At 39.2% G+C, this 144,179-nt stretch overlaps 1 protein-coding gene across 20 annotated transcripts; it reads left to right on the forward strand.

Annotated features, from left to right (window-relative positions):
• Nucleotides 1-5,027: 5,027 nt before the first annotated feature.
• Nucleotides 5,028-106,971, forward strand: MPDZ (multiple PDZ domain crumbs cell polarity complex component). 20 transcript variants are annotated; one of them, XM_039566522.1, is made up of 50 exons: nucleotides 5,028-5,348; nucleotides 13,505-13,575; nucleotides 14,162-14,328; nucleotides 20,782-21,003; nucleotides 21,941-22,080; nucleotides 24,062-24,275; nucleotides 26,534-26,662; nucleotides 27,880-28,083; nucleotides 30,780-30,894; nucleotides 33,195-33,283; nucleotides 35,691-35,886; nucleotides 37,191-37,289; nucleotides 39,236-39,315; nucleotides 40,028-40,174; nucleotides 41,376-41,543; nucleotides 42,531-42,716; nucleotides 45,400-45,609; nucleotides 48,069-48,185; nucleotides 50,736-50,894; nucleotides 53,770-54,057; nucleotides 54,963-55,086; nucleotides 58,120-58,318; nucleotides 61,217-61,258; nucleotides 65,665-65,769; nucleotides 66,565-66,657; nucleotides 67,142-67,319; nucleotides 69,431-69,541; nucleotides 70,069-70,152; nucleotides 72,720-72,821; nucleotides 74,037-74,108; nucleotides 76,876-77,038; nucleotides 77,638-77,834; nucleotides 82,850-82,941; nucleotides 83,205-83,295; nucleotides 83,623-83,703; nucleotides 84,240-84,332; nucleotides 84,424-84,498; nucleotides 85,856-86,033; nucleotides 86,805-86,950; nucleotides 87,270-87,353; nucleotides 87,460-87,653; nucleotides 87,909-88,056; nucleotides 91,316-91,402; nucleotides 99,695-99,791; nucleotides 100,438-100,481; nucleotides 101,527-101,649; nucleotides 102,552-102,656; nucleotides 102,775-102,887; nucleotides 103,899-104,022; nucleotides 104,793-106,971. In XM_039566522.1, the coding sequence occupies exons 2-50, from the start codon at nucleotides 13,560-13,562 to the stop codon at nucleotides 104,937-104,939; spliced, it is 6,438 nt and encodes a 2,145-aa protein (XP_039422456.1). In that variant the 5' UTR covers nucleotides 5,028-5,348; nucleotides 13,505-13,559; the 3' UTR covers nucleotides 104,940-106,971. The 20 variants fall into 20 exon arrangements, with proteins under 20 accessions (XP_039422456.1, XP_039422454.1, XP_039422458.1 ...); XM_039566520.1 differs by lacking the exon at nucleotides 5,028-5,348 and adding an exon at nucleotides 5,443-5,530; XM_039566524.1 differs by lacking the exon at nucleotides 5,028-5,348 and adding an exon at nucleotides 5,443-5,530 and having other exon boundaries at nucleotides 100,441-100,481.
• Nucleotides 106,972-144,179: the final 37,208 nt, after the last annotated feature.

The raw sequence follows: 144,179 nt of genomic DNA on the forward strand, positions 1-144,179 counted from the left end.
TAATGGTATTAAAGGCGGTTAATAATAGCAGTAATACTAATAGCTTTAGTCCCAACCCAAAGTTCACCTACATCATAAACAAGATAAAAGGACACAGACGTGCATTTCTGCCTCTTCTCTATATATAAGTTAAAACTAAGAACACACAGCGTCATGTGGAATCAGATCCCTTGCAAAAGCAATGGAACAAGGTTGGTTGCATGGTCTCTGTGTACACACAGTGCCTTGGCGAAGCTATCTGTAAAGCTTCATTGCCCTCTCAAACAGGCTACAGCTCTAATCCGTCCATGGCTGGGACAGTGTAGTGAGTTGATACCATTTTGATGGTTCGGTAGGTAGGGAACTATTCATCCAAAATGGGTAATATCATGAATGTTTTTGTGAACAAAAGTCCTAAGACTGCCAATTCAGAGATGTACTTTTTCCTAAGATTTTAACTCTGAAAATCACTGAAAGCAAAATACTTCTCCAATTTCACATTTGGATGAGAAGCAGAGACTTGAAGACAACGTGTACTCTTACATGTAATCTGCATCATACACTGCACAGGGCAAGATATCAGATACATTGATTAGCTAAATTGTGCATATGGAGGCAATTACTATTTGGACAGTGATAAATTGCAGAGCCATACAACAAATCATTCTACACATATTGCTGTGCTTTCCTTTAGTTTTGTCAATTCATCTGTACACAAACTCCTGAACTAGTCAGGTCAGGTTCCTTTCATTCTGAATTTTTTAGAACTAAAGGAAGTGTCATGCAGGAGCTCCTGTTTTTCCTAACACAAGAATTGCTAATGAGATACTGCCTTGTCTTTTCAAATACTGGAACAACTGTTGCATTGACAAGCATACCCAGATCACATGTTGCTCTGACTACGTCCCTTGAGGGACTTCTGAAAAAAGCTTTTAAAATTAGGTTGTCTGAGAGTAGAGTCTGTCGAATATGTGGAAATCTCTAGCAAAATACAACATTTGAAAAAAAAAAAAAAGCCATAATCTGATGAAACCAGACACTCCTTGTAGGTATTATGTGTCTGGAGAATTTATGATAAGGTTAATATTCTTTGTCACTTATTTGGCTTCACTTCTCTGCTGTGAGCAAGGCCTGTGGCTTTAAACAATCCTGTTTGTGTGTAAATAAATGCTCTTTTAATTTGTCATAATTTCAAGTATTTTGTTTTGTATTTATAAATAATTAACATACCTTTTATGACTTTTTTACTCTGTTTTACCTTACAGAGCATACATTCCCTTCTGCGCATATGTGTAGCAATATGTGTAGCAATCATAACAGTTACGAAGTATGTCCCCAGGGAAGACAATTTCCCAAAGAACCTTTAAAATGTAAATCTATGCACCATTCTTGCCAACATGCAGGCTTCAGTAAGTGAAACTAATATTTGCTACTTGCCAGCATAATAATCCAAAAACTGTGTAAATTTCAAACATGAAGAGAAAGTGACCGATTTTTAACTCTGTGTAACAACATACATGGTGTTACCTCCAGTAATAGAAGTAACTGCATAGTTACACCATCTGACTTTTGAAGTGTAACTTTTACATTGAGATGATGAGAAGAGTTTTATATTTAATACTGTATGCTTCTGCTAGTACAACTTATTCTACTCTAAAGAGCTCCATGAAAAAAGATGATGATCCATCCTTATTTGGATAAGGACAAAATGCATAACCACATACTTAAAATATTTAGATTAGCAGCTATAGCAATTAGGATCATAGTTACCTTTGATTTCAGATTGGTTTTATACAGCTTAATTCCACTTAATGCAATGGATTACTTTTGCTTTACATAGCTGGGAATAAAATTTATGTAATAAGTTATTACCATTCTCTAAAAGGGAAGATGGTAATTAATGGGTTTTTTAACTTAAAATTTGAGCAAATGCTATAATGAAAAGTATAATATTGTGTCTATGCATGCATATATACATATGAATATACATTAAGAAAAATATGCTGTCATATTGAAGAGTAAGGCTATAAAAGCAGAAATGTATCCAATTTTTAATCAAGGTAGTACTTATGAAAAGTGTTTATTGGTCTCTTTTCATGTTTTATTCCAAGTTCAGGGATGGAATATTTCAAGCATAAATATAAAACATATAAATATTCTTGAGTCCTTCCTGACAGGATTCTTCTTGGTCCCTAAAATATATATTCTACCCATTCTGCAGTGGCGCATGCAATAACAATGCCCATACCAAATACGATACCCAGAGTGATGAAACTAAACAATTACTGTTATGAATACTTTTTTTTTGTTAGGGAATAAATAGATGTGTGCCATAAATGTCATCAAATGTGTTTCATAGGCAATATCTTCTCACAGCGAAGTCAGTACTTGTGACTCAGATAGAGCAGAATCAGTCTCATTTCATTGCCTAGATCCTGTTCCCATTACTATTTTAAAAGGCTGCATCCCCAACAGCAGCCTGATGAATGATTTAATGGACACACAGCCTTGTTTCTGGTGCCCTGTTATTTCTGTGCACACTTTTTTCTGAGTTTACTTCTCCTTCATGTCTTCCAATAAATCTAAGCAGCAGATCATTAATATCAATATTTTATTTATTTAAGTAAATCAGCAAGGCAGACATCTCATCCAATATTGATACTTTGACCATGAGTTATTATAAATTGACCTGAGAAATGAAATATATCAGGATGTTAATACTAGAGAAGATAAAATGAGGGTTTCTTTAGACCCTCTTCACCTTTTCCTTAAGAGACCTTTCTGACAGAATATTTTGTTATGGATTTTGTAGTCATAGCAGTCTTTTGATAAAAGCATAGGATTTAAAAACTGAATGCAATTTTTATTTAAAATCACTGGAATAAATATGTGTAGATATAACAAGTATTTGTAGTTAGTTAAGACATTTAGCCTTGAAATACAAAGTAGACTCTCTTTTTCATATTTTAAGGATCTCTCAAGATTGCACAACAACAGTGGCCACACTCCTTACAGGAACAAAGCCATGACATAACTTAAAACATGGTGTGTCACTGTACATAATGTAACCCACACTAAGGAAATTATTAATACTTTGTGACCCTCTTTTTCTAGGAAGGGGCTGGAGAGGTCTTACTTTATAGCAAAAGGAAGAAATAAGTAAATACAAATTGCTGATGTCTTTCAAGTTAACTTTCTAAAGCTAATACCAGTTATATCCACAAGACCAGGTGTGTACTCCAAACCCTAACAATTTGTTTTGCTGTTTGCTAGAACTGTGCCTGCATGGCTCTTCATCAGAGGCATCAGCTACTGCGGACAAGAGCTCACTAGGTTACTGTGTTACAAATTCCCATTACAGTTTTATGTTTATTGTATGCAGAGTTGTATGTTCACTGAGAGGGCTCAGTTTGTGTGTACAGCTATGTTGGCATAATCATACTCATGCAAATATTTTTAATACAGGCAAGGCCTAAGGTAGCCCAATGGTCTGAACTTCAGTAACTATTGTCTACTTAATATATACTCCAAGGACTTGACAAAATCTGAATATAATTTAAAATGTATTTCTACTTGAGAATAGCAGCCTGTATGTTAAAAAACTTCTGAAAGGTATATCCCATACAAAGCCAAATTGCACCAGGAAGAAGTATTATGCAAGTAATGCTGTTGTACATCAGGAGTCCTGTTGCACCTAATTTTGCCCAGTTTTTTGTCCAAATAGACTTAATAGAATCACTGTATTTTGTTTCAGTTGTATGCCATGGTTAAAGCCTGAGCAACAGGAAAAAATTACAATGGCTGTCTCATTTTGTACTTATCTAATCAACTGTGGCTTATTCATTGAACAATGATACATGGAAACAAACTGTAACTTATTTTTAAGACTTTATTCTGGATTTAATAAAGGTTCATGTAACACACAAAGTTGGTAGGACAGTTATAGAGCATTCAATGTCCTAGCTATAGCAGAGCCTCTGTTTGGTTAAAAAGCAATATGCTTACCAGCACATGCCAGACTGAACAAGGGAACAAGGGAAAAGAATTACTTTTCTTAGTTAAAAAGCGGAAGAACTATTGTTAAAAAGGTGTAATTACATGCATATTTCAGTATTTAGCAGAGGAAAAGGCAGCTAATCATTTGGAGTTTTTCAATCCACCAGCTGTAACAAGAGCAAGCAAGAGAAATATTGTTTAGTGATTCAAATTTTTTTCAGAATTCAATTTTCTAAATAAAATTAAAAATGTACAAAGGGCTGGGTTTCTTAAAGTTTACATGTTAAGTGTCCTGCTAATTAAAGTTTTTGTAGTGGGATTGCATTTATTGATACTCTTGAAAATAGATAGGGCAGTATTCCATTCTATCTTCATAACATTAGGTTTCCTTAAAAAGTTTGAGTGACCAAAAAAACCCCAAAAAAACAAGCCAACAACCAAACACTTCCACCCCCTTCCCCCTGAATATGATGACACTTAAGGTTAAAATCTGTTTGGAAAAAGAACCGAACCAAGCCAGAAGGCAACGAGACAAAAAGCTCACGGAGCTTCTGCAGAGCCAGAGTCAACATGCCTGGTGGACAGCCGGGGTCCATCTCCCTCTGCAGGGGGGTTACCTCAGCTGAGCCGCCTGAGAGCATCTACATCATAAAATTATCTTCTGTAAAGGAAAAGGTGAAACCGTGACCCTGATGACATTTGCTAGAAGTGAAGTTAACAAACAGCAAAACAATTACACTTTTAGCTGAACTTATGTTTTGGGGGGTTTTTGTGGTCACTGCAAACACCTCTGCATTACGTGCTTTATTCTTAGACATATATATATATGAAAGACACAGCACCTTCCTTACAAAATTTTAGTTAACACACTAACCAGCCGCTGCATCGAGGGAAGAGCCATCCCTTCATTAACTCTGTGACCTTATAAATAATTTTGTCTAACTTCATCATGTGTTGTTTGTTGATCTTGGCATTTTAATTTTTTTTAACAGTTCCAAACATTTCCTATTTTCCTCCCTTCCAGGCCAGGCTCATCTTGTTCCACCAGAAGGGGTATGGCTGATGGCCGGGCTGGCAGCAAGCGGGGCCAGGCCCGGCCGCAGGCAGCACCGCACCACCGGAGAGAGGCAAGGGCCAGCCTGCCGCCGCCTTCACTTCACGGGCGAACCGGGGAGGTAAACCGGGGTAGCCCGGCTCCCCCGTCTCATCTCGGCAAGGCGTGCACTCCGGCATCTGCGGGGAGACAAACTTTGAGGGCAGGGCCGCGACGCGACAGGCCGGGAGAGACGGGGCCGAGACCCCCAAGCGTGCCCCGCAATCCCCTGGACACCCCCGCCCACCGTCGCTGCGGGCGGCCGCCCCAGCCCGCCCCGGTGAGACCCGCGGGAGGGGGGTGCTGCGGCGGCCCGGGGGGCGGCGGGGCAGGATTAGGTTTCAGGCCGCCGGGGCGTGCCCGAGCGCGCTGCCCCCGCGGCGCGGCTCGCTCAGCGCCGCTACTCGGGCGCGGGAAGGGCGGAGAGCGGGGCCGGGCGGCGGGGCCCGCCGAGCCGCTGGGGTAAGCAGGGTGCTGGGCCGGGCGGCGGGGAGCGGGGGGAGCTGGCCCGCGTCGTTCTGTGGGGATGCGGACCGAGGAGGGTGGGGAGGGCCCGCCGCGTCGCTGGAGTTTGAACGGCCTTTTAAAACGCGTTTGTCTCTCCAAGTTTTATTTATTATTGTTCATTTGATCCGACGGGTTTTGCCGGGGGGGCTGGAGGAGGAGAGAGGCCGTGGAGCCGCGGGCGGGAGGGCTGAGCCTGTTGCTGTGTCCCGGCACATCCCCCTTTTCTCGCCCCCAGCCGGCCGCGGTCGGTGAGAGCGGCTGTGGGGGTCGGGCTGGGTCGGGGTTCCGGCCTGCGGCGGGCGGCCCGCGCCTCGGGCGGCCTGGCGGGGCGTTGTCCTCACGCAAACAAAAGCCGAACCTCCCCTGATATCCTCAGGGAGCCTTGCTGCCCGTTCGCGCATTCCGTTTTCACCCCCTGCGAGTGTTTCGTGACGGGAGGAGGTGTCCTCATCTGCCGCCGTTGCCACAGACCTTGCGGGCGGCCGCGGCCGGCACTTGTGGGCGGCGGCGGCTGCGGCGTTGACACTCGCTGGGAGCCAGAGCCGGACCGGAGGCCCCGGCGACACTGGCGGTGTCCTCCGGCTCCAGACGGGGCGGCGGCCGCGGCTTCTCGGGACTGGTACCTGCTACCGTGCTGGTGTCGGCGCTCCCCGCAGGTCCGACCCCGCTGTAGCGCTCCAGCCGCTTCCCCGTGCGCGTTTAAACGTAACGGGTTTGGCTGGGGGGAAGCGGAGGGCGAGGGGCGCCCGCGGTTGTACCCTTTGATGACTTCGGGTGCGCAAAGAAAAGGCACGGTTCGTTTCTCGTGTCCCCCCTTGCTGCCAGCACCTCCCTAAGTTACTGGAAAGAGTAGTAGGAGGAAAGAAAAAGAAAACTCACAAAGCCGACCTTTTGAACTCCGTGTACAGCACTTAACAAATTTGGTTTGCCACTTGGCTGAGAAATGTTGTGGTTTTATTTTTGTTTCCTTTTCCTTGTCGTTTGCTTTTGTAAACACTGCCTCGTCCAGGTGTATTTTTGTGCATGTAGAAGATTTTTCAGGCGTATTTTAATACATGTAGAAGATTTTTCTTACTATAAACTGTTGGATAGAAAACGTCCTTACTGGCTTTGATGCCAGAGGGGGTGTCAGGAGTCTGTCACTGTAGGAGAGCAGTGATTTACTGAAATCAAGCGGAAGGGTCTGAATTCTGCAGTAGCGGAAGTTCTATTGTGTGATGTCTTGTGGTTTCCATATCACCACTGCGTTTTCCAAGATAACAGCGACTGGTTGGTAGGGAAGAATCTAAACTGGAAAAGGGGAAAGTGGTAAAATAGTTTTTGGGCGTGTTACTTGATGCTTCTGTGGAAATTGAAAGTAATTGGAACACTAGGAGAAAAGAATGCAAGTGGAAAATATCTAAGGACATACTCACCTTAACAAGCAGGATTTTTTAGACAGAGAACATAAATTTTCTTTATTGTTAGGCATTTTTAGCTTGCTTATTTTTATCTCTCCCATCTTGTTAACAGTAACATGCATGTAACATTTAGTGATTAGACTGGTGTTCCTAATGGCATCCTTAGTGCTTTGAAGAAGCTTTTCGCTAGGAACTGGATACATTCTCCCCTCTTCGCACGAGGAAAGTTGAATCAGTATCAGCACTAGGGAAAGAGAACTGCGCTACTTACATACTAATGGATGATCTTTTTGTTCCACCTGGTCCTGGTCTGTGAATTCTTCAGAGGGGAATGTCTTACAGCTTCTCAGTCATGCAGATAGCTGTAGATGGTTTTAACAAGTAGTACTTTACTCAGTATATTGAGAACCATTTTAAAGACCTTTTAAATCTCTGCTCCGTGTTTCACATTAAAAAAATTCTAAAATTCTGTGAAGTGCGCCCAGTACATTTTCTAATTGGCTTTATATTTGAGCATTCTGGTGAAGCAGTTTTGGCCAATACAATGCCATGCTGGCAGGATACTGTATCATCATTGATGAGGATAGTTTTGTTTCACTGCTGGTGTTCCCAACAAGTCAATACAAAAATATGCTGGTTTTGCCTAGGCAATATTAAAGTATTTCTTTTCAGACCCTGTCCTTGCATCTGAGATCCCTTGCACAGTGGTCTTGTTACACAGTGTTATGATTTTCTGTATAAGTCACTTGTTACTGTCACAATACACAAAGAGAAATTTACGTTTTCAGTTTGTAGGGAACTTGGTGACTCTTTGTTGATGCTTACTGGCAGCTGTTCAGAGAGGCTTTGTATTTATTCATTTATGTATGCTGTTTTCACCTCTGTGAAGAATCCAGTATACATTGAGGTGCAACTGCTGTTACATCTATGCTTCATCAGGTTTAATTGAATTTAATGAATATGGTAATCAATTGCCTATGCTTGAAAACATAAAGAGGCAATATTAACCATACCTGTATTTCATTAATTCAGTATATTTAGTGTCCCATAGATTCTGCATATGCTAAAAAGTTGCTTTTCAGTTTCTGAAGCTGATGTAGAAGGATTCCAATTGATCTTAATTTAAGATATTTACTGAAAAAATACTTTTTTTGTAAAAGATGATCTGTTTGTTTCATTAACAAAAAAACCCCAAACAAATCCCCCCAGAAACACCCTATTTTGTTGTTTTTGGAATGCTCTTTACAAATCGCTTTTGAATACACTATATCATACACATTTATCAGTAGGTGAAATCATTATGGATAATTCAGGCCCATTTCCCAGTTGCAATTATTAGTTGAATGTCAGTTAACATGGATGTTATATCTTATGCTGATGTAGGTCTTCTTACAGTGTTACAGAACATTATTAATTATACACAGTGAACAGATTGCCAGTTCATGGCATTTTTAAGTTTCTTTAATATATTAGTGTGATGTGTACAGAAGGTTAAAAGTAGTTGAATGTTCAAAATCCTGTTTTCATAGTTTATTCAAAGTACATGATGCTGTTCAGCTCTATCACAGAACTTCTCTTCAACTGAGCCTCTACATCTCTCTATTTTTGATGCATTTAACATTTTGCTAAATTTCAAGAGGCTAGTAATGTCCTTTCAAAGTGCTTAGTCTTAATATAAGCTGTGCAGTACTGCCTTTTTATTTCTGCTTTGAATGTTTCAGAACAATTTTCATTAGCATAGCTTTTAAATGTAAATGTCAGGCATCTCTTGCTTGCTTGTTACATTCCAGGTAGTTGGTGGAAATCTGCTTTGTTCCTTGTGGAACAGTGCACATTAATTTTGCTTGTATTAAATCCTTAATTTGAATCAGTTCTGTCTTTTGTCATCCAGAAGTCCTCAGTCTAGAGTCTCTTGGCTGATGTAAACAAGTGGTTGATGTTAATTTGGCAAGCTTGCATCCTGTCAATAAAATGGTAGGCTAGCCTTTTTTCCCCTTCTTTCTTCCTGTCCACTTTTTCTTTTTGTTTATTCTCTTTTCCCTGTTGGTCATTGCTCTCTGGCATTTATTTTCACACCTTTTGTGTGCTTAACAAAGTGCTGTATGCAACAGCAAAATTGCATTTGTGACAGTGGAAAAATACCTAGAAAAAAATATGTAGAAAAGCATGAGATCTTTCCACTTACTGTGAATAGTTTCCCCTGCCTGAATTTTGACCACCTTAGTTCTCCTCCTGGTAGTAGCCAGCATTCAAGAGGTAACTGGGAAAAATGGAAGAACTCTTAGAATCTGCAGGCAAAGCAGAAACTTTAGCAGTAATTAGTATCTCCCACTTCCTGCGTGGTTTTGTTTCCATTCCTGCACCACACAGTGCTAATGCAATATGCCTATTTGAGTGATAGCCAGAGAACTGGGGAGGAAGATGACATGGGATAAAAATCAAGTACTAAAGGATATCTCTAGCACAGACAAATCCAGGCCAAAGTGTTGGATTAGCAGTTTCAAAATAGTCTTTTTAGCAGCTATAAAATGCATGTTGTGGTTACCTTGCTGCTTAATTGAATAGATTTAATTTTAATCTCATGCAACTCCAAGCCAAAGTTTGGGCCTAGAGATCACTCTTAAGATAGGCATTTCCTCTGTATCCTCAGAGCGCTTCAAGTAATGCAGGAGCTACAGGGCAAAGCCTATTACTGTGTTTTCTATCTTTGGCATTTCATGTTTCCTAATCCAGGGCTATGAGCATTAGCTTCCAAGGTATTATCTGAAATGGCTTTTCGAAATAGTAGGTGGAGTATCCGTCAGTGAAACAGAGTAGGTTTCCTTGTAGAAACTAATCAGGTGTGAAAGAATGATCAATGGAAAAGGGTCATCTTTCTATTTTTGTGAATCTTTTGTCTGTTTAGCTAAATGCCTTCTGTGATTGCAGTGGAAAGGAGGTGATCAAATAAATTTTGGACTTTTTAAAAAATTTTGCCACCTGTGAATTTAGTGTTTCAGAAGTGGACAGAAAGAAACCAGAGCTGCAACATGGCAGCTGTTTTCTGGCAACCAATGTTGTCAAAGAAGGGTAGCATAAAGAGTGGCGAAATGTGTATATAACATATTTTTGTTCATTAGCATGAGAAGTATCAAATTTCAGAAGTACAAACTTGAAAGGGATCATCTTTAACTGTCATTTATTCTTGGAGAGAATATGGCACGTTTGTCACCACATACCTGTCTAAAATTACCTGTGTTGTCTGTTCTAATGTTCTAACGCAGAAGGAAAAAGAGAAGATGATGAGGCTTGAGATTTTGTCCTTTTTTTTTTTTTTCTTTTTTGGTTTGTTTGGCTGTTTGTTTGTTTTTGTTTAGTCACAGCTTCCAGCTACCTGTGTCTTTAGAACTTGAAAGTAAATTTAACTTGCTGTTTGCTTAACAGTATTTCTTCAATTTACCAATAAAGTCTTAACTCATACAACCTGTTTTCTTATTACTGTGAAGAGATTAATGAACTTTAGCATTGAAATACAAAAATAGTTAAATCTACTTTGTGCTAAGCTAGTAAGCTCTTTGAGGTATGAATATTGTTGTATCATGTATGGAAGGGCTGGTTTTGGCTTCAGGTTCCTGTGATACAGACTGCCAGGAAACTGCAAAATGAGAAGATCAGAACAAAACTTCCCACTGTACATCTAGAAATCTGTGATGCCATTATAAAAATATTCACTATTAGCCCTTTCAACTTGTAATCATGCATGCCACTCTGCTTCTCACTGGCGTATTATTGCTAAAATACCTAGAAGCAAGCTGGTTTAAAGGCCAGGGTGTCCTGTAGTGGATGGTGGTGTTTATGGATATGTCTCTGCAGTGCATTTTGGACAGATGTGTGGTTGCTTCTCCAGTACTTCCACTATGTTAATGTGCCACTAAGCTGGTGCTGACAGATCCCACTTGTTAGCGTGGATGTGGCACAGCAGGAGCAGTCACGTGGCTTTTTGCTATTTCAGAGTGCAGGCAGAGCAAACAGGGGTCATCTTGGCCTGCAATGCTGGTGCCTCAATGCATTGTGTCTGCCTCAGAGGAGGTATCTGAGGGAAAATATTCTGATGACAGTTTTGGTCTTGCTCATGCTTATTGCTGCAGTCCACAGAAGCATTAAGCTGGCCAGCTGGGGAGGGGTTCCCTGCTAATATAAACACAAATAAGGAGAAATAAACCGAGAGTTCAAAATGGATTTGCTGATGCTGGCATGACACTAGAGCAGTATTCACGCCTCTCTCTGAAGCATGAGGTAAATAGAAAGTATGTAATGAGTGTCTTAGCAGAGCTAAGGACTTCATTTCATTGCAAATTAGACACCATAATCTCAACCTACAGATACGTTTAGAACTTGTGTCTGCTTTTAGAATCTTCTGCTATAAATTGTTAGAATTCATACCTTCAGGATTGCATGAACACACTGGAGACCTTGGGTGATGTCACTTGTAAAACAGCACAAGAAGAATGAGATTTTAGGCAAATTGAGTCGTAAGTTAAAGCAATATCTAGCTACTCCAAAAAACAGAGACATTTTACAGCTGCATCTCTTCTTGAGGTTGCTGCAGAGCTAAAGCAGAGCACTGATCCTGTATTTTCCCTGAGTAGTTTCATCTGTTGAGCATATGATGTTACGTGCTTGTGCATATAGTGCTGTGATACATGAAATGACTGAAAAATACTCCTTTTCTAATTTTTTGTGTAGTTCTCTGGTTCCTTCCACTACACAGCCCCAAGAGTAGGTATTGAGAAAGAACTGGAACAGTGAAACAGGAAAGCACTGCTTTGACTGCCATTGCCACTGAGGAAAACATCTACAGAGATGACATAAATGCTTCTATCTTTAAATAGGGGCTCTGAGTATAAGTAATAGTAGTTTTTTACTCTAGAAACAAAAGCTATGGGTGATTAAGGTTTGGGGAAGTCAGCTTCCTTCATGATGTTTGAATAATCTCATCCAGCCCTTCCCATGTAAAATAGACTTCATTTTGTCCTGTTTTGTAGAGTGACAAGGTGAAAATACAAGTTATTTGGATTGTTTTTAAGATCTGGTAATCACATGCTGGGATTTTGCTTGCCAAGTGAGAAAACAGATTCTTCATAAAAGCTTATTTTTATTTAAAGGCATAATTTGGATCACAGAGTAACATTACTTTGACAAAGTCAGGTTTAAGGGGTTTGAATTTTGTATGTTGTCCTAAAAAGGATGATCAGTGATTCTATATCAATGAATTGTTAAATTCAAATTCAGTCTTCAGAGAGGTTGTGGACTCCGCATTCCTGTAGTGAGCTGGATGGGGCTCTGAGTATCCAGATATAGTTGGAACTAGAGGATCTTTAAGGTCTCTTCAAATATAAACTATTCTGTGATTCTATGAATAAAACTGATAGGAAGCTTCAGGCATACTGAAACTAGGGAAGTCATATTAATGGAACTTGAAACCATTTTAAACCCATTTGGTTTGCTTTTTCTGCACAAACTGCAAACAGTATAGACTTGACAAAATGATCGGGTTCTATAAATAATGATCCTGTTAGGCTGTCTTATCCAGCGATCTGCCAACATCAATCCTTTTCCTCTTTTTATCCAAAGTTTCAAGAAAAAAATGACTTTTCCTGAGTGCTTAGAGATCACAGCTCTGTACGTTTTTAAGTTCTCCGGATTCAAGTTTGGATGCTATAATTAACTGTTTTCTTCTATAAAGAACACAAAAGCACGATTGTGAAAGATAAGATCAACAGTTCATATACCTGCAATGATACTTGAACTCCTCACTTCTCCTCAGCTATCCATCTCCATCAAGCATGTTGTATCACTGCAAATTTCTGAGCAATTGCAGGTGTACGTTTTTAAAAAGCCCCAAAAACAACAAAAAAGAAAAGGCAAAGCAATTTCAGAGTTTCTTCCTCTTAGTGTAGAATTTCCTTCCTGGAAACCCACGCTGATGAATACTCAGCTATCGTCCATACCTGAGTCTCAATTCCAGTGTTAATAGTAGAGCCTCTAGTGTGAGAGTCCTGCAAGCCTGTAGCCTTGTGATTTATATGACTTTTCTTTCAAAAGTAACTGTAAAAAATGTGCTGTGGCTCATGAACCTGAAATTGTCAACACAGAGCTTGAAAACTGATCCCACAGGGAATGTCTTTTTGTGAATCACTGGAAAGGAAAGCAATGAAACAGTGTAAAATATCAGTGGCAGCTATGATTCATAGCGTCTGATTAAAGCAGTGTGGGTCATGTTGTGCAACAATATGCAGACAGCAGCTTTGATATGGAAATGCAAAAATATTACAAAGATATTCCTAAAGCAGTTTTCAGGAAGGTTTGGAGCACCAAAGTGAGTCAGAATATGGTCACCTTTGAGGTTATTTCAATTATCTGTGGAGATAGGTTTTTTGTGGATTGTTACTTTGATGTTTATTGCTTTCAAAAGTCAAGCTTTTTTCTTTCCCTTCAGAGCTTAGTGTTTCTATTATTGTGACCTTTTTTCCTTTCTGTTATTTTTCAGGGAAATATTTACTGTCTCTTTCCAATGTTGAAATAGAAGCTGAGAAGCAGAAAACATGTTGGAAACAATTGGTAATCTTTTTTTCATTTATTTCACAGTATTTTTGTGGCCAAATCAAGTGCGTGTGATAGATTTGGGACATTGGTATATACTACTGAGAGGGGTTTTGAAAAAAATTATCTACTGTGCTTAGAAATGCATGTTTTCTTTGGGTTTTTGTATTTGAAAACAAAAGTTGTACAATCGCATGCTTAGGGTATTTAATTTCTAGCCTGTTGTCTTGATTTAATTGTTTTAATCTTTTCTTGAATTAAAAGTTTGCATGGAAAAGACAAATGTTTTCTATTATGACTATTTATTCCACTATTTATTTACAGTGGATTGTAGCCACAGTTCCTGTAACTGAATTTTAATGGAGGCTCTTTCATTTTTGTAACCCACTTCTTGATGGACAAAAATACAGTTTTCGTTGGCTTCTGTTTTGTGCTCTGCCTCTGACTTCCTGCTTCATTAGACATGTTTGGGCTGGGATTTTTGTTCAAAACAGAGCCATTCAAGTTCTCTGTAGTTTGAACAGTAAAGAGGGTTACATATAAACCTGTTACCTTGTGTGGCTGTTTCTAGACTGCTACTGACTAGGAATGGTTATTGCTACAGATACACATCGGGCCCTCCAGGCCATGGAGCGGTTACAGGCAAAACTTCGGGATCGAGGTGATGTTGCAAATGAGGAGAAACTGAGCTTATTAAAATCAGTGCTGCAGAGTCCTCTCTTTAACCAAATTCTGAACCTTCAGACTTCTGTTCAACAACTGAGAGATCAGGTAGGAAAAGCAGTCTTTCAAGTGCAAGGGAAAATTTGCTAAGGTAATGTAAAGATGTGTGTGTTTCTGCTTGTTGAACAGTGAAATAGCTTACACTAAACATCCGATCCGAAGGTTTGGGGACATACACTATTGACTTTTTGGGTCTTTGTTGAGGCCATATTTTGCGTATGTGATTTTTATGTATATGCTCATTACTTAAAATGTGCAGGGTAGGGAAATGGTGATATGGGGTGGGGGGTTAACATAAAGCTTTCTTTCTCTGCCCTTCAAAAGGAGCATGTTTTCCAAGAGTCTAGGACTTTTTTCTATGAGCCTTTTATTGCTCTTTTGTGTCTTACGCTGCTAAAATGAGGTTGTAGATGGAAACTATGGAATGGTTGACTTCAGAAGGACATGAACATCTATTTTGTACTTTGTACGGGAATAAAAGATCAAAGAGAAGCCAGAACTCCTGCCTCCTTTTTGCTTCCTCAGGGTATTAAGTATTAATTTTCTGCATGTTTTCAATGAGCTTGAGAAAAGGGTCAGCAGCTTGGCTATATTGACTTTATTTGTTGCTATAATTTTCTTGTCAACAGAATAAGAATTTGAAGAATATAGAGAGTAGTTCAGTAACTGAATTAGGACTAAACTGTGTATCTGGCTTTGCAAATAGTTGTTCCTGTTGACTCCTGCAAGATGGGCAGCTCTGTGTGGTATGCAGAATTGCTGAAGTGGGAGGGAGAAGACTCTGCGCATGGACCTTATCATCAGTGTGGAGCCACATCTGGTCTCTGACCAGACTGTGATGAGGAGGATTCTTCACAGTCCTCATAGTCCTTAAGCTGTGCGGCAGACGAGTGCACTGTGGCCCTTTCTTGCTTCTCATGGATCATCATGATGCTATTTTGCACAGACAAGAAATGCCCGTGCTGTATTATCACTATGTTTTTCAGATTTTGCCTGTTTAGTATCTAAAGACTTGATGACATTGGAGTCATTTTAAAAAATCCTGGGGAAAAAACTGTCCTGAGGATTTGTTTGCACTTTGAAAATGTGTTTGTTTTGCTCTTTGAAAATGAGAATTTAACAGTGGCATCTAGAAATTGTGTGAATTATGTGGTGAAGACCCTGGGAACATTTAGTGAGAAATAAAAGTATGCCTGAAACATTAATAGAAGTTTGGTGAAATGACAAATTAAATTTTCACTTCTGGACATTAGCTGTGAAATTAAAGGATGGTTATCTTTTTCAATACACTTGCCTAAATTAGAAAATGAAGCAGCTGATACTAGGGTGGGTAATTTAAGGCATGTATTTTTTAAAAAGCAAATAGGACCTTCTGTCCTGACTCTGCAGGTTTATCTGCAAAATAACTTTAGTGGTCTGTGAATGTTGCATGGCACATACCCTGTCTAGTTGACAGGGGAGCTGTTTGGATGTGAATTCCCTTTTTTTATGTGTGCTTATATGAAGACTTACACATGTAAATATATGTTTCCAGCATTCTTAGATTTGTGTCAGCTCTTTTCCTGTATTTTCTCTGTAGGATTTCTTCCCTAGAATATAACATGAGATGGTCTGTTTTTTTTTTTGTTTCATTTAAATATTTATAAAGCTTACTGAAACAGAACAAAGAATAAAAGCATGAAATAGGCAGTTATGTTAAAAAAAAAATTTGTATTTTAAAAGGTTCACTTTTGAGGATACCCTTCAAGGACACCCTTTTTACAACTGGCAGGGTATTGTGCTCTTGAAACTCTTAAGCTACAGGTTGATGAAAACTGCAAGACATGTGAGTAGTGACCAGGTTTTTTGGCCAAGCTGTGCCAGACTGAGGAAGGAGACAAGTTGTGTCCCGAGCAGTTGCAGTCAGAGCTCTGTTTGAGACAGGATGACAAATAGTGCTGAGTTGTGCAATGACAGGATGTTGCAGCCTCTACCCACTCGAGACTAAGATGGCTAGTTTTTTAAAGTTTAATGATGAGCTGCAATGACAGTTGAGTAGGGGTTTGATTCTTCTCAAGGTGAAGTATGACAGTCTGTTTAACTGCTCCTGTGTTTTTAATGAGTTTTTAAAGAGCTACAAGACTACTGCAAAATTCTCAGGGAGGTCACCTTTTAGAAAAGTATAGATTGAAAGAGGGGATGGGACCAGAGAAGCCAGAATGGCAGTTTACTTTACAAGTCAAACAGATTCCTTGCAAGTATCCCAGCAGAAGTAGATCAACCAGTGAGACTTCATTATGGGCTTCTAGGGATGTCAAAAAATTTGAAGGTAAGGATGTATTCCTGGCTTGAGGCACTGTGTCTGCAAGGCATAGAGATGATAGTAAAAGTCCTACCCTCTGTTTGTGCAGTGTGTGGCCAGAGTGGTATGTTGCTTTATCTTGAGGCATGGTGCTAAAGTCAGCAAATCTGATGCCTTGGTTCTTACTAGTAGGTGCTTTAAAGTTGTGTGGTTTTTTTTCTTAAATGAGCAACCAGTACTTGTTTGCACTGCAAAACTGTCATTGCGAAGTTAACTGAAGTGGAAAAGTCTAGGCACAACAAAGGGATGTTTTTGTTGTGAATTACTGTTCTGACTTCACAAGTCACTTGAGCTGGGGACCACTGAAGGAACCAGGTTTTCCCGTCTCTTTCTGTCCTTGTTCTTCAGTGAATGCTTGTTTTCTCATGCTGAAGAGCAGTCGTCTTGTTTGAAGATAAGGAAGAGACAGAGAAGAAAAGTAGAGATTGTGGTGTATTAAACTTCTCAAAAATATTTTATTTTCTTTATGAAATATTTTAAAGAAAGTGCTCAGACCATACTAGCATTCCTGTGCTGATTCTCTTCTACTCCTTTTTGTCTCTCACATGTTCACCTCCTCCTCCCCACCTCCTCCTGCCTCCTTCCTGCTCAGAGCTCTGCCAGAAAAAAATATCCTGTGGTTGGACTGGATGGCAGGGCTGCATTCCTCAGTTTTGGTTTTTAGTGTGGTGGTTTGGGGTATTTTTGTTTGTTTGGGTTATTTGGTGTTTTTGTTTTGTTTTTGTTGTTGTTGCTTGTTTGTTTATTTGTTGTTGTTTTGGTTTATTTCTGTTGTTGTTTTTTGTTTGTTGGGGGTTTTTTTAACTTGTGAGTTTGACCATAGTTTTTCCTTCACAGTGTAGTGGTGGGTAGTAGCTGGGTGTCAGTGCTAGAGAGGGTTTAGGGAAGAAGTGAGAAAAGTCTTTTCATATTGTCTGTGAACACTCGCTTAACTCTGTATTTTGCACAAATAGACATGTTTAGTTCATGTTTTGAACCCCTTTTGGCAACAATATTGTTTGCTCTGTGTTTTTAAATGAAGTGATCATAAAAAAATACTGATTTGGGATCTGGTTCACCTGCTCTGAGGATGGAGTCATAAAGGTGCACCCAGCAGAGTGGTGCCGGTGCCAGTTCCTGTTCCTGGGAGTCCAGGGCCTTTCCCTCCTGTTGTGCTTGCATGGCCTCTGGCTTGCACTTTCTCAGTTCCAGTGTGATTGCTGTTGCAGCTGGCCTTTTTGCTACTCAGGAATCTTGCAGTCAGTCTTGTGCTTCTTGGGATGTCCAGGACTGCTGCTCAGTAGCTGGAGTGCAGAAATACTGAAAATTTCTTTTTGTCTAAGTTGAGACCTAGTAATGCTGAGGACATTGCTTTAAGTGTTGATACACTGCAAACATGGCTTATGTAGTTGCTTTTGTCTTAAAAAAGTATTTTGAGCTACTGCATGGAAGCACAGCTTGATTGTATTTAGTGTCTGTCTGTGTGACTAAAACATAAATTTTGTCATACTCAGTGTTATTTATGAATTTTTCTTTTTATCTTATGCAAATTATGTCCACGTTGAAGATGTTTCATACCATAAGGAGAAAGCCAATTAAGGACAAATGGCATAAGCCAGTTTATAAAACAAAGGAGTAATGTTTCATACAGTAGTTATACAATCACAATGCTATAAAGCTACTTCTGAATGGAATTAGGGTGATTGTAAAGTAGTACAGTTTATAAGTTATGAAAAATACTTCATTTCAAGATTTGCACTTGTGGTTTATTGCTCCCCCTGGAATGACCTATACTTCTGTGGTTAGCAAGAATATATAGCAGGTATTCTCTGCTTTTTCATGCTATAAGCCTGGATTTCAGGAGGCACATGGAAGAGAGTAGTCGTCACATTTTTGGTTAAAATATTTCTCCAAATTTTGAACTTCTACCTTAAGTACTACTGTAAATGTCATTATAAATGTTTTTATAGTTTTTAAAGTGTAACCACGTCTATTTCAGAAGAGGAGATGTGAAATGTGAGGTTTTTGCACACACATGTGTGCACACGCACACACACACATGAAACTTTGTTAACAGTTTAGCATTTTTTCTTTGAGTTTATTTTTTTCATAGAGTTTCAGAGGTCAGATGACACTTTATGTGAGGTTGGCTTAATGTGCTAAGCACATCCTTCACTGAACATGTGGCTGTGTTTGTTTAAAAAAGGTGTGATGAAAATGAGGTGTTGCTGTCAGTTGCTCTTGATGTGACTGTGTTCAATACTGTGTTGTAGCTGTGCTGTTGTACTGAAATTTTGAGGAGAAGCTTTTAAAGTTCAAGTTAAGCTAGTGTGAATTGCAAGGTTATTTTTTCCTTTTCCTGCAGTATGTGTAGTATGCAACACTTCTTTTCAGTGGTATTTTTACCATCATGCAAATAAATACAATCCAATGTTTTCAGAATAATGGAGTTGCTACTTAGTTATGTGTCTTAGGAAAACATGAACAACTTCCATCTTTTGCTTTGAAAGGCAGAAGGAATGGGAGAAGTTGGTCAGTTCCTGTATGTCTGCACTGATGCTCCAGCTCATACAAGTATGGAAAAAGGATGAAATTTCAAACTGAGAAAGTGGCATTATATTGCCAGTTCAAACAGGATTTGGTCAGTGAAAACATACAATGTAAAACTAAAACAATTAATCGCCCTGTAACTACTTGTATTTCAGCATGAGAATGTGCAAGTTCTCTACCAGGGAGAAAACCATCATTCCCTAAGGACATTGCCTTATCTTTTTTGAAGAACTCCTTCAGTATTGAGTAGAGAAAAACAGTCACAATTTGTTTGAAACATAACCCAAGTGATTCCTCACAAATACAGATAAAAAACATAATCAAAATGATATAAAAATCACTGAGTTCCAAAAATCCGAATTTTCTTCTTTACAGTTTTTTATGTCAGAGCAGACTTAAAAATGCTGTTGAGAACTTTCCTTTCCAGTTGCCTTGTGGTATTTTTTTCTTTAGCTTGAGGGCCTTCCCAGGCACATAACTTGTTCAACAAATTATGTTTCTTTTATTGCATTTTCCTAAAACACTCAAATGAGATGGAATTGTATGATGGAGAACAGTATTGACCTTTTAATGATTGAACTGTTGGAGGATTGATATCATGAACCTAATAGAAGTAACATGCTTGAAGAGTTGAGACTGGTAGACATTTTAGAATATGTCTACTGTTTTAAAATTTTTATTGATACTTGAAGTTTAAAATATGACTTAAGGAAGAGGAGCCTTAGGTTTCTGTGTTGTGATGCAGAATGCTAGAAAGTGTGCATCATAAAACTATGAAAAGTGTTTGAAATTGCAATATGATGGTTAGTGTGCTAGGCAAGTATGAAGCAAATTTATCTGGAGTAAAGCAGTACCAATTGACAGTCCACAGGCAAGTGGGACGAAGGGCACATGAGGGTTTCTGCTTCACCTGAGCTTTGTATTGCCAGCAGCCATTCATTTGATTGCTTGGCACAGGTCTGCTTGAAAAGAAGTGATTTACTGTGGCTGTGCTAAATGGAGAATTTTCTTACTTTCTTTTCTGTTCTAAGAAAAGTGTGTTGTAAAGTCTGTCTGTGTGAATATATGATTTTGACTTTCAGATCAGCCTAGTGATTTTAGCCTTGTTCAGTAATCTTATATTTAATCCTAGCTCATGCAGATAGTCACGTTGGTAGCTATAGTACATAGTGATGCGGAAACTCTGACCAGTGAAATTTGTTTTCTGTGTAGCTGTGAGATTTCCTTATTTTTTCATCAATATACACATACTTTTTCTTTTTCTTGTAAAATAACTGTGGGGGTTTTTTTCCTTAAATACTGATACTTAGAAAAAGTTTGTTCCTACTTGTTTACCTCTAACACTGTGGTGGAATTTTTCAAGATGCTATGTTGATGGGAACTGAAGAATTTTAGACAGTGTGGAAAATAATTTTAGGTTGTTCTCATCAATTACTTTTGTGTTTTATGCTTGTAGTTCACAACTTTACATTGAGTATAAATATTGAAGATAATTTTTCTTCTTAACATGTCTGTTAAAAATTGCAAATTGGAATTTGAAGTACTTCTAATGATCAATTGGCTTATGATCTTACCTAATGAGAAGGTTTCTGCTGTGCCTATAGGTCCGTGTTGCCTTCAATCTTTTACAGGTAAACATTACACCTCCCATACATTCCAGTGGTGAATTCCCTCAGCTTCTCCATCATGGTGTGAACGTGGGGTCCTTGCCACTTAATGAGTCATATTTGTTGGCTCAGCAGAATGGCAGTCCAGCTAATGTGCTAGAAGCATCAATGAGATCCATTACGCCTCAGATTAATGGGAAGTTCTCTAGTGATGACTTTGAGCAGCTGATCAGAAACATGTCCCAGGTAACCTTGTCATATAATAACCACAAAATATGGATTACTGATTATCTGAAGATTAAGATACATGATATTTATTTAAAATCAATTGAGTTACTACACAAACCAGTGCTCACTTACTGTATAATATAAAAGTAACCTTTTAGTTTGAGAAACAATTAGTAGATGAGAAGGCAGTTGAAAAACTGGCCCTTATATTGTCACTTGTGAACTACTGTCCTTAGCTGACCAGTGTGTGTGTATTACAGATCAGCATGCCATTATTTTTCCATGCTCATTGTAGAATTGCTGCTCTGTGCATGAGGGAGATATACTATATGAGGGAGAGCGTGTTCTTGTATGCATAATTAATGAAAGCTAGTTCTGTGACTTTGTTGGAAATAAAGTGGAAAATTTTGACCTTGTTATGCATTGTTCTGTAATCTTACTACTTTCATGTAGTAGGCAAAAATGGTGCATGAGTCCCTTCAGTGGCTGGAGCTGGGAATGCCCAGGCATATATCCTAGGATTTATCTATTAATAATCTGTAATAGAGCAGCATTGGAGACATCTAATGGTGTTCAGGAGAGCCTTTTGAGTAGTCCAACTTTTTTTCATCTTTCTGAAATTCATCCTCTTTTCCTGGTTTTGCTTGAAAATTGTTCTGTACCCTCTAAAATAGATATATATCCTACTTCAGTCACTACCAAACCAAAACTCTTCATATTTATCTTTTATTTCCTGATTTCCTCTTCTGGGTTGTAATAATATTTATTTCTCAAATATTTTCTGTATGATAGCAAGAAATGGGAAATGAAAAACTCTGTTTCAGTTATTAACTTGTGTGGTCTTGCCCAGCTGTAGCTGTAATTAGAAATTAATTTCCGAGTTGTTTACCACATTTATTATTACTGCTTTTCAACGTTTTTAACCTTTGTTCATTTTCAACCTTTTGCTGAACAGGGTCGACTTGTTGAGACAATTGACCTTACTAAACCTCTAAGTGGTGGTCTGGGCTTCAGTGTTGTGGGACTCAAGAGTGAAAACAGGGGAGAACTAGGAATATTTGTGCAGGAAATCCAGGAGGGAAGTGTGGCGCATAGGTAAGATTACTACTGAATATTTTACTATACCAAGTGTTAATGTGACAATGCAGTTCAGTTGTGTTAGTGCTGTTACTTCTGTGGTACAATGGTGTGTTTCTCTCCATATTCTGAGCATCATTACAGATGTAAAATTACTTGCCACAATTTATGTAGTGTTGTAACAGGCATCGTATGAACTGTTCTCAATTTATGGAAACTACCAATGTCATTTCCCTGGGGTTTTTAAATAGGAAAAAAAGGGAAGCTACTGTTCTATGTCATTTCTTTTAAAGTTGGAATACGTATTTTGCTGTCCTTGAATTCACTGAAGAACAATATGATGCACAAAAGTCAGCTGTATCTGGCACTGTTACTTGTTAGGTAGAGTCCCATTGAGCAGGTGTGAAACCCAGCCTTAAAATCAAGCAAGTCTTGGCCTAAAGTCAGGGACATTCACAGAGCTATTCAGCTGATATTACAGAAGCTCAGCAATCATGATAGCTTGCTGAACTCAGATTCCACAACTAATGTTGAGAGAAATGCCCAAAGGAGTACACAAACTCAATGGTAAATGGCAGCAGCACTGGTTTACTGCAAACTGGTGAGGTGTGCCACTGATCAGGATCCTGGCCCAAACTGCTTTGTGGTATACTCTGTATTTTGTGTGGGGAGGCTGAGTCATATTGGTGCTGTTTCTCACCATGCTTTAGGGAGAAATTTTCGGATTATTTGTGATCTGAGCACAGTAAGTCTAATAAGAACATGGGCAAGACAGACAAGAACATGGTCTACAGAGTTAATTGCAGTTAATCAGTTACAAAATGTGACATGCTTTCTATCTCTACAATATTTTTGGCTCTCCCTAAATTCCACTTTCTCTTTTTGTTTGTTTATTTTTGTTTTGGTTTAGGTGGTTTTTTTTGTTTCTTTTTTTTTTTTTCCTGTTTGTTTGTTTCCTTCCCATTTGAGAGGTATTTGCTTTTACTTCACTTACTGCTTGGAGGTGAGACCTATCTTTACTGAATCAGGCCCTGCCTGATTCACTGTCAAAAAAGGAACATTCAACAGCTGTTACAGGGCTTATAATAAGTTTTTGAGAACACTCTGAAAAACAGTTCAAATTCACAAGTGAAATGCTATGGGTTGAAGCTAAATAGTCTTTTTCCTGAGTGCTCTACCTCAGTTTCTACAGTGTAGGTGCTCACAAAAGCTGGAGTAGTAGAGATCCTTGTTTTCCTTGCTGCCCTTTGTTTTCAAAGCATTGCCACTTTGGGATGCAAAGAAGTAGTGGAGGAAAGAGAGGGTGATTCAACTGTGTAGGCTTCATACACTTCCTTTGGAGTAGATCTGGGGAAGGACTCAGTATGTAATTTTACAGTGACGCTTCCTTTGTCAGAAAGTGAAGGGGATTTTTTTGATTTGTTCAGGGCTTTTTTCCTCTTTTATAAAAGGGCTCTACTTTATCATTTTTGTTCTGTTTCTTTCTTTGTCCTTGCTTTTTTCTTTTTTTTTCTTTTTTTTTTCCCTTGTTTTTCAGCAAAACAAAGTTTGTTTCTGTAACATATTGATGAAAGTATGTTCCACTCCATGGTTTGATGAATATTCAGTATGGGCGCACTGAACAAAGTGGGGCACTTGGTCTGTAAAGCAAGAGGCTCAAAGTCAAGGATAAACATAAGTTCCCAGGCTGTGGTTGGGAGCGACTGAGATTAATATGCTTAGTCTCGCATGGGGGTTCAGGGAGAAGAAAGCTGGCTAGGGGGTAGTAGCCAGGGGAAAGTGGCAGTGGGATTAGCTTCAAAGGGAGTGATCACCAGGGTGCCACATCAGCTCCTTTCAGCAAAACTGCAGGGGGGGACTAAAAAAGTGGGGGGAATAGAGACCAGGTTATTAAAAATACTGGAAAATTGTCAAAATATTGCAATTTCTGTGGCAATGCTTCCTTGATTTTTCTTATTTATTTTGTCATCCCCTTTCCCCGTTTACACCTATGTGACAGAGATGGAAAGCTGAAGGAAGCAGATCAAATCCTTGCTATTAACGGACAAGCCCTTGATCAGACAATTACACATCAACAGGCTATCAGCATTCTGCAGAAAGCAAAAGATAATGTCCAGCTAGTTGTGGCTAGAGGCACTTTTCCTCAGCTCATCAGTCCTGTAGTTTCCCGATCTCCATCTGCTGCTAGCACAGTTTCAGCCCATTCCAACCCGGTGAGTATATCCCAAACGTCTGTGTATTCAGTTCTATGCAGTCATGTACTTACTGCATATAGTCTTTTGAGTTATTTTTTGTAACTTATATGTACATTACTTCACAGTTCTTGAGGTTTTTCTTCTGTTTATCTTTATTGTTCCTTTTCCCTACAAAGAGTAGAAAATAGTCAGGCTTTCTGGGGGAAAAATCTTTATCTTGGATGTATTCCTTCTTCCCATCTGTCAAATTATCTGTATCCACTAATGCAAATACAGCATGTTTACCTTAGTTGATTGATGTAATGACTAAGGCATGGACTCAGACCGGCAGGGAATCTGAGATATTTATTCAAAGGAGTGAAGCTGGTTTTTTACACTTCTTCAAGACCCAGTGTTTCCTTATATGGTATTTTTCACTAAGTGACCTATTACATTGCCATGTCAGTAACACACTTTCTTAATGTCCCTATATGGGGGTGATCACTCGCTGTCCACCCTGTTCGGGCAGGCACCTCTCCACAGGGCTCTGCCGTGTGGCATCTCCTCCCCCCAAGGTCAAGTGGAGATAAGTTTCTTTGTCCTGTCATGGTGTTCTGCAGGCACCTCCCACAGCCCGCAGTTCAATTCCATCCTGTCTCTTCCTACACTTGATGAAGCTATATTTTGAGGTTTCAGTAAACGGGATCTTTTTTTCTTTGCCTTCTGTTTGAGCAAAGAATTTTTGAGGCATTGTAATCTGATCTGCACCACCAGCTGGATGGGTGCTTTTGTGTTTGTTTCTCTGTTGTCTATTAGCATGGGGGCTCCAGTAAAGTTAAAAGATGCACTTAAGGACTCCCCAAAACACAGCCCTGCTACAATGCCTTTCTTTTGAGAGCTTTTGCACATCTAGGTGTAGACAACACAGTTCAGAAACATGGTGATAGTAACGTACTTTCTCTTCCTCTTATCTTACTCATGTAATGGCTTGTCCTGGGATGCAACAATTCATATTCAGTTTCTGTAGGTTTTGCTGTTCAGTCATCTGTGGCCCTTCTTTAAGGGAGTCAATTATCAGAAGTATAGAGAGCAATCAGTCTGGAAAAAGGAACTGTTCTAGTGTTTTTTAATCATTAGCATAAAACCTTTAGTGAAGGAATGTCAGAATTATTCTTTTTACCTGTGTGCAGGAGTGCAGCTGACTGACCTAACTTTTCCTGCCAGCACATGGGAGAAGCCTGTTCTCCTGCAGTATTGCTGTGGCACACTTCTTTCTCTATGCGATTGCCTCTGTATTCACTGAACAGTTTCCCTTGCTTGAAAAGATGCTCCTTACAAACATGCCACAGCTGATGCTGCTTTTTTTAGCATGCCTTTCCTGACTCTCGTGTTCTCTTTGCTTTCAAGTGCAGGACACTAGGAGCCATTCTTTTTCCTTCAGGCTTTGCTTGATCACCCTAGATTTATGTTAAGACTGAATTTCCAAACAGGTACCACAGGGCTTTGAATTTGCAATGCCTTGATTATTCCAAAATAAATGCTTATTTCAAGAGTGTACCTGGTGCAGCACCAGCTGCAGTTTTAAATTTCAGATGAGTTTGCTATGTGAGTTCTTCTTCAGGAGAAATAATACCATGAACTTCCAGCTGTCTGTTCAAGCAGTGCCCCATGCGAGCAAGTTAGCATCTGTCTTTCTTTCCGAGCAGTTTTGCTCCTGTCAGAACACAAAGTCTGTCATCAGAGCTACTTTATTCTAGTGCTGTTGCCATCAGACAACCCAGAAGTCTTTGTTCATTACATGGGGTAATTCTGCTGATACCTGCCTCACAATACTTGGTGCTGCTTTCATCCTTAAAAATACTGAATTGGGATTTTGCTTTCTCCTGTGCTTTGTTATAATGGCTGACGTGAACATGCACTTATCTGAAGATTTTAATTTCCAGTCCTTTGTGGTTTTCTAGCAGCAGTATTTTCTGACTGCAAAGGGGCATGAAGGTGGGCAGCCCTAGGTTGCTGCTTAAATTCATTCAGCAAGTTCTTAAAAGGTCTGACCCATTACCCAACTCTGGTTTTATGTAATATTACACCTAATAGTAATTGTTAAAAAGGTATTATATGTACATCTTCCTCCAACCTTCCATTCTCAGAAACAGGCTCAAGAAGTAAGAGAAAATAGTTCGCAAGTTCTAGCGTGTGTTAGCAGTTTGACTTGATAATCTTAAAGGTCTTTTTACACCTGAACAATTCTATGATTCTATGTTTTTAATCATTTACAAGCTTATATTTATTCCTTGTAGGTTCACTGGCAGCATGTGGAGACCATAGAGTTGGTGAATGATGGCTCAGGTCTGGGATTTGGGATAGTGGGAGGAAAGTCAACTGGAGTGATTGTTAAAACCATCCTCCCAGGAGGGGTGGCTGATCAGGTAAATTCAACCTACCTCTTTGTTACTGTTCAGTAAGGTGTGAAGTTACTCTTTACTTTCATGGTCAGACCAAATAGTGGTAGCTTTTATCCAAATAAATGTAAAAAAAAGAAACAGTAATTACTGAAATTTTTCCTCTGTAAAGGTGTGTTTAGTGCAGGAGTCTCTGCATTTAAATGTTAAAGATGGATTAGGCTCTAAATCACATTTTCAAATCTGTAACATTATATATGTTTTGTGCATATGCATTTAGAGTCTTAATTCTTTCATGAATGTGCTGGTTGTAATCAGGGGTAGAGGGTACACCAAACATTGACTTGCTGTGCCCTAACAGCTAAGAGCATCTGCTTTTCTCCACTGAGCTTACTGAAGCTTGGAGCAGGTATGTGGCTTCATGTGTCTGCTTCAAGACACAGGCTTTGCTCTTGCCTGAAGGGCTCATGTGAATTGAATTTGGTTATCACAGCTTATTTTAAGCTTGTTCATTGGACAGGTACCTAGGACTGCACTAATGATGGTCAAGGGTTGAATAGGCATAGAGACTGGTCAATCTTCCAACAAAAGCAGTAGAGGTCTGATAACAGGGCTTGGACATGCATGAACAGGATTTACTGCTGCTCTCTTTTCCCTGAACCAGTAGATAGGTTCCTTTTACAAGCCTGTCTCTGTAATACTCATCATATGACCTAAATTCATGTGAAGTTTTTTATTAATTAAGGGTAAATCAGTAAGAGAGTAAACCAGTGTAAAGCAATACAGATAGCTGGATCACAGTAAGAGAGAAATTAATTTTATTTTGAAGTCGTGGTTAATCCTGTTACTACTACTACTAGCAGTTTTTTTAGTAGCAGTGCAAAGCTGAATATATGTTTGCATGATGTCTTTTGGAAGTGTGCTTGGAAATGAAACCCAAAGTTCTGCCATCTACATGCAGTTGTTAAACACCAGTAGGAGTAACCATAGCTAAATACAATTTTTCTCTGTGCTTGTGTGACATCTTGAAAAAGGATCTCCTGGATATTTCTGGGGAAATTACAAGTAACATTAGTGAGCCATTAGGCAACCTTTTGTTTTCTGTGTTACCAAGATATTGACTTGGCATCCAAAAAAAGTTGCCTGATTCATATGTCTTAAAAGTGACTAAAGCTATGTGCTCTTTTTCTAATTGTATGGTAAATGGGAGAAATGGCATTTTTTCATCATTATTTTTCCTTCAGCATGGGAGATTGTGTAGTGGAGATCACATCTTGAAAATTGGTGATACAGACCTAGCTGGAATGAGCAGTGAGCAGGTGGCACAAGTTCTAAGGCAGTGTGGAAATAGAGTGAAACTGCTAATTGCAAGAGGTCCTGTTGAGGAGCCACCTCTACCAGCAGTTCCTCCAGGTACACCAGTACCAACCTCTACAGCAGAGAAACAGGTAAGCAACAGTGAACATATGCAACCCATTGCAAACTTCCTTTCTTTTTAACTCCTATTTGAATGTCTTTTGTGTTTATGTTCTCAAAATCTCGGATTTTCTTCCCCAGTAGCACTATTCTCATCTGACAATCTAGGAGAATTTAATTGTAATGAGTTTGTAGTGCAAGGAACTGTATTCTTGAAGACTTTTGGGATTATGGTTTAGGACTTCCATAAATACAATCTGATTAACAACTTGTTCTGGGTTGCTTGTAAGGGTATGTTATTATATTGGGACAACTGAAGCAACACAGTCTTTTGTTCGGACAGAACTAGTTGACTATTTAGCATTTCTCTGTCTGCCTGCCTTTTTTCTTTCCATATAGTTTCATCTGTTCATCACAACTTTCCTCTCTATGCCAACCAGCACACAGACGCTAATTCTTCCCTACATCGCCTGGCATTGCTCATTTGCTAGATGTTTACTAAAAAAAGTCAGCCAGCTGCTACCCTTACTCCCCTGATGATAATTGTACTCTGTATTGTTACTCATCTACAACTCTCAGCCACTTAAAAAATGCTGTAAATATTATCATGACTTGTCAGCTCAAAACCTCTACAAAATAGGTAATTTGCATGTTTGTAACAGAGTCTGGTTTCATGGGAGTCAGAAACAGTACTGTTTTGCTACATATGGCTATGATCAGATACATTAAAATGTGAGTATCTGAAGTAAATTTATGACAGAAGAAAAAGTTTGTTGTTTTTGAGCCTACCCCAGACAGAATTTTTTGTTTTACTTTTTCCTGTAGTTTTTCTACACATTTTCTTCCCAGTTACAATGTAGATTTGAGATAAGTCACGTCAGAAGAGAAAATGTCCTTGCAATTTACGCATGATTGTTATCCAACAATTTATGATGGTGATACTATCATTTTGTCTCTGTCCATTATAATGATATCTGTGAAAACCTAACATGTATTCATCCCCTTTTGTAGCTGTAAGGCAAAGAAAGTTAATTTTAACATGGAGGTTCCTGAGCATTGAAGAGGAGACACAAACTGGTACTTTGGTGTGCTTACAGCACTCAGAGGTGTAAAACCTTTCTGCATTTTAGATAAAGGGATTGATAATTAGCCCTGCTATTTCTTGTCTGAAATGCATCTCTCAAAATAAATTGAATTTGGTAATTTAATCTGTGTATATTTCTATAGTATTTGCCTTTTTGAGGTTATGTGATGCAATGTTAAAAGATGTATCTGCAGCTGCAGAAAAAATACGATTTCTAGGACTGACGAAATAGCTCAAAGCAGCAAAGGGGCACAATTTGAGGTTTTTGCCACCTTCCCAATTTCCATACTTTTCAATACCTCTTTCCTGGTACTTATGTACTGGCAGGAGGCAGGCTATTTTTGAACTGCTTCTGCTTATACAAAGTCACATTCTTGGAAGGAGCACCTTTTTAACTCATGCAAGACTCATTGATTTGGGTCTGGAGTGAAGATGGTGATGTGAACAACTTGGTTTTTTAGTTTCTTCCTGTCAAATATGGTTTGGGTGGAGTCTTCGTGATGCTCTTAAAACTATTATTGAGACCAGAATGGCTTTGCAAAATGGGCACTTCTTGTCATATTACCTGCAGATGTCTATCCTGTAAAAATTCATGAAGCTGTAGAAGTTGGATCTTTTTTAGTGGCATTAGCTGTGGCCAAAATAATCCTGTGTTTTCAAACAGAGGGATGGTTAATGCAGTAGAAATTTATTTTTCTTGTGTTTAATTTGGTTTCTGGTGGAGTTGCTCGGATAAAACGCTCAAGTCAGATTCTTTTTTAGCAAGTACCATCATAGCTCTCCTGAAGTCTTTTTCAGCGCATACTTATCTAGTCAAACTGGGTTTAGTTACTATCTGCCTGCTTGCCATATTGGCACTTAAAAAAAATGTTAGCTGCTGTTTGGCACGCAGAAAGAACAGAATACAAACTTTCAATACAAACCCCCTATTGTTAAAATAGGATTTTAATATGTATTCCATTTTCATTAACAACAATAATTAATTAACCCCAAAATTAATTGTTATTGAAATTCAGAGAGTTATAGCAGGTATTAATGGAGATTGTAATTACTTAGCTAGCTGAAAGTATTAACTGCTATGTGCTAAAACACAATTCTTAAGTTTTCAAAAGCAAGAGGTGTAATTGCCTCACTAGTGACAGCTTTTAGTATATTTTAAACTTGACAAGTTTTAAGAAGATACATATAGTTAATGAAGAGAAATTTAAACAAATAGAATGCAAAATGCAATTCAGAATTTTTTTCTTCTTTTTGATAACACAGCAGTCTAAAGCTAGTTCCGAGGAGGTCCCAGAAAGGCAGCAAGCTACATATTAATGTACATATATATGTAACTTACTGTAAAAGAAATTAATTGTTCATTTTGTACAAATTTCACCAGTCATTTTAGTAATTGTTTTGATAGATTAGAGGTAATATCCCAGAGCAGTAGGGTGGGGAGGACATGACCTGCCCTACATTGCTTTACCATGAGGAATGTTACCTATTTCTTGCTTCTCTGATGAACAGCAAATAAGGACATATGCAAATTCCATACTTCCTTTTTTATGTTTGTATCTAATTTTGCGTGTTACTGACAATAAAGAATGTGGTGTAACCTTAAAGAAAATTAAGCTTCCTTTCTAATTATGCTTTTCTTATTAGGATGATGCTTCTGTTGATAGCTTTGAAGATGGGGAGAAATTCAATGTTGAACTCACTAAAAACAACCAGGGTTTAGGAATAACTATTGCTGGTTACATTGGAGACAAGACATCAGGTAATTGTTGATTCCTGCACTTTAGTATGCAGTCTATTGCATACTATGGTGTATGTACATCAAAGACTTAATTTTGGAATAGCTTCTATTAAAGGAACACTTACCCATCTAAAATCTATTTGTAGTTTGTAAAGGAAAAAGAATAAAAGCAATCGATATTATAAAATCCCACCTCAGTATTTTTAAATCAGTTTTTATCTTCACGTTCGGCTAAAGCTTGTGCTTACGTGTTTTTGAAAAACTGTCGTAAAATAGGTTGAGGCCTTTTTGTTAGAACTAGCCTTCTTACAAGACAACACAGTAGAATTCTGAGTAGTTTTAAGAGGTATTGTTATTAATTTTTAAACAATGTGCATAATGCAGCTGGCACATCAAGAACTCTTTACTGATCTCTTGATATAATAAATGTTTCTTTACCTGTGGGCTGTGGCAGACAATAAATATATTTATTTAAAGAAATAAATATGTAAATGTTCGTGTATGGTTGTTTATTTTTACTTTGTAATTTCCACTACATTTTTCAGAAAAATTATTCAGAACTGTGTTAGGCCTCCCTAGGGGAAATTGGCAAATTCGGTATTGCTAGGCAGGGATGTTTGTTCAATGTGCCGTAAAACTTCTCAAAGATCTGTTGGTTTGACTTGTATCCACATGTATATTGTTTGAAAAATGTATGGATAGGTACAAGCTATGTTATTGGAAATTTATAGCTATAATTTGTTGGATTAGAAAAACTGGACTAGACAATCACAGTTTGTGTAGGTCCACTCTTTAGCAGCTTCCAGTTGAATCCTCAAAAGACAAATTAAGGTGTAGAGCATGCAATAGATCTGAGAGCATATTTTAATTGATTTAGTGTTTGGGTATGAAATTACTGTGCTGCATGTAACTATGTTAGAGAATATTCTTGTTTTAGGAACTAATTAGGTAACTCAATTTTGTGACTTATCAGTTGCAGAACAACTTTGCTGTCAGAGAAGCAGCAATAAAACTACTGGACAACAAGTACCATGGCTGAATTTTTTGTGAATGACAAATAACTTGTCATGTTATCATACAGCTGTTGCAGGATATAAAAATGCTTGGAAGTTGGGACGACCAGTGATGTAATTATGCACTAAACCTGGGCAAACAACTGCTTAACAAAACCCCGACTCCTCCTCCCCCCACCAAAAAAAACCCAGCAAAAAAAAAGAAACTTGTCAATGAGGTGACTTAAATATATATGTAATCTTATTTTTCCTAAATTGAATTGAGTCATTAGCCCTCCTTCCTTATAACTTTTGTCATATAGAGGCCCAGCTAAAAGTTAGCTTGAGGTTTGCAAAGGCTCTGACAGCTTTTAAAATGCATTTTGTAGTGGATTATCTTCACATCAAGCATATTCATTTTACAGAGTGGGAACATTTGTTCAGAGAGAGTAGATACTGTTAAGATTTCTGATACCAGTGTTGCAGGCCTGTGACCATCAGAATGATTTCATGCCAGTTTACGCTGTTATTTTTCCTGTTTTCATGTAAGCTGTGCAAAATGTGCATGTAGGAACTCAATATATTTTCACTTTATTGAGCTGTAGAAGTTCTTTCAAAGGCAAGTGTGATTTTCCTGAAATGTTTTCCTTTAGTAAATGTCCCTTCTGTAGTTGTTTTCTATATATTGCTTTTCCTTCTGATTCAAAAGTAGTAACTAGTTAGTAGCTAAAATGTTTCTGTTTTGATCGGGGGTTTTTTTGTTTCATTTTGTTGTTCTGGGGTTTTTAAAACTTTGTGTCCTTTTATCAAATACTGATAACTGCAGTTAAAAGCTGATTCAAATGTAGTCCTGTTTGCTTATAATTTTCTCAATTTGACTCTCCAAACATGCTTTTTCTTAAATGGTTATTAAGTACATAGAAAAATCAGAAATTGCAAGATTAGTGTGTTCAAGCTGAGTTTTCTGTCCAAATCTGGAAAAAGTCAGAGATACGGTTTTTGTCAATGTTGGTTTCAATGTTTAGATTAAAGTAAGTTACAATATTTCTTGTTTTGCAGCAACAATTGTGAATTTGAGATTGTAAGATTTTGAATGAAATCTGCTCCAACGCAAGCAGACATTAATCTGGGTCATTCTTTTCAAAAATAATAATAATATGTATGTTTTTCTTAAATCATTACTTTCTTTATGATTCTTTTATTATCTTACTTAGAGCTTGTGTTTTCTTTTTTTTTTTCCCCTTGCTTTGACTGATGCCTTTAGTTGCATTATTTAAATTGTTTCTTAATAACTTAGTTAACTTAATTTTTCCTGTTTCTTCATCGCAGAAGCTTCTGGTATCTTTGTGAAAAGCATTACAAAAGGCAGTGCTGTTGAACATGATGGCAGAATCCATGTGGGAGATCAAATTATAGTTGTAAGTAAACACAGGAAGAAGTGAGATCACTTGTCTACAAAACTCTGCTTCTTTAAGTTGTAAAGAAAGGCTCATTTAGTGCTTGCTTAAAATATTTACTGTCAGTGTTGCAATTCTTAGTCCTTTTTTAACAGATTATCTCATTGCATGTTTTCTGCACATATGCTACCTGCACATAACTTGTATTTCTTAAAAAAATCTGTTTTGTATGTGAGATTATATCATTGTATATCCTCTTTATCAGTAGGAGGTTAGTAAGTGTGAAATTTCAAAGTTTGATTCAAATCGAGCAACTGCTTTCAAAATGGTTTAAAAAATGTGTCAATAAAGTTTTAGGTGTTCAGAGAAAGAAGAACATATTTTCATCTGTAAGCTGTTGGTTGTGTGGTGGAAATCAGGTCCTGAATGCAGGGAGTGCATTTTTGTGTCTCTCATAGATCTGTCCTTGCATTTGTGTGAAGACAGCACTAAGAACAGGTTACGAACTCTTTCCAAAAGTGTCCACATGTTTGTTTGTGGAAGTATGTGTCTTTTTTGTAATGATTTATATGCTGAGTACAAATGGCTAAAATGAATTATTCCGAAGTTTGTTTTCTTCTACTGATAACGCAGAAGGAGAAAATTATTTGAGTGATCTCAGACACCGAAGAATAATAAACATTTTTTAAATATGGTTTGTTTAAGTGCAGAGGAAAAGTTAAATAGTCCCAGCTGATTTTTAGTTACTTTATATTTAGAAGAATTTGAGACATGGATGACAAATGACTAATGGTCCAGGGGATCCATTCCTCATGTAGGAGGAATTAAAATAATGAAGTATATGTGTTGTGTAGATAGGCAGAAACAAATACAGAAGTCAAGGAACATAGTATTGTAAGAAGTATTTAAGAAATTTAAGGCCCTGTGGGGTAGATGTAGAAATAATGGGATATTGTGGAGTTTGCAAGGAGAAGAATAAAATGTGGTGGGTGCTAGGGATAATGGGATAGAATTAAGAAATGCCAAAGTTTTGAATTTCAGAAAAAAACCTCTGAGTTAATAAGATAGTCAAATAGTCTCAAACAGAGGAGGCCAAAATTTTATTCTTTAAAATATTAAAATGATGACCCATCAATAACATCTGATTTGTTGCAACAGTGTTTTATTTGGAAATTGGACTTCATGGTGTTCATTAGTAGACTTCTCTGTATCTGAGTTTACTTGACCTCAGAATGAGTGCTCTCTGTAGGTCTTTCTACCACAGTGGATCGATGTGTCTCTCCTTACTCTCCTCTCTCCAGAACTCCTAGCCATGGCTGTGTTGGTTTATTCACCCAGTATTTTCTCTTCGGAGGTAGGGATGGCTGAAGTGGTTGAGCAGAAAGGCTGCACAATATGCCCTGCACAGCACATGCTGTATCCTCTCCCACCTTGCAGAGCAGATCTTCCTGGCTGCACCATGGTGGGCACTCCTCCCCTCTTTGCTGTGGTGCTGGTTGTCACCTAGCTGTGGGGTACTTCAGTGGGAGTGCTTAGCATATCCAGTTACATAAAGTTGTACAGGTTTTGTTCTTGCTTGTCAGGATTTCCAGGATTGTCCCAGGATTAAGGTGTGCACGAGATGTCACTGAGATGATTTATTGCTGAATCAGTCTCATGTTTATTGTAGGTTGAGACAGCAGAGTCATTACGAACAGCATCTCTAATATCAAAGGCAGTAGTTACAGTAACAATAGCAGAAGTGGTAGGCCTGGAAGCAGCAGCAGGTACAGATGCCAGGTAGCAGCAACTCAGTGAGGTAGCAACAGCTTGCTGAAGAAGCAGCAGCCTGCCTCACTATCTCTCTACAAGGCTTTTTATAACTTTTTTAGCCAATAAGCAAATGCCACAAAGCTTGCTACACATTTGTACCAATCAACAGTGTATAATTTGCTGCAATGCATACTTTCTTATCCAATAAACATATTGCTATTATAGCCTATTGCACAAGCTTACACTAATACATCTTAACTTTCTAGGAAACTTTATTATTAAACTCAAGACTCTTTACTCTTTTATTTATCACTATTATTTCTTGTATAAAGTATATTTTTACTACATTTCTATTCTTATAAGGCATATTTATTTCGAAACTACAAAACTGCATTTGCTTTAGTTTTGCAAAAGCTTATTGCTCTAAGTCAGGCAGTTTTCGCCAAGGCTGCAGATCGAAACATATATCCATTTCTACCTGCTCAAGCACAATGTCGTTTATGTATTCTGTCAGCACCTGCGGGCTCTCTGTGAGAGAGCTCCCTGCAACTTCATTTCCCACACTTGCTCCTCCACTTGCTTTTTGCTTAGGCTAACAGATGCTAAGAGCTCACTGCATTGTTTTGCCCTGAACTTTTTCTTCCTGGGTGAACTGAAAAGCTGCTTAATCCTGCAGGTGGATGGAACAAATCTTCAGGGTTTTACTAACCAGCAAGCAGTTGAAGTTTTGCGGCACACAGGACAAACAGTTCGGCTCACTTTGATCAGAAGAGGTCTTAAGCAGGAAAATCATATTCCATCCCAGGAGGACTTCAGTGCTCCTGTTGAAAAGGACTTACTCTTCCAAACAATGGATAGTACTACAGCCAAAGGTAATTAAAACTGGCTTTTCTGTAAAGTTGGCTTGAAACATTTTTCTTCTCAAATGCAAACTGGAAATAAAACAGGCCAGAGTAATTCTGGGTACCTATTACAGATGGCAGAGCTGCTGTGCAAAGCTGCTGCACATGAGGGTGGAATTTTGTCTACTGTCGTTTGATTAATCTTTTAGACACAGTGGTATTATTTGCTACATTTTCAAAGTGAGTGTTGAAAGTTCTCTCCTGGATTGCACTTCTGGCTGAATTGCTTCAAGACTTTGATCCTGCAAATTTTTGAATGGTAAGAAGGCAGCAAATGTTTTATTCATGCTCAAGAGTGCATTCAAAAGGAAGCAGAGAAAGACCCTCCTTGATGAGCATAACCAATGTCATCCCCTTTCACTCTTGTTACAAGCCTCAGGTATGAGAGGAGTAGCCTGTATTTAGAAGCTGATAGGGTATTGACAATGATGTGTAAAATGTTCAGAAGCCAAAGACCAGTATTAATTTGGCTGCTGATGACATGAGATTAGTGCAGGTTTAACTTGCATATTCTGCACATATTTGAGTATATGTGCCAGATCTTGAAAGTCAGTGTGTTTAAACACAAGATACCCTGCACAAGGGCTGGAAGCACAAAGCAGCTGCTTGTGTTGTAATTTGGTGTCAGTGAAAGTATGTCACAAATAGTCAACGGATGCCTAATCCCCACCTTGCACAAGATTTTCAAAGACCCGCTAGCGTGTTACCTGTATGTCATCCTCTCACTCCTACCTTTAATAAGAAATATAGATGAAATGTTCAGAATGCTGTTTCTCTAGCCAGCAGGTGTTCAAGACATCTGACAGGCAGAAACATACGTAACAGAACTTGATGGTAGGAGGGGTTTTCTACATATGAAAAGTGTGCCAGGTGTGCAGATCTCCAAGTCTGTAGCATTTATGTTTTCAGTGTCAGCTTTCTGAATTGCACGAAGGAAAAGAAATAAATTAATACAAGATTGCTAAAAGATGTTATATTTAGATATATTTTCTTTCAGTCATAGAAATGCAGGTACTGATAGTTGTGCTGGGTTTTTTGTTGGTTTTTTTTCCATTGAAAACTCACTGGAGAAGGCAAAGCATTAATAGAAGACAGTGTCTTTGAAATGTGATTTTTCTTGTGGGCCCATCATGCCAGATTTCATTTGCCAAATATGGGTACTCTGAAGTCCAGTGAAGAAGAGAGTTGGTGCCCCAGAGCATACCTGTGAGCTTGATGAGTATTAAACATACAAAATAGCTAAATAGCTGAAAAGATTTCTTCTTTTTTTTCAGATAACAATGAAATAGAACAGGCGTCCCCATCACTGTCATGCAGTGCCAGTGTGGTAAATATTGGAGATGACATGAAACAACAGGAAACAGGTTCTCAAGGTTTAATATTTTATTTTGTGAAAGTGCACTTCAGTGGGCTTACACAAAGATCAGGTGTTTTGTGTGTCTTTCCATCTTCTGTGCATTCTGTAGCTGAGGTAGAACTACAAAGTCAAAGTAGTTGTACATTTAATCGTGTACTCTTGATCATGAGTGCTGTAGGAGCAGGACTACCATATGTGCCTGCAAGTAATTACGTGCTGAAGATGTCACATGAAGCAGTCTGCTTTGGCTACTTGCTCAGCCCTCTCCTAGTCTAGGTTTGCATAGCTACTCTTTTTAGTCTAGTCTAGAAAAAAACCCTTTTCCTCCCCATTCCCCATTATCTTTACAATATCTTACTGCCCAGCTACAGTTCCAGGGCTTCTACATCTTCTGACAAATTTCCTTTTAACAAATTCTTGGGTTTACATTTATTTCAATCTGTATTGTCTGATAGTGTTTGAAATTCAGTCAGTTCTGGTGCACTGGTATTTTCCAAATTTTCCCATACACTTTGTCAAAATTTTTATTTCCTAATGGGTATTTTTTTCCTGCTTGAGCTCCTAGAACACTGTTCTGCATTTCAGAAGTCCTGTGTGATGATATGTTTTTCAGATTCAGACATAACTTGATGTGTTAACTTGATGTGTAACATTTTTGTGCTTCCAGAGTAAAAAGGGGAACTGAAAAGTTCTGCAAAATGTATCTTTTCATAAATTACGCTTTTTGATTTTCCTGGATAGCTGAAGGCATTTCTTTTTAATGTATTTCCTTCAGATACTGTGTCTTGGCTTTGGGGAAAGCAATATCCTATTTGAACACCATGCAAGATCTGATTTTATGCTTAGTAATGTCTCTGAGCAATGACTAGACTTAAAACAGTGTTTGAGATTCTTAGTCGTTTTCTATTCTTACTAAAATCAGTGGGATTCAAGAACTTTGTAATAAAGATCCTTGTCTTTGCCTTTGATGAGCATTCAGATCTGAAGAGTTTATTTTGATATTTACTGTAGACACAGCCAAGACCATGGACCTTGAATATGTAGTATCCTGTTAAACTTGCTGTGCCTGCTGGCTGTTGTATCTAAATACTAATTTTTATTGCTTTCTGCCATAGAGCCTAGACAATGTGAATGAGGGGAAAATGAGCAGGAAGAAAGCATTTTTCTTTTTTTCAGACCTGCAGATAAATGTTCAATAGAATTAAGATTTTCCACAGTTTGCTACCTAGCCTGTTACTGAACTTTTCCCCCTTCCTTTCCAAGTTCGTTGCTGTTCTTTAGCTATTAGAATTTTATGTCATTGTATGTGGGCATATACATGAGTAGCAAAAAAAAAAAAAAAAAAGCAAAGAGGTTGGACTTCTTGCATTCTATTATTGACCTCTAGGGCTTACAGTAAAGTCTTCACAGTTGTGCTCATGGTTTTAAAAATAAAAAAAATCTCCAGATTGTGTTTTTGGACATCCTCTGTAAAATTCAGGGTCTATTCAAAAGGATCAGTACACAGTTTATGTTTTTGAGTATTTTGGCCATCCCCCTGAATTAGTCTGATCAGCCCACATGTAGTCTGATTTAACACAGGGCATGAATGCAACCTTTTAATTTCCTTTATGCCTATTATCTTGAAAAATGGCAAAGAATTGACTCAACTCTGAGGCTAGTGTAAATACGTATCCTTTCTTCACAGCCACATACACCAAATTATTTGACTGAATTTCATGTCTTTCAGAATACACAGTTAGTTTTGCATGGTTGGAATCTTAATACTATTTTGTGAGTTTTTCCTCTGGTAAACCCAAGCTTAGTGAGACTAAACATACCGAGGTTGTAGTCCTATTTAGGAGAATTCTGACATCATGGGAACGATTGTGTCACTGTGCATGTTCCATATACTTTATCAGTTATAGGAATTGACTAGATTTTTTAATTCTTTGTCACAATAATTTTAAATATAAATTTTAGATTTCCAGCTAACTACTACAGAAGAAGCAACTACAAAGATGAAATGGCAGAGGATTATGGGTTCTAATTACGAAATAGTGGTAGGTAAATTTTGTTTACTATTGTTAAGTGTCCATCTGTCCATCTATTATGTTGACAACATATGGATAGAAATATGTTTGTATTGTATTTGTTCCTTCATGTATAAAAATTACATATACGTTCCTTAGTATGTTGAGATTATTTTAATTATAGATTTTGAATGCAGATATGTATTTTTCTGTATTTTATCAAAACCATAACAGACTCATTAGATTACTGTGCCCATGACTATTGTTTCACTGATTTTCTAGCTTCAGGAGGATAAATGTGTATTAGAGAAAAAAACAATATTTAATATTAACTTCAAAGCTCCCTTCATTAGATACTACTTGAGACTTCATACCCATTCTGCATACTGAATAAATGGTGTAATGTAATGATGTAAATAATTCATAGAACATATACTGTAGATACAGATTAAACGTGGTATCTGAGTTTAGGAGATACTGCAAAATCATGTGTCATAGATGTAGTGTCTGCAGAAGTATGTATTATTAGATACATTGTTGTCATAAACAGTTCTCACTTGTATATTGCAAAGTGGCATGTGATCACAGAGTTAGTTTTTACCTGACTGTCCCCATTACATATGACAGTACTTCTTGTTTCTCACTTCTGGAATTTTGACCTCATTACATGTAAATTGAAATGGAAGGTAACAGATCTGGCTGTAAATGTGACAAGTGTAACCATTTCTTCGTCTTATTTTAGGTGGCTGTGGTTAACAAGTTTAGTGAAAGCAGTGGGTTAGGGATAAGTCTTGAAGCTACAGTGGGTCATCATTTCATCAGATCTATCTTACCTGAAGGGCCAGTTGGACGAAGTGGCAAGCTGTTCAGTGGAGATGAGCTGCTGGAAGTAAGATAAAATACTACTCTATCTTAGTCTGCATTCAGTAAGGTTTTTGAGCTGTAAGTTTCTTCTCATAGGTTATGACCATGGGAGTGATGCATATCTAACTGCATGCCAGTTAGTGGTTGAGTAGTCACTTCATATGTACTTACATATATTTATGTGAATAAGTATGCTTATATACATTTCTCAGCTGGTACCTGACTTTTCACATACAAACATGAGTCTCTGTTGTGGTCTAAGCTCAGCTGGCAAGTAAGCACCATACAGCCACTTGCTCACCCACTCCACTCACCCCCAGCCTGGTGGGATGAGGAGGAGAATCAAAAATAAAACCTTTTAAGTGGAGATAATGGCAGTTTAATAATTTAAACAAAGTATAATAATAATGATAATAAAAAGGAAAAAAAAACCCTCAAGTGATGCACAATGCAAGTGTTCACCACGTGCTGACCAATGCCAGACATTGTACCCAAGCCCTGATCACACACAGCACACCTTCCAGTTAACTCCTCAGTTTGTATACTGGGGGCATAATGCTCTAGGGTGTGGAATATCCCTTTGGTCAGTTTGGGTCACTTATCCCAGCTGTGTTTCCTCACAGCTTTTTTTGGTTTTTGTACCTCCTCAGTAGCAGCACGAGACACTGAAAGTCCTTGATTCAACTTAGCAGCAACCAAAACATCAGTGTGTTATCGATGTTATTCTCATACTGAATTCAAAACACAGTGCTGCACAGCTACTTAGAATAAATTAACTCTATCCCAGCTGAAACCAAGACAGTCACCAAAAAAAGAATATATAGCAAAAGCATTAAGACTGGATGGGATTATCCCTATTCAGTGAAGGGACTAAACACCTAATTACTTTTCTAAATTATTTTCTTGGAATTAAGATGTGAATTTGGTTTACATAAATGCAAGAAATATGAAGCTACAGTGTATGTGGTGTTTGTAGGGTGACGTAATGGAATTTAAAAGACTACACATTCAGTTCGATGTGTACCTTGGTGCTGAGCACCAAGCTGAGTAGAATTTAAGGGTTGAAAGTGTCTATTAGCATGAGGATTTTTGTTGCTTTTATTTTACTTTTTTTTTTAATGAGGTGATAAGTGAGTTGGGATTTTCTTGGGCTTTTTTTACTCATTTTTGCTTATTGTACTTATAAATACTCTGTAGTTCTAACCATTGTGTATTTATTTATTGAGGTGAATCAGATCTCTCTGCTTGGAGAAAACCACAAGGATGTGGTCAGTATCTTGAAAGAGCTGCCTATTAAGGTGACAATGGTGTGCTGTCGTCCAGTAGCTCCACCCATCACTCAACCAGAAATACTAGAGAGTCTAAGCCTGTCTGAGGTTCAACTCACAGAAAAGGTATTTTGTCTTTAAACAATCACTGAAAATGACAGTTTCCTTGAGAAAAAAACAGATGAAGTTCTACATGACTAGAAATATGTTCTAATATTTTTTAAACTGGAGCCAGACAAATAGGAAACAGCAAATAATGTTTATCAGCCATTTTTAGGCCACCAGAAGGTATGAATCCTGCCTGGTCATAGATAAAAATATTCTAGGATGTGGGGCTGTCAGTTTCTAAGTACCGTACTTTATGTTGTGTAGGTGAGATATAGGGGTATGGCAAGTTGAACTGTGTGTTCTTTAGAATCTGAGTGTATTTAATCTAGTTTTGAGCTTTGCTTTCTGGGTTCACATTGCACATAACTGTGTCTGCATTCATCGACTGACACTTCCGTCGCTCGTAAGTGCACAGCTCTGGGCAGGCTGGTGAACTAAACATGTAGGAACAGCACAGGGTGTAGTATACAAACCAGTAGCATTTGTATGAAAAGAGAAGCAGTTAACTGAGTTCCGAGCAAGGCACCAAATTCAGCTTATAGTTTCTAAACTTCTCTATGAAACCAAGTGAAGAACAGACTGAAGAACAGTCTGTGTATGTACGTGTGTTTGTTTTTACTTTTATTAAATATTCTGACTACTACTATACTATACTGTCAGTATGATTATGTTTAATGAAGGCATATTTTAGACATACAATTTAATAACATATATTTCCTGTATATTTGAATGCATATACTAATAAAGTTTTTTGAAGTTTTTTGTTTGACAGAAATTCCATTTTGTAAATATTTTTCTAGTCAGTAGTTTAATATACGTGGAGCATAAAGGATATTTGAATTTTGTGCTAGGTTTTTCAGAGTACATTAAATCTCCTGAGTGCACTTCTTCTGTATTTAGAGATATATCACCTATTTTTTATCTTGTTTTTTTTAAGCAGGGGTTTGTCTCTACAGATTCACAAGTCTTTACATTTTATTGGTGATTTTTTACTGTTTTTATCAGGGTCACATAGAACTTGGATTCATTGGCTCCTCAGACACAGAGGGAACAGTTTTGGAAACAGCCGATGAGGGTCAGAGTGTGGAAGAGGTGCAAAGCTCATCTTTGGCAATGTGGGAGACAGAAGTACAGCACATTGAGCTGGAGAAAGGGAGTATGGGGCTTGGATTTAGCATATTGGACTATCAGGTAACTTCTGCACTTCTTTGAATAGAGAACAAAGTACTTCATATTGTTTGGATCTTGCAGTATGTTCTATATATTTTAAGGATAATTTTAGGCATTCCAGTAATTATATTACATATTCCTCTCATTATATTAAGACTGCAGGTTCTAATGATGATGGTAATACTGGTTCAGAAAAACAGATAATCCATTATATACTAGGGTTTTCAGAAAGCTCTCTTCTAGTGACCCAGGGACAATGAATGATGTAGCCAGCATATTTAGGCATTTAGCCATGTATTTTGCACCTGCAGTGAGGTGTTTAGGGCAAGATCCAATAAAGGACTTAAATGCTTAAAGCAGGATTTACTAAAACCCAGAACTGTAATTCTGAAATCCCTTGCTTATCTGCTGTCTGTCGAGGACATGCTTAAACATCCCCATCATTTTGTGTTTGACTTCAGAATTCCTAGATATCTAAACTATATTTCTTGGTGTGTCCCAATAAACAGCTTAGTGCCTGTCTCTTGCCTTCACATGGTCAGGATCCCAGAACAAATATTCCTTCTGTTCCCAGTTTTCCAGTGGATGATTTTTAATTGAACCTCAAGTAATTTCTCCCTGTGGTCTATGTAGGCTTTTGCTGAGCTGTTTTGTGGTGCTGTGGAATCAGGTCTCTGTCCAGATCTCTGTTGGATCTTGTCCCTAGGAGTATATGCATTTACATCTGGAGATCACTTCCAGGTGGAAATTACGGCCCCAGGGCACTCCTTAGAATTAACCTATGCCTTAGAGATTGCATTTGCGCACTGATAAGGAGAAGAGCAGTGTAGAGAAATAAGGTGAAGGATAAAGGCATAGTCAAGTGTCTTTTATGAATCAGTGACTACTCTTTAATATGTTGCTCATGATGCTCTGCAGTCAGACATCACAGATGAGCCTGAGTATTTGAAGTCCATGTCAGCACATGGTGAAACATATTTTTGCTTAAGCCTTTTCTGAGCATTAAGAAAAATGGTGGGTTCGTATGTGGTTAGTGACTGAATTTTGTTTATGGGTAACAGTAGTAAAGGCTTGTGGGAAGTGCCTTATATTGGTTAATATATTTTTCAAATGTGAGTTGGTCTTACAACTTTAGTCAGCTTTCTGAAACTTAGCTTTTTTTTTATGTTATAATATTTGTGTATTCTCATTTGTTGTCTCTTTCAATATGCAGTAAAAAAAATTCACTGTCACCGAAGTTTTGCTTTCTTATAAGACTGTGAATAATAAATTTACACTGAGATTTATATTGGTATTTTGCTGTTTCCATCAAATTTTCAATTGATTTCCAATGAACAGTGACTAAAGTTAGGAGAATTATGTTCATACTAATACATTCCTCATGTTTTATACAATGGCAGGCCTGTAGAAAAGTCTACATAATTTCTAACCTTAAGGAAGACTATCACATAGACTAGAGAGGCTTGTTTCTTTTTTTTTTTTCCCCAAAAGTGTGTCAAGCAGTGCCTTCTAAAGTTACAGTGCAAGTATTTGTTGTTAAAATAGTCAGGAAGATGTCAGTGCTCAGGCTCAAGCACTATCTGCAGCACTGCTAGTTATTTCCACTTGTGAAGTGTCTTATTGCTCCAGGCATACTTTTTACTGCATTAACTGCCATCAGATGATAAGGATCTTCTTGATGTCCTTCCTTCCTTCCCTCCCTCCATCAACACTTCTCTCCCATACCAACTTTCACCAGTCTCCCTGTTCCTGTGGCTTTCTCATGTCACCTTGATGGTGTCCATCCTTTCAGATGTACGTCTTGACATGGAAACTTGTTACAACTGTGTGCTGATTTGTAGATGTTCGTTTTTCTCTACCTTTGCTATCAGTAAAGCTGTTACATGATTACATTTTTTGGGGTTTTTTTCTGTTCATGCACTCAAGTGAACTGCATGTTGGAAGTATTAACATGATGTTCCTTGTGAATGTAGTTCTGTAAGAATCACACAAATATTTTGCATGTGTGATAGTTGTTATAGCAGAATCACATGTTCCTGTTACTAGTATTTGATGCTAGCTCTTTTTATAAAAATCAGTGTATTGGAGGATGGTCACTTAAAAGCAGTTTTCTTTCTTAAAAGCAAACACCACTTTGTTTTGTCTTGTTGATTAGAGTCCTGTATCGGTACATTCCTGTCTCATGTAAGTATTTGATTAGGCATGTGCAAGAACTTGCCTCTTGAAGAGTGCTTTCTCAGTTGAGCAAGATCATGAAGTATCAGACAGTTATTGAAAAGAACTCCTTTGTCCCCAGTCTACATTGTTACATTTGCCCCAGTCTACATTGCCCACCTGTGTCCTCAAACCTCTGAGTGTAAGGGAGGATGGCGTTTGCAACACCGCCATTGCAGTAAGAAGTATATGAATTTCTGATGTGTATGGACAACATTCTGCAATTTAGTAGTATTTTGTACTGAAGATACATGATGGAACATCACCTACAAAGGAGTAATAATTTTCATGTTTAAGAATTAAAAATAAGTGGAGGTCTAAATGTATGGACCATACAGACGGGAGGGTTTGCTCCTACTGAAGATTCATCTGGAGGAGAGCAACACTTCTTAACACAATTCTGGTTCGTAAAAGCTCAAGAATAAAAATTCACCTTTCAAGATATAAAAGAGTAAAACAATGAAATCTTTTTCTTCCTTTATTTAATTAGGATCCTGTTGATCCAGCAAACACTGTAATTGTGATTCGCTCATTAGTTCCTGGGGGTGTGGCTGAGCAAGATGGCAGACTTCTTCCCGGAGATCGGCTTATGTTTGTCAATGATATCAACCTGGAAAATGGCAGCCTGGAGGAAGCAGTGCAAGCACTGAAAGGAGCCCCAACAGGAACAGTTAAAATAGGAGTTGCAAAACCACTGCCTGTAAGGATTTGGGAATTCAGTGTGTACTTATCATGTCATTCAAGCTGGTACATACTGGTCCTGACTTCTCCATACATTTTGTGTGTTTTGGGGTACACCTGGGTGGCCCAACTATTGTCTTGCATGTAGGAGTGGCTGGGATAGTGTATGGCTGGTGTAGTGTTTGCAGGACCTAGCACACCTGTCTTGCAGCTGAGAGAACAGCAAAGCACCTTGCAACCAGCAGAGTCTTTCAGGGCTGAAAGTTGACAGGGATAATAATGTACGCTGTACACTTTACATAGTTCTCTGAATGTGTGAGATGGTGACATAAAGTTGTTTTTATTTGATTTGCCTGGAATTTACCAAATCCTTTCCTTTGCAGGGTATAGTATTGTTACGCCTGTTATGCTGCTCAGAGAGGGTGTTTGATTTATTCTGGGTGGTGTGTGGGAGAAACAACAAAACTTTCAACAGGTTCAATAACAAACTTTTACTTACAAGCTTTATAACATTAAGGTAGAAAAAGGTGCTTGGCAAATTTTAAAATGTAGGCATTTTGGTTAGAAATGCAACACTATAAAAGCATAAAAGTAATACTTTAGGAAAATGTATAAGGGAAAAGAAAGAGAAAGGATGAGGGTAGAAAGGCATGTAGTCACCACCCATGGATCCAGTGACAAGACTTGATTGTTGTGATTTTGATGCCCCTTGATTGTTGTGATTTTGATGCCCCTTGTTTGAACCGCTGGTCAGAGTCTTGGTCCATCAGGGATAGGGGAAACCCATGAAACACAAAGTTCAGTGGGTTAATATACACTTAGGCTGGATGAGAATGTCCAGGTCCAGGTACTTCCCCTGGGATGGAAAGTTCTGCACTGTCTCATGTAACACTGTAGATCACGAGGCATTTCTAGAGTCTTTGATGGTTTATGACACCTAAGATATTACAGCTTCCTTTCAGGACCACATAGTTTAGCCAATTATAGCCCATGACAAGGCATGAATACCTTCAGCATATGTGTGAGTGTCTTGGCACTTCTCCAGAGGGGAGTTTTCACACCTGAGCCACTTGTGTAATGGGCATGATAAAAAGCACTATCCCACCTCACAGGATTTGCTTTTTACTAGCTTCTTCCCTTATCTGGCTCAAAACCCAGCTTGCAGTCTCTGGTCGTGTGTGTGTACACTCTCTGCGTCTGGGTGATTACTTTGTGCCTGGTCAACAAAGCACTTGCTGCTTCTGTAAGTGTCTGACTCATCGACCACTAGCATTCCAGTCCCTCACAAGTATATATGCAATATTGGTATTCATACAGCACACTTTGTTTATGTAATAGTGTGTAGTCTTCAGTTTGTATGCATCTATACAGCTGGTTATTTCCAGCTTGGCTTTAGAAGATAGTCTGTAACAATTCAAAAAAGGAAGTTGAAGGAGACCTGTCGTGGCTGAGATAGTGTATCAGTAAGAATGCTAGGGAACTAAGGTCTCTGATGGGTTAAATTCAAATCAGTAGAATGGCGTTAGTTCATACATATGGGGAAGATACCTTTCTCTGTATTAGTAAGCCCAAGCACAGTTTTAGGGGTTAATTTTTGCTTTTCAGGAGTTGATAATCTTGTAATCCTTGTGGATGTAGATACCAAATTTTCATTCTTAGTAGATCTTTGCGGAGAGAGTGGGAGGGAATGGCTGTAGTTTAAGTTCCCAGAAACTTTACTTTTTGTAGTAGGAGAGTATGTTTTAACCTGCTCTGTTAAATTATTTTTTTTATTGGAGACTCCATCTTAATTGCAATCAAAAATTGCATACTCTAGAAGATGTCACTTTAAAAGAGAAAATACATGGGGGTTTTGTTTCTGTTCCCAAAAGTTGTAAACATAAGGCAATACTTCAGTATTTCCTTTGTTATGCTTGCCAACTAATTTAACATTGCAAATAATCACTGCTTTTTTTGCAGTACTGGACAAAATGCACCTACTAACAAATTATGTTGGAAAAAGCTATTGGTTTAGAGTCAGAATTACGTTTTGTCCTCTAGAGTCTGGCAGATACAATTGTAAAACAGAGAGTGCCTGCAAACAAGATTGCTCTGTGTCTAGCAAGGTTATAAAGACCTTTGCTACTAGGCTCTTTCTCTGTTGGCAGCTGTGGCGGCAGTTTTAGTATATCTTTATTAAGAACAGAAACTGAAAATGAGCTTAGACTAAGTTGTGGGATCTGTGGTATACCTGGATAAGCCTTTTTTGTTACTTGGGGTTACAGAATGAGGTGTGAAGCTGAATCAATTCAGGTAAATTTGAAAAAAAAAGTTGTCTCTTTACCTACTGAATACTATGACTGTGGTTGAAATGAACTCTTTGCTGCATTTGGAATCCATCTGCCTTTCTAAACAGCCCCCTGCCCCCCTTGCAGAATGCACTCTGCACCTCCTGTGTTCAGGCCACTCATCCGACTCAGAGCTTCGTTCTTTCTGCAGCTTTCACCTGAGGAGGGCTATGTCTCTGCTAAGGAAGATTGCTTTTTCTACACTGCCCAGTCACTTGAGGAAGAGGGGCCAGCTGATGCAGCCCTCTTCCATGCTGAGCTGGCTCTGGTTAGTGGCCCAACTTACCACAGATTTCTTCAGTCTTTGCATTTTGTAGTGAAAGGAGTTGCCTTGTCACTGTCCAGTTATTACTGCATATTTTTTAGTGTTTGCTGTCTTTACGTTACTCATCCACCGTAGGTGGGATGGATCCTGACATTGTAGAAATTGGCATCTAGAGACTTCAGCTTTTTGCATGAGCTGTGAATCTGGCCTATGATATATTAATTACTGGGGGGAAAAAAACATACTTTGCTGATGTTTTCAAAAGTGCATGGCTATCCTTGCATCCACTTGTCCTTGCATGCACTGAGCATCCTTTTGGAAATCTCACCTTTTTTAGCAAAATGTTCATGTGCTTATTCTTCTGTGTATCGTAATACATCACTTCTTTACCATGGAAAGATTTTGATACTCCCTTTTTGCATGTAATCCAGCTTTACAAGGAGTGCTGTCTTTGAAAGCTGCAAATACTTCCTCCTAATAATATTCTTCAGCCTTCAACATCAATCAGTGATTATGAGATTTACAAGGTCAAAAGGTGTTCACTTGTACAAACAATGCGGCTTACCTGAGCATTCAGTGCCTTATATAGCCCAGAAGTTACCAATAAAAACTCAGATTAAAAAGACACAGGAAATAGGGCTCTACAAAAAAGCAAAAAATCCGCCAACTCCTCCTCCCGCAAAATAAAAAAAAACCAACCCAGAATAGATATGTATATGTATGTATTCTAAGTGTGAATCCTTATAGTTATTTTTCTGGTCTGGATCTAATGTTGAAATTATTAGGCCCTTATTTTCTGGGGACTTGAGCAGGGAAGCAGTTTCTAAGCACCAGAACTTAGTTCACTACAGAAAAACTCAAAACTAAACAAAAACCTGAAATGGGTCCTGTCAAGGTGAAAATCTCTGCATTACTGCTTCCAGCATATTTGCTGTTTTTTCACATTTGCAGATGACAAGCTGGCTTATTAACTTCCCTTTAAACAGACTGCATGTTTTTAATTCTTCAGTTTGTTCCCTTTAGCAGTTAGGTAATAGTGTTTGTCTTGCTCCATTCATTGAGAAGAAGCATGAGTTTTATATTCTAAATGACCTTTAATTAAAGATGTGTTGAAATGATCAGATTAAAACTATCTAAAATTTTGACTTCCGTCTGTGGTTCATATTTAAAAAAACTTGTGAAAAAAAGCAAGGAAAATACATGACATAATAAAATTGTCAATCAAGTTTGTCAGTTTCTAATTGAATGTGCAAAATAGGAAACTAAATGTGCAGTCACCCAGCTGAAGATATGTTTTCAGAGTGCACATATGAGATAATTCTTTTTTGTAGACAGATCTGTACTCAGATTCTACAGATCTGTCCTGAATTTTCACAATACTTTTTTTAGAGCATAGCTTTGGTAAAATAAATATGCATTTTCCAGAAGATGAGCTGAGAGTAAGTTACAGCAAAGAAGCAGTTTGGATTAGTAGTTAAGTCTTCAGGCTTGAAATAATTAAAAAAAAAAATCCTTTTTACCCTGAAAAGGAATCAATATGTTGAATTACTGCAGGCAATTGTTGCTATTGCTATAATGAATTCATAGTATGATGAACGACAGGGGCTGAAAAACAAGTTAGTCCCATCTCTGTAGGTGGGTGCACTCATCTGCTTCATACAAGTTTATTATACGGGCATGGCTCTTAACCCAGTGATCATTTTTGTTGGCCTACACTATGTTCTTGAGCTCTGCTGGGGACATAAAATAATAATCAAAGTGTAGTATATAAAGCACCATAAATTAGGATTTTTAGGGCTTAGTTTTATTCTAGTATTTGAAAGAATGAGTCTTGGGAAAAATTGTTTCATTAAAAAAAAAAAAGGCAAAAATACCCATGAACTCATGTCTATGTCTGAAACTCTTCTAAAAATTTTATTTCTCATAAATAAAAGAGAAATAGAAATACAGGAATGCCCATAGTAATCTTGTTGTCAAAACCAAAATAATTTAAAATCTAATAAAAATATAATGTAATGATTTTTTCATGTAAATGTTCTGTAAAGCACTGCAGTTTCCAGATGATTGTTTTTAAAAGCATATAAAAATAACTGAGCCTAAGAAGTTGAGTCAAGTGAACATTCCTGACATGTGGCACTAAGTAAAGCTCATTATTTTTTCCATGCTAATGTTTTTAAAAGAAAATTAAAAAGAAAAGAAAAAAAGCCCTAAAGAAATCAAAATATTGACACCAAGGACTACAGCAGAATTCTCCCAATGCTTTATACTTCTATTAATAGGCATGAGCCTGCCTCAGCCCTGCAACTTCCTCTGGTTCAGACTCTGGCTCTACTTCAGATATTCTTTGCAAGCTTTGAAGTTGTGGTAATACAGATTATTACTGGAAGCAGAAAATTTTCCTACTGCACTGTGGAAATGTAATTTCAATCTAAACACGGAATACCAAAAAAAAAAGAAGAAAAGTATCAGTATGTAGTGGCTGGTGTGCATGTGTTTGGAGCTTATGTGGTATGATGGCAACAGCCTGGCTGATTGAATTGCTTTTGTTGTTAGGTGGACTCTGGCGAGGCAGATCTAGCGGATGAGTCCACCTTTGAATCACAGTATTCTCTAGAGAGAGACGTCTTCCAGGATTCAGTGACAGCTCTGCATGACAGCGCCTGTAGCGGTGAGGTGAACGACAGCTTTTCTCTTCCATTATCAACTCCAAAGGTAAAAATGAGGATGGTTTTATTGATGGCAAACTTTAAGTGTGAGCAGGCTGTATTATCAGATATAAATGTTTTGTGTCATCATGGATCAAAATGCTCTATTTGTTACAAAGTTAAATTTTTGTTTAGAGTAATGCTGACGTCTTGCAGATGTCTTTGTTGAAGAGAGAGGCAGATAGGAGGCACAAAGCTTGGATTTTTGCTAGATAAGGCATGATTTAGCCAGAGTATGGTGAGGTGTTTGTAGTATTAAAGGTGTGGTGAGCAGTCTGCTAGAAAAATATAATTGTCATTCAAAGCATAGTAAAGAGTGGTAACACAAAATGACTGTGTTGCTCTATGGTATTTTAGTATGAAAAGCAAGAGTAAATATTCATCCTAAGTTTTGCTTTTATGCTTCAAAATTAGTATGTTTCTGTGGTTTTGAATGAAATTTTCATAATGATGCTGTAATTAAATATGTATACATCAAAACTCTGCTAATAATTTTTATTTAAAGCAATAAATGAATATTTATTTAACAGTGTTAAGAAGACAGGTAGCTTTTTTTGGTTCTTGGTCACATACTCATAATGACCTGATTGTGTTTTGTTTCTTTCCATGGTTTTTCATATTTGTTTTTTCTTTTAAATCTTTAGATTTATTTCACTAACCTAGAGCCTTCCAATTCCATTCTCCTAGCAGTCATCATTGAAAACCACTGGTTTTGCAGTCTGTGGTCTTGAGTAGAGTAGCTGCTGCTTTTTCGGCCACACCTGAGCTGCAGTAGCTGCCGTTAACCTTTCTGGAATACATTTAGCCCTTATGAGAGGCTGGTTGGAAAACTAGATTCATCTTCTAATGGTTTCTCCTAATCCACAGAAGAGCACATCTCTGCTGTGCCAGTGGGACAGCTTGCATTGTTTAACTCTGTAATTGTTACTTAAATGGATTATGCATTTTACATGCTTAGGAGCATTTTGTGAGATAGAGACTGGATCTACATTATGTAGTACATTGAGGCTCTAGAGAGTCTTTAGTTATTTTCAGCAGCGACTTAAAGATAGCTTTGGTTTACATGTTCTTTTAAAATGCCACGGTCCTGACTTTTCAGTGTTCATCTCTGTATACCAGTATGAGGTGAGCATTAAGTTCTCATCAAGTAACATATTCGTGGTTCACAAAACAAACATAGTGGGAAAATCTGTTCATTAATGAAGACTTTTGAAGCAGGTGAAATGGAATAAAAATTAAAACAGCACTACTTGATGCTATGAGGAATGCAGAGATATTTCAGTTATTTCTGGCTGCAGGGCAGTTGGCAGGTTCTGAGTGTCACTTTGGTGTCACATTTAAAATAGATGATGAAAAACATACTTAAAATGAAGATGCTCTAGTGAGGCCACATGTTACTATAGTTACAAATTCCTGAAAGTGTGTTATTCTTAAAAAATTACAGCACTGACTTTAAGTGAAATAAAAATAAAAACAAGCATATGATGCAACTCTTAATATGTATATATGACATATGAAATAAATGGTTAGTATAATCTGATGCTTGTTTTCACTGGTCTGGAAATGGATACACAACAGAGTAGATGTCCCAGAAGTATTTGAAACCTTGTAAAATAATTTTAATAGATTATAGTACTCGTGTTCTTTTCTCAGAAAGGTAGAAAATTATGTCATTGATTATATCATACAGATTAGTTGTATTTAGACTTTGCTCAATTATCTTCTCAGCTGTTACTTAAACTACTTATTTACTTGTTAGGCTTTTTTGATTCTTGTCTGGGGACAGAACAAGCATGTATGCACCTCATGAAAGTTGACAAAAATGAATTCTATGGCTCTTGAGACAAAATGTTGCAAAATATCCCCAAATCCTGGGAATCTTTCCAACTTTTTGAAAAAAGAATAGAACAATTAATAGGACCAGCGGATAACAACTAAGACAGATAGAGGTAGTTGTTTCTGACTACTTTTTTTGCATTTCAGAGAAAAATCCCTAATACTGATACAGAGCCTGTAAGTCTAACCTCTGAGTCCTCAATGTATCTTTTTAAAATCTAATGGCATACATGTTTTTAAAATAACTTACTTTAAAAGGTCAGCTAGAGAATATTTGAAGGTTTTTTTTCCAGAATATTGTGATTATTGAAATCCCTTGAAACATTTCAAAGGCAGCACCTCAGAACTGTGGAAGTCTAAACGAATGTGTAGAGAACTTAGTCCTAGTACTGCAGCCATAATTGTTAGATTTGCAATAAGTATTATCCAGTAAGCTTCTGTAATTGCATTATTGTATTTCATTGTTGTGACACTTCAAATCCCCCATATTCACTTTTTGCTGAGGTTTGACCAAGTTTGTACTTGTCACTCTTTCTGAGAAAGAGAAATCTTAATATGTTTCTGCTCAGTTAAATGGATGATTACGTTGCATTCTTATGTCTGAGCTGTATGGAATTCATCTTTTCTTGCTAAGTGTGCTGAAAGTAAAGACATTGGTCTTGCAAAGTTCTTTCACCTGAGAAAAACAATTGGATGCTTGAATTTTAAAAACTTACTGGAATTATGTCTAGTATGAGAATGTGTAAGTGAATGTTACTTTGCTGTAGTTAGTAGAAAGTTATTGAAGAGTACCAAGTTAGAGTTAGTAACTTACTTTACTGATTTCTGGTATTATAAAGCAGAAGAAATTGTTTAAGAAATCAAGTTCACTGTATAGTAGAATGAATGCCTGTCGGGAATTGCAGATGAGGTTGATCTTACTGATCTTACAGCAGTATGTTTAAATTCTATGAGATTAGTTTTTGTTTAAGGTTTTAGCATGATATGTGGTTTTGAATTATACTACAAATGAATGGTAATTGTTCACTGTCTCCTGTGTTGAACAGTCTGTTGGAGAGGAATGCCCAAATGCTGCAGCTGATTTCCGTGTATCTGAGAAGAATCTGTACAACATGAATCTGGATCAGAGACTGAGAGATGAAAAGTCTGTAGTGGACTGTAGCCTGGAAACTGCAAGTGATTTAACTAAAACAGATCTTCTGACTCTGGATGTTTCGGATATCAACCAAAATGAAAGTGAAAATACAGCAACATGGACAGGATCTCAGACAGCACCAGAAATTGTACTAAATATAAGCCTTGCTACTACCCCACAGCTTGATCCCCATGAAAAAGTAGTTATTTTCCTTTTTTTTTTTGATAATAATTTAAAAGCGTACAGAAAGCCTGTAATTAGGCCAAAGAATTCCGTACAGAAATTGTCACTGGCCAACAACCACATGTAGTTCTTTGATTATTAATGTCCTTCAAATGTGTGAGCTCACACCAAAACTTTGGAATTTAGACTTTTCCAACAGGGCGTAATTTCTGGCATCAAGATAGAATTTTCTCAGAGCCTGGCAGTACAGGGGCATATACAAGTCTTCTAAGGCCTCACATCATTAGATACTGCTGGACCGCAGTGTACCCACTGGGCAGGACACGGGAGTTTTTGTAGCCCTTGTTAACCTTCACAGGGGCATGAGTGCAAATAGGAGGCACATAGCTGGAATCTGGCCTAGGAAACCAAGGGGGAGTGGTGTGAATATCCTGCATCATGGTGTTCTTGCAAGCCTGTGCAGTTCAGCTCACAAACTGACCTGTGATGCTGCTGTGTGCAAACATAATATTCCTTTATGTTTCAGTCACTGTGACATGTGTTTCTTATTTGTTCTGTTTAGTGGCTTATTAAGAAATGCTTAAAAAAGCTGCAATTTCATACAAGATTTGTTACTTAGTACTGGCAAATTGTCAGACATCTATGGTGAATGAATCTGAGGCCCTTGAATTCATCTTACTAATTTTGATGTCCCTAAATTAAAATCATGCTTTTTGGTAGATTTGGTATATTGCCTGAATGAAAACAGAAATCATGATGTTTGTTTGATCTTTGATGAACTGACTATACCAATGTGTATATAAGGAGTCTGACTTAATTATGTCCATGGCTTTTGTATAAGGCAAAAGTAGTTGAGATCAGTATGATGAATCATATTTTTATGTTGGTAATCTGAACTAATGTTATTTTTCCTTATGTTAGGATCAATTGCTTTTAATGGAAAAGAGATGCCCAGTATCTTTGGAGGGAAGTTCCACACCCCCAAATTCAGTCAAAAACGTGTATGAGAAGACAATCACTATTGCAAAAGGCAATTCAAGCCTAGGTAAGTTAGCGGACTTTTTTTGTAACCTCTTCAGGAATATGGCTTTTGGTTTCCCTTGTATGTTTTATTGGTAAAAACTAAATATTTTCCATTTAGTGGGGACAGGATATTCATTCTTTGCTGCTCTTGTCCTTTTTGACTGTGATGGCACTGGATTCATTTGCTGTCGCTGTGAACACAAAAGTGAAATGTGCAGTCTCACTGAGAATTTATTTTCTCGTAAAGGAGTTTAGTCTTTCCTAAATGTTGACAGAACAATTTTAATGCATTTTCAATGTCTGTACTAATACCGTGGACAAACAAGATACAGCCGAGGAATCCTGTAGACGAATATTATGGTCAAAGAGCTGCAGACGAGACTTCCAAGTAATTGTTAGCACAAAATGGTCTTGTTTCCTGAGGATGGTTAAAAGGGTCTAAACAAGCTGTTTTCTTCCTTGCCTCAAATTTGTACTTGAATCCGAAGTGCCTCAATGTTTCTGAAAATCATATTATTGATAAATTTAATAGGTATTATTTTTGGCTTAATGATACTACCATTTTGTAGTGAAGTTCAAAGTTTTTAGGTATCTGCACTCTGGAACTTCCTGAGCATACTGACTAGAAACATGTTTTGGAGTGAACACACACAACAGATGATAATGTTTTTCATTGTCCTATCCTGCTCCCTGGTGTAGCCCTGGGCAGTGTGAGGGGGAGAACAAGAACAGAACCCCTCCGAGAACCCACACCGGGAAGGCTTTGTGTTGAAAGGCAGTGATGTGTCCCTCCTGTTCACGGCTTGTGTGTTCATTTAGTTAGATTTAGGTTCCTGGTGCTGTTTCTTCCAGCCAACTGCATATTCTTGAAGACTCTCTGGGATTGACAGACAGGGCACGACTTTGTGTCGGTGCTGGCTATTAGCAGTAACTCTTCAAGTGCTTTAAAATGGGCTGTCCACAGAACTGGATGTTTATAAACAGTCCCCAGTCGGGACTTCCTTGCTGTGCAGAGGTGGGTGTCAGTCTATTACAGCTGTGATGCTGTATTTCAGTGGGCACCTCGACCTGGAGTAACCTGCTTTCTGATGGCTGGATGCTTGGTCTGTGGCGTATCACCTTCATGAAACAGCCATCCTTCAAAAGGGCTAATTAAAGTCAGGGTTTTGAAAACAGAAGGATGTAGAAAAGGCTGATACAGGTATAAAGTTTATCTTTCATTGGGATGAGGTGCTCGGTTAACTACTACCTTTACTGGCCTCATTGCTAGGCTGTATCAAGTGCAGGTCACAATGCATTTTGGGGTACCTGGATTTTGTATAAAAAAGTTTTCTTTGCAATAAACTCTTCATTCAGTGGAATAGGTTTTCATTTATGTGTATGAGTATTTTAAGTGCAGTGAACATCATAGCAAATTTCATATCAAGCATAATACAGCATGAAAATACAGCCTTGGGGCAGGGTGCATATTGCAGACATTGTATGCATGAAAAATAAGACTGGTCTTGATATGTACAAAGTATGAATGTGAATATTGCTTTCTTCTGGCTTTTGACTGTACCATTTTTCTTCCAGTCTGAGTGTGCTCTGGCCTGGGAAGCAGCCTGGGCACAGTGACCACTTTACGCACATGGCTGCTCTGATTTTACCTTCCATTTTTAAAAAAGAGCTAAGTCAAGAACTGTGAATGATGTTGAAAGCTGCAGCTGAATCAATTAAATAATTGAGAGTTGAGAACTGGCACTTCTTTTTTCCTTTTAAATGGTGTCACCCATAGTTTGCAGCAGCTCTTTAAAGCCAGCCACAGCTGGAGCTTTAACATTTGGCTGTGATTATTTAAAAGATAAGAAGCACCCAAATGCAGAAGAGGAGCTGAAATGCCATTTTCCTGTGCAAAAGTTTTGGCAACTTTACAGTGGCATTTGCATTTTTAACCTGAAAATGTGGGTGTCCAAAGTGTGACACCAGCCTTCCAGATCTGTAATGATATCAGCATAGAAAAAGGGAAAGGGAGTTTGTTGTATGTATGTTTTTCTAAGGTGCTATTTCACTACCCTTGGTAATGTCTGTTACTGTCCTAGCTAAACAGCAAAGTTAGGTTCAGAATTTCAAACCACATTTCAGAAAAATAAAATGGTTTTTATGAAGCAGTATTAAGATAGTGGAAGTCCACTGGGTGGACTTCAAGGGTCCCAGCCCTGCCTTTCACACTGCCTTAGTGAAGAACAGTTTTTCCTGAAACCGTTACTAGGGTTTGTTTCATGATCACCGACTGCCCTGAAGGTAAGTGACAACTCATGTGTGTAAGAACAGTCACAGTGACACATGAAGCCCATCATAAGTCAGTCTGTATGGGTTCCCCGTGGGAGAAGAGGGACAAGAGCATTTCTGTCTCATTTCCCATTACTGAAAAGAAAGAGGAGTTAAAGCATGTATAAATATTGAGAAGCAGTATTCTGCTGTGCCAGAGGTAGGATACTGGTTTAAGTAAAATATTGGACTGTATCCATTAGCAGTATGCAGACTTTCACAGAAGTCAGGATACTCTTCTGGGTCTAAGCTATGGCCCACATAGGAGAGCCGGAATGCAGTCACCATGTCAGTGGGATCTAATTCACACTTTCTGTTGAAAATAAGTGTGTATTTGTTTTCAGCCTATTAATTACCTGTTTAATCATTTCACCTTCTTTCCAAAGAGAGTTGTCATAAACGAAAGTAAAATGTGTATAAACCCAGTGAACCATTAGCAGAGTGGAGACTTTAAATGGTTTTAAAGCAATTTTATTATCTTTCTTATTTTTTGCTTTAATTTCCACTGTCCCAAATTTTTTTGTATTGAGCTGAGTATGTGAAATGACAACAAAGTAAAGCTACTGTGATTGTGATTTGTAATTGCTATCTCAAAGGGTGAGACTAAGAGCAACATTTATAGGCTTGGTGATATTGATAGGTCAGCTGACTTTTCCTTTCCCTGTGCCCCAAGTTACATTTCTTTATCTTGGCACCCAGAGCTGTGGCTCAAAGACATTAACTGTTTCATGTGTTTTTTGTATAGGGATGACAGTAAGTTCTAATAAAGATGGTTTGGGAGTGATAGTTCGCAGTGTCATCCATGGAGGCTCAATAAGTCGTGATGGACGGATTGGTGTAGGGGACTGCATCCTGTCCATTAATGAAGAGTCAACCACTAACTTAACCAATGCACAAGCCCGGGCTATGCTGAGACGACATTCACTCATTGGACCAGATATAAAGTAGGTAAAACTAGATGACGAATTATGGTAGGAAAAAGCTAATAATAATTATTTTTTTTTATTTATGCAAGTATTTTAAATGAAAATTTTGTTATTTCACATGAATTTACTGTTAAGATGCAGCTTCAGATGGGTAATTCACCTTCAGATTACATTTCCAAGGCTTTCAAAGACGAGATCACTTGTATGAGAAGCTTCAGATGTTCTTAGAAATTACTGTCATGAGTATCATCATCATTACTGCCCTGCCCAGTTTTATGAAAGAATAGGATTAGTCAGAATTTTGCAGTCATAGTATGACTCTTCTAAAGAAAGTAACAATTTTCTCAAGATATTTGTGATTCTTGAAGTTGGACTGTCCTGGCCATTGCACAAGTGATTTAATTTGATTTTTTAATGGGTTTTGGTTTTAGCTGCCAGATAGAAAGTATGAAATATTATGTTAATGCAGAAATTAATGCTTAAAACATTTCAGTACCTCTGTGACCAACAGTAGAAACACTGTTTTGTGTAGTTACTTCCAATTTTTTATTAGTACATATGAATGAGCTGTTGCTCATGTGCATATGAATGAGCTCTGCTCTTGGTAGTAGTAGTTTTAAACTTCCAATAATTAATACAAGTTTTGAGAAATCCACTTGATGAGAAAGTTTCTTCCTCTCAAGTTCAAACAATTTACAGAATTTTAACTCTGCCTTAAGGTACAATTCTACCTAGCTGCTGTGGCTGTGTAATTAACTTTGCCCACAAGCACCATGTAGAAATGAGGCTGTTCCTGAAGTTGTGGGTGAAGCTGTAGACACACCAAAGCTGGGTTTACAGCTTCAAAACCTAGTGGCTGTTTTCTCTGTTTAGCCTGTGGTTACATTGATTGGGTCAGATATGCAAATGGGATTAATGGAGTTGTTGGTAATAAAAGCCTCTACTTATTTGAGAGGGTGGCCTTGAAAGAATCAGTCCAGTCCCAGTGTGGTTACAGATAACTGTGGTCAGAACTGAATTCAGAATGGACAGCAGGGCATTCCATACTTGCCCAGAAGTATTCTAGTTTGGAAGAGACCTAGTGTTTTGGGAACAGATGGGCAAAGTAACTTCACTGTGGGTGGTAGGTTTACTTGCCTGCCCCACAGCTGTCATTCATTTAAGATTATGATTTAATGTAAGCCTACTTAAATAAAGGGATATGCTCATATAATGAATTATATTGTTGTCAGTGCCGTCAGGAATATAAGCGAGTCAGTGTTGATGAAGTGTGACATTTATTACTGTAGGCTTCCAAACTACAACTCCAACTGTCATGATTGAAATCGGTTGTATGTGTTTGCATGTCTGTGTGTATCTGCTTAGAGACACAAATGCTTCAGCACCATTTTTCTATGAAGAGTGTTTTCTTAGTGCTGTTGTTACATGATCAGATATAGATGTGTTCATTATTTGTGCTTGTCCTTTTATACCTGCTGTATTTTATGCTGTGTGACTACAAGTTTTGTTTTGTAGTCGTATTCTTTTGCAGATATGTTGGAAATACTAAAATCTTGCCTTAGATGTGGATATTTAGATTTTCCAGAGAAGAATGCATCCCGTTTCTGAAAGATATTGCAGAAAAGGGGCAGTAGCTGTTCTTACTCTTACTCAAGATTTTTGTCTTTTGCTTTGTATTTATGTCTTTGTTGCATTCCTATGACAAGTTTTAAAGTGAAGCCAGATTCTTCACTTCAGAAACAGAAAGACTAAATCCTTCAGTAGCTTCTAAAGGAGTCTTGAAAGGAAAATTACAGTATTTTTGGGGCTACGCAGTTTTGTTATAAAACTATTCAGGATAATGAAACTTTTCTTTAATTTTTAACTTGCAGGAACATTACAGGATCCCAGAAAAATATTATGATATAAACATGTGGGTAACATCCCAAATCAGAAATTTGGAGATGAGGAGCTTCATGTTTAGATAGTTCTTCATTTTTGCTGAGAAGGATATACACAAACCTCCCCTGCTCTCACCTCCCCCACCCCCCCATATTTGTCAATTTAGAGCTAATGTGGCACATCACCTTGCAGCATTTGTGATTTAAGGGCCAGCTTTTCAAAGATTTAAGTTGAATCTCTTTGGTGTCTTGTTTGGAAAACAAGGATATGCTAACACTCAGACGTGATCATATAGATATCATTCCTCTTAGTCCTTACTGCAAAATTTACCCCTTAACTTTTAGACTGAGCTTTTTTGGAGTAGCAGGGTTCCCCAAAAAGTGATTAAGCAGAAGTATTTTGCTTGCAAAACTGTATTTCAAACAGTGGCAAATAATATTTGCAGAGAAAACACAAAGCCATTCTTACTGGCCATGTAAAGGCATTGTTTAATTTTATTAAAGGAAATTTGTTTTTGAATAGTTCAAGAACCAGCAATCTGAGTTTCAGAGTTGGGTATTTAATTTTTTTCCCTCTTTGTGTGTGGAAAACCAGATGTGTGGCATTACCAGAATGTATTCTGTTTCACTTCTCACTCTACCTTGCCAGGAGCTCTTATATTTCCTTAATAATAGCCAATGCTTTGTGCTCAGCAGCAGCTGCTTGTAACACCTGTCAGATAATTATAAAGCTGAATTAGAATTCACCTGACTAAACTGGAGGGATGAATTCCGGATCAAGAAATAAGAGAGATTGCAATTCCATTTTCCATGCGTCATAATAATCACTGCTATAGACAATAATAAAGAGCAGATGTTTTCTGGGTTAGATGTAGATGAAGTGGAGGTGGAATAGGACAAAAAAACAGAAAGGAGGAAAAAAAAGAACAGCTCACACTTCTACATCCTTAAATATGCCTCTCGCATTCATCTTGAGACATTGATATTAATTAACACCATTGTAAAAAGACACTGCATCATATGCTTCACATTCTAGATCTTCTCCAGCACCTGCTGATGATCAGGCCCTCTGTTATGTGTGAGTATTGGCGATTCAGAAACTCATTATGGCTCTGTGTTGCAACTTGTCTGTAAAATCATTCCATGCTTTTATGACATCAATAGTAATGTCAGGGATATATCCAGATATAGGTACATATTCTCTTTCTCCTCATGTATGTATATGTGTGCATGCACATGTGGCTGCACATGTGGATGTGTATATATTTTTTCTTTAATTAAAAAGGATATGACTGTGTGTGTATAATTGTACTATATATTTATATATGGCTTTAAACTTGAAGATTGGAGCATACTTTCTAAGTCTGGAATGAATATACCAGTATTTTAAAAAAATCATTGCTAATATTTTTTAATTTCATCTATGACAGCCACCCGAGGTGTGCTCAGAGCACGTGTGTGTGTTGTGTGTATGTGTACAAGGTTCACTTCTAGAATTGGCATGAGTACAATGTACTGATATCTGGATTAATCTCAGTGTCATATTTTCTGTGGCACTTACATTTTACTTCCTCATGTATGAAAAGGTTCAAATTGAACCTTAAGTGTTAATTACATTAATTTGTCCTGAGCATTTTCCATACTTTGTAATTTGATTTGTTGGTGTTTTGAGGTTTTGTGTGGCTGTTCAGTCAAGCATGTGATAAATGTTCCTCTGTACTGCATGCAGTGTTGTGTTTACAAGTATTTTCATATGTACAACCATTGGTGTTTCCATTGTCACTGCTTTAGTTGCTAGTGCATATCTCTGGGGGTAGGAGAAGTGGTGATAGCTCTCAAGAAAGAAAACCAGAACGCTTTTCTTTCAAGCTGTACAGCTACAAAGGAGAGAAAAATGGTTAAACCATGCATATACTTTCCTTTGAAATTGTTGAACTTTAATTTTTCTTGCAGCGAAGAAATACAACACAGAAGTGGAGCAGTCATTTACTTATATTCTGTCTTCTGTGTCTTCATCTCTGTTTTCTGGCTCTTGTTTCTCTTGCTGTCTTCCCTGTAACTGTATTAAAACAGTAACAGTCTGTTTTGCAGGTGAACTATTCAGGTGCCTTGATGGGGTTTTATTTTCACTTTACAGCACAAGGTTCAACAGTTGGTCAGAGGAGCCAAAACCATTTCTTGTTCCGTGCTTATCATCCCAGCCACAGTCTGAGCTGTTCAGGATGATGCTGAATGTCTTCAGACATCACTTTGACCTCTGAGTGAGCTCCAGTAGCAGTCCAGCAAGTGATGGATTTGATAACTGTGAGGTGTCTGCCCATGAACACTAAGCAGGGAAAAAAACTCTTCAAAATCTGAGGTCTTTAATGCAGTGTGACCTTGCCAAGTGTCAAAGAAGGCAGGAGCAGGTTGAATGGCCTCTTAGCAAGGACTGCTTTCTGGCATACGTATTTCCTAAAAATGTAGTTTACCACAGAGGGAGCGTTTTTGGTAAAGCTTTTCATTTCAATAATAACATGCAAAACAGAGAGAGTAGGAGGACAGTCACATCAGTAATACAGGTATTAAGAGCAGCTAGGGAAACTTTTGCAGTTAACCAGACTTTGGAAATCATGAGCAAGATTCCATGTGGAATATAACTTTTCATGTATTTGACCCATGTAATTTGGTTTTCTTTTGTATGTTCCTTTTTTTTGCAAAATGCAAGTGTTCTGGTTTATATTAGTGAAACAGCTGAAGCATTACAGAAATCTAGTTGTTGATAAGAATGAACATAAAAACATATTGAATGTTCCTTTGAGTGCTTTAAATTAGACTATTAGAACTGTAGCTAAGCACTAGAATAGAAATAATGTATTTTTCCAAAGAGCTTAAAATGTATCAGCTCCCAGTGAGATTATCTAAATTTTATTCCATCCGTGGAAATCTATTATGTAATTCAGTTGCTCAATTTTAGATGCATATTTTAAAAATGGTAAAGCAAACTTTTCTTTGCAGTTCCTGTGCTGTACACAGCAAGTGAAGCTAAGGCATCTTTTGGGAGATGTTTCTAAGTAGCATTTAAAACTCTTTGAGAGCATTCTTTGAGTCATATCTTTTTAATATTTCAATACAATGTCAGTTATTTAATCATGTAATGAAAAACAATAGGGTATCCCAGAAGTTGGAGTGCATATGGTTTGCCTCCCCCCTGAGATCAGCTGATCTCAAGTGCTCATGTATAAGGCAAGGACTATACACCCGTGACCTTGGAACCCTGCGTAATTGTTTGCCTTGTGCTCCTTGCAGAAAAGGACTAGACAAGAGTTGATACATACTGGAGACTGTACTGTCAGAGTTACACTCTGCTGTATACATTCAGGCTGAATCAGGCCTTTTTCCTTTGTAGGAATGTGCCATTCTCCTTTCCACACTTCGAACCATAGCTTCCAGCTTCAGTTTAGCATAAAGAAGATTATCCAAGCCTTCTAGCCAGCAGAAACATTGTTTGCAGTTTTGGTTTCTTTACTGCATCTTTCTGTCAAGGGAAAGCTACATTATTTCCTACTTATTTTTATAAGTGATGAATGTTAACTGAATGAGTGTTACGTTTTCTTACATTGAAATATAATTTGCAGATCTTACAGCTTGTGTAGAGGCAAGGTATTCTTATGGGCCTACCTGATGAAGCTGCTGCATCAGCATTTGACCCATGGGTTTTGTGAGCATAATACTTCGCTGTTGTTTGACACACTTAGCGTTGGAGATGACTGAGAAATAGTAGTTATTATTTTTGAAAATTCTTTTCTCTCTCTCTTCTTGCTGTTTCACTTCTGGGTCTTCACAGAATAGTGCTGCATGCCTGTAGCATTTTCCAGTGCTAGAATGCCCTCAGGAAAGGCAGATAAGAGCTGGTGATGTTGTGCTGAGGGTTTGTTTCCTAGTGTATGTTAACTTCTCAGCACTCCAAAAGGAAAATATGTTATGACTAGTGGAGTAACACTTGTGTGTTTGAAAAAAGGCCAGTGCAGAACAGGGAGGAGATTTTAGAAAGAAGTAAAGCTGGTGATAATAAAGATTTTTAGAATGGATATGGATTTAGATAATAGGGTTTTAGAAATTTTCATAAAAAGAACTAGGAAGTTTCTTCTGTTCAGCACCCTAGGCACCTCCATACTGACCCTTTTTGCATGTTTCTAGATATGGTAGGTGTGAGAGGAGATAAGGAACATGCTTGGACACATACACAGATGGACAAATTAAGGTGGTCCTTACAACAATTTTTGGTAGTGTTTTAGACTGACAGCATTAGTCATATAAAAGTTTATTTACATTTCTTCTGATGCTTGATGTATTCAGCAGAAGAATACTGCAAGGCAGAATCAGTGGCAATCAGGGTGTGACAGAAAGGACATCAATCAGGAATGATGGACAGGAGACGGCTCCATGTAAGAGCCTCAGACCCGAAAGTGTCTCTTCCCAGCAGCTTACACATCCTTGTGAAGTGGCCAAGACCATTTATTTTTCTTTTAGCCCTGTCTCTTCCATGGAGAAATATGTTATTTTTTCTTTTAACAGTGTGATGTTTGGCAAGACAGACTTTTTTCTGCCATTTTTCCATCAGCCTTACTTCTTGGTATACTTGAGTCTGATAGCTAAGCTGCTTAATGAACAACTGTAGGTTTTTAAAAAGACAAAGCATTGTTCAAGGAGGACTATCTAAGTAGCCCTGTTTATATGATGGTATATACCATGGTATCCTTTTGCCTCCCAGGTGGAAGTTTTTTTCTAAGGTACATTCTTCAAGCCTTAATCTTTTTTTCCCTCTTTATTTCACTCTTCCCAGTCTATTGGGCTATTTCTGTTTCTGGCATTCAAACATCAACTGGAGTCTCCACATCATTTGGCTGGTAAAACATGTCTGTCTGACTGTCCCAAACTGGTTGGAAGTGCATGAAGGCCTGGAGGAAGGAGTTGAGCAGGGGATTGGTACCTGTGGCATAGGTGGTGTGCTGTAACAGATTTATATGTCCAAACCCATGAAGTGTTCTTCACTAAAAGCATAGAAATCTAAAATAAATACAAAACCACCCAGAAAAGCACAAAACCTCCTACAAGCCAACTTCCAGAAACATTTTCAGCAGTCATTGGGGGTGGTAATGGTGCCTTAAACCTCACAGATCCTTCAATGTTTGTCTTTGCACAAGGAATCTCTGTTTTGAATGAGGCTGGATTGTCCCTTGTTACATTCTTGTCACTGTTCAAGCACCATTTACTTTAATTATAAAAAATTATATGCTGTTCAGCTACCTAATTTGACTGTAAATGTGTACTTGTTGCAAAGTCACAAAGGATTGCATAAATGCTTATTCCCAACATACCAGCACTGTGGCTTTGAAGTCAACAAAGCAGTCGTGAGTGGCTTCCTCATATCCATACCACACACCCACCAAGGGAGGACTGGCATTCCTCATGCTAGTTTAATCATGTCCCGTTTTATTGCAGTATTACATATGTGCCAGCAGAAAATTTAGACGAGTACAGGGCCAGTATGGGACAACAGACAGAGGGAGATTTGCCGCTTGAACTTTTTCCTTCACATATTGTCAGGTGAGTCAAAAGGCGTATGGTTTTCTCCCAGATAGCTCTTGAATCTGACTCTTTCCATACACCTTGCACATTTTGGGGAGATAAGTTTTGTTTTAGAAGAGATGAAAGATGGATGATTTTCTTCAACCAGCAGCCACTAAAATAAAAAGCTGTTAAGAATACAGTTTTTGCTTTGACTAGCAAATTCTTAAGCATTCTTACAAGACTGTTTGATCTGTGCAAAAAGGAGATTGAATTGTTTCTCATCCTAAATTTCTCTTAAATACCATGTAATTGGATTTATGGATTGCCACAAATACTGAAGTGCTTCCAACATAAGACTTTGGTATTGATGGTCTTTCCAGAACATAACTGTAAAGAATAAATTGTGCCATTCTTTTCCTTGAGTTTCAAAAAGTCATTGCTGTTACAGTCCAAAATTTCAAAGTGATTAATAATTGGGGTTTTTTTAAATTTATCTCCAAAAGCAGTAAGTTTTGTTGAGTGTTGCTGTTGTAATTTCTTCCATTTTGAAAATAGTTAATTGCCTTTAGCTTTGAGTTAGTTCTAGTTCCAAATTGTAGTCTTTTATTCCATGTTGTGGATAGAAACTTCATTGCAGAAGAAAAGTGGACAGGGGCTCCCTGAACACCATATGTATTGTAACAGACATCAGAAAAAGAAGTTCCTTCTGTGAATCTGGGAGGTACAAATTCTAATGCTGGCAGGGTGATTCAATATATGAATTTTTTCAGAAAAATCTAATGATTATATGGATTCTTTAGAAATAAATTGCATGTTCCTGTTTATCATCAGGGAACTCCCAGAGCTTCCAGAACGTGAAGAGGGGGAGGGAGAAGAAAGTGAACTTCAAAATGCAGCTTTCAGTAACTGGAACCAGCCCAGAAAGTAAGTACAGGTCTAGTTGCACGTAATAAAATGTCACCTGAAATTCAAAAATTTTGAAATATATTTTAAGAGGAGTAAAAAACTAACAGAATCGCTGCACTTATGTATGTTGTGCATTGCAGGAATAATTAACAATTGACTTTTACTGCCATTGGGCTAAATCCCTGCAATCTAGCAGTTTCTTGATTGTTAGAGTAATTTATCTTTACTTAGCCCAAGCTGACCCTCAGGGATCAAGTCAGAAAAGATGAAGAGAAAGATCCAGTTTCTATTAGAACCCAAACTACGTGACCAGCTCTAGACTCAATTACAGAATTTCTGATCAATCCAGTAGATAACTTCCACTGAAAGGCAAAACTTTGCAAGGAGGAGTTACGTCAGAATTTTTTAAAATAATTTTGCAAATCCAGGTGTCTTCAGTATGCAACTTTGTCATAATGACAACAGATTTTAATTTATTTTCGTCCTTTTTTTGACACAAAAGGGTCGAACTCTGGAGAGAGCCTAGCAAGTCATTGGGGATCAGCATTGTTGGAGGACGAGGGATGGGAAGCCGCCTGAGTAATGGAGAAGTGATGAGAGGGATCTTTATCAAGCATATCCTGGAAGACAGCCCAGCTGGAAAAAATGGAACACTGAAAACTGGAGATCGGATTGTAGAGGTAGCATCTGAATGCCTTTTGCTGCAATTCCCCCAGCATCTCAGGAGTCACTGAGATGGATGGGTGGTTTGGGCTGACAGCTGTGCAATTGCTCCAGCTGATACCACTTGAGCCACATGGACTGTAGTACCATCTGCTGATGTTTGTGTCCAGACAGCTGTCTGTTAAGTTGAATATCCAACCTGAAACATAGATGGCTGACTGTGTGAGCAGGGATCTACAAAGCCAGCAGTTTGACCTGCCTATTTTAAAACCAGCATGTGTAGGAAAAAGCTTAAGTTTGGTGAAACTAAAAGATTTTTCACCTTTGCGTATTGGATAGCAATAGAAATAGCCAGTGCAAACCATGCAAATGAATGCCAAGCTTATTTTCCTCTTAAATCTTAATCAATTTGCATCATTCTTGTGCATTTTGTGCAGGAATTAAGGGGGGCACAATTTTTTTTTCTCTTGACATGAAGAAATCTGGGTTTGATACTTCAGACCTCAAGAACATTGTGCCCATGCCTGAGTGTAATGTTGCCAGGGTATTGCAGGGAGGGGTTTATCTTCATTTCTCTTCTACTTAGAAATGTGCTCATGCAGCCACTTCTGCTTTCTCACATAAAGATACTGAAGAATGAACATGCTGAAGGGAATAGGTCTTTCCTGGCATGACTATCAGGGTCAGATACTGCCCTATCTCCAGTGTCAGGCTATAAGGAACTGCCTCTGCTTAACTGTGCTGGATGTCCTTAGCTGACTATCCATCGGTAAGCACAACAAGCAGAGTGATGGAGTTGGTGATTCTGGCTCAGAGTTGGCTTGACTTACATGGTGGTACTGAAACTGCAGTTTGCTGTTTGCTACAAGATCCATATCAAGAATCTTGAAATAATACTTTAGTATAGGTAGCACTTTCTACAACAGGATGCAACAGTTTGCAGTATATAAGAAGTTGGGAGGTGGAATTTTGCTGGAAGGCCACAAAGTTAAAAACATTAATTTCATGTTAATAACTGGATTTTTATGAGTGCAGTTGTTTCTGGTAGTGATGCTGGCAGAAGCTGGAATGGGTGAGTGAAATCAAAATGTTGTGTTAATGTGACTGTTTCTGAATGGACTGTTTCAGTTTCTCATGTTGTGACGTATGTAAACTTGATCTCTGTAGTGTGTACAGTTTTTCAGACATGGGAAGTTGGAGAGTGGTATTGTTTTTGATCAGTTCCTCGTAGGTTTAGAATTTCTCTCAGATTGTTTTTATGCTCTCCTATTTGCATTGGATGGTTAAGTTTGAGTTAGAAAATTAAAAAGTTGTTGAGGTAATCCTCACCATATAACTTTGTGTGCTAGAATTGCTACTAACAAATAACCTTTCTGTGTTAGCTTCTAGCTTTTATTGTGGTCATTGTGAGAATACTTTACTGATACTAACCTCACCGTAACATTGTTCTTACCTGGATATCAGGACAAATTGCTTTACACACCCATGCATATACAGACATGAAAGAAAACAACCAGGCACAAAAATGACCAGGGACAAATTAGCCATCCTTTGTAAATGCCTTCTTCTAGAAGCCATTAGTTTTTCAGCTCTGACCTAAAAATTTAACTTCTGAAGAAATTGTCTCGTACCTAAAATTGATCTTACCTTGCTCTAAAAAAAAAAAAAAAAAAAGAAAAAGGTACACTGTACCAGCATAATACCTCATCATTAAAGACTCTCCAGCACCTAACAAGTTTCAGTTTTTAAATCTCATAAAGTCCTGGGTAATAGTTTTTTCTTAAGATGAGATTCGCAGGAAGCAGTATTTGGTAAACACTACCACTCTCTTCAGATTATCATATCTCTTCTGTTACATTGCCTGAGGGAAAACTTGTGGAGCCTGAACTAAAAATGTTGAAAATCCTATTTTTAAAACAGAGGAATAGGAGAATATTTATTTATTGTCCTGTCAGTTCTGTTGGAAATACCAAACCTGTGTGTGAGGGACCTCAGGCCACGTCAGGAGAAAGGTTTCCACTAAAAACAGAGGTTTGGGTTTTAGTCAAAGTTTCCTAACCAAAACTCAAAACTGACTCATGACATTTGTAGCTTCTTGCAATGTTAAGATGAGGCCTTCCAATTACAGGTGGATGGAATTGACCTCAGAGATGCCAGCCACGAACAAGCTGTGGAAGCCATACGGAAGGCAGGCAATCCTGTAGTCTTTATGGTACAGAGCATTATAAGCAGACCAAGGGTAAGCATAAAGAATGTGAAAAGAGATGTAATTCATAGTAATAGATGAAGCAAATGTTCAAGATGGTGGTGTTTGGGAATGGGATATTTAATCCTGAAAGTGCCATCTCAACTATTTCAGGAACAAAGATTTGATTTAAGTATTATTTCCATTTAGAATGAAATCGATTTGGATTTGGAAATACCCTCCAGCACGCCGTCCTCAAACTATTTTGAAAAGCCTCAAGAAAGATAATTTGTTGGGGGGCAGAGTAGGAGTCTAACTAAAACCAACTCTTAGAGATTGACAGCATGTCTGAGGAGCGCATGCAGAAATACAGCACCTGTTAAAAAATTCCTTGGACGTTAATGAAAGGACCTAGAAGTACACGGAAGTTTTCCGTCACTAAGCTGCATGGACATTGCAGACAAAAGCTACTGAGCTTTAATATAAGTTGCTTGCATCACTAGAAACTAAACTTCTTCATTGTAGAGTCTGTGTAAGCTGCATGTTTATTTACTAGCTGTCTCATAACTCTTGTTCTCCAGCCAGAGTCTCTTTATAGCCCTCCTTCAGCTTCTGCTCCCTGTGGGCAGAAAACTACTAACCCATTTTATCGTCAGTCATCTAAGGTAAAGTTGCATGAAAAAGCTCTGTTGAATGTTGATTATTGATACTGAAGCTACTAAAGTAAGGCTTTTGCATTTGCTGTGATGTGAACAGAATTGCCACTCCTGAATGTTTAGGCCTATTTGGCATGGAAGTGATGCCATTACTTTATCACAACTTTTATTTAGAGAATGCTTCTTTGCTATTTTTGGTTGTAGTTCTTTATTCTCTCTTTTCAGATTAAGCTTGTTGGTTATTTCTTGACTGTACTAACAAACTCTTGTTTCTCTGTGAGCAGAAACATTGCAAATGCTCTTCCTGTACCCGTACATTATGTTGTGATCTTCATAAATGGCATTATATTTATTATTTTCATCTTTTGAAACTGACACTTGTACTTTATAGTAAGATCTTATGAGGGAATTTCCTGCTTTCATTCATGTCCAGTCACCCAAATAGCCAGCTGCCTGCACACACGAGCTATAATTATTATGGTACCACTATGTATTCACCCAGGCAGTCAGTTTTAAGTGACATGTAGTTAATGAGTCCATTTCTTTCCTTTTGTTGTTTTCATTCAGGTTTAGTAGTTAGAGATCCTGTGTATACTCCAGAATAGCCCAAATAATGCACGTGGACTGTGAAAAGATAGTGATAGTTTTGCTATTAAGGAGTTACCCATTGAGTGTGTGTTTCATACTAATACCCCACTGTGTATTTCTGAGTAAGAAACAATATATGACTGTGATTATGGTCCCATAGTAGTGTTACAGCATTATGCTTGATGAAATGCTAGCTAGTTCCTGATAACTTAGCATCTTGGACACATTGATAAAATTCTGAACAGAAGTTAGTTAAAAAAAGGAAAAAACAGAAAGAAAAATCCTGTTACTTGAGGCTTTATTTGAATTTAAAAAATAGTTAAAGAGGAAATTCCCTTTATTTTAGCATTTGTTTTTCTTGTCCTAGACTGCACAAGAAAGTATGCTAAACTGAACTGTTCAGGCAAATTCAAATGCTCCATATTTTATCACAGTAATCAGTCTGTATTAATACAATGCTTTTGCAGGGATTAATATTAGGGCTAGTATTTCAGGAGCTATGCCATCATGACAAAATAAAAAAGGCAAAATTTTGAATGACTGTAGCTGATCTTTTGTTTCCTCTTTTACTAGAATTTTACTGTTGTTATATGAAATGTTTGTGGTGTTTATTTTAGTTACCTAAAATTTCAACAAGATACATTTTAAAGTTCTTTGCAGATGAATTGTATTTTTAAAGTGTAATAGCATGATTATAGTAACAAATTACTTTTCATGAATTTCTCTTTATAAAATTCAAAATCAACTGTGAATCACATTCACAGAAAATCTTGTTGTACCCTAGGGAAAACAGCCTGTTGACTTTAAGTGACTTGCCCATGAAGACACCTTGGTCATTCATGGCATTACTTTGTCACTGCTGAAGATACAGTAGAGCCAAGACATATGTTGTCTTACCAAATTGCATTACTTTTTTGCAACATGGTATTTGAAAATAAATGTTTAGGGCTGTGTTTACTATTTTTGGAAGAATTAAAAAAACCAAATGCATTAAGAAATTTTTTAAACAGCACCGTATATTTGGATTAAATTACTCTTGATATAAATGATCCTGGAAGGTTTTCACATTTCTGTCTATACTATTTTTCAGGAGTGTTAAACTTACAGCCCTAAGACTTACAGGTAATTTCCAGATGGATAGACATAGTATATTTGTGAAATATAATATACAGTGAAATTACTTCTAGGTATACACAGTATATTTCCAACATACTATTTGAAATCAGAGCCGTTTCCTCCTTATTAAGCAGATTCTGATCTCAAAATAGGACACAGTACAAAATGTGCATAGGGAATATAAATGGTCAAATGATATTCTTTTATTTGATCTAAATGTGTAAACTCCTTTTCTCTTAAGTAATAATGAGAAAGTACCTTGCTTCAGGGGAAGACCAGAGTATTTAGTTTCAATAAAGTATAGATTCAGGCAATTATACATGCATATGCATGTATACAAAGTGTTATGTAAAAATTATTATTAGATATGAAATCTGCTTAGAGATGCCTGATATTACTAAACCCTCACTTCTCCAAAATAAACAGAGTGTGTTACCACAGAAGTTAAATAAAATTATGAGAATCTGTGGTTTTCAAAATAAAACTAAATCTACTACATTATTACAGGTAATTGTGTTCATCCTAACCCAGAAATCCACAATTTTTTCAATTAATTAATGTGTGAGAATGTCCCATATGCTGAGATGTTTGGACAAAATTGTACAAATATCACAGCACATAAATGCTGTGCAGTTCTGCACTTGATGTACTCTGTGGTCTAGAACAGGTGTGAGGTTTGGTGCTTTTCCTCTCTGCGGCCAGAAACACAGGGCAAATACAGTTTTTCCCAGCTTCACATATCTGTTGCAAAGTGCAGAAAGTGGACCCTGTTTGGTTAGCCCAAACAACTAAATAAATATGTTTTGCTTCATGAGTGAAAATAATTTGTTTAAATTTTTTTTTGCTTAGTTTCTATTATGCTTTCCTTTTAGAACCCTTCCCTGCCTTTCCCGCAGAACAGTGTTTTCTGTAGGCCAGCTGTCTTCAGCAGCACTAACCCATTTGCTGATTCTTCTCAGTTCAACACTGCTAAGGTTGGATGATGACACACTATCTTTTCATTCACCAAACATCCTATGTGTGCTTCTTTCTCATTACTGTCTCTCTACATTTAATTTCTTTCATACCAGTTTGCATTAAATGCTATGCTGATGAGCTTGAGAATTCTATATAGTGAATTTAAAAGACACAGACATGCATGTACACAGAACAGTTATGGAGAAATTAAAAAATGCCAGCTCCATTAATCATAGCCACAAAATCTGATCTATCCAGAGCTACCAAAGGAGTAGGTTTTTAGTTATAAGATCAGTCCCTGTGGTATATGTTAAAATACCAACCAAGGGTAACTGTCTTACCAGTGTAAGGTGTTTTGCTGCTATGTACTTTTTGGTTTTTTGTGGTTGTGACTTTCCAGCCTTGATATCTCTCTTTTATTTTTGCATGAAAAAAAAAAAACACTGGCAGCTTTTTTTTATGATGCTTCATGAAAATATTTTCCCTCTGCTTCTTGAAAATTCTTTTAATGCACCATGAATAGGACGCTGATGTCTTTGGAAATATAAAAAAGTTAGATTTTTTTTTTTTTTTTTTGTGGCTAGTGCTTACTTACTGCATGTTGTTCACAATGGGAACAGAGTTAATCTCTAACACGTTAATAAAAAAAGTTTAATCCTAATGTGCATGCATTTTTGATTTAATAAAATAATTTCTTGCTGGTTTTACGTCTTGGAAGTGATTGTGCCCTTTGTCTATTTTCACATGTTGTCAAAAATATTGAATGTGCAACAAACACTTATGATATGATCTGTGGTGTATAATTGCATGTGTGTTTTGAAATCTCTTTTTGTGTTTTGTTACAGTTCTGAGGAAAGGGAGTAGACATGTAACATAAATGATGACTCGTGTTTTCTATATTTTCAAAAGTATTTCTGAAAAAAATTGCACGTATTTTAAAAGACAGCCTGATGATCCTGCAGTTTCTGCATAATTCCTTTTTTAGCATTGATATAAGAATGGTCTTCTGTCATCTCCGTCCTTTTCTGAACACAGGTTCATGTACAGTGAGAAACTGATGAATCAAGGTCCTCAGTAATCCCTTAAATACTTTTGTCCATTTATAAATCAAGTTAATAAAGTTGCTGCAATTAGTAAAATGAATCTGTAATTGAAAATGAATTATTGGTTAATAGTACTGTGTTTTGCCAAAGGTGCTGTAACATGTGGATTGCTGTTTTCTGTTACTGTAGGAGGTATCGAATCCAGTTAGGGTTACCTTCCGTTGTTCCCCAACTAACCCTTTTGCTCCCACACCATTCAAGGTTTGTCTTAATTCCCATCAGTTGGTCCTACTGTATGTGTGCTGTACATTTGTACATGGCCTGTGATACCTTCTGGAGTACTGCTTCTTCCTCCACCTGTGCCTTCATTTTTTCAAGCTCCAGACTTGCTGTCATTTTCAGTACTTGCTTGGCTGTGATCAGAGTGACCCTCATAGTTGAATGGGTTCAGCAACTGTTGGATGCTTTGCATTTTAAATGAAATACTGCGGTGTGACACACTGAAAGTATTTCATGAGTTAAAGCCTTGTAGGATTTTTGTGCATTGCCCGATTCAGGGAGCAAAAGTCTTATGTGTGTGTAAACTGTGGGGACCGGCTTCTTCTTCTGGCTGCTGAAATGTGATGTGTCAGGCTGAGTTCTGGAAGCAGGACATGTTCCCCTCCACCCAAATGGCATTGTAGCACAGTTTTTACCCACCTACAAGGGCACCTTGCTTCCACTTTGATTTCAGCATTTCCTTAAACATCAGAAAAGTTTAGGTTATGTTACGTTGTTCTGCGTGTACAGTGGTACAAGAAAGATGCATTTTTTTGTCAATCATATTATGTTGGCTGCAGTTAATAAATGCTAATCTGACAGGATGTAGCCCTACATCCACACCTTACAGATCTCCCAGAGATCCTTGACACCAATATTTAGTTCCTTTATTTTAGTCATGTTTTCTTTAATTTTGCTGTTCTTGGACACTGTCACTTACAAAGAGTACCTCTAAAGTAATATGCTAATTTTGGTTTTAAAACATAGAGACTAAGTTTTGCTGATCTGGTTTAATCTCACACTTGTATTGGATTTGTCTTGCAAGATTATGATAGTTGGGGAGGCTATGGGGTGACTTTTGTCATATTTTTTCTCCCCTGTCCAGCTGAAGAAGGGAGTGATAGAGTAGCTTTGGTGGGCACCTGGCCTCCAGCCAGGGTCAGCCCACCAAAACACTGTACTTCCTAATTTCTTCAGGATATTATTTAGCTTTAGTAAAACTCTCAGAAGAACTCTGAAAAAAGAGTATTTCTAAAAGTACTCTCTCTTTTGCCCCTCCTTGATGTGGAGGTCTATCACCAGCTTTCTTCTTGGTGGACACAGGAATTTTTGATTATGAAAAATAACTTTTAATGTTACTAGGTAGTGTTTCTACTCTTCTCTGATTCTGGTAGGTGACAATGTCTTTCTTAGAATTTTGTTGCTTCAGTTTAGGGATGTTTGGTATCATCTTAGGAGATGACGTTGTCTTAGATTTGAAGCATGGTGCAATATGACTAATGATACAAAAAGTCATATAACACTTATATGCGTTCTTTATAAAAATCATTGGCTTGGGTGTCACATTAAAACTTCCCACACTTTTAACACTTAGTGACTTCTTAGTTAAGTTCCTAGAACAAGTTCCTAAATGAAAGGAAAATCTTTTTCAAGCAGAAGCAGAATGAGAGAACTGAAATAGGGCATTTGCAATTTCTTTCTATCTTTGGAGTTATAGAGTGAAGATATGTCATTTTTGTTTAGACATGGGACCTTTCTTAAATTTTGAAATTACTAAATTAGTAGCTTTCTAGGTTTCTCAACACCTTCAGTTTTAAAGCCGATAAAGTCTTCCAAGGTGTATGTTGTTATTCATTTCACTGTTGCTCTGATGGAGAGATTACCTGAGGGGTTTTTGCACCTAAAGACACCACCTGAGATACTGTGTTCAAATTTGCTGATGGAGGTAGTGAGAACTGAAAGGATGAGAACAGGGTTATGAATCTAGGGCAGCACACCTGAAAATTTCAGTGTTGGAAAAAGACTTGTTTTTCATTTGAAATTCTTGTTGTTTACTTCAGTAGCTGATCTGCCAAGTATCCAGGTCTCTTGAGCATGCATAAGCTTTGGAGTGATGGCATTCAGACAGAAGTTTCTTGCTTACATGTTTACCCTAAACAAGGCAGAATTATACAAATTTCACATAGTGAAATCCCTGATCAGAGTCCATATTCCTCAAGGAAACTGTCTTGTATGGAAGCTTGCAAGACTGTGGATTTGAGCATTTAACCATTATATTGCAGTAGTCATGTGTTTATACCTCTTAACTTTTTGTGAATATGGTTAGAGCGCATCAAGACCAAAAGTATTTGTCTCTTGTGATTTAATCTTTATCCTCCTTTGTTTGATCTCCTCTGTGCAGCTTATAGAAAGCTAGTAAATGAGACTGAAAAGGTCCAGTCACTATGGATTTCTTCAGTTATCATCTGTTTAATTTTGGTTTTTAACTGTTCTATCAGTTCATATGCCAGTTATTTCTTTTTCCTGTAGGTATTTTTGAAAGTACCTGGTTTTTTGTTTCCTTTCTCTTTCCTTGTATTTGGCTTGCAAAGCATATGATGGGAGGAAATTATATGTGATGACTTTTAAAAATAAAATTGGTTGTAAGTCTTTTACAAATCTGGCATTAAAACAAAAGCACTTGAGTCTTCATAAGAGGCTTTTTCTGAAACAAAAAGTGGCACATAAAACTTTACTGAATTGGGCCTTTACTGTGAGTTGTTTGCTTCCAGATACATTTTGGTGTGATGTTCTCTCTTACCTTGCCTGGTGTTTGTTTCTGTCTTTGATCTCTTTCCGCCTTTCTGTGTGTTATTAATTTAGAGTTTGAGCTGCTTGGTATTGAAACTTTGAAGCTGTAGTCATTGCCATTTTGACATTTTTGTATACTAGTTTTCCCTACATAGAGTTTGCATCTTCTTAGCCATTGCGTTTTTCTTGTCCTCCACAGGCATTTGGTCAGTCAGATGTAGAACCAGAAAAGACTTCGCTTTGTAACTTGCCTCTGCCCCCTCCTTCAGCATTTTCAGGAATGAGCTGTGATGTTGCACAGTCATCTTCTATCAGAGTCCCAGAAGATGTGGAGAAGGAGGATGAGTTTGGTTACAGCTGGAGTAAGTTTTTTCTGTGATAATATTTTAAATACTCAGTATTAAAATTGCGCTGTATAAGACACAGATGTGGGGACATCCAGTTTGAACTGCTTCTTTCTCATGTACATCGTGGTTTGGGTGTTCAGGGTTGCTGTTTTAGTTGTGTTTGGTCAGATGCACATGGAAAAATACAAAACTCACTTCTTTTTCTTCATTGCACTGCAGTCTTGTTTTTCCTCCATGGTCCAAATTCAATGTAGGAATACTTGAAGAATTTCATTGTACTCCAGGTAACTGATGGCAGTGATCAGTGTTATAGTTTCTGTTACCTGAAGGTGTTACTGGAGAGAAGATTACTTATTGTGTGTATGAAATTTAATTTTTAAGAAAATTTATAATATTTTCTGAAATTATAAGGAAAACAAAAAGCTAGAAATATTATTATAAATCACCTAAGGCTTAGCTTAAAAGAAGGTGTGGTTTACGCTGAAAATTTCAACATCCATTGTGGGCTTCTTCTGTCAGAGACTGCCCACTGAGCACTGATCTTGACTCTCTAGGTGACTTGTGAAACTTTCTAATGTAAATCCAACCTCTGCTACCCACACTTTTACATTTAGAAAAGATCATGCAGCGCTATGGAAATCTACCAGGAGAGTTATACATGATTGAGCTGGAAAAAGGAAAGACAGGTCTGGGACTTAGTCTTGCTGGTAACAAAGACCGATCCAGGATGAGTGTCTTTATAGTGGGAATTGATCCAAATGGAGCAGCTGGAAAAGATGGCAGGTTACAGATTGCAGATGAGCTGCTAGAGGTGAGTTTTTGCAATTTATACTGAAACCCAAATGTACTGATTTCAAAGACCATATTTCTTGCTGAAATATATATGTTTTTCGGTGGCTTTTGAAATCCCAAATTTATCCAAGTTCATATCTCTATGCTATCAAATTTTCCTTCTGATGTATGCCAAATAGTTGTAGCAGTTTTTTTTCCTGGTTATAGTAGAGTTTGGTGCTAATAACACCAAGTTTTGGGTTAGAGCCCTGTATGCACCATTCATTTAAGAGTTGGACTCAATGATCCTTGTGGGTCCCTTCTAACTCAGAAGATTCAGCGATTCTGAATGAAGGTGTGTTGAATAAAAATGTGGGACAACAGCAGTTTCTGAGTTATGGGGATGTTTGGAATGGCAGTGAATTGCAGATCATTAAAAATATTGAAGTCCTCCAGTCCATCTATCTGTGGAGTACTCCAGACTTTCTAATTAGTTCTCTGTTTACTAGAAGTGGAATAATAGCAGAATATTTTTCTATTGTGCAACACAGAGTGTGGAAATTAAATGGGGGAAACAGGAACATACCTATTTTTATTATGGACTTCTAACTCATGACGTATTTGGGTGCTATTTCCTAGTGGAGTGACCGAACCACTAAATATGCAACTAACGTTTCCAGTACATATGTGAGCGAAAACTATTTCTATATTCCCACAGCCCAGTTGATGATACTTGCAGATGTATACCCTACTACAGCTTTTCCCATTCTTTCTGGTAGCAGTAGGTAACATGACCCTCACAGAAATGCTTTGTGTAACTTCAAAGCTATGTGTGGAGGTGTTTGAGGATGTACTGGGGAAACGGTTCAGAGAGGGAATGGTGAATCTGAACAAAGCTTGAGGGAGACATTGAGAAAGTAAATTATATAGGGTGGAAGTTGCAGACTAGGAAAGAAATTAAGGATTTGTGACACTGTGGACCAAGCCTCAAGGAGAGAACTTTGTTGCAGACTCCAGTGTTGTGAGACAGTTCTCTTGAAACATCTGTTTTTAAAATCCTGATGTTGAAGAGCTAGAATATTCTGAGAACACATTGAAACGCATCTGTCTGAATCTGACATCTTGTGATTTCTTGTTTACTGTCCACACTGTAAACTTGCAGACTAATGCTAAGAAATTGCCTCAACCTCTTCTGAGAGGAGACATCTGAGCTTGCTCCCTGTATTCCCAAGCAGCTGTCCAGCAGCTGTTGGGGGCCATGTCCCATCACCCCACTTGGCAGCCTGACCATGTATTTTTCACAAGCCTGTGGCCAACACTGCAGGGAGTGCTGCATTTGGATTGTTGACTCCAGTGTAAATGACAGGGCTCAAGACCCCTGTGACATGCCTGGTGGACACACCCTGCATAGGAGATGGTTGCTGTTACGCTCAGCCCTCTGTACAGTGTCGTGCATCTGTTGCTCACTGCTGTGTCTGTGCTTCTATTAGTGCTACCTGTGTGCATTGTATTACTTTCCCCACAGAACTTCAGCACTGTGGTTTTCCATTTTCGAGAAAAAATGCAACTAATAAAATGCAAGCAAGTAATGGCCTTAGTCTGTAAATTCACACTGATAGCTCCTCTCCTATCTGAATCATAGGTGCTTCAGGGTGTTGTAGTGAGTCTGCTCTGCCAAATGGAAAAAAGATTGCCAGGTCACATCTTCAGATAGTAAGTGTGGAACCGTAGAATGGCTTGGGTTGGAAGAGACCTTAAGGATCATCTACTTCCAAGTCTCCCTCAATGGCCTGAGTTGCCAACCACTAGATCAAGTTGCTCAGGTCCCATTCAATCTGACCTTGAACACTTCCAGAGGGAGCATTCACAGCTTTTCTGGGCAACCTGTTCCAGTGCCTCACTATCCTCTGGATAAAAAGTTTTTTCCTGACGTCTAATCTAAAACTTTCCATTTAAAACCATTGCCTCTTGTCATATCCCTATTGCCCACGTAAAAAGTTACTCTTCCTCTTTTTTTGTAAGCCCCATTTAGGTTCTGGAAGGCTGAAATGATGTCTCCCCAGAGCTTTCTCTTCTCCAGGCTAAAAAGCTACAACTCTCTCAGCCTGTCTTCTCAGGAGAGGTGCTCTAGCTCTTTGGTCATATTCATGGCCCTCCTGTAGAGCTGCTCTGACAGATCCACATCTTTCTTGTGCTGAGAACTCCATGACTAGAGGTAGAGTCTCATGTGGTTAGAGTAGATGGGGAGAATCCCCTCCCTTGATCTTCTGGTCACACCTCTTTGGATGCAGCCCAAGATGTCATTCACCTTCTGGGCTGTAAGCCTACAGTGTTGGCTCATGTCCAGATTTTCCTTCAGAAGAATCCCAAAGCCCTTCTTTGAGAGGGCTGCTCTCAATGACTTCTATTCCCAGTCTGTACTCTTGTCTTGGATTGCCCCAACCCAGGTGCAGGACCTTGTAATTGGACTTGTTGCATCTCATGAGATTCCCACAGACCCACTTGACAAGTGTGTCCGGGTCCCTCCAGATAGCATCCCATCCTTATGTTGTGTCAACTACACCAGTCATCTTCGTGTCATCTGCAAATCTGCTGAGGGTGCACTTGATCCCTTCATCTGTTTCATTGATAAAGATATTAAAGAGCCCTGGTCCCAGGACAGACTTGTCACCAGCCTCTACCTGGACACAGAGCCATTGACCACAACACTATGCCTGCCTCCATCCAGCCAGTTCCTTATCCACCCAATAGTTCACCCTTCAAATCTGTCTATCTCTAATTTGAAGGTAAGGATATGGTGTGGAACTTTGTCAAAGGTCTTACAGAGGCTTAGCTTGATGTCATTGGTTGGTCTTCCCTTGCCAGCCATTGCAGTTGCTCTGTCAAAGAAGGATGCCAGATTGGGCAGGCATGTTTTATCCTTTGTGAAGCTGTGCTGGCCGTCTCAGATGACCTCCTTGTCTTTTATGTGCCTTAACATTGCTTCCATGAGGATCTGCTCCATGGTGTTCCCAGGCACAGAGAAGGGGCTCATTGGTCTGTGGTTGCCTAGATCTTCCTTTCTACACTTTTAAGAAATGAGAGTGATGTTTTATGTTTTCTACTCACTGGGGACCTTACCTGACTTCCATGACTTCTTAAGTAGGATGGAGAGTGCCTTGGCAACTACATCAGCCAGTTCCTTCAGGAACCTGGATTCCAGATCATCAAGCCCCATTGACTTGTGCCTATTCAGTTTCATCAAGTGGTCCCAAACTTACTTTTTGTTTACAGTGGGAGAGAATTTGCTTCCCCCAACCCCCACCTAGAGGTTCAGTAGCTTGAGAGTTGTGGGAAGCCAGACTGTAATTGAAGACTGAAGTGAAGAACTTTTGAGTTCCACACCCTTCTTCATGTCCATTGCCACCAGCTGGCCCTTCTTGTTTGTCAGGGCGGTACACTCTCCTTGGCCTTTCTTTTCTGACCCCTTATAGAATCCCTTCTGATAACTCTTTGCATCCCTTGCCAAAGCCCGTTGCATCTGTGCCTTAGCTTTCCTAAACCCATCTCTACACACATCCCAATCATATCCCTGTACTCTTCCCGGATCATCTGTCCCTAGTTCCACTAGCTGTGCATTTCTTTCTTACTCCTCAGTTTGAGGAGCAGATCCTTGTTTAGCCATGCTGGTTTCCAGCTTGCCTTGCTTGATTTCTTACACATGGAGATGGAGTATCCTCAAAAAGCTGCCAGCTCTGGTGAGGTCCTCTGTCCCTAAGGACAGTTTCTGAGGGAATCTCATCCACTAATTCTTTAAATGTCTGGAGGTTCATTATTCTAAAGATCAGGGTCAGTTCCAGCTACGCTCTTTTTCAAGTCCGTGTTCCTTGAGATCAGTTATTTAACCAGGGCATGGTCTCTACAGCCAAGGCTGACTCCCGTCTTAATCTCTCTAATGAGCTCATCCGCACTGGTGAGCATCAGGTCCAGTAACTCTGCTTCTCTGTTTCGTTTGTCCAATACCTGGACCAGGAAGTTATCCTCATGCACTTTAGGAGTCTCCTGGATTGCTTGCAGTCAGCTGTACCACTTTCCCAGCAGACATGAAGATGGTTGAAATCCCCCATCAGGATGAGAGCTTGTGGGCGCAATGAGTTCTGTATCTGAAGCAAGAAATCAGCAGGCTCGCTGTGATCAGGTAGATGTGGCAGACCCTAGACACAAGGTGTCCCTTGCTCTTGCTGTCCTTCATTTTTACACACAGGCTCTTGAGCTATTTTCTTGGCCGTTTCTGAGGCAGCTCTTCACAATCTATCACACACAGCACATGTCTGCCCCTCCTTCCCAGCCTTTCTTTTCTGAGAAGGTTGTAGCCCTTGATTGAAGTGTCCCAGTGGTGTGATTCATCCCACCAACTGATTTCCAGTTTCTCTTGCTTGTTACCCATGCTGCCCATATTAGTGTAGAGGCACTTAAGCTGGGTTATCAACCTCTTCACCTTTTGAGAAGAACCCTCCTTAGTTCATTTGGGACAATTCAGAGTTGTTTCTCTGCTGCTTGGTGTTTCCTCGTTCCTCTCTGACACACAGAAATACATCCCCTTCCCTCTTTCTCATAAAATCTAGTTTAAAACTCTGCTAAATGTGCTAGTGTTCAGACTTCTGTGTACAAAGTGCCTGGCTCAGGGGTGCAAAGTGCCTGAGATTCAATAAATAATAGCAATCTCGTTGCAGGATATAAGCAATTCATTTATTTGTTACGGTTAGAATTTCCCATGGCCCTGCTTAATCACCTCATCAGTCATGAAGTGATCAATGGCAACTGAAAATAGGTGATGTGCCAAGTTAACCCAATATAACTCAGAGAATGACATTTTTAGCCCTGTGACAGTGTTAGTCTGAAGTCAAACTATAGTGAATACTTTTACTGGAAGAAGGGAGTGAAAGCAGGACGTAACATAACTCTCTTATACAGTTGCTGTTTAGCCAGTGATATGGACTTTTTAGGCTTAAAAATTAGTTTAAGTATAAGGAATTAAAATATTTTGGTAAATAATTGCTACCTTTCCTTATCTAGATAAATGGCCAAGTCCTTTATGGCAGGACTCATCAGAATGCTTCCTCAATAATCAAATGCGCACCATCTAAAGTAAAAGTAATCTTTATCAGGTAAGTTCTGGTTAAAGGTTTGGCTGAAAAGGTTTAGTTTTTAATGTGCTCAAGTTTCACACAGTGTTTGTTATTTTTAATTTTGGTAACATAGATGTGCTTTTGATACAATCTTACTAATTGTTAAATACATCTTGGAGTTTTCTGTTTTGATATTTGTTTTGTGAGTGCCATAAACTAAGAACCAGATTTAAACTTGTCTTAAGAAATATGGGGTGGTACTATTACCTTATTACTACATTCTTTAACTGACTGTATTGCAGAAACAAAGATGCAGTAAATCAGATGGCTGTTTGCCCTGCAAAGTCAGTAGAGGCTTCACAGTGTACTTCAGGCACACTTCAACACCAAGAGGTAAATATTTGTTTTTCTTACTTGACCAAAATACGTTGTTCTGGATAGAGGAGGACCCTATCTGCTTCGGAAATACGGTAAAAGAGAAAGAAACCCAATAGAAAAACAAGTGAGATTTTAGTAACGTTGCTAAATTTAGTACAGCTGTGATTGATTCTGTTTCGTTTTATATTCTTCTATACTATGAAGTAAGCCTAACATTCCCATCAATAGGGTTTTAGAAGTTTAAGTGAAACTAGGAAATGAGCAGATTGACTTTAAATGTTTTTGCACTACTTTGTTTTGATGCAAAATGTTTTATATAGTCGCTTTTTCTTTTTCTCTTAGATTGATTTCAGTGTTGCAAACCCAAGTGCATTTTCTGACTTGAGTTCATGTAAAAACATTCAGTATGTGGAACTTCCTAAGGTATGTACTGAATCTATAACAGTCACATTTTTATTCAGTAGCCATTCAATTTTGTAATGCAGTCCCTCTTATGGCAAACAGTCTCTTAGTTACAAGAAGTTAGTGAAGAGATTTCTAGAGATCTTCTGTTCCTGTTTGGGAATGGACAGGACTGTTTTTGATTTGCCAATTGCTTTGTGTCTCTGGAAGAAGTATTCTCTTGTTCTATTTGCAGAACTTTTGATAACCATTTACTGATGGTTCCTCAGGTAAAATCAATGCCCTAATTGTTTTAAGTAACAACTGAATTACAATTTACCTTGTAAGTTTCAAAGGGGTGGGTTTGAATTTAGAAGTGTTTCAGATTTATCTTGGTAGTCAGTATACTGTTTATAGGTTGGCAGAATCTATTCCAGAAGTCATTTAAAACAAAAATATTGGTGCATTGTGAAACCCCAAACTTGGTAAGTCAGCAGGCTTCACTAGGCTTTAGTGAATGTATTCTAACATTTTGATATCACAGTACTTAACCATTTGCATTTTTCTGTTTGCCCCAGGATCAAGGAGGCTTTGGAATTGCCATTAGTGAAGAAGACACAACTAATGGAGTAGTTATTAAAAGCTTAACAGATCATGGTGCGGCTGCGAAGGTGTGAGAATGTTTAAAATCTGATTAGGGAATGAAGAATGTTTTTTGGAGTAGCATCCGTAGTTCATATTTTTTATTTTATGTTTTTCCAGGATGGACGTATCAAAGTCGGAGATGTGATTCTGGCAGTGGATGATGAAATTGTTGTGGGATATCCTGTAGAAAAGGTGCTTCTGAAGTGTCAGGAATGTTGCAGAAAGCACACTGCTTAGTATAGGAGGTGATTGTGTCTTAAACTAGTGAGGTTCTCATGGCTATACTCTTACTTCATTTTTCAAAGCTGGCTAAAAAACCAAAGATCTGCAGGCACTGTCTGGATAAGGAAACTACTGAAAAATAAGCGAAATCCTAAATTTACAGCTCAACTATTATTTTATATTAATGCAGTACATGAATCCTCCTATCTCTGCTTTGAATGTGGTTTTATTTTCCCTGTGGTTCAGACCTAATGCCTGAGAGACACTTAGTGCGATAAAAAGCCATGAACTATTGCTTTATAATGACTCTGCATAGCTAGTCCACTTTAAAAGTATTAGAACCAGTAAAACTAATATGTGTAAATTTACATGAGTGAGTTGTATCCGTGGTAAATCAAGTCATAAACTGTGCTTATCCATGGGAACTGTCTGTAGCAACAGCCTCATTATATTCCAAGCATAGTATTTCAACCCTTTGGAGAAAAATGTCTCCATTCCTAAATAACAAGATTTATTTCTAGCTTCTAGCTCTGCAAACTCAATTTGGGTTCTGTAGTGAATCAAGGAGGCCTTTTTTCTAGCACCTGCCTTGCTACTAAGAAAAGTGATTCTTTAGGCATGAGTAGATTACTTTCTGTATGTTAAAGGGCAATTAGGAGAGCATCAATCTTACCCTCTGATGTACTGCTATCTCTGAGGCAGTAAATAAGTAAGAGATAGTGAAGTTGCCTGTAAGGAGGTAGGGGTAGGTAAGCTTTGTAAGAACAAAGACTGAGTAAGTAATTTCTGAAAATAGCACTACCTAAATGTGAAGTGTCAAGAGGATTTGGTGTCTTTTCTGCAAGATGGCAATTGATTTTGAAGGGTTTTCAGTATCTCTTTGAACTAAATTTTGCGTTGTACCCTAGTGTCTTTCTCTTCCTTCCATAATTCAGGTAATATTTTCAGGTTTTTCTTCCAGAATGACAGTTGCACATTTCTTTAGTTCAGTAGATATTTTGGCATTGACTTCTGTGAGATCAGAATTTGGCTCCACCCAGCATTAAAAGGCAACACTTTTTTTTTCCCCTAATAATTGCTATAAATATAGTATTTTGTCTGGAGAAGCCACTGAAAGACTGCAGCATTCTCACCTGGTATAGTTTGGCAAAGTTTCATGGAAAAATGTTGCTTAGAAAAAATCAATATTTTTCTCTGTTCCTTACAAGAAAACCTGCAGGACTGTGACTAGTAGCTCCAGTTTGTGGAACTGTTACTCTGCTTATTTTTGGTTTGCAACTGAACAATCCAGTTACGCTTTTCATAGGCTTTTATCTTTATCATTCAGTTTATTAGTCTCCTGAAGACATCCAAATCTGTGGTGAGGCTTACAATCAGCCCAGCAGAGACAGATAACCTGACTACAGCACCAGCCCCTTCCAGCACTGTCCCAGCAGAGAAGAGGAATATACAACCACCAGCAGCTGTTCCTCCTTCCAGCTCACCAGAACCAGAAGCAGTCAAAAGTAATGTTTTTCTTGTGTGTCTGTCTTCACTGGGGTTGTAACATAAAAACAAAGACCCAGCTTGTAAGTTTTCCCTTTCTGCATGCGCTCCACTGTCTTCTGCACTTTCTAATATTCCAGATTACATATTCATATAGATAAAGCATCGTTCCACCATACTAAAGACCTACCTCTTGCCCTGCTGTTGTAGAGGCAGGAGGATGAAAGGATTTTCTCCTCCATCTCAAACATGCAGCAGGTGCCTTTGTCATGGTTGTCTAGAACTAAGTGAAAGGCATTCCTTTAAATGAGGGAGAAAAGTAATGTCATTTTTTGTAGAAAAAGGGGATGGTTGAGACTGTCTTGCCATTTATGAGCAGCCACATTTGACTCTTCTCCTTCAGAGTGGAGAGTTACGATGTTTCTGATGGATGATGCCTATTGGTTAAGCAACACGCTTCTAACTTAATAATAACTCAAGTAATGCACACATCATATAGATGTTTAAATTAAATTCTATCCTAAATAGAATATGTTATGTACAACATCTTCTTTGGCTGTCCAGACTGTAATCCAGGCACTTGATGGTATAAAAACAGGACACCTGCAAGTAAAACTACAGGATAGTACTTGTCTGAGGAGGAGGGAGAATTGGCAGCATCGTTCTCTGTGGATCAGCTGTTCAGCTATTGCTGTACAGCTGTCAGTGAACTCTGAAAAATGTTGTTTTAAAGTTACTTTTCTAATACCAAACCCTGTTACTGTAACCAGGATGTTTCATTGTTGTTTTAGACACAAGCAGGTCTTCAACTCCAGCCATGTTAACCTCTGACCCAGCTACTTGTCCCATCATTCCTGGATGTGAAACAACCATTGATATCTCCAAGGGGCGGACTGGTCTTGGTCTGAGCATTGTTGGAGGAGCAGACACTTTGCTGGTTGGTTGGAAAAATATGTGTGTCACTCAAGTGAAATAACAGTAATGAAATTAAAGTCTGATAGAAGAGATTTTTTGTCATTTGTTTCTATAGCATTTATTGAAAGATGCAAAAGAAAAAAAACAAGATAAAAGCCCTTTCTAAAATTAAAAGTAAAAATGAGCTTCTTAAATATTTTGTTATTTTGTTCTGCATGCATCTGACTTTCTTTCCACCTGACTTGTCATTTATGGATTATAGTAGCAATTTTCAGTTACTTTTGGTTCAAAATGGCACCTGTTCTTTCAACGTGCAATTTTGTTGTTTTTGTTGTTGACAGGGAGCGATCATTATCCATGAAGTATATGAAGAAGGAGCAGCATCTAAAGATGGAAGACTGTGGGCTGGCGATCAGATACTAGAGGTATGGTGATTTCTTTGGTTGCTTTTGTTTTCATTGCTGGTCAGGCCTGTTGTATTTGTCTGCTGTAAGGTGCTGCAGAATTTACCATTGTACGCTTTCATTGCAGGTGAATGGAATTGACCTCAGGAATGCCACACATGATGAAGCCATTAATGTCCTCCGACAGACTCCCCAAAAAGTTCGTCTAACTGTGTACAGGGATGAAGCTCAGTACAAGGAGGAAGACATGTATGATGTGCTGAGTATAGAGCTCCAGAAGAAGCCTGGTAAAGGCCTTGGGCTGAGTATTGTTGGGAAAAGGTATGTAATGTACATGGAGATTCAGTGTCTGGAACTTCCTTATCATGTTTCTTTTGTGGTCTGGTGCTCAGATCCTGTGGACTTGAAGGCCATACATCTTATTTTTGTGCCTAAGCTAACCAGCCTTTCCTAGAGGAACTAAGTCAGTGTTACTTAACAGAAAAATGAGACAATGTTTATTGTGTTCCCAATAGGAAACCAATAATACAACTGTCAAACAATACTGTAATATAAAATTCATGTGTGTATTTGCAGAAATGACACAGGTGTGTTTGTGTCAGACATCGTCAAAGGAGGAATAGCAGATACAGATGGGAGATTGATGCAAGGAGACCAGATATTGACAGTGAATGGAGAAGATGTCCGAAATGCTAACCAGGAGGCAGTTGCAGCTTTGCTAAAGGTATTGGGAAAAGAGAAGATGGGTAAGAGTGAAAGATTGAGATGCAGATTTTTTGCAAGTTTTTAACTTTATTCAGACTGAGATCAGACTGTTAATGGGATGTCAGTGAGATGAGTTGTGGATCCAAATCTAAGCTTCCTGAAATCTAGAGCATTCATATTTTGATACTTTACCTGATAAAACTAGGAGTAATGATGGTACAGAAAGCCATACATTTACAGGGTTTATAGAAGACCTTTACAGAGTACCATTAACTAAAACTACCAAAAACTTAACACTGTATTTTGTCGAGCAAACTGATAACTGGTTAACTGTTTCACATTTTCAGAAAGTTATGCAGAACTGACTTTAAATGATGGAGAATTCAGCAGAGTAGTTGTGCCAAAAGTGACTACTTTCATAGTTTGTTTACAAGGGCCTGTAGTGATAGGACAAGAGGGAATGATTTAAACTAAAAGAGTAAGTTTAGATCAGTTGTTAGGCACAAATTCTTTAGTGTGAGAATGGTGAGGCACTGGAATAGGTTGCCCAGAAAAGGTGTGGATGCCCCATCCCTGGAACTGTTCAAGGCCAGGTTGGATGGGGCTCTGAGTAACCTGGTCTACTAGGAGAGGTTAATTTTTGTTTTATTATATATGTTGTGTGCCACCTTACATCCATTAAATATTACAATGCATTTTTCAGGGACCAAGCATTTGGTATAAGAAACTGCTTTCTCAGAGTTTACTGAAGTAACTACCTGCAGCTCTTGGAGCCAGTCTATTCTTGATAAATTTTTTGTTTCTGATGTCTTTCCCTTATTTCCAAATCAGAATGAAGTCAGATATACAATATTTCCTGTAGTCTGGCAGGAAGTTCAGCTGGTCAGCCAGCTTGTCTGTTTTTCAGTCCAGAGTTTTGAGACACGCTGCATGATAAGGATTCCACTGAGTCAGCATTTTAAATGGAGAACTGTTTCACTGGAAAAAAAATTATCAGATGCTAATTATAGCTGTCTCTTGGATACATAGGCACATGGTTATGCTCCTTAACACTCACATTCAAAGGTATATTTTTCCAGATCTTTTGGATTTATTGGGTAGGAGGAGTCCTGGGGGAGAGCAGTGGTCAGAAAGCTGGAGATAGGAGGACTTCTGTATTCAGCATGTGCCCATTAATGAGAATGCCAGAACAGGATCTGTGTTGTGACAATGAACTTGTTAGTATACTCTTCTTTGGTTATAATACTTTTCCATTCTTACATGACAGTTTTTTAGTTTTATTTAAGAACACAGCATTTCTTCTTCATATGCTGTACCTTTATGTCTCCTCTGAATAAAAATGCCGTTTCATGTGGAAAGTTCCTTTCATTTTGAGAAGCATTTTGGAGTATCTTACTGAAGATGCTTAGCTCCCATTTACCATTCTTGTATTAAAGTTTTAAGTACTTAATCATTGCTCAGTAGTACTTGTAATTAATTTTCATAGCCTTGAGAACTGGGCTTTTAAAATACCTTAGATTATTGTTAATAATTATTTTGTTTACATAGTATAAGTGGAATAAAGCATGGTCACTCACATGTAGGCAGTCACCACTTCCCGTTCAGGTATCCATTCAGTTCTCATTCATGAGAGTAGGATCTACGAGTAAATTGTCTTGGACTGCCTAAAATGTAATTTGCTAGAAAATAATTCTATAATCTTTGGAAAATTCCAGTGTATTTTAAGTAAAATGAGACAAATAGAATGTGTCATCGGTCTGAGCATTTTGCCTGTTCTTGCAGGGTTTCTTTTGAAGTATCCCTTAAAGTACGTGACAAGATTATTAGCTTTTCCCCTCACTAGACTTAATGGACCTTTCAAATGGAAGCATTTAGGGAGAGAGAAAGGTGTAATAAAACTAAATGGGAATTGATTTTATTCACAAGTTCTGTTGGAAAGTATTACCTCCTACTTTCACACATTATAGTTTTAAAATCTCATTTGTGGGTTTGCATATTTGTGAGGATGTGGTAATTTTTGATACATATTTCCTCAATATTCCATTTGGAATAAGAGTTGTCCATATGGTTTAATACAACTAAATTCATGCAAGCAAAGAATGGTTTTGCCTGAGCTTTGATCAAGTCTTTTCCAGGACTTAGAGAAGTCAACATTACTTATGAAATAAAAAGCGATGAAGCAATAAATCTTTTTTAGTGTCACTCCTCAGAGAATAGCAACAGAATATGAGGCATTGAAACCTTGTTTGAATGGATATGTCTGGTTGGTTTTGATATATTCGCCTGTTACTGTGAATTTTTCTGACAAATGCATGAATCTCTCTTAAGATAATAAAGTTAAAACACGATAAATAAAGGCAACCTCATGTATTAGTAAGTTCTTTGAATGCAGAAGTTTACACTGACAAATTCCCAGTAAAAGGAAAAAAAACCAAAATAGCAACAAAACTGATATTTCTGTATTAATACATTGCAGATTGATGTTTTCTTTTGACACTACTTGTATTACGTTGAAAGTCGAATTTTCTTAGTCTTTTTTGTGATAATAACATCTCTGTTTTTTCAAAATAATGTCTTGATTTTTAAATATTTAATTGCAGGGTGAATGTCCTCCTGAGACATGCATTTTATGTAGACTCAATAGCATAGTTAAAATATTAAAGGGTAGTGAAAGAACTTTCCCATGTGAAATCAGTCCACATCACCCAGCTTATTGCTGGGAGTCAAATGCAGAAACTTCACTTAAACTATAGATGTTTAGGAAATTTTCTGCCCAAAATTTCTTTAGTTATGTTGGTGTCTATGCAGAGTAACAGATAATTTCAAAAGTTTGACAGAGATGAGTAACTTCCAGTTCAATTACCATGTTCTCAGTCATATCAAGAGAACTAATGATTAAGACTTCGAGGTGTTATGCTGTTTTTAGTTTTTATTGTGAAAATTGTATGTTGACATTGTAATTCAGAAGCTATTCCTTATTAAGTGCAGTGGAATAGAATTAGTATTCTTGTGTGATTTTCATATCTGCATTATAATACTAATTGATACAGTATAAAAAATGTATCCTGTTCAGTATTCAGTATCATGGTGTACTTTGTGTGTCTCTGATCCTGCCATGGACTCTGTCAGCAAAGTGCTCATTGCAGGGTTGCTAGTCCATAATTCTTATCTCTGTCCATTTTTTTTTTTCTTCTTCCACTTTCTAGAAAGTCACTTAAATATTGTAGGTTTTAGTCTTGTAGACAGAAGAGAAGTGTTACAAGTGACTGTTTGTTTAGTGTTCCTTAGGTACAGTAAGACTAGAGGTTGGAAGAATAAAAGCTGGGCCATTTCACTCTGAGAGGAGAACATCCCAGGGCAGCCAGGTATGTAACTATAAAACTGGTTAGTTTAGGAGAAATAATGTTAAATAATGAAAGCAAATAGAAAGATAGATTTTATGATTACAATTATTTTTCACATACCTGATCCAAGATTGAGAAATTTTGCAGCTTTTCAGTAGCCAGTTTATATGTTCAGCTTAGCATATTGTATCTGTTATAGACAGGATCCAGCCAAAACTGCAATCCAGAAATGACTTTGCTGCAGGCTCCAGCCTGGAAGCACAAAGAACTCCAATTCTCACCAATACCAGAAGAAGTTAGAGTCAACTTTAAACCTTTAGTTACTTTCAGAGTAGTTGGCATGCAGTGGAGTACTGCTTCAGTAAGCTTAGGGAATTTCTCCATTCCTTGCATGTTCTTACTGTAATCTTGGCCGCCAGAAGCAGGAAACCTGTGCCCTTTCCATCACACTTCTCTTATTTTATTGTTGGTTTGATGGTGGATTGTTACAACCTCCCATCAGTTTCTACATTTGAAAGTACTGCATCAGTTTCTGCATTTGAAAGCACCTTCCATGGCATAGCAGCTCACACTGTGATTGTTTCCAGTAGGAGCTGCAGTTCTTAGAACTCACAAATTACCGTAAGAACTTTGTCTGGTTGTGAACTGGGGATGAAAATTATCAAGTATTAAATATAAATAGTTTGAGACACAATTAAACAGTTTCCAGTGAGCAGGTTAAGACTAGATAAGACTAAAATGTTAGGCTTTCTTCAAAATTAGTATTGCTAAACAACATGGAAACATGCAGACTCTGGTTGGCCTTATTCTAAGGTGAAGCTCAAAATGTTGAATGTTTTGAAGAGTGTCACAGTCAGTGAACTAGTCTCACTGGGAACCATGTTGTTCCTTTACTTGCCCTGCAAGTATAGCGTCTCAGTTTTGGAGACAAAACTTCAGGAGGAAAGGGCCTCCCCTTTTCCTCCACCAATAAGACAAGTGGTTCACAAGAAGTGGAAGTGGGAAAAAAACCCCAAACTGTTTATTAACACACAAACAAAACAGGGTAGAACAGGATTAAAAAAACTTCAAAATACAACAAATTCCCACAGAGGGAACAGACATGTGGGCTCGGATCAGCCAGGGTTGCCTCCACAGGCTCCCCAGACCAGTGAGGAGGGAAGGGAGGCAGTCAGGCAAGGGGAAGGAAAGGGAAAAAAGAACAAGAAAAACCCAACAGAACCTTTTCCCAGCTAGCTGGAACACAAAGGAAACCAAAAAGCAGCACAGCGCTCCTGGCGTACTCCCTCCCAAGCTGCGCCGAGCCCCCCGAGCCCCCGGGCTGAACTGTTCCACTGCCCCCTGGGCCCCGTGGCTCCGGCCCCGCCCCCTGGGCCCATCTTAAAGGCACAGCATCCTTGGGCATTGAGCAGACAGTTAAGGAATAAAGCGGCTTCATAACATCACCCCAGGACATTCCACCCCTTATTCCATACCGTCTGCTCAATGCCCAAATTAATACATTTCAACTTTAAACACACACGTTTATACATATATACATAACTATATACAAACAGTGGCAGCAGCCTTCGACAAACATACATAGACATTCAAACATTACAAGCAGTTCTCGTCCAACATCAAATCTCCCTGCGGTACACAACGTGTTTCTCCATCCTTCTGCATTATGCACCATGTGCAACCTGGCCCCTGAGCAAAGACAACCCCATGGATGTGTTTGTCTTTACGGAGTAATCCAAACAAATTTTCCCAGGAGTCCCCTGACATGCACTGCTGGGACTTTGTCTCCATCTACTGTATGCAGGGGTTCAGATTGGACAGGCCCTGCTCAGTTGGTGGAGCCTTGGGTGTTCACCAACCATGTGGCCTTAGCTAAATGCATCTCCCAGTTTTTAAAAGTTCCCCCACCCGGTGCCTTCAGTGGTTTTGAGCAGGCCATTGCACTGTTCCACTTTGCCTGCCACTGGTGCATGGTAAGGGATGTGGTACACCCACTCAATGCCATGTTCCCTAGCTCAGGTGTTTATAAGGCCATTCTTGAAATGAGTCCCACTGTCAGATTCAATTCTCTCAGGGGTACCATGCCTCCAGAAGATCTGCTTTTCAAGGCCCAAGATGGTTTTATGGGCTGTAACATGAGGCACAGGGTAGGTCTCCAGCCATCCAGTGGTGGCTTCTACCATTGTGAGCACATAGTGCTTGCCTTGGCAGGTTTGAGGCAGTGTGATGTAATCAATCTGCCAGGCCTCCCCATTTGGACCATCGCCCACCAAACCACAGGGGCTTCACCCGCTTGGCCTGCTTGATCGCAGCGCATGTCTCACAGTCATGGATCACCTGGGAGATACTGTCCATGGTTAGATCCACCCCTCAGTCTTGTGCCCACTTATAGGTGGCATCTCTGCCCTGATGGCCTGAGATATCATGGGCCCATTGAGCTAGGAACAACTCTCCTTTATGTTTCCAATCGAAGTCTACCTGTGACACTTCTATCTTTCCAGTCTGATCTACCTGCTCATTGTTTCGGTGTTCTTCATTAGCCCTACTCTTGGGGACATGGGCATCTACATGGTGGACTTTCTATTAACTATCTTTCTTACTCGGGCAGCGATGTCTTTCCACTCTTCAGCAGCCCATATTGGTTTTCCCCTGTGCTGCCAATTAGCCTTTTCCCACTTTTCCAGCCATCCCTACGGAGCATTGGCTACCATCCATGAATCGGTGTAGAGGTAGAGCTTTGGCCACTTCTCTCTTTCAAGCAATGTCCAGTGCCAGCTGAACGGCTTTAAGTTTGGCAAGTTGGCTCAATCCACCTTCTCCTTCAGTAGCTTCTGCAACCCATTGTGTAGGACTTCATACGGCTGCTTTCCACTTCTGTTTCATCCCTATGATGCGACAAGAACCATCAGTGAAAAGAGCATAGCATGTGTCTTTGATGGCAGTTGGTTGTATGGTGGAGCTTCTTCAGTATGCGTCACTTGCTCTGGTTCCTCTTCATCAGTGAGACCAAAGCTTTCACTTCAGGCCAATTTGTGATTATTTCTAAGATCCCAGGGCAATTTGGGTTTCCAATACAGGGATGTTGTGTTACGAGGGCAATCCACTTGCTCCATGTGGCATCGGTGCCATGGTAGGTAGAGGGAACCTTTCCTTTAGACATCCACCCCAGCACCGGTAGTCGGGGTGCCAGGAGGAGTTGTCCTTCAGTGCAGATTACCTCTGAGGCAGCTTGGATTCCTTCATAGGCTGCCAAGATTTACTTCTCTGTTGGGGTGTAGTTGGCTTCAGACCCTCTGTAGCTTCGGCTCCAGAATCCCAGTGGTCGGTCCCGAGTCTCACCAGGCACCTTCTGCCAAAGGCTCCAGGACAGACCATGGCTCCCGGCTGCAGAGTAGAGCACGTTCTTCACTTCTGGTCCTGTCCTGACTGGGCCAAGGGCTTCTGCATGGGCGATCTCCTGCTTGATGTGGGCAAAGGCTTGCTGCTGTTCAGGGGCCCCATGGAAATTGTTCTTTTTGCGGGTAACCAGATAGAGAGGGCTCACAGTCTGGCTGTACTCAGGAATATGCATCCTCCAAAAACCTATGGCACCTAGGAAACCTTCTGTTTCCTTTTTGTTGGTCGGTGGAGACATCGCAGTAATCTTATTGATGACCTCAGTGGGAATCTGATGCTGTCCATCTTGCCATTTCACTCCCAGGAACTGGATCTCTTTAGCAGGTCCCTTGACTTTGCTCTTCTTGATGGCAAAACTGGCTTCCAGGAGAATCTGGATGATTTTCTTGCCTTTCTCAAACACTTCTGCTGTGGTGTTCCCCCACACAATGATGTCATCAATGTACTGCAGATGTTCTGGAGCCTCACCCTTTTCTAGTGCTGTCTGGATCAGTCCATGGCAGATGGTGGGACTGTGCTTCCACCCCTGGGGCAGTCGGTTCCAGGTGTACTGCACGCCCCTCCAGGTGAAGGCAAACTGAGGCCTGCACTCTGCTGCCAGAGGAATGGAGAAGAATGCATTGGCAATGTCAATAGTGGCGTACCACTTCGCTGCTTTGGACTCCAGCTCGTACTGGAGCTCCAACATGTCCGGCACGGCAGTGCTCAGCGGTGGAGTCACTTCATTCAGGGCACGATAGTCCACAGTCAATCTCCATTCCCCGTCAGAATTGCGCACAGGCCAGATGGGGCTGTTGAAGGGTGAGTGGGTCTTGCTGACCACCCCTTGGTTCTCCAGCTCGCGGATCATCTTGTGGATGGGGATCACAGCATCTCGATTTGTCCGATACTGCCGGCGGTGCACTGTCGAGGTGGCAATTGGCACTCGCTGCTCTTCTCCCTTCAGAAGCCCAACTGCAGAAGGATTCTCGGTCGGCCCAGGCAAGGTGTTCAACTGCCTAATGCCCTCTGCCTCCACAGCAGTGTACTAGTTTGAAAACAAACCAGTGGGAGGCACAAAGTCAGAATAACAATTTAATGGGGAAATTAAAGAAAAGGAAAAAAAACTAAAAGAAAACACTGGTTCAAACTGACAGAGTCAAGATAAAACCTGACTCCCTGTTAGTCAGGGTGGTGGTAGCAGTCTGGTAGAATGGTGGCTGCAGTCCTCTGAAGCGGTGATCCTGTAGAAAAGGGTCTGCTCGTCCTCAGAAGGTCCAGTGGTGGCTGTGTAGCTCCTGTCCTCTGGAAATCCAGTGGAAAGGTTGTCTCTGGTGTTCAGAATCTCAGAATATATCCAAGATGGAATGCTTGGTTCCTCCCTCTGGGTGGAGCATCTCACAATGGGATGATGAGTCAGGAGGCCAAGTGTTGATTAGGCTCATTAACAGAAGATAGTCCGAGGGAGTTATCTCTGAGTCATGCTGCAGGACAATGATGGGCCATTAATAGAAAGATAGTCTGGGGGGAGGAGGCAAGGAAACACTGCCCCACCTGATTTCAACAGCTCATGAGGATGGTAATAGAATACTCTGCAACCCAGGACAGCAGCTATTCCAAAGGCCCACCTGAGTCCCTTCGGGTCTTTGAAATACCCACTCTGGGGAGAATCTATGCCCAGAATACACGGGGCCCGTGGGCCAGTCACAATAGGATGTTTCTTCCACTGCTTTCCAATTGGTCTCATGTCGGCTTCAGGAAGTGTAAACTGCTGCGATCCCCCTGTCACTCCAGAAATAGAAACCAGTTCTGCCCCCACGTGTCTCGATGGAATCAAGGTGCACTGCCCGCCCGTGTCAACCAAAGCTTCATATTTCTGTGGTTCTGATGTGCCAGGCCATCAGACCCACACTGTCCAAAAGACATGATTTTCCCTGGCCTCTCCCTGGTTAGAGGCAGGGCCCCTCTAGTCCTGGTTATCATTTGAAACTTGAGCTACTTCCCCTCTGGTGGAACTCCCTCTCTCAGCATTACCATCCTTCAATTCATCACCCACGCTGCCAGGACAGAAGTTGATTTTCCATCCCACCTCCTCATGTCTTCCCCACTGTCACACAGGAAGAACCACAGTTCAACTCTTGAGGTGCACCCTCTCTCCCTAGCTGTGGGACATCTGCTTCTGGTAACAGGGCCTCTGGTCTGTACTGATGCAATTTGGAGAAAGTCCTCTTTCAGCTCCTTCCTGAGTTTCTGATGAGTCTTGTCCATCCTCTCTTCCATCTTCTGTATGGTCTCTGACAGACTCTTTTCCACAGCTGCAATTCTTGCTTGTGTTGGGCCATGCACAGTGTCTGCATACGCCCGGAGCCTCCTCACCATAGGACTCACTGTCTCATCCCTGTCATTCCATGTCATCATTGCCAAAGCAGGGACATATTCTGGTGGTGCGTGTTGTGCAAGTTTCAGCCACATCACTGGTGTGCATTTTACCATGTCAGGGCTCCTAATTGCTTGGTCATCTGAGAATATGATCTCTATCACCTCCAGTTCTCTCAGGCATTGAATCCCTTGTTCCATGGCCTTCCAGGGGTTTTGCTGCAGCTGGAGACCTTCCCGGCACAGGTATCTTTCCTTCACACTTCTTAAGAGCCGTGTCCAGAGACTGAGAGCTTCAGGGTCACTTGTCATCCCTTGGTCAATACTTAAATCACATGACAGGGACCCCAAATGCCTCGCTTCAGTGCCATCCAGAACTGTACCATCACCTGCAGCATCCCAGATTCAGACCATCCAACTTAATACAGTTTTATCAGGCCATCAGGTGTAATCCTTCCTCAGGGTAGGAAGGCTCTCTATGGACAGGGACTCAGTAATGATCTCAGGTTCCAATTCCTCTGCTGGCTGTGAAGGTCCTGACTGCACATCATCATCCACTGGGCAAATGGATTTGGCTTTGTGTTTCTTTCTCTGGACAGGGGCAATTGTTATTGGTTTAGGCTCCCCATCTGCTTTAGCTGCACCTGGAGTGATTGGGGTGTATGCTGGCTTATTCTCCTGCCCCTCTGGCTGTATCTTCTGCCCTACAGTATCTAACAGCGTGTGGTAAGCGTTAGCCAGGATCCAGCACATGGCAATGAGCTTTTCCTTTTCATCAGCGTTGGTATTGCAGCTTTCCTTCAGATACTTCCCCACCTCAGCTGGATTCTGAATTCATTGAGGGGGGAAGTTCTAGGCTATTGGGTCAGAAAACTGCTTCAGGGTCTGGCCTATGTCCTCCCATACCCCACAACACTTAGGATTTTCTACAACTGGGGCTGGTGTCTGGGCAACCCCTCTGGAAATCTCCACCCTTATTTTAGACTACATATTTTACTTATTTTAAGCTGGAGACTACATAGAGGAACCCTGCTAGATAACATAAGAAAGTGGTATCTTTAACATCCAGGGGAAACTGGACACTTTCAAAAGGTGACGTGCCAGATATGAAAGGGAAGAAGGAGGTGAAGGGCTGGGAATTATCATCCTCTGCTTTTCCCCTAACAAACTGAGTGTAATTGCTAATACATTCCAAAAAGAAACTACCAAGGCCAGAATGGAAAAACAACATGACATACACATTCTCGATGGTTTCCATTACTTCCATCAAACTTCAAGAAATCACTAGCACCAGGCATATTAAAATGGCAGTCCTGCTTCTTATTCCTGACTTATAAAAGGTGTAAGCCAGGGAGCTGCCTGCCCATAGCTGTGGACACGTACTTATGGTTAAGTTCCACAGAAAAATTATTAAATCAAACTGCATGGTCTTACTGCTATAGTTCAATACAAAGTGATTCAAAGCAAAATGTTGGTGGGTTGTTTGTTTGTTTGGTTTTTTTTTCCACTTTCACGTGCCCCTTAAGTTGGGCGCCAAATTTATGTCTTGGTTTTTGAGACAAAAGTTCAGGAGGAAAGGGCCTCCCCTTTTCCTCCACCAGTAAGACAAGTGGGTCATAAGGAGTGAAAGTGGGAAAAAGAAACCAAACTGTTTATTAACACACAAACAAAATGGTAGAACAGGATAAAAAAACCCCTCAAAATACAACAAATTCCTGGAGAGGGAGCAGACACGTGGGCTCGGACCAGCCGAGGCCACCCTGCGGGGCCACCCCCACAGGCTCCCCAGACCGGAAAGGAGGGAAGGGAGGCAGTCAGGCAAGGGGAAGGAAAGGGAAAAAAGAACAAGAAAAACCCAACAGAACCTTTTCCCAGCTATTTGGAACACAAAGGAAACCAAAAAGTAGCACAGCGCTCCCGGTGCACTCCCTCCCAAGCCGCGCTGAGCCCCTGGGCTGAACTGTTCCACCGCCCCCTGGGCCCCGTGGCTCCAGCCCCGCCCCCTGGGCCCATCTTAAAGGCACAGCATCCTTGGGCATTGAGCAGACAGTTAAGGAATAAAGTGGCTTCATAACATCACCCCAGAACATATAGTGAAAGTCTTTCTGGAAATTGTGCAGGTGAGGCTGAGTGGAGAGCCTCATCTTAGTTGTAGCTGATGCAGTAGGTGAACATTTGAGAGCCCACATGAGGATGTACTGAGATCTGTCTTTTGTATTCTGTCCTTACTGTGGTACTTGTGGCTAGCTTGCATTAGAAGTTCTCTGTAAGGTGATAGAAGGTGCAAATACCAGGGCCCTGTTGGGCCGTCAGAAGAAGCACTTCAAAGCTTTGCATGGGGTTGTAGACATACAGTTTCCATTGGTCTAATGATGTTTCAAAAAGGAGCTGTCTAGTGTGACCAAAAAGTATGTGGAGTTCTCTGACTCAGTTTTAACTGGGCACAGAAAAAACAAAATGCTGCAGAAAAGACACTGAAGTGTATTTTACAAGTTACAGTTTTACTTTTAGTAGCTGGGTCAGTGAAGCTCCTCTCTAATCCCACTTTAACACTGTGTGTAGGTCAGTGAAGGAAGTGGCAGTCTCTCATCGTTCAGTTTCCCAGTTTCTGGGCCCAGTGCACCTGAGGTCTTTGAAAGTGGCCTAAAGAAGAATACCAGTAAGTTGGAGAGTTTTTTAGTGCGTTCAGTGTTTTATACATGTGAACTGGTAGCTGAAATCTTTCTGTTAGAATGTTATAACTACATGATGCGGGCCTCAAAGTGATTCGTTAGTCAGTAAAACGCTGCAGAAGTGGTTACTGCTCGGTATATCATACATATCTTGTAGTAGCTCTTTATAAAAGGAGCTAGCAACTTCTTATGTCAGCGGTTTAGATACTGACAATCTAAGTTGAGCCATAATTTTATATTTAATCTAAGTACATTGTATGATATGCTGTCTCATTCACAGAAATCTAGATACATGTGGAATAGCTGTCTCATGCTTAAATTTAGAACAAAGTTACTTCTGAAAAAAGTATTTCTGGAAAATAATAATGTTTTTTCTATTCTATTTGAGCATGCTTAGGAGTCTTATTCCAAAAGCTATTTAAATAGAGAGAACTGTTGCTTCTTTCATCTATTCTAGAAGTATTTCAATCCAATTAATGTAATGACAGCCACTGTCAAAATCAGATTAAAATATGTGTAACAAACAAGCAGAAAGTTAGAATCATCATAGTGATTTGGATAACTTTATTGGAAAAGTTTTTTAGGAATGCTAGTTTAACTTTTTTTTTTAATTTATTTTAATTCCTTTGACAGCAGCTTCTGAAATACAGGGACTAAGAACAGTTGAAATAAAAAAGGTAAGTTGTAGCATGCAGTGGGATATATCAGGAATAGGTTTTGTAGATGTTGTCAATAGGTTCTTTACGGAATGGAAGAAGTCTAGGCCTACTAATTGTTTTTGGAAATTAATTTGTCTGTCTTTTCAGTTCAGGACTGCACTATTTCCACTGCCTGTATTTTTATGTAAAATAGTGGGACTTATGCTATCATGTTTTGTGAGCTGTGTTGAAAGCAAAAGAAGGAAGAGATACTGGGACCTAATTTTATCATTACCAGATTGAGTTAAATGCAGACTCTGTTTTGGTAAAGTCAGGGGAATTGTACCAAAGTTGGAAGGCTGTTTTTTGGTATTTGATATCTTTCTTCACACATATTTTTAATGAGTAGGTTCTTGCATGACAGCTGCCAGGTTTTCAAGTGTGAAATTCAGTCACCTTCATTATGCATGTGAGCTTAGTCACAGACTGCTTCTTATTTTCCAAAATATTTATATTTATTTGTCCTTGGTTGGCATCTAGTGCACTTGATTATATGGATTGTATTCAGCCATTCTCTTTTTACAGTAGAATCTGCAAATACTAGTTTTCAATAGCAGTTTTTACAGTGAGGTATTTGGGTGTGGTGCAGTGGTAAACAGCTGGTTTTGCTCTTCAACATTTGGGCACTAGGGGGAGCATAAAGATTAATTCTAGTCTTCAGAAGATTCAATGATAGGATATTCATATAGAATGTACTAAGGACAGCAATCCCATCTCATTGGTTTTCCTTGCTCAGACCTCTGTGCTGACACTAAGAGTCAGGTGCTGAATTCTGTAAGTATTTAGTTTGGTTAAGATAAAACACAACTAAATCAGCAAATTTTCACCTATGACTGAGAAGAAGAAACATCCATTCTGGTCTCTCTGCTTTCTTGAAGTGATGCAAAGCGTATAAGCTTAAAAACTGGCTTGACACAGGAATTCTGATTTTCATAAAATAGGGGTTTAGCAATCTTTTGAGGTAAGCCTGCAATTCTCTTTTTCTTTCCAGAAAAATCTAATCTTTTTTTAATTGCTATAACAGAGCCCTGCAGACTCACTAGGAGTGAGCATTGCTGGAGGTGTAGGAAGTCCTCTTGGAGATGTTCCTATATTTATTGCCATGATGCACCCGAATGGAGTTGCAGCTCTGACTCAAAAATTAAGAGTAAGTTAATAATTAAAAAGTCTGTAAAGATTGCATGGCAAATGCACCATAATTACTCTAGACAGGCAGTAAATCAGCAGTTCAGTGATACAGTTTTAAGTGCTTCAGGCTGTGCGAAGAATTCTTGCTGTTTGGATTGATGAAACAGTAACTCATATCGGTAGCATAGGGAAGTGTAATTGCCAGCATGTGCTAAAGTAATCTTGGACCGCAGAGTTAGTCAGCATGTGAAAATTTAAAGCATAGGAAGTGGTTCAGAAGGATGCATTCTGTAAACGAGTGCCACTGCTGAGTGTGGTGGTGATTCCTGCAAATGTAGGTGTGCAGTCTGTTTTCTCTCTCATGTTTCCTATGCTTAGGATAGAGAGAGCACTTTTTAGGCTATGAGTTAGAGTGGGAGATTTTATCTGAAACTGTACTTAAATGTGTACTGTATCCAATCTGCATCAGAGGTGGTTGTATTTGACTCAGGTTTCTTGGAAAATGGTCAGTGTTATTTCAAGATGAAGCTGAAGAGAATCTCTGATGATAATTTGCTACTTCAGTCTATCTGTCTTCTGGTGACATGCAAAATGCATCTCTGTTTTTTAACATGTTGTATGTTTCTAGAGTTTTAGGATCAATTCTGTAAAGCATCATTACTTTTTACACTGAATACACTAAACCAGTGTAATTTGCTAATTCTGATGTTGAATTGCCTACCTTTGTACTGGGTTATTTTGTAGTTCAAAGATTATTTGCTTTCAAGAGGAAATTTACTATGAATTTACAGTTGCTTCTCTCTTTCTTTGTACCCTAATATCACTGATAAAATCTAGCTAAATGCAAATGCACAGATCTGCTATTGTTGGAAGTGCCAAATCTATGTAACTGAGTTAGATTTTCTACGTTTTCTTCTGTAGGTTGGGGACAGGATTGTTAGCATCTGTGGAACATCTACGGAGGGCATGACTCATTCCCAAGCTGTTAATATCTTAAAAAATGCTTCAGGCACTATTGAGTTGCAGGTAAAAAAATCCTCAATGACATTTTGAATTTTTTCTGAATACTGTTTTGCCAGCTGCTACAATGAATTATTTTAGTGTCAGCTTTTTTATTTCGGTGTTTTCTGACCTCTGTTCCTAGGTTGTAGCTGGAGGAGAAGTGAGTGTCATAACTGGTCAGCAGCATGATCCACCTACGTCCAGTCTTTCATTTGCAGGACTAACTTCAACTGGCATTTTTCAGGATGATTTAGGGTCAGTAACTGTAGAATATACAGCCTCTGTAGCCTGTTACTTTAGATGGTATTCAGCCCATAAACCTTACAAATTCTAGCAAATAAGAAATGACATTTTTGGCTTTATCATGAGTAACATATTTGGTAAGCATGGGACCTGTGGGCCATAGGTCCTCTTCTACATTTTTCATGATGCAATTTGCTGTGCTGCAATTTTTTTTACCCTCTGTAGAGTTATGATGTCATTTGATTTCTTCTCCAGCCTCCATTGTTTCACTGAGATTGGGTAGCTGGGATTAACTGGTACAACCAAAAATTCTCTTTCCACTGTGGTATCTGTGTTTCCATACCGTGCTTTCTAGTGCTGGGCAATCAGGAGTATCAGATGTTTGTGGTGTACAAGGTATACTTCTGGTATTCTGCAAGGTGCATTATGTAAACAAGTTTTGCGTAAAACTCTGTCATAAATCTGAGGCATTTTTCTTTTAGGAATGGGGAAAGAGGAAAAGGGGTTCTTTGGCCACACATACCTACTTTGAAAAGTAGAACTCCAATATTTCTGACAATCAAAGTATGTGTGGGGAAATACACCTATTAATGATCTGTATAATAAACATGTACATACAAATACACAGTCATCTATTAGGAGAGAAGCAATTAAACCTTAATAGCATAAACTATTGGAGCTAATTTTAGACATTACAGGATTTTTAAAGTAGATGTTATAGAATCTTTAAGTACTGGCATTGCCTCTCTACTTCACTAGTAAGCACTGTTGGTGGCACATAGCAGCCATAACTATATCCTTAGCTGTGTATTTGAAATAGCTACTTTTATATAATAACATAGGCATTAGAGAGTTTACAATGTTTTACATGAACTGAAATAGCCTGTTCTTTGTAATAAAAGTATTTGTAGTTACAGTGGAAAGGGAAACGTATTGGTTAGCTTAAAAGGAGTGAAGTTTTTTGTTGAATGTTCTATGTGTTAAATCCAAGTTCAGAAAAAATACTCTTTTCCCTTTCCTTAGACCTCCTCAGTACAAGACCATTACTCTGGACAGAGGACCAGATGGCCTTGGCTTTAGTATTGTGGGTGGCTATGGCAGTCCCCATGGAGACTTACCCATTTATGTGAAGACAGTGTTTGCAAAGGTAGGTGTAAATTTGTTCAGCCAATCCATTTATTAGTTTACTGCAGTTATTGTTCTAAATCATGGCCTGGGTTTGCATTCAAAAGAATGTTACAGTTTCTCACAGCTTTTCCTTTTTAGTGCAAAGGCTGATCAAAATGTGCTTGCAGCATTTGAAGGCTGTAATGTTCAAAAGATTGAGACTTTCCAAATACAGGTGATTCAGCCTGTAGCAGAGTCTTGTCCAGCTCTCAACACTGGACTAGTGCAAATACTTAGAAAAACAGGTCCCTTGGCTTATATTTAGAGTGTGTTTACTTCAGGTAGTAGAGGGAACTGTTTTATTGAACTCAGACTGGACCTTCAGAGAAGTTCAGATGCTGACCTGGGTTGGATAATTTGGACTGCTCTAGGAAACAGAAGAGAGTCTGAGAAAACTGGAATCACAAATCCTAAATTTTTATGGTAAATCCAAGTATAAAACTGTCTTTTGCAAAACTTGCTGGAAAGTTCTCTGGGTCTTGAAAATGTTACTTCTATGATATTAGGTTTTAAACATTATACTAGCTGGAAAAATGGGGTTAAGGGAACAAAGCAATCATATGGTTCCAATTTCTAGATGTGGAAATTAGACAGGGCAGGGCATACTGCAGCATTAGTGGTCTTTACAATAATTGGCTCTGCTTGTATTACTGAAAATCAAAAGTGTTGTAAGGGGTTTTCTTTTAAGGACTATGTGTCAGGAAGAAAAAGAAATGCGTGAGTCTGCAGTTACTTGTTTTATTATTCCAGGGTGCAGCAGCAGAAGATGGACGCCTCAAGAGGGGGGATCAAATCATTGCTGTGAATGGGCAGAGTTTAGAAGGGGTGACCCATGAGGAAGCAGTTGCTATTCTGAAAAGGACAAAAGGAACAGTCACTTTGACTGTATTATCGTGAACTGGCTGCCTGATGAGTTAGGGTCAATAAGACAATATTATTTAGTTTCCACATAGTAAAGAGAATGGCAATGTTTTGTGTAGTCTTCTTGCTCTTTCAGCTTCACAGGACTGTGTTACAACACTGAAGAAAAGCAACATTTAACCATATTTTTGTATGCTTTAGAACTACTTCTCTTCCTGTCAAAGCACTGGGATGACGTTAACTATGGAAACACCTGGATATTTTTCCTATTAGTAAGTCACCAGGAAAAAGTTTTCATTGATAACCACAGAACAAAACTGAAATTACTTTGGGTATGTTGGAAAAATGATAAATTCACCAAGTCAGTAAGGGGGTTGCATGGGTAGCAGTAGTCAGAAAACAGGAATAAGAAAATATTAATAAAGAAAATATTAATAAAACAGAGATTTGGGATGTAAGAGGAAAAGTATGTAATCTGGAGGCAGATGGTTGATAGACTAGATTTCTTTTTTAATTAGATGAGTTTTAAGGTCCCTTTCAACCCAAGCCATATTATTTCTCAATGCTCCAGCAGTTTGGTGACTTGGGTGGGTTATTTTGCTTGTCTGTGTGTTTAAATTTTTTAAGTCATGGTGTATCTGAAAAAAAAGAAAACTGTTTTATTTTGGCTTAGGTTTGAGAGTTTGATGATTTCCGGGAGGGGGGTGGTGGTGGTGATGGTGGTTTTGGTTTTTGTTTGTTCGTTTTTGTTTGTGGGTTTTGTGGGACTTGTGCTCAGGGCTGAAAAATCCATTGCTAGTGGAAACTATTCCTGATGAATAAGAATGCCCAGCAACTTTAGTATTAGAAGAACTAGACTATTTAATAGTAATATTTTATAGTCTATATGGGTGGAAACAACCTTCCTAATATGAAGTGTCTGTAAGCAAAGGTTGTCCTCTTCCAACATACAAGACTACCTAGAGGCTCAGCACAGACATTTCTGCAAGCTGCTTGAATCAGAGCCGGGAGCAAACTGCTCAGAACAGGTCTGCCTAGCTGCCAGCAGATGTCTGGCTATTGCCAGTGTGGAAGAAGCTGATGTTATGGTGTTGCTGCCATTATCAGTAGCTGCAGAGGTAGAGTCCTCCTTGAACTGAGTAATGGGTTGAGGATGGGTAAAGACCTGAAAATTCCTCACAGTGGAGGTGAGTAGTAAGACAGCAGTGGAGGTTTGCATCAGTAATGAGCAGAAGAGGAGATTTTACAGATACAACAATTATTTTGGGGATATTAATTTTAGAGGCACAGATAAAAGTGTCTAGTAAGTACAATGCAACCATGCTGCTGTTCTTTGATCAGCAGCATGGTCAATAAATGCATAACTTTCTCATCACTAAAACTTTATCTAAAAACTGCACTCAATGAAACACTTAGCTGATTGTAACCTGCCTGCCTTTGCCTGCCGTGCTCTTAGGAATCTGGCAGATAAAGCATGCTTTTCCCATGATTTCTTTTCCTGCAGAAAAATTCAGCTGAGTCTTTTGAGAGAGGAAGATACCAGGCTAACTAGTATTCTATTTAGCAGCATGATGCTTTGTGTTAATTAGCAAAAATGGAGTTTTAGCCAGAAGGCCACCATCTCAATTATCACTTAAGAGAAATATAAGCTGAAAACGCAGGCAATGGTCAGGCCATTATTAGGGGATAATACAAAAGATTAGCATTCATTTTAGTGGGTCACAAAAACAGTATTAGGAGTGTCTGTCAAGTAGTATTAACAAATTGATAGCTACGTGTTAGTGAATTAACAAAAAAACCCCACTCCCTTTGTCTTTTTAACTGTTACACTGTGGTAGGCTAAGATGCAATAAAACAGATGCTACAGTTACTGGTTGCTGCTGTTATTGAATTGCTTTTATACTTATTCCTTGCATAGAGTGAGAAATGCCTACATTAGAGTATGTAAAGTCACTTTAAATAGTATCTATATTTGTAACAGAAGTAGTGTACAGCTATTTTGTTACTGCTCTTGCATCACAATGGAGGATTTAAATTAATAAATTCCAAACTGTCATGATGAAGTAAAGTTCTGTGTGTTTTACTGGTTGCTTTACAATAGCTCACTTGCATTATTCATTCTGTTGCAAAAGATTAATTCAAAACAATTTAATAGTTTTAAAAAGGCAATTCTCTTTATGTGAACCTTAAAGCATCTGCTAAAATTTTTTTTTTTTTTTTAAGATTTTATCTTCACTTGTCAACTCTTAGCAAATTCATGAAACTAAGAAGCTGTCTTGCTTTTTTTGTAACAGAGGGCATTAATCATTGTTAAAAAAGCATTCATTCAGACATGGGACTTGCCGTGAGAGAGAAAAATAGTGAGCCATGGAGCTTGGGACTCAGAGAACAGGCTCTCCCCCAAGCCCCATGCCAGGAAACTGTTGCATGACCACTGCTTAGTGGCTGCCATGCACTGGACCACGTAGTAATAAACTTTGCTGGTTTAGGATGTTTGGTTTTTGTTATCATTTGGTATTCAACGCAACTTTCCAGTCAAAGGGGTTGGTCCTGTAAGGTGCTTGGTACTGTGGCCCAGTTCTACCCAGTTTTATGGTTTTTGTTACATTTTTTCCATGTGACTGTGTTACAGGTTTGGAAGGGTCTGGCGTCTTAAAGGCTCCATCGCATTGTCTGGTCAGATATCCAGCCCTTTCTTTTAACTTTGCTTAACTCTCAGCTATTCTTCATTCATGGCTGAAGGGTAATCAGAGTGGTGTTAATGTAAAGGTCTTTAATTTTAGAGTGGTATTAATGAAATGGACTGTCACTTCTTGAAAGCATGGGTCTGGACAAAGGACAGCTGATTCGTAAGAATACACATATTTCACTTCTTGACAGTGAGCAGGTATTGTTGGCATGGATGCTTTTCTGTTCGTTCCTCTGTTGGATTTTATTTCTGGGTTGGCTTTATGGAAGCAGTAGTATTGTTAATTCTCAGCCTGGAGAAGGGTTGGAATTTAATAGCTGTTGCTGATCCCTTTTCCTTCACTCTATTCAGTCTCTTTTTTTAAGAAAAAAAAAAAAGAAGCTGTATACTCTATAGACATGGATGAAGAAAAATGTGTCATCTTTGTTGTAAGTGTCAAGAAGATGTTTTGTTTTGCTGATAGAGACTTGCAAGTAATGTGGAAGAACTTAGTACTTTTAATAGTGTTTTGCAAACAAAGCCTTATCTCAAAGTGGGAGTGACATTGGAAAGGGACATCTGTTAGATTTCTGCACACACTTTTTCTTGCTTTTTAAAGACAAATAGTTCGAAGCATTTAAAATATTCCTGTGTAGAGGGCACTTCAGTTTCAAGCTCCAATTGAAGCTACTAATCATAAAGTTTTCACTTTCTTTACAAATGTTATTAAAACTGTAAACAGTTTTAATAGTAAACAGTATTATCTTTAGTATATTTGACACCTGTAGTGTGGATTTTTCTTCTTTTTTTTGAACAGGTCGTCATGCATGTTCCTCAACAGACATGTAGATCATTAATATAATGTATTTTAGTTCATAGCCAGTGCAGGGTGATGCATTAACTTGTGAAGTTTTGCCATCTGTTTTCATGGAAGTGGTAACAATGATAGGTGAGAAGATTGAACTCAAGCACCTGAGAAGAATACACCTAATGGAAAATGATGCCTAAGTAGATTGAGTAAGTAGATTTTTTGCTATGTTTTTCTTCTCCTGTCATAAAATCTTCCTAAGCTTTCTACTCCCAGGGAAAATTTTCATTTGAAATGGGTAGAAAAAATGTAGATGCTGGTTCTCTTATTTCAAATTCTAAAAGCTGCATATATCTGAGCTGAAAATAACAGAATTTTCCAAGTTAAATTGTTAATTTTCAACTGGAGATTTTTTTTGATAAGTTGCAGCAGCAAGTTGGTTTGTGAAAGTGAGGTAAACAGGTTTTCACTTACTATTTCTCTTCAGACTACTTTGTAGTCAGTCCATTGTTTTTGATCTTCATATAGGTAGTTTAAATACATAACTTTTTTTATTACGTCAAAGGAGTGTTTGAATCACGCACAAAAACAACTTACCTGTTTTTGTGGCTGCAAGTACTGTGTTGGATTTTTTTAAATGCTTGCAGTTATATGTCCAGTTTGTCCATGGGCAGACAAGAGAAAGGTTTTTGTCTGAGAGGGGAGGTTTTGAATTTAACACTTGTTAGTATTTTCTGGTATTTCAGCCTTTGGCATTTTATTAGTTAAGACTACACTTTGTTAAGTGAATTCAGTTTAATTAAGAGTGTGCTTTGACTTACCAAGGTAGACATTATATCTAAAAGAGAGTGAATGTTCTTCTTGAGTATTTCTGTGGGATGTCAGGTGCCCTTTTGGGTCTCTCAGCACTGCTCAACAGCAGTGTCATTTTGGTGTGTTTTCATAGTGTTTTGTTCATGCTTCTCACTGACCATAGCCACAGAAGAGGGCATGATACTAGGACTCAGAGGACTGAGGCCATGGGGTACATTTAAAAGATATGTTATCAGATTTCCACTACTGCACACCAGTTAGAGATAAAGAAGTTTCTTGTTTGAGCACCTCACACAAGTATTTAGGCTGAGGCACATGAAAGATTTTTTCAGGCTATAACTTTCAAGTACCTCCTCATGACAGGGATGCCAAAGCCACTGTGTCCAACACTTGAAGTTTTCACGTTATTTGGAATTTTACAGAAAGCAGCAGGAGCAGCATTTTGGGTAATTAGTAGGTAATAAGTTGTACTCTCTTTTGGGAGAATATTTATCTGAAACTGTCAAAAACATATACACTTTGTTTTGACTGAAAAAAATATATTCATTACTCATTGTTAAATGTGAATATGTCTGTTGGACGTAGAAAGACAGTATTGTGGATGAGTTTTAGATAGAGAGATCTCAACACAGTCCTGGTGGTTAAGGTAGCAGATGTTCACTGGAATTCCTGTTTGTGACAGAAACCACTGAGGACAGGTGATAATAAAAGATGATCATATGGGAAAAGCATTAACCTTTGTTACTGTCACCAAGACCAGAAGAAGGGTAAAAGTGCAAGTACTCATATTTTTGTCTTTGTTTTGTTTTGTTTTGTTTGTTTTTAGTAAGTTCACACTAGCTCTTTTTCCCAGATTTTACTTTCTTTCCCAAGTGTAGAGTTCCTCTGAAGGAAGGAATTTCAAGAGTATGAGAAGAATAATGCCTTATTAGAGGGCTAATAAGGTGTTCTTCTCATACTCTTGAAATGTAAAAAAAATACAGTGTTTCATAGATATGATTTTTCTTGCTTTAGATGAATATATACACACATCGGTAGTGAAGGAAAATGTTAATATTAGAATTCTCTTGGGGAATCCAAGTAACTCCAAACCTAGTGTCTGGGCTGGAGACTTCAGTTTTGGTAGCTGGAGATTTAAGTAGGACAAGTGACACAGTTAATGTAGAAAATCAGTGTTGTTTCATGGTGATCTTAAGCACCAAGACAATACCCGCTGCATCTGCAGCTTCTTTTTGCATGCATCTGGATGGTACACTAGTTCAATTGTCATGTCCTGGAAAAGTTAGTGTGAAGAGAAGGTCTAGGCTCCACTATTTCTCTTGCAATTCACGCTTCAATTGAAAACTAAGGTCCAGCAGCGTTTTGGGAGAACAACTGTAGGTTTCGGTCTGTATGAGAAGTTTCGAGTTTTAGGTCTCAGGCAGACAAAAGCTTGAGTTGCTGTTCTCTGACAGATGTGGTGGTTAGCAGCTCATCTCTGGGTACAGCAGGCTCCAGAGACACTCCTTGACGGGACTGATGCATACTGGCACTCTTCAGTCCTGCATACTGGTGTGTACCACAGATTTCACTTGCAGTCCTGGAAATCAGAACTTGGGTGGCCAGTTGACTCGGGGGGTTTTTAAAATGATCTAGCCTTGAGCATCTTGGCATTAATTTAAAGGTCATGTAGAGGACCTGAATTTGTTCTGCCTTTATCTCCAGTTCTACCAGGTACCTCAGGTACTTCCCTTTTTAAGCATATACATAAGGAGAAGTAGTCCACTCAAATTTGTTAATGTAGATCTAGAGGTTGTCTAACTGAATACGTATGTTGATTATTTCACAAGAATGTTCATGGACACATTCTCTTGGTAAGGCTTTTACAGCCTCTTTCAAAACACTGAATTACAGCAGTGATTGCCTTTGTGTTAAATTAACAAACCTTTGCAGTAAGGATAAATTTGGGCAGAAAGGAGAATTGCCTGAGACAAGGTAGGAAGCTCCTGGTCTGAGCTGATTTTCCTGTTGTGACTAAGCCTGCTCTCTGCCTTATGTCCCTAGGAAAAATTTGGCTTTGGTTTGTTTCGAATGGAAGCTGACCATCAGAATTCTATGTGTATAGTCTCTTTCCCTCTGGAAAAAGGCTTTTATTCAATTGTGGTTGCTAGAGCAGGAAGAAAAAAAAATATAACCAGACCTTTCCTTTAAGTGCAGATTTATGGAATATTAACATTTAGTAGAAATAGCTCATTAACAGTTTATTGTTTGCTCTAATATGGTCTCTTCTTTCCACTCTAAGAGTCTCTTCAAAGCCAGCTATTTTTCCAGCAGCCAAACCATACTTGTCTGCACTTCTCCTGCTCCCATTTCTTTTGATTGGTGTGTCTGCATTGGGCTGGTGGGGGAAATAATGTGTGAGGGGAGGTTGTCAAAGGCTTTGTGTGTGCTCGTGCACATGTTTGTATGTGTAGATCTGGGAATAGTACTGTGTAAGTGGTAACTATTGGCCTGCAGATATTTCCTTCCAGGTATGTTTTTTTTTCTTACAAAAGAAATTAAAATAGGCACACTAATCCTTTTTTCTATGCGTAGGTTCTCAAAGGATTTTTTAAAAGAGAGTAAATATTTGATCTATTGTATCAGGAAAAACTGCAGCAGAGGCATTATCCGTTTCTTCTTTGTGATTTTGTGATTCCCAATGAACCTTTTTCTAACTTGAACATACATCTTTTCTATTAGCCTGGTAAGTTTAACAATGGAACACATTCCAGGTTCTGCTTTCGGAACAATGAAGTCCTATTTGAAGCTGAGAAATATTTGGGCCTGGGATACTGATGCTGTGTTTGTGGGGCTAAGATCACCTCATGAAGTATGAATACACTCCAGAGTTCCTCACTGATGGAAGCCCTTTGTTTAGGCCGATGTGAAAGACCTTACATTCATAGGATGGTTCCTTTTGTATACAGGAACTATACTCAGTTTGACTTTACTGATAGTTTGAACTCAGGTACATGTATTATTGACTCACACTGGAGTATAAACCTTGGGTCTGTTGGCCAAGCTAGCGAATCTCTGATCAAGCCAAAAGTGGCAACCTGAATTGGATTGATTTCCTTCTAAATATCAAGGAGGAGGTGAACCAAGCAGAAATGTTGGACAGCCAGCAGCAAAGGTAAAGCCCGTGTGCTTTTCTCTATATTGAAAGGTGGCTGCAACTGCCCTAGGATGAACTTCCAAATCAAAAGTGAATTGAATTAACAGGAGAGGGGTAAGTTAAATAACAGGTAGCAGAAGAGGGAAAGTGCTCACCTATTTAGGCACAAATAGGCATGGAGGTGGCTCTGTGAGTGTTTCTTTTGTATTACAAAACCAATAAACAAGGTATTTGTGCAGTCAGCTCTGGTTTCAGCTTGGGCACTTAGCCTGGGAGCTTTGGGTACTGTAGCATTATGGGAGAGGCTATTTGGCTCTTACTACCCAGCCCCACGTGCACACCTTGAGGTCACACTAGCCCTGGAAGAAGGATGTAGGTCAGTCAATAGAAGCTGACTTTTGTGTAGCTACATTTATACACATTAATAATTTTCAGTAATAGCCACTAGATAGCACTAGAGAATCAAGGTAGATCTCAAACAGCACAGGTTGCAGAGATTTCCACGAACTCAAGCACTCCAAAACAAACAACCACTGGAGCCTGTTGTTGCTGTTCAGCTCAGATCAGCAGCCTAATGGAAATGATTCAATCAGGAGAATTTTTTTTTAACTTCTGGAGTATTTAAAATGTCTACACTGATGTATTTCCAAGCAAAAAACCACATAGCAGTAGCTTGAACAGTTACCTTATTCTGACCCTGTTTTCAATGCTTTTGAACTTATTGAAAACCACAAGCTTCAACAAAATATGCATTAAATCCAAAATGTTTAATACTGGCCATCACAAAATGAATGCTTTAAAATAAAAATATGCCTCTAAAAATATCCATAGGGATGTTATGCTTTCCAAAACATGCCTCAAAAAATCATATCCTCAACAGAACTTACTTGCAGAGTGAATAAAAAGTCTGTCACTGTCTGTAAGTTTATCCCTTGCAAAACTATTTGCCATTTTTAGTTTTTAAAGTATAGTTTAAGGTTTTGAAGAAATCTTTACTGATTACCTTTATGAGAAGCCAGGAACCGATCTTTTAAATTTCTGCTATGACAGCAATAAGGGTACTGCTCCTACTTGGTTACTGATAGCCTTTCAAGAAGCCCCATATGAAGTTTTTTCTAAAGGGTTAAGAAAGGCATAAAGGTTTTAGGAGAAAGACAGGGGTTTCTGCCTTGCATGTACAGTGCATTTTCATAGGTTTTGCAGTCCTCCTGCAAACCATGTACTTAATGCACATAAGTAATTTTGTTTTGCACATTCATAAATGGGTTTTTTGTGGCAGTTTTGAGGAATATACACAGGTATCCATGGTGCTGTGGGTGCTGTGCAAGGTAAGAACTTGGTGTCACCACTGAAAACTGCATTCCTCAATTCAGTTTCAAAGTAATTTGTAGCTGATCACAAATTCTTCTGTTATTTATTAACCAGGGTTTTATACCCAGTGCCACATCCTCCTTTGATAATGTCTTAAAGAGTTTTTCACAAGGATCTAAAATTTGAAGTTTGATGGTCTTGAATTCCTAGAGTAATGTGTCATAAATGCTTGCCTTGAAGGGGCGATTCGTAATCAGCTCAGGGCATCTGGCTCTTGTGGCTTGCCTCTAAAGTACATTAAACAGACTGATATCAAAATATGCAACTAGACTGGGGCGTATTTGCTATAGGCATGCTTCATCTTAGGTACAGGGACTTCAGAGACCTCAGTCCTGGTTGTCGTTGATAGGAGCTCGCAGGAGTTCCCAGTGGACTGGGCTGATGCCTGTGTGAACTCATTCAGCCAGTGAACTGTTTCTAGCAGAAATGACAGCCTGTTATCAGGAGATGCATGGGCTGTCTTTGAGGCTTGCTTGCACTTACAGTACACCCAGAATGTCATTACCTAGCAGCTTTCTATAAATTCATCTTTTCCCGACAGTGTGTGAGAGGCACATGTTTAAACAAGATAAGAGATTTAACCGAACTGAAGGTTGATCATCTGTTTCTCCACAATTTAAATGAAGATTTTGCAGCTCTCATGTTTCCTCCCACGCCAGTCCCTCAACTGCAGCTTGGAGGGCTGAACTTCCTTGGTGATAAGAGTCCATTATGTGAACATGGAGCTAAGTAAGGTTTTCAGTCACACTTTGAGGCTGCTTGAGGCATCCTTTAGTAGTTGACAGCTCTTTGCAGTTGCCAGGCCAGTAAAGCAGTTCCCTACAGGACCAGGAGGTGAGCTAGTGTTACAATGCAGCTAAAGCAAGATTGGCAACTGACACTGTACTAGAAATCCTTCCAGCCCTTTTTGGCCTTACATTTATTGCACATATAAAACCGTAGTAAGTGTGTTATTTCATTCTCAAATGCAGCAGATTTTGCAGCTTGTTTTGCTCCAAGTGCCGGTGGCAGGGAAGCTGTTTTTGTAAGTGCTATGAAAACAAGTTCCAGCAAAACTGATCTTTATCAGGTCCCATTGAAAAGGCTGCACATACTGAATAGTGAAACAGGCCAGTTAAATTTTAATCTGAGTTACATAAAAGATTGTTCTTAAAATGGCACATATTGACATTGTTCTCACACCCATTAACTTACAGCCAGAAGGTGAAAAGGCCAAGAGACATGTAAAAACCTCAGTGTGAATCCATCTGTGCATGTGTGCATAAGCAACTTCTAGGAAGGGTAAGGTACAATCTCAGAAACCTTTCTGTAGCATCCTGCCTATTGCACTGTTTTGTTCTTCCCATGTGGGGTGTGGGGATGGTGCCTTGCTGACTATGAGTTATGTAATTCAATAGCTCTTTTGGGGGGACAGTCCTTGTTTTGGAGACCTGTTATCAATACACTGATAGTCTTTTTCATGTAAGTTTAGAGGAGTAGCGAGGCTGTCCCCAGAAGCCTGTGTGTGGCCTGAATGGGGAAAATCCCCAAGTAAAGGCAAAGGGATGAAACACTTGGGCATAAGACAACCTGCATTTAGCTTATTAGAGGTGGTAAAATTTAGTTGAATTGCCAGCATAAAATTCTAGCCAGTTATTTTTGAAAGTATGGGCTCTTGGATGCCGTTCTTTATGAAGGAACTGGAGTTACCACAAGAAAAGCAGTAAGTAAAGACACACATGCCTTGATAAACCAGACTATGACTCCTGGGAACTGTAGGATGGCATCAGTGCACAGTAGGAAAAATGAGAAGACAAAGTGATGCTTTAGTTTTTGGGGTTTTTTTCTGATGGTATTTCTAATTTGTAGTCAAATTTAGGGACCGAGGCTGGAGAGCTGGCCAGAGTAACGACACGTACACTGATACGATTAAGCATCGTTCTCCCTTTATTGTTTACCTATGCAAGCTTATATCTACTTTTGCAAAGATTCATGCCCAGTCCCTCTAGGCGGCCTCTAATCAGCAGGGGAGCCGACCAGTGCATAACTTGCCAAGGACTCTCAGGGCTGCCTGCAGCCAGGGGCCAGTTCAGGGATTTTCCTCAGCAACCCTGGGTTGTCCAGTCTTTCCAGGGATATCATATGCCTCCGTTCCACAAGGAATCCCTCTACAAATCCCCCATTTTCTTTTTGGGCAACCCAGGCCTGGTCAATGATCTTTTGCAGCCCTGCTTTAATGCAAGAAAAAATGCACCCAAATACTATTAAGCCTATTATGACTACAAATAGCAATCGGCAGCCTTCTACTATCAAGGTACGCAGCTATCTGGTGATACCTAGGCTCTTAAGCCAATCTCTAATAGGGTTGTCTGTCTCCTGAAGGTTACACAGGCCTCTCTTCACCGCACTGGAAACAGGCTACTCCGCCTGTCCGGGGACCCGGATGTGGGCCAGCGGCCCTCGCCCCCTTTTTACTTTGTGCCCCTCCTGTCAGTGCTGCAGCAATGACTCGTCCCTGCTTTTGCAGGACATTCTGCAGCATTGCAGTAAATGCAGCTCTTTGAGATGACTGCTCTGCACAGCTAGTGCACACAAGCATCTCGTCTCTTCCTGCTCCCTGGGGCAGTGTGGCAAGGATTGTCTTAGTTTGCCTATTAGCATTTTCAAAGGCAAGGGTTTGGAATATTTGCTCTTGGAGCTCTTCAGAGAGCTCAGTTGTGTCCTTCAAGGCTGCTGACAGACGGTCAATGAACTGACCATATGGCTCTGACAGCCCCTGTCAGACTGCTGCATATGGAGGAGACTTCTTCTTTTCGGGTACTGACAACAAGGCTTTGTGGGCAAGAGTCTGTGACAACTGATGAATGATTGTGGGCATGGTCAGCTGTGTCACCATCTCTCCATAAGCCCCATTCCCAGTTAGCATATCAGCTTGGATCGCATACAGTGGGTCTTGCGTATCACCTCAGTGTTTGCTGGCTTCTTCTTGTGCTAGCCACTTCCACGTTCGCTCCCAGAGCAGGAACTGTGAAGGGGTCAACAGCAACTGTGCGATGCTGATGCAGTCATTAGGACACAGGACATCTGCTGTAAAGATAAAACTGCAGGATGCTCCGTGTAGCTTCGGACCGTAGGCTGTGCATGGTGACCGTTTGCTTCGCTTGCTGCAAGATTTTCCAGTCATGGGGCTCCCACCTTGTGATGTCCCCCTGTATCAGTACAGGGCAGGCTAAGGCATCTATGGCTTGCCAATCTCCTTCAATGGTTGCGTTACAGACAACTCCATTCCATCTCCTTCGCAATGGATCAGTCTTCACCGTCGGGGCTGACGGACGCAAGGGCTGCACCTCCTCTTGCGGGAAGGGAGGGGCCATAGGCCCTGTGCCCGGTTCTCCCAATGGGAACGGAGGAGTTCTGGTGGCTGTCTTGACCAGTGGGTCCACAAGACCCCATGGTGCTGATGGTGTGGTTTCACAAGCCTTAGACTCCAGCGCGTCCTGGCGCGTAGACAATTCAGCAAGTTTCTTTATTACTTCATGCATTATCTCTCGGTGCTTCTCCTCTTCTTGGGGCTGACCCCCGGCAGCCCTGGCTGGCTCTGGCTCTGCGGGCGACAAAGCCGTAGAGGCTGCTTCGCAGTCAGACAATGATCCGCTGTCCGGCAGAAGGGGGTAGCGCGCTGCCGTTTTCGGACGGCCACTAGGACCGCTTGCTTCTCCTCTGCTCGCCTGCGCCCCGCCCCCAGAGTCAGGAGGATCTACTTCCGCTTTTGTTTGCAGTTCTCCCTCAGGATTCTGCGGGGTAACTTCCTTCCCCGTCGCGTCCAGCAGCTCCTGCAGCGAGCGGAGGGTGCTGCTGTTGCCCTCATTGGTCGACCCGCAGTCAGCCCGAAGAATCACGCAACCCTGGACTCTGCCCTGGTCTCCAGCCACCACTCCATGAGACCCCCCTCTCTTTCTTTTCCAGGGCTGCCACCCCCCAGCGCCTCCATGGCTGCCGCGGCCACCTTCCTCTCTGCTTTCATTTCTGTGAGGGTATTAGTCACAACTCTCCATGTTAATCCAAGAGCTTTTGCTTCTTTACCTTCCTTTCCACCCTCAGTTGTGCCAGTCTCTTTCCAATTTCCCACCACTCCTCCATCAAAAACAAAAGCAAAGTGCATTTCAAGCACCCTTGTTCCTGGGCCCATGTAATTAGGGCATAGAGATCTCGATCTTACAATATCGCCTCTCTTAGAGAGGATACTGGCTAGGAGACGAGTTGCAGCCTTGTATTCCATAGCTGTCTTACCTGTGGGGGCTCACTTGGCGGCACGAGCTCCAGTCTCCGGCTTCACTCAACTTTTTTGCTGGGACACTCCAACTCCAGCTCTCCAAGCTCCTCACTGTTGGTGCTATGATTTGGAGTCTTGCCGCGTCTAAGCGAACCGCATCTAAGTGAAAACTAACCGCATTTAAGCAAAAATCACTCGAGTCCCTGCTTAGGCGACCTTCCGCAGGCGCCAGGTGTTCGGGACCGAGTCTGGAGAGCTGGCCAGAGTAACGACACATACACTGATACGATTAAGCATCGTTCTCCCTTTATTGTTTACCTATGCAAGCTTATATCTGCTTTTTGCAAAGATTCACGCCCAGTCCCTCTAACGGCCTCTAATCAGCGGGGCAGTTATACCAGTGTATAACTTTCCCAAGGACCTTCAGGGCTGCCTGCAGCCAGGTGCTTTCCAGGCTGCAGCCAGGGGCCAGTTCAGGGGTTTTTCCTCAGCAACCCTGGGTTGTCCAATCTTTCCAGGGGTATCATATGCTCCTGTTCCATAAGGAATCCCTCTACAGTCAAACCTGAAGCAAGATTTTTTCCAAGTAATTTGTGATCTTTAATATATAATTTAAAGTATTTATTTTATTTATGTAAAGTTTCTTTTCTAATTAACTTTATTTTAAAAAGACATGGAGTTTTTGTACGAAATTAAGAACAGTTTTCTTGTGTTATAAAGTTACACTTTAAGATATTTTAAGATCTAAGAGCAAGTAAGTTATAGTGTGCCAAACTGAGACATCATTTACATACCTGTGATGCCTATTAATCTACATCAGAGCACTTTCATATTTACTCCTGTGTACCTCAGATGATAAAATGGCCCAAGGCGTTTGGTTACCCTTTGGTTTCAAATGCTCTTTCATTAGCATTGGATATGACTTCATTTAGATGCAGGACTGCTTCTCAAATTACCATGGGGAAATTTTTCCTTGTTTTACTTTTTGCATGGGAATTAAGTCGTAATCAAAATCCCAGGAACACTGCTGTAGCTAAAAGTTTAGTCAAGTGGATTGCAGTGGCCAGCCACTGGGTGAAGTAGTACGGCCAGGTGAGAATTACACATGCACAAACATCTGAAGTGACAGAATACAAAACAACCTCAGGAGTTGGAGGGCCAAACTTAATTTTCTTAACCTATTTGCTGCTGTCTTTGGGAAGACACACAACCTCCTTGTTAACTGTATTTGGTCCTCAACACAGTGTTAGCTGTGTCTTCAATGCAGTGAAGTTTCAAAATGGTGGGTCATTCACCCCTCATCTGTAACAAAAGATCAGAGCAGGGGCAAAGAGTTAGAAGTAGGGAGATGGTCCTCCATTTTTGTCACAAAAGCTGTGCCTTTTATTAAATCTTGAGTTAGGCTCAGTCTGTGGCCCAGGAAAGCTAACCACACATAAAATCGTATGGTTTATTGAATAAAAACAATTGCTGAACCCACGCTTGACACATTTTAATGATTAAGCCTGACTTCCTCTCCACTGTTGCTGTGGTCTTACACTTGCTTGCACCAAATTTGTGTGGGTAATTGTTTGCTTGTGTACACTGCCAAGCATTATTTAATTTTAAAAATATGCTTGGCAGGGGGAGTTGGAAGCGGGAAAAGACAGAATTTGTGTCAACAACCCATGTAGTTCCCAAAAAAAGCAGAGGGAAAGTGTGTGGAAGAGAGATGGTGTGTGCAAGTAATAAACAGTGCTATGTGTAGTTGCTGACAACCCAGAAAGCAAGCATTAGCAAAGGTATCTGACTAAAATCTTCAGAAGCCACACTACACTATGCTACCCTGTCTCACAAGAGGTGCAGGAAGGCTTTGCCTTTCTGGTGCTCTGTAGTTCCTGTTCTAGTGCTTATAGTGCACATGAGTAAGGCCAAGCTCAAGAAAGAGTGAGAACATTCCTGCCTGGGTGTTTCTGCTGATAACAAGTAGCTTGGGAAAATTGTGCTCTATTACTTAAGAATCAGCAAAGACATCTGCTAAACCATCTCCTTTCGTTTTTCATTAAACAGCAGACTGTCTTCTACATGCCTTACAAGTACGCCAGAGATTCAGACTTCTGTATTTTAATCCCTAAAGACTAGTTAAGATTAAGCAGGTACAACACCAAAATAAAACAAAAGGACTTGTCTTTCTCGAAGTGTAGCTACACCAAAAAACTTCCTTCAGATTATATTGTGTTCAGAGGAGAGATGCAGGCACCTGAAAGTAAGCAGCAGACAGTCTGAAAGATGGGTAATGTTTAAAGCTAAGCACAGCTCTAGAGAGAAGTAGTTATATATATTGTATACTTTATTGGTAGGCTCCTAAATTAGGTGATGTGGGAAAATGAATCTGAATTTCAGCTGGAACATTTTCCCTCTCTATCCATATAATCATTGTTTCCTTCCTTGCTTTTCCAAAGGCCTATAATTACTGCTTTAGCAGAGAAAACATGCAACTGGAATTAAGGTAACTGTATTAAGCAGCTGTCTTTGTGTTAGTGATCAAGTTAAGCAGGGCAGATCTGAATTAAATTTGCAAAGCATAGATTTTCTTTATGGCCAAATCAACTAAAAGTAACTCATCCCTTATCATCTGCTCAATGAAAGTTTCTAGCAGTTGTACTGTAAACATACCCTGAAACTACTGTTATGGAAAAATAATTGATGAGCAGTCCAAATGCTTTAAGGGATGATTAGTCCAGTGGTGGCTTCAGAGCTCCCTGGACCTCAAGGGGCCAGAGCAAGGGCCCATTTTTCATTCAAACATACATTTTTCAGCCAAAATGTAGTTGTGATGAGATTCCAGCTGCACAATTTGACCCCTTAAAGGTGTAAATTCATTTTCATTGCCATGGGTACGTGTTTGTACTTTATTAAAGCTATTCTCTGTCTTGCCTTAATATGTAATTATTGTTTACTGCTTACAAATGTGGCATTTTAATGCACTATGAAATGTCAAAAATTGTAATTGAAACCATATAGTCTGTATTATACATACTTTTTGCTTTAGGGAATGAAATGGACAAGATAATAGCCTCTGCGTTCCAGGGAAAATGTGTGAGACACTTGTTTCTGTTCAAAGGGAATTACAGCTTGGATTGGAGAAACAGGACAGGCCTAGCCCCAAAAGCTGGTGCACTTTTGTCATCAGCAGAGCTCCCCTCCTGTGGTGCTCCATACTGCATGGTGCAACAGGGCAGAGCCAGGTCAAACTCCAGAACATTGCTGGAATCTGTGGGGCTGGACCCAGCACACCTGGAGAGACGAGAAGAAGCATGCCCTTGTCATTGGGTTGTCACACAACAGCTCAGGACAACTCTTTCAGAGAGGACTCGAGAGAAGAGGCTTTGGACTTGGAAGAGCTCCACACAGTGACTGCTGATATTCTGGAAACAATCAGTTCACTGTAAGTCAAAAAGAAAGCTGAGCTTGGTCACAGATGATCTTAGTCTTCAGACCCTACTCCTCTTGTCCTCTCAAATAATAGAGCCACAACAAAACACTTTTCATGGACAAGGGAGAACTTGCCACTTCTTGTGGCTGATGTGCAGAAGGATGTCAGCAAAGCAGATCCTTTCCAAATGGCTGTGACCACTAGAGAATACAAATGATAAAATCAGCTCAGTCAAAGGGAACAGAGAAGCTGGTTTTTAGCTGCAGAAACTATCACAGTTCAAAGTACCACTTTCTTAACTTAGAAAAGCTCTGACTCACAGCATTCCAAATATTTTGTTGTCTGAACATCTACTGAGATTGCCAAATGTCTCTACAAAATAAAGGAGAAGTCAAATATCTACAAGTAGTCTGTACAAACAATTCTCAGATTAATTAGCCACCCACACTAGTTAACTGAACTGCTTTTTTAGATTTTACCTGGCACCTCAGTCTTCACTCAGTTAAGACTGTGAACCTCAGTCCTTCCAGCATACAAAATCTTGAACATTTTCCTCAGGGTACGCGGGTAATATTTACCATTCAGGAAGATGTTACTTCCCAGCATGGTGAGGAAAGGGGCTGACGCCCAGCTGTTTACCAGCAGCACCACTGGAGCACTTATCAGGGGAGGTACCAGCTCACAAATGCCTTAGTGACAAACCATATGATGTTCTGCTCCATGCAATGTACTGAAAATTTCTTTGGGTTGGCACCTGTAGAGTGTGAGACTGTTTATGTTGCTCTCTAATTGCATCACTTAAATTAGACATGATAATTATGAAGCTATAAAAAATGTTAATGGTTTTAAATTATTTAAGCTTCTGTAAGATATTCAGTGGAAGCAGCTTTCCCTCCTTAATAGGAGATTAATAGTAACTAGGACTGGAGAGGCAGTAATGCCAGCACCAATGGTATTCAATAAAGGTGTTCAAGTGGGAAAATTTAGAATTTTGTAATAAGATAGTGGCTCTGATACAGAGGTGATCACGGAACTTGTATTTGGTCTTGAAATTATTATTAAAAGAGAAATGTTAAAATATTCAAGGAAACCTGAAGCATGGTTTTGAAATTGATGGTCATATCTGAGGTTCTCAAGGACTTTGGGTCAGCTGATGACAAACTGAGGTGGGATTTGGTTTTGATGGAGATGGCATACAAAAGTACCACAGTTATAGGCTAAAAATTCCATTGTAGCTGTTCTTGGGCTTGAGTTCTGTGGCCTTATGCTTCACATAAACACACAAATTGGAGTGGTGAGGAGAACTCCATTTATTTGGAAATGCATCATATGTTACTCTATTAGTATGGTCAAACTATCAGCCCAATGCCCACCTCCAATTTGTCAGAATCAGTGTTTTGGAGGAAGGTGGTAGGAAACGACTGCCAGGATATCATCCCAAATATGTCAGCTAAACTTCTCTTTCTGTTGGCTCCCAACCTTAAACTGGGCTTACCTGTGTAGCCTGCAGAGTTGCCCCAACCCTGGCAAGGGCCTTCTGAAAGATTGAAAAATACTCCTTTTTCTAGGTCCCTCAGCTCCAGTATTTGCAACAACTCCTGTCACTCTGCACACACTTGAATGGGAAGTCCCAGGCTCAACAGAATAAATACTGACCACACTGAAACTGATTGTGAGACTCTGGTTTTAAGGAAGGAAGGTATTTCACTAGGAAAGCCTATTGCTTAGATTCAGAAATGGTAGAACCTCAGCAAGAGGATTATAAAACTTCTTGGACTGAGACACTGAAGGGAAATAGGAAGTTTTGCCACAATTGTTCCCATACCAGCCCTGAAGACTAATATGTAGAGCCAGGCAAGCAGCAGTCCTCAGATAAGGTGCAGTTGCAATTGCTGTGTGATGGTGACTCGATTATTGTTACTGAGAACATTAATGATCTATTTAATGCAGTATCTGTGATGGGTTAATAATTGAAACTCATGGCTCCTACTGCAAGGACATGGTGTTCAGCCCTCTAATGATACCAGGATTTTGGCAGCTAACTGGGTCTTAACCAGTGGCGCAGGTTAACTGTGTGCTGGGACCTCTTCTGTTGGGATGGGAGCAGTTACACATTCCAGGAAAGAGAAAAGACTAGTCAACGAAAAAAGCTGGGATAGGCCTATGAAATTTTGTTTTAAGTAAAGAACAAAAAGTAACTCTTTTAAATTGCCTATTGAAATAAAGATGCAGTTTGGTTGGTCAGTATGGATTCGTGGATACGCCTGGTGCAGAGAAGTAGAATAACCAGTGGGACTGTATAGCGAATTTCCCTAATAAACTCAACAAGGTGGAAAATTAATTGGTTCTAAAATAATAGGTCATTTGTGTCCAGACCTGTAAAGATGATAAGTTTTTTCTATCCAAGAAGTTACTATGTGCAGGAGGGAAGCTTACAGACCAAGGGTAAAAATATCTTGGTCTTTGACCTTGTTTGTTGGAGGTTATATAACTTTTCCCAGATAATTATTTTTCTGCATTGATGAAAACCTATTGAGCTGTTATTTAATGCTTAGCTACTGCACTATGCTTTTGAAAAGGGGATCACAAAAGCATTTTCTCTATCTCTCACTCTCATAAAATTGAATACAACTTTTTGTCCTGAGTCTGTTCTCCTTTTCTCACTCAAGTTTCTAGTGCTTTGGAAATTTTTAGCTTGAGCCTAAACTAAAGAAGTTGCTTTCCTCTGAATCATGGAAAAATGCACTTGACTGTGGCAAATCAGTGATAAAAAGGTACAGGTAGAACTGAGCTACTTAAACACAAGTGTTCAGTCTCATTTAAGGTGCTTGATCTGAGACATCTCCACTGTGGTGGAAGAGTAATTCAACAAAATACAGTTAATTATCTGGGTTTGCTTTGTCCAAGAACGTTTTGCTGTGCCTTCCACTTAAAAACCGGAAAGTCCTGTGAGAAGGAAACTATTGATGCTTCCTACTCATTTTCTAAAGGCAGAAACCATCCTGAATGATGTGAGTGCGTTTATCTGCTCCTAACTACATTGCAGAGCAGAAGTGCTGGCAGAAGAAGGAATCGTGCTTCTGATTTCACAGGCACATGCACTTGATCTGATGGTTTTGGTGTGCAGGATTTGCACCTGTGTTTATGCAAATCTTAGTTAATAGAAAAGCAGCATAGTCACCACTAGCCAAAAAACAGCAACTCCTGCCTGGGAGTGGTGGGCATATCATACTGAGTGGTGGGCACAATGTCTGTGTGGTACTGGTTTAGGTTGTTGTTTATACCCAGGCTGCCTTCCCAGTATATATTTATTTAAGAAGAGAATGTTTATTTCAGAAATGTTACAGTCTGATTTCCCAGTAGTTTCAAGGGTAATAAGATGTCTAAATAAAATCCTGAGATTTGGGGAATCTGTCTCCAATTCATGCAAACACTTTTAGTTTCACCAAACTCTCTTTAAACATTTATATTTACACTGGTATGACTTTTGGGGTTCATTTCTCTTAAATCTTACCTGTAGCAGGTGGTTGATTTTCTTCTCTCAGCTTCTTTAGTTTCTTTTGAGTTTTGTTACAGACAAGAACACAAAATGCATGAAAAGGGGTAGTGTAGGCATTAAAAAAGTCAGGAATCAGGAAGCTGAGGTCAAATGAGTCAGTAGGAGGAAATGACAGCCACTCCTACATCTCATAATTTTGACTGTGTATTATTCCTACAGATTGGAATTCTCTAAAATAGCTCATTTGAATTTTTCATACAGTCTTCATTGCCAGATAAGGTAAATAATACCATTGTATGCATTATGCAGAAACTTTTGCTTTTTAATCTGGAGTGTTCATTTTGCTATTCCTACAGTCTGAGCTCAAGCATTGGAGCGACCCTCCTGTCTCAGTAAGAACATTTTGCAGTTCATCCTGGTTTCTGTCAATCTTAATCTCTTAACAGGGATTCTTCTCCCAAGTCTTTGTCTTCCCCTGAGATAGTGAAGAAAATTGTGGATAGGATTTCTGTAAGCAGCATCTAGATATGAGTCCACTGACACTCATAAGAAAAGTGATCTGCATTCTGTGGGGAAGTGCCTGCTCCAAACAGGAAGCCTTGTCTTACAGTAACCCATGCTCTTTAGGTGGGATGCCCTAGCAGATAAGGATCCAGCTTGGATCCCACCAAGCTGCATAACCCTGCCTCATAGTGTGACCTCTAAGAGGGTCCAAAAGTGAGCAGAAATAAACACTGAAGAGAAATAAGAATGATATTATTACAAATGAGGAAGGGTGATTGGAACAGGACCATCAGGTGTACAAAGATACAAGAGGGAAAACATGCAACAATTGTAAATTCTAAAGAAAGAAAGCAGAGAGCTTAATCTAAGGACTACTTGATGTCACCAAGTCACCAGTGTAAGGTGTGGATGGAGCTGGCGGCAGAGGGCAGAGCAGCAGCAGAGCAGCTGGTCTGCAGAGCTCCAGGCAGTGGCTCTTCTCCCCCAGTTCACTGGTACTTTCCTCATCAGCAAAGAATGTGTAAGGGCCTTATCAGGGTGGCAAGAATATCTGAATCCTCTTGTGTGTGCATGATCTGAGAAACATCAGCTTCTTCATTTTTATTTGTGCTTGTCTTGTCACACTGAGCAGGGTCTTTCTGTATGACTGAGGGAGCCCAACCAGACTCACCCAGAAGGTGGTTATTTTAAAGGTAAATTTAAAATTGAGTAAAGTGGGGGTTTGTGAGTTTCTTCTTTTTTTTTAGTGATTGTTATTTATTTGCAAAATTTTCAGGATGTGAATGCACCAAATGTCTGAACTGAGTGATTGCTGAGAACACATTGCTTGAAGCAAGCTGGTAGTGCATGCCTCTAGGGTGGAAATGACAGCAGGCATACTGGGTCAGCAAAAATATGTTAGGAATTGTTATCTCTGACTATGTTAATAGGCAGATTTCTGTAATCAGTCAAATTACAATAACTGCCCTCTTTACTGGAAAACTGGTCTATGAAAATAGACCTCCCTCTCTTCCCCCCCCCTTTCTTTTTTTTTTTCACCTGATTATTTATTTCTTCAGATTTGTCGTCTTCTTCACGTTGGTACTTCATCAATTATTAACTAAGCCCTCCCCATCTTCATGTATTTAAAACAGCTGGTGTGACTTTAGCATTCCTTCTTTATGTTTTTGAAACCTGGTGATTTACAGCTATAAATGATAACTTTTAGTTTCTTTCCATGCTGCTTCTTTTTTTTCCATCACTTAATTTGTAACAGTTGTCTGACAGCGCTTTTATGTTATCGGTGACAAACATATTACATTCACAGGCTTGGGAGTTTGAACTGTTGTACCAAGAAAGGTTTCATGCTTGGATTTAATGAATAGGAAGTCATAGATTAATTCTGGTATGGCTTCTTGGAATTCAGCGTGGCCTATTCATAATGCTGTGCCTAACCTCTTCATTCTTACAGGCCGAGGAAGAAGAAAACACGGTCTTGGTCTTGGGTTTAGATTCTGGAAGTTAAAGAGCGACTCAGTGAGATAGCTTTTATTTTGGACCCATAGTCTGTTCATTTAAATGCTCAGCTCTAGAGGTTCCAGTTTTAGCTGGCATGGCCTTGCCATTCTGGGAAGCTGTATCCCACTGCTCTGGTCAAATGCACTGTTGCTTAACATGGTGTGTCCCTAAGCACAGCTCCAGTGATGGCCATGACTTGCATGTATTGCCTTCAGTGGCATGCTTACACTGCCAAAGCACAACCTCTGTAACTTATGTGTGGCGTGTACCGCTCCGAAATCCATCCCCCCCACCCCATTTTCTCAAACAGACATAGCTTTTCTTCCTCAGGGAGGTACTGAGTGTTAAAGCTCCACTTTAATTCTTGAGGATGAATTTCTACTGGGTGACCATTTCAATGACACTGCTTTTCTCCAAGACTTAGGGCATTATCCAACAGCCTGAATTATGCAATGCTTGTTCATGTGGCTGTCGGAGGTTAATTGCCATGGTGCTCGTTCATTCTGATGTAGGTTGCACACATTTTTCAAGCAATCAACTTGGTTTGCATTCTATATTTGTATTATTGGGCTCTCTATATAATCTGTTTCAAAATTCTATTGCATGAAGTTCCTTTTTCCTTTCCTGTCATCAATACCAATAATTTGTGGGATCAATAGTAAATTCTCCCCAACCTGCAATTCAGTATCTGACTGCACCTCAGCTCCACCGGATACTTTTGAGTAATGAAAAGCACATAAAATGTTGATTTGGGCCCGTTTCATAAAATTTCTGTGTATGTCCATATGTACCTATACATTTGCCTCACTCTGAACTAAATATTTATGTTGTGTTTGATTCCTGAAGAAGCAGATCACATCTGAGAGACATGACATGGATTTTTCTTTTTCTTTAGGTTTGAGGTTTTTTTCCGAGAATAAAAGATTCTGATTTGCCTTTAAATTTTCTGGGAACTTGTATCTATTAAGAAATTGCATCTTCCTTTTTTGGCTCCATCACATATCATAGGTGTCATGGGTTAGCATAGCTATGGAAGTGAGTTTCTTGCAAAGAGGTGCTTATAGCTTCCTCTATGACCCAACAGAATCAATCAACTGTCTAGTTTGAATGTTGACAATTTTTTAAGCCACTTAAAAAAGCTTGACACACCTCTGTGATCCACATTTAAGAATGGGCAAACCCCGGGAAAGCACTCTCTTGCTTCTGGCCTTGGGACAGGTAACTGGGGGGCCTGTATGGGGCCCAGCAGGGCCGGGCCGGGACACAGCCATCCTGGAGCCGTGCAACCCTGCTCCATCCGCGGCCCCCCCACAGCCCTGTTACGTGCAGACGGCGCAGCCCGGCTCTACACCGCCCCCTCCAGTGTGGCCGAAGATTCAGCTGAAGCTGCCTGCTGCCCAGCAAAGATCATGTGACCAACAGTGATAAGCGAACTCTGGCTGCTATCTCCGGGTGAGATTAACCCTTTTAGTGCTGTAAGTTTCCTCCAGATGAAGCCTGCAGACATTAAGTCAAGAAGGAAGAGCTGAAACCTGAGGGAGGAGGGAGGAGAAAGAGGAGATGCTTAGAAGTTAAAATTCTGTTGTAAAGCTATGGTATATAGACTATGATATATCAGAGTACCCATTGTAATTTCAGGAAAGCATGGAGGGTGGAGCATTCAAACTGTACTTGTGAGCAAAAGCACCTGTGCTGAAACAAACAAATGCTGAAGCAGCTGTAGTTTGATGAGAAGTTTGAACAGGGAGAGATGGAAGTGATGACTCTTGCTCCAAATCGGAAGGAGAAAGACCTCTGTTCCTAGAGATGCTCCCAGAGATAGTCCTAGAGATGAAGATGATGAGGACCCTTTTTCTCCCAGGGAAACGGGAGGGCCTCTATTCCTAGAGATGAAGATGCTCCCCGAGATGGATGAAGAGAACCTTTGTTTCTGAACAGCTCAACCTTAAAATGTTACCCCATTAGCTCAAGATTGGACCCTCGAAAGCAGTTGTGGGAAAAGCTGTTAAGTCATGGGAGGGGGCTCTCACATGATGCGAGCAGAGAACCAACCCGGGCGGCTGTCTCTTTGTGATACTGAAGCCATGAGAGAACTTCTTGTGGAGATGTCTCCATATCATGAGCAAGAGAGACTCCTCTCCCTAAGTAAACTGAAAAAGGTTATTATGGAAGTAACCTGACTGAAAATCTCAAGGGTTGTCTTTTTACATTGTCAGAGGGAGAAGGGAGAAAGGTGGGGGGAGGAGAAGTGTTCTGAAGGTGTGGTATGATTTTTTTCCCTTTCTTTTAGAATATAAAGAAGTTTTCTACCAAATGATTCCGTCACCTGTGTAGCATGGTGATACTTGCATGTGAACGTGCGCATGTAATACAAGACAGTATTGTTCTAGAAAAGGAATTTATTTCCTGCAGGTACTGCTCTTGATGGATTTTGAAAGAAAGTAAGTGCCAAAGACAACAAAGAAGAAAAGTCATTTTTCACATAAATCAAGAACTTTTTAAAGAATCAAGCATGTTAGTGGTGACTGTTTTACTTCTGCTTAAGGCCACCACATAAATTATATGTGAAAAATTACTTATGGAAGGTTATGCACACCTGTTTGTGTCAGTGCTGTGAAATATTAATTTCAGTGTAGCTTCTGTTTAACTGAACATATTATTCCCTTCTTGAAACCCTTGAAAGTTATTTTAGAGTATTCCTTGAGTCTAGGCAGACTAATAATTCTTCCCTATCTTTGTTTACAACTGGTTGAGGCAAACATGCTATGTTGTCCCTCCCAATAAACCAGTGTCAATGATCCCCACTGAAAGCATCAGTTAAACTTCCAGAAAATTCAGGGGACACTGATTTGCTTTTCTACATAAATTATATTTCATGCTGAGGTTACATACAGAACTCCGTTGATTGGTTTATTTAAAATGAAGTTGTAATGCATAATGCATTCCTTTGCTCTTAATTTTTTAATTTCCTTGGAAGATTTTCAGCTGCATCCTATGCATTGAACTTCCTGTTTTTAAAAAAATTGCTAAAATATAAAAATGACAGTGACCAATTTTGACTCAAAATACAGCATTGGTGATAAGCTGGTAGGATGTATTACAGTGTAGGCATAAACAAATAAATCTTCCTGCGTATAAATTACTGTAGCTGCATTGACTAGTCCATCTGCTCCAGCATGTCCCAGAACATTACTGTTTTTTTAAATCTATGCTCTTACGAGGAATGTTGAAATCTGAAGTTGTAAATATACTAGTAAATTTGATGCAACAAAGATTTATTGTAAGTCCATAGCAGAAAGATGTCACTGCAAATTACAGACAGCATGTCCTTGAAATATGTCTCTTTCACCCTTTCTCTTTGCTGGACGTTTCTCTTATACACCCTTCTGATCAAGAGGTGCTGTAAGATACCTGCATATTGAAGTAAGTCTTCCCCCCACCCTGCAGGCCCTCTCCACCACTCACCATCCACCCCACCTCAAAAAGCAAAAAATTATTACAGTGAAAATATTTGGGTGGACAGTCTGGAGTCTGTGATTTAACACATTACCCTAATCTATGTTTTCAGTTGTGCCGATGAGAAGATGACACTCAAGACTCTGGATTCAGGGTGATGTTTCTTCTATTAGGTCAAAACCAGCAGTTACTCCTTTCAGATTATGCAATATTTCTATGAGGCTTTGCACTGTGGAAGAAAAGTATGCCACAGGTACTTGGAACACCTCTTAACACACTGCATTTTGCAGCACAGTTTGCGGTCTCCATGTGTTGCCCACAGCATTTGGAAGCCAGACTCAAAGCTCAAGGCAAAAGTGAAATTTAGCTCAAACCGCTTTCTCTCCTGGCCTTGACTGCATCTGGTTGAGGTATATTATTAGTGCTTGGCCTTTGAGTGACATGAAACCCAGCTGATGAGATCTTACTTGTTATTCTCCTAATTTCACACAGATGATTTGAGTAAAAGGTGATACCAGAATTCAGGATTCAGATGAGAAATGGCCTTCTAAGGAAAGAAAGTGTGTTTGGTTTTTTCCCAATGCTGGTAATGAAGCATACTGCTTCTTTGCCCTTCCTTGCTGTTTTACTTGCTGCTAATCTTATGCTTGAAGGATGTATTTATATTCCCTTTGCTAGGCATGGACTCAGAGGTATCTTCTTTGACCTTTTTTTTCCCTGGGAAAATGCCCAGTTATGACACATTGCAGTGTTGTCTTCCTCATCTTGCAGCTGCCCTGAAAAACTGGTTGCTGAAAACAGTGCACATCTTCTCTTTGAATTTTAGTGATCTCAGTCAGGTGGTGTTAATCCTGGCAAGCTACAAATGTTTCTTTTTCCAGCTGTAAGAATCCTTCTGGGAACGGGGAAAACTCCATGGAAACTGGGAAAAACTTGAACATTCTTGCCTTGAACTGGAATTGTATTTCACCAAAAGTATTTTAAGCCATTTTTCTCCTCAGTTTCTAAGTCATTAGAACTCGTTATTTGTCATTCATCAACTCACAATTAATTAATAAAATTGTCATATTATTAATAGAATTACCATACTGCACCATGATACAGATCATGGCATAGCTGATCATTTTGTGTGCTGTTCCAAACAAATATTCTTCTCCTGTGTTGGGTGTGGTGATGACATTTTTGTCAGTGATGATACTCCGTGATTTATAACTAGCCCCTGATGACAGCGAATGACTGCCTTCTGGAGATTTCCTGCAAGCATCTCCAGGGTTTAGGAGGTGTTGGCAGATGCTGTTTTTGGCAAGAAGAAGAAGGAACATGGTAAGAAATAACAAGAACCTTGTATATGCCCTATATCTGAGGATGATACCCTCCAAAAATTTGAAGATTCCTGACAGAATGCTACATAACTGTGTTCATGCTTACTAACTTAAGTTCTATAAAATGAATATAAAAATGAAAATAAAAGACTTTTGAACAACTTCAGTCTGTGGGGAGAAAAGTCCTGGGTTCTCACTGTTGCCACCAATGGAGTACAAAATGAGGCTTTCTTTGGTGCTAGGGGAGAGAGACAAGTTATTGCACAAAGTTAACCAGAGGTGACCATGGTGTACATTTTTAATTGGAATTTGGGGAAACTCTACCATAGTGCATTTGATCTGCAAGATGGGCTTTCTTTTGTGTTCTAACTCTTCAGTATGAATTCAGTAGTTAGTTGTTTGAAGAAGGATGCGGAATATTTGCAAGATGGTGAAGGTAGGTTATGAAATAGCTGGTGTGGAACATCCTACCCACACTACCTAACATGGAGTGATGTTTTTGGTTTTTCTAGGTTTTTTTCTTATCTTCGTGCCAGCTGTCTAGCTATTCTTTCCTTAGTGTGTTCATCTGGGCAAATCCAGACTGGAGTTTCCATGGTATTGTCATGTAAGAATCTAATCCAGCACATTTTGTAAGTGTGAGTAATGCTCATCTGTATTAATGGTCTTGCTGGAAACACTAATGTTACTCATGGGAACAAGTCTTGAAAAAACAGATCTAGATTTATTCTGGCGGAACTGGAAATGTGGGTAAAAACTCACTGGGATACAAGATTTGCCACCTAATATAAACTGTGAGGTGGTGGGAGGAGCAAGACATGGTATGAGCGCCCTTCCCTATCTGGTATTTCTCAGAACTTGTTATAGCCATTCCTCTGCCATTCTGAAGATAAATTGCATTTGCCTTAGACCATCTTACTGGAAGGGGCTCAATGCAATTGCAAGTGACAACTCCAAGATAAGAGCAGTAATGTTATACTGAATACTCTCCGGAGGAAGAGTATTGGCTATACCAAAAGACTTTCTAATCCATGTCCTGGTAGTATTTGTTCTTTTTTTATTCTGTTCAGCCAGCATCCTTCCACCTGGTATAGATGTGATGTGTTCATCTGAAGCAGATGAATAATTTCTCCTTCATTAAATTTTAGAGGACTGGAGACCCAGCTTTTTTAGATTGCTACTAATTTGGAAGATTTGCTCTATTTGCTAGTACATGGGATTGCTGGCTACAAAAGGGTACACATGAAAGAAGCCCTTGGCAAGGAACCTGCTTGACTTGTTCTTGGCAGAGAAGTCAGCCTGTGTGAAAACTTAACTACCCAGCCAGTGGTTCCTGGGAAGACACTCCCACAGTCTCCCAAAAATGGTGGGGACACAGCTTCCACACTTAGCACCAGGAGCTCAGTCTTTCTGCAGGGATCTGCCTCTCTATACAACAGCCTCTGGAGACAATGACACAGTCTGTTTGGCATCTGTTCTAAAGCACAAGAGCCTTTATGTAGGAGCTTATGGAAGAATGCAGAAATCTCTGAGCCAAGAGGTGAGATCACAATGTGTATTTAAAATAACAACAGAAAATGACTGTCTCTAGGGGCAAAGGTGTCTTAAATATACTCTTGAGCAGCATAGTGTTGGAATCATCTTTTGGCTACAAATGTGCAGTAGCTGCTAAATGTCTTAATGCTTGGACACTATTTATACTGATTTTAGGCAGCCACTCATTGGTAACATCCACACAGAGGAATGAAGTAGTCATGTTGTGATAGACCACACCACCTTGAGAGAGTATTTGCCAGAACTTCTACTGTGCTCTAGTCTTGACTCTTAGTAAAAACAAAATTTTTAACTCTCTTTTATTGATGGAGTGTTATGCAATGGCCATTGTTGCAATCTGCTCTAATCACAGAGGAGCAAAGAGAACTAACTCTCTATTAATAAAGCAGAAAGAACCCTGAAGATTCAATTATTCCCCAAAACGTGATTTAAATCAAATAAGGTTGGATGTTGATACCAAAACATTGGTATATTTTATTTAATAGTAATAGAGGCAAAGAGACAGGGGGAAAGGGAAAGGGAAAGGGAAAGGGAAAGGGAAAGGGAAAGGGAAAGGGAAAGGAAAGGAATCACCCCTCTGTGGGTCCCAATGATGTCTTGTTGCTTCCCTTCAGCTGGTCTTCTTGGTGGTGAGGGTGCCCCTCCAAAAGCATAGAATCCAATGGATTGATATATGTTTGGGGAGGTGGAAACACCCAGGTGTCTCCCTTGACAGGGCGAGTTTGACACTGTGTCTTGCAAGACTTTGGATCAGTTGCATCATGTTGCATCACTTGCAGTGCTTGTGTTCAGGGTCTGGGGTGGGGTGGGACACCCTTGATGTGCCCTTGGGCTGGGGGGAGGACACCCTTGATGGGCCATGACACTTCCTCTGCTCTCCCTCATGTGTAAATCCTGTAAATGTGGCTTTCCCAGGGTGAGGGGACTCCTGCAGCTGGGCTGGTCTGTGCAGAGGAGGATGGGCATTCACTGCTTCTGACCAGAGGCTTTTTTTGGCCATACATCCAAAACCTTACTCCTCTCCACTGGGTTGCGGACGTGTGCAAGCCTGTCAGTAATAAGCCTGGAGCTATAGACTCCACCTGAAGCTGCTGATCTGAGCCCTGCCATGGATGCTATTCCACTCTTATCCATCACTTCCCAGATGCTTTGAACAATAGTGTCACTTTTTTAATCTCTATCAACTTAACAGTCCAAGGCCTCAGTCAGGAGGCCCATTCAGGGTCAAGTGGTCTTCCGTGCAGCTTTTTTTACACAGTTTTGCTATAATACGCCAAAGTCCTTCATAAAAATTTTTAAGCCATAAACCATAACATTTCAGTCTCCAACACCAGTTTCATTTAGCTAGTCCCTGCTGGGTCCTGCATGTATGTTGCAACAACTCCAGGCAGCACTACAGGCTTGGGTCAGAGTGACTTGAGAGCTGCTCAGCAGAAAGACTTGAGGGTGCTGGTGGCAGCTAGCTGGAGATGAACCAGGGTGTGTCCAGGTGGCCCAGAAGGCCAGTGGCGTCCTGGCCTGGACCAGCAATAGTGTGGCCAGCAGGACCATGGCAGGGATTGTCCCCCTATACTCAGCACTGGTGAGGCCACACCTCAAATCCTGTGTCCAGTTTTGGACCCCTCACTAGAAGAAAGGCTTGGAGGTGCTGGAGTATGTCCAGAGAAGGGCAACAGAGCTGGTGAAGGGTCTGGAGTACAAGTCCTGTGAGGAACAGGTGAGGAAGTGCGGGTGTTTAGTCAGGAGAAAAGGAGGCTCAGGCAGAGCCTTATTGATCTCTACAACAGCCTGAAAGAAGGCTGTAGCAAGGAGAGGGTTGGGCTCTTCTGCCATGTCTCAAGTGAAAGGATGAGAGGAAATGTATCAAAGTTGTGCCAGGGGAAGTTATGATTTGATATTAGAGGGGGTTTTTTTCACTGGAAGAGTGGTTAGGCATTGAAATAAGTTACCAAGGATGTGGTTGAGTCACCGTCTCTGGAGGAGTTCAAGAGTCATCTGGATGTGGCACTTGGGGTATGGTTTAGGGGTGATTATGGTGGTGCTGGGTTGATGGCTGAACTTGATGATCTTGAAGGTCTCTTTCAACCTTGATTCTGTGATTCTGTGCTTACATGTACTAACACATTTTTCTTTAATTTGAACTACCATTGAACTACCATCTGGTAATTTGCTTTGGAGAACAGTGAAAACCTTTGTTGTGTGGGTGCAAAAGAATATTAAAAAAATCAAGCCATGACATAAAGTACCACAGTCAAGATATAAGGGAAAAAAAGGGAAGTAGGTAGAGAAACAAATACGATTTTCCTTCAGCTGGAGTGGTCATACTGGTTCTCATTATTTACAAAATAGTCTTCTTTAGATGTGGAAGCGAAATAAGAAAACAAACTTCCAAGTTACTAACACTTTTTTCTTTTTTATGTCTTTCAGAAGTTATTTCTTAGAGAGGAACACCAATGGGGAAAAAAGATTGATTGTCAGTATAGTAGTATTTACATAAGGTGTGAAGATCTGTTTCTTGCCACCTGTAATCCAGTGGCTGTACTGAACAGATGATGGATTTATGCTTAAAACAGTGGGACAACACTCAAGGGTATCTGATACACCTGATGTCATGCCTTTCAAACTTCTGGTTTATTGGATACACTGCTGTTGAATTTCATACCAGTTTTAGTTTCCATGTTAAATTGACGGATGCGTACCACTTCTACACTTCAGCACTATGAAGACAGCACTGTCCATATGTCTTGGGGTGACCTTATGATGTGTATCCCATATCGCTGCCTATGCCCAGAAATTAATTTTTGTGCCTTTCTATGCCTCTAAACTGAGCCTGAAAGGGGGAAGGAAAAAAAAAAAAAACTGAGCAAAACTTTCTCAAAGCAGTTTGCAGCTCGTTCAAGGTTACAAAAAGATAGCAGGTTTTTTTCCCCCAGCTGGGGTAGGGGAGGGAGGAAGCACCCGGCTTGTTTTTTTCCAGTCAGCTTTTGGCCAGTTTTTTTTCAGTTTCTTGTTCTCCGGAGAGAGACTGAGAGTTGGACTTTGGATTTCCTTCTCTGGAATTCCGGATTTTTCCCCTTTTCTACTGGACTGCTTGATTGCTGTAACATCAGAGCACATCGGGAGGACTTTCCACCGGGCACAGAGGGCCTGGCCCCAGCCCAAGCCCCAGCTCCGAGGAGACCAAAGGGAGCACTCCAACACTTTCCCAGGTTTTTTTCCTCTACAGTGAAAGATTTTACCATCTAACATTATTTTCCTTCCCATGTGTTTGTTAAATAAATAGTTTTATCTTCTTCACTTTCCTTCGAGGAAAATTTATTTTTTTTTCCCGAACCTGGTGGGGGAGGGGTGGTTGTGCCTTCTCTCAGAGGATATATTTCTAAATTTGCCCAAACTGGAACACCATATTTATGAGCATACATATTCATCTTGGTGCCTCTTGTATTCCTCTGCTCCTGAGTTCTGCTTTTTGTGACATGACCCCCTTGTCCTTGCAAATTACAAAGTTAGGTTCTGTTACAGTAAGGACATCTCTAATCACAGAGAAGATTGAGATTAGCCTTGCAAGAAGTCTTTGTGGATCAGAGACTTTGATCTCAGAGATTCTCTGAAAGAATCCTGTAAGTGCCTTGCCAATGTGAAAGTAGGCATAGTCATGCTCTGTCTTAGACTTCTTCCAAAATGGGTTAAAGAGGTTATGTTGTGCTTTCCTAACCCAGAACATCTCCCAACACCTTCACCTGTCAAGGTCCAACTCTCCATGTCCTCTGCTTGGGTAGTTTTATCTCCTTTCTGTATGATTCTTGTATACCTTTCAAAAACGTGTTGAATGTACTGTATGAGGCAGAAATCTGTCATTTTCATTGTTCCTTTCATGAGTACAGGATGTCTCACAGTAAAGTCTGTAACGGGGGGTTAATCTCCATGTGGAGTGGGGCAGTACAGACTCCTTCACTCCCAATGCTCTGCACAGAATACCGAGAAGGAGCACCTGCTGACTTCTGGTGTTTGCCAGGAGATGCTGGTGGAGGCAAGTGACTTCAGTGGAAAAATGCACTGGAAGATATACACAATATATCTGTAACACAGCTTGCCAGACCCTTTTGTTTCAATATGGGCTAGCATAAGCATGAGAAAATCAAAGTTCTTAATTTGAAGAAAGAAAAGGAGAAATAAGCCCAAAGATTCTTATACTAAAGACAGATGTTGGGGAGGTTTATGGATGAAAAAGTCAAATTGGACTCTCAAGACCCCCTAAATACTAGGGCAGATGAAAGTTTTGAGTAGAAAGAACTTTTTCTTTTTTTCAATACAGCTATTTATGAAAACAGTCACAATTGCTTAACAGTGTTTAAAATTTTGACTGGCTGGATCTTTTACTGGTCTGAGCTGTTTTGCTCCACTGAATCTTTCCCTTCTGGCCTTCTTGTTCACATGGAGTATAAATTCATGAAGGTACTTGGATTTTAGTGATCCAAGTCTGCTTAAGCACCATTATATTACAAAAATCTTTTGGATAATTACCAGAAAGTATTCTTAAGGTGAGATGTATATTTTATACATATATATATATATATATATATATATATACACATATACATACATATCTATGTCTAGATACCTGTAGATAACTAGACAGATCATCTGCATCAGGCAATGCAGTCTGGTGTGTCATTTAAATACAACATAAAATGCTTGTGATTTAGGAGCATATCCAAAAGTTATTCCATGAAAATTAATACAGAAAATCTAGATTTCTGCTGGGATTAATCAAATGCAAGAGCTTTTCCTATATAAAATATTGCAATAGCAGTCCCTTGTAAATTTATTTGATAGCTATGAAACTTTTGACTAATTCTGATTTGACAATTTTATAAGAAACTTAAACTCAATGAAAGTTGATGAGAGGTTCTGCAGAAAGATTTACCAGCTCTTGTTAGCATAAATATGGCTTGATGTAAAGAGGGAAGCATTTTCAGAATACGTTGTGCTCAGGAAAAAATGCTGTTGATATACAGGAGAGCAGACATATAGATTGGACTGGAAAAATAATAATGATGTAAGAACAGTGGTACATGGGCTTAGTGAATAAATGGGATAAATGTTTGGTTTGAATTTCTCACAGGAGTTTGTTTTGTTTTTCTTTTTATTTTGTCTTTCTGTTTGAAGTCCAATAACTTTTTCAGATTTACTAAAGAAAGCTGATATATATTTAAAAAGAAGACTTGCTCTTGCCCAGGTGGAAAACTTCACTTGTAAACATCGACAAGAAATACTCCCATGGAAAGTATAGTGCTTAATACTGTGCTTTTATGACAGGCCTTGCTAACTGTGCATTGGCTGTTTGTGTACTCTGACTTAGATCGCAGAATAGATGGTTTTCTCAGTGCAAAAGATACTTGGAGTCCCACCTCTGAATTCCCTATTCCAATGAGCACTAAAGAAAACACTTTAAAAGAGCAGTGGTCTGTTGCATAGATAGGACTTTAGGACAGCTGCTTTTAAGGCTTTTTAATAGATCAGCGTTGGGGATATAGTATAAATATAATGAACACACTTGGGGCTTCAAGGGACGAAAGTGTTTTGATCATGGAGTGTGGGAATTTATGCTCTGGAGAAGAAAACACATGCATGGGTCAAGAAAGGATGCAAAAGGATGAAGTGGTTGAAGGGCACTACATCTGCCCACAAGTAAAAGAAAGGGAAAACAATTAAGTGGGGGAAGGTCCCCACAAAATGGCAAGTAGAAAAACTGCTCTTCACGTGCTGGCTGTTGATACGCATCTGCTAGCCCCTGACCAGCTGCTCACATCCACAGAGTGCAGGTGGACGTTTTTTTGCCATGCTATGTGTTCCACCACCAGATCAACGGCATGCCCCTCTCCATTGTTTCATTTGTTTTCATTTATTTCTGCAGCTGGTACAAGTGCTTTAGACTACTCCACCTCACTCATTTTGTTGGGACTGTTTGGCACCATAATCTGCTATGAGCTGAGGTACCAGAATGCTTGAATTTTTCCTATTTTTTTTTTATAGCTCATTTTCAACTCTCCATAATTTTTTTAAGATGTCTGATAGATAAAGTATGCTTTTAAGTTTGCCTGGCCTGAATCCTAAAAATATTTGGAAAGGATTACAGGACACTAAATGTCTCTATAACTTAGAACATGCTAAAAATTATATTTAAATTTATGAGGGTTTAAATTTTTGAACGCTATTTCTTAGTAGTGCTCTTTTGCATTACTGCTTAGAAACAGACAATTCAATGGCTGTATTACTAAGAAGATATGTTGCCTCAGTTATTTTAAATAGCAATTGACAACGAAACATTAGAACAGCAATATTACAGAGATGAGAGAAAAGAAGAATGAGCAACTTTCAGGTTTTTATTATGTAATTTTGGAAAAGTTCACATATACACCTATTTACTCAATACCTTTGCATTTCATGAGCATTTTATGTGCATTTTTTCACATTAATTGTGCAAAATATACCTTACTGTACATTTTTCTTTTTAAACTCTGATAATAGAAGGTGCCTCTTTGAAAAAATGAATAGCATATGTGGAAAGATTTGTGAAGACCTGAAATGTCTTAATTAGAGTTTTTTGCTGAATGGAAGAACCTTGTTAGCATGCATGAATCCTAAACTTTTTTATGTTCATTAAATCAGAGATAAAGGTTTAACAAACAAATCCTACTCATTAGACACACTCTCACTACCATAAACTTTCTAGTTCCTTTCAGTTCTGTTTTTTGAGCCAGGATGATTTACATATTTTTTTCTGTTTAAATCAAAGTTTCTTTAAAATAATATCAGATGTAACTGAAGCCTAGTTGTGCTTGAAAGCTCTGTAAGGATATCTGTCCCAGAGTAAGGCAAGCATGCCATGACAATTCTTCTGAAAGTGAAAAACCAAATATAAAATAATGAAAATAAACTAATTTTAAAATAGTTTGCACACAGTAAAATGATAACATTTAATTTTAGTATGATTTTACTGGACAAATGCTAACAGATCACATGACTAGTATTTTTAAAAAGCCATCAAGGTCCATTTATTAACTGAATTCTCTGGCAATCAGTCAGGTAGATAGGCACAGAATGAAAATTTGACTTAGACACTGTCTTTATCACAATGTGGATTTGTTTCAAACTAGGCAAAATGAAAACTGATAATTAAATTGTTAAAAAATATTTTTAAAAATAATCAAATAAATAGAGACAATAGGGAAATCTCATTTCCCTGAGATATTTACACCAGATGAACCATTTTGATTGCAAGGCAAACTGGTGCAGGACTCCATCTTAGCTTCCTTTTTCCTTGTTATTACATGCCAAAACTCAGACTAATTCTCTATTGTGCACAGATTTCATCCCCTAGCTACCTGCAGCTGTTGACTGTGACTGTACAAACCTGAGGCTGCTGGCTGCAGCAATTTGTTTGTTGTGTGGCCACGGTGAGTAGTGGCTGCTCAGGCTCCCATCCCACTCAGAGTGCCCCAGTGATAAGACAGCTGCCAAATAACCTCCTGTGTACTTTGGACAGAAAGAAATCTCAGTCTGAAAATTTTTCTCCATGCCTCGTTTTTGTTTGTCTTTTCACTACAGCAACAGGGAGTTGTATTTTTGTTGTTCTATTATATGTTATTTTTTTCTGCTGATGACTTTGAACTTGTAAATTTTTCATTTCAAACTGGTTTAATAGACACAACTCCCTCTTTCATTGAAAATAAATCAGAATTCTCCTGACATTAAAACCCAACAATTTTATATGGGTTAAGGATAAAAAAAAGCCATCTCAGGTCTGCTGACTTTTTCTCAGACACAACATTCTTAAAGACACCTCTTGCCAGGAATGAAAAAATAATCAGTTTTTAAAATATTTTTAGGCAGAGCAAATAGCTAGTCTTCAGCCTATCCTTTTTCCAAGGTTAGCAGACTGTGTTTCCCGAAATGATAGTTTACTCTTAACAAGTTTAGAAGTTCCTCACTAGCCAATGTAATGTGTGTCATTACATTGGGGGTTGTGGTGGTATTACCCTCGCTGATTTATAAAAAACTCTGTTACTCCAGATCTATGGAAATGAGAACCCTGCTTTGCTAGAGGCCCTGCTTTGTATGAAAGTCTAGATGATGAAAAACAATTCTCCTCAGTTACTGTAGTGAGAACATTTATTTACATATAAAACACAAACATGCAACTGAAATACACTGACAGAAAAATGAGCATTTAAGTGCCAGGCTACAGACTGTCAAATCAAAGCAAAAGTAGAATTGGGTAGATAAACTAAACCAAATTAACAACATCAAAGCTTTCTGTGGGCTGCAGCCAAAAGCTCTGTATTTGAAAAAAACACTTGAAATCAATACAAATATCATGCTGCAAGGGTGAAAGCATGATGGGGGCGTCTCGTTTCTTCTGGCCTTCCCTCACAGTGCTCTGCTCTGTGGGTGAAGAGCTATGAAGTATAAGAGCATGTGCTCCAGCTGGAAGTGAGGGGGCTGCACAAAGGGCAAGGCTGTTTCAGTCTGGTGTTTCAGTTGCACTATTGTACAAAGGACAATCCTGCTTTGCACAGGGAAACATCAGGTGACAATCTCAAAAATTGCCACTGCATTAGTCTGAATCAGGTTCTCTTCTAATATCTGCACACTGATTTCTGTAATTGACAACAGTAGCCCCTTATTTTCTTCCTTTTTAGAAGGATGCAAACTGTATGGTAGTGAGGGGGATATAGTCAGGATATTTAGCATCAGTTTTCAGCGTATCAGCACAGCAGCACTGAAATACATCTGCAATTTCATATGAAAGCTATAAAAACAAACAAGGCATTGTTAGTAGCCCCTGCTTGTGGAAGGCTTTTATACTTTAAGCAATTTCACTCCTGTTAAACAGAATGTGCATGTCACAGATTTGATAATTTATCCTATAATTTAATTCCTGTAACACTGCCAAGCTAATAAAAACATATTGCTGGCCTTGCAAATTATAAAGAAGCTATTAGTGACCAGTATCTGATGCTGATGTAGTGTTGCTGTGGGAAGACCTGATATTGGAGATTTAAGTTAATACATCTGTAATTCAAGTTCTTTTTAACAAGATAATTACAGTGTTACTGCCAACATGTAATGGTTAAATATGGAGCTATTGCTAGCTCTGTATTTCACACTTCATTGTAGCAGCTGTTCCAAAAATAGACAATTAGACTAAGGCTGAATATTTGTTCATGTAATGAACAAAATGTAATGAATGTTGTAGTTTATGGTAAGTTTCACATGTTTCATGGAACTTAGACATAATACTTTCAAGCTCATTGTGGCTTCATGAATTATTCTTTAAAAAAATCAGGGTTTATGAGGTAGTTAACAAGAGGTCTACAGAGTACAGCGCTGTAGGGTACAGTTGTCCTTCCCACCAAAACGCTTGATACATTTGGAAGAGAAGCACAACTTCTGCTGAGCCTTTTTGTTCAGAGCACTGACAATGTAAACACCACACCACAACGACCCTGTGAGAACATCTTCCCATCCTGCACAGGAGAGGAGTAAAAAAGCAGCTCCTCAATTCGGAGTGGGTTAATGCCATGCATGCAAGACGATCAGAAGCTCAGCAAGGGGACAATGTTGGAATGCCGTGGTGAAACAGACTGAACCCACAGTGGCTGCTGCCCTTCAGATTAAAGACGTTTCTCCAGGGAAGCTTGGCTCAGGGTTTAATTTACACTTGTGAACACTGGCCACCTGTATGAAAATGGGTAAAAATCTTCCAATGAATGGGGTTAATTTTCATGTCAAATGAAGACAGAATTATAAGCATGTGGTCTCTTCTCTCTTTGTAAATGCTAATGTTGATTTATTGGGAGAAACAGAATGGCAGGAGAACATTTTTCCCCTGTTTTTACCATACATTTCCCCTTAGTAAAACCTGTTATTTAGTAAAAATGTAATGTATTTTCCAGACTGTTTAGTCTGTGTGGTAAAGTAAAAGCTTTTTGTTTTTTTCAAATATTTGTTCTTTATAACCTTTATCTCCCTTCATGAGAGCATCAGGGACTGCTTTTGAAAACAATAATCTTCCACAGCCTTGTGGCATAACCTTTGAATGAAGAGGTGTGTTTGAGAAGAATTGGGGCTGGTATTCAGCATAGGCTGCCGAAAGAGTAGAAAATTTTGATAGGCCCAAAGGCATGGTTAAATTCTCCCTGAATAGTAGAAACATAATGTAATATAAAATTCTATATATTTTCTGCCACTGTCAGCTAAATTCAGAAGCTATACACAGGATAAATGGATGGATTATCCTGTTACAACTGTAAGCAGACTCTCTGTGTCCTGTTTTATGTATGACAAACTTCAGAATGGGGGTTTATGAAGTATCCTCAGCTTTTTGGCATAATGAAATAGGAACTCTGGGACTTTGATCTTAATTTTTCAAATTTCTATCTTATTGCTTTGGGTATTGCCAGTGTAGTGTCAGCATTTCTACATTGTGTATCTACACTGTGAAGTACTAAGTTACAGCCTCTCTCTCCTTCTTTAATATCTCACAATCTCCAAGCAAGGTACAAACTGTTCCATAACAACTCTAAAACACTTTGGCAAAGAAGGGAAATACACAGCACCTCTCTTCAATAACTGGAAAAACATTGAGTCAAAGTGAATCATTCATTCCCCACTGAGCATGAGGCAAGACAAACACCTGTCCACTGCAAATACCCAAACCAGCTTGATAGAAACCTCCCTTTTCTGTGAGTAGAGCAGGACTGTTACCAGCAATACAGCAGCAACAGACTGTGGTAAAATACGCTCCAGCAGCCTCTTCTCTTCCCGGCCTTCGTTGCCGTTGTCATGAAAAAAGACAGCAAACACAGGCAACCTCTCTTCTTCAGCTGCTGTAAGAGGAGTAATCTTACTTCTCTATCAGTGGTTAGACCACCTATTTAATCTTCCAGAATGCTGTGAGACTTCTACATGTAGC

This window comes from Corvus cornix, chromosome Z (assembly GCF_000738735.6).
Source record: "Corvus cornix cornix isolate S_Up_H32 chromosome Z, ASM73873v5, whole genome shotgun sequence".
Lineage (NCBI taxonomy): Eukaryota > Metazoa > Chordata > Aves > Passeriformes > Corvidae > Corvus > Corvus cornix.

Bases quoted from the DNA above. Each gene is read 5' to 3' on its own strand.
- MPDZ (XM_039566522.1), top strand. The intron at 72,822-74,036 runs GTTGGATGATGA...CTGTTACTGTAG, and splicing joins CTCAGTTCAACACTGCTAAG to GAGGTATCGAATCCAGTTAG. The intron at 82,942-83,204 runs GTAAGTTCTGGT...ACTGTATTGCAG, and splicing joins GTAAAAGTAATCTTTATCAG to AAACAAAGATGCAGTAAATC.